The sequence below is a fragment of the Opisthocomus hoazin genome, chromosome 14 (genome assembly GCF_030867145.1).
Source record: "Opisthocomus hoazin isolate bOpiHoa1 chromosome 14, bOpiHoa1.hap1, whole genome shotgun sequence".
Classification (NCBI taxonomy): Eukaryota; Metazoa; Chordata; class Aves; order Opisthocomiformes; family Opisthocomidae; genus Opisthocomus; species Opisthocomus hoazin.
In genome coordinates this window covers 1,409,754-1,546,197 of record NC_134427.1, presented here as the reverse complement: position 1 = coordinate 1,546,197, position 136,444 = coordinate 1,409,754, and the positions used below count along the sequence as shown (strand labels likewise).

The window sequence follows — 136,444 nt, the reverse complement described above, 5'->3', positions numbered from 1 at the left end:
CTGCTTCAGAAAACCCGCCAGCCAGATCTTTTTCCAACGCAACGCGTAACCGCAGCCCCCGCTGAAGTCCAGGGGACTGGAAACCGGGCCGAACCTCGCTCGTCACCCGCACGCCGCACGCGTCGGCCTCGTTTCACAAAACGGTGACCAGCTGAGAGCGCGAGGCTGCGACTCATGGCTGTGAAAGCCCAAAGTCAGGCACCTAAATACGTACTGCAGCACCCTAAGCCAGCGGCACGATTTCCACGAGAGACTGAAACAGGCAGAGCTCTGAGGGTGCAGGTCGGCGCGCGCAGGCTCCGGCACCCGCACCGAGCGTTCCCCCGCGGGCGGCCCGGCTGGGCAGGCACCGGGTGGCCCGGCTGCCCGCGCCCTCCTGCTGCTCCCCAAACGCCGCCGGCGACGTCGCGAAGCTGCTGCGGGCAGACGCTGCGCGGACGCCACCGCCAACGTGACGCGGGGCAAGGCAGGAGCGACGCGCCTCGCCGCCGCCGCCTGCACCTCCGCGTCCGCCAAGCTCGTTTCCTGCTTCCTCATCAAGGATGTTAAGACCAGGGATGCTTAACGAAGACTCATCTCAGCACGGCTCTGCTTCTGGGCGCTTCGCAGTCCGTGGGAACATCTCCTCGCCCAAGACCCAAAGGCAACCATTATTTTCTCACCTTTCTTTGCTACCCTCTCCAGGTTTCTCCACCAGCGAGCACGAGGAAGCCGGACTCGGCGGAGACGGAGCGAGGGTGCCTGTACACGCTACGGCAGACGGCACGGGGAGACCCTGCTTCTGCCGGGCCCCCGGCAGCGGGAGCAGCGCCGAACCCCGTCACTCACCGCGGGAGCGAAGCGCTCGGTGCGGGCCGAACACGACGCACCTTGGAAACCGCAGGGGGAATTTGGGCAAGCAGATGGTAATTACCTGGCCTGGCAGCGGCCCAGGGCGCCGGCGCTAGCTCCCTCCCAAAACCGGCTCCTTGCAAAAGCGACGCAGAACCACGGGCCGGAGCGCGGCTGCCAGGATCTCGCCGTCGTGCCCTTGGGGAAAGGCACCAGCTCGGTGTCCCCAGCGCTGCGCCCGGCGCTGCTCCCAGGGACAGGCACTGCGCCGAGAGCCGCCTGTGCCACCACCGCAGCTCCAAGCGTCCCCCGAAACTCTCCCAGAAGAGCAGTGGCCGAGCCCTGTCCTGTCACCGGGGATGCTCTGCCACCGTCCTTCTGGGGACGATGCCATCACACACCCCACTGCCTCTCCCCCAAGACACGGCTCCCAGCAAGGGAAAGCAGGTTTAATTATCACGACCATCACGCTTCCCAGAGGGAGCACACGCAGGTGGGCCAGGCAGCTCGGCGGAGGCTGGAGGAGCCGGGGCTTGTGAGAACGCAGGGGAGCACCCAGCAGAACCGCGTCAGGCTCCGGATGGAGACGGGAGCAGCTCTCGTTTTGGAGAGGAGACGGCACCATGCTGAGGCTCAACCCCACTGATGCTGGGGGAGGCAAACCCTTCGCTTTGGAACACGGACTGCGCCCAGGGGCTGGGAATGGTCAGTGATGCTGCGGGGAATGCCAACAGGGAGGCACATCCTGGCACCCCCAGCCCATCTCCCCATGGGGAACACCAGCGGGGAGGCACATCCCAGCACCCCCAGCCCATCTCCCCACAGGGAACACCAACGGGGAGGCACATCCCAGCACCCCCAGCCCATCTGCCCATGGGGAACGCCAACGGGGAGGCACATCCCAGCACCCCCAGCCCATCTCCCCATGGGGAACACCAACGGGGAGGCACATCCCAGCACCCCCAGCCCATCTCCCCATGGGGAACACCAATGGGGAGGCACATCCCGGCACCCCCGGCCCATCTCCCCATGGGGAACACCAACGGGGAGGCACATCCCAGCACCCCCAGCCCATCTGCCCATGGGGAACACCAAGGAGGAGGCACATCCCAGCACCCCCAACCCATCTGCCCATGGGGAATGCCAATGGGGAGACACATCCCAGCACCCCCAGCCCATCTCCCCGCAGAGCAGGGGTGGAAGAGCCAGCAAACAGCCGCTGCACGTGGGGAAGGGGCTCCGGTGCCGTGGTTCATCTCAGGTCACCGCGTGCTCTACACACCTCAGCTGGCCGACGGCCGGGCAGAGCCCTGGGCCGCCCCAGCCCCACGCAGCAGCAGCAGCAGGCCGGAGGCAGCGGTGAGGGGTCCCCACGCCGGCCGGCGATGCTGGCAGGCAGCGGGGTGTCAGGGGGCCGCGGATGGGTGCGCAGGGACGTGCGAGCACAGGGACGTGCCCCCGCTCTGCCCTCTCCCACCGCCCTGTCCCAGCTGCTCCAGGCAGTGGACGCTGCCGGGCCGGGTTTGGGGGGCGGGTAGAGGGGGACCCCAGCCTGTGGGACCCCCGGGAGCGCGGCTCTGGCAGGCGCCAAGGCCTCAGCACCCTCCCGGCAGCCGGGACCCCCCCGTGAGCTGGTCGCGGGCGGCGCGAGGGCGTGCGGCTCGCCCCGTCCTACCTTGCAGTCCGCCAGGCAGGATCTGACCGAGTACTCCTCCGACTGCAAGTACTTCTCCAGCAAGAGGTCGAACTCCTCGTATTTTTCCTGAGCGTGTTGGTCCAGGCGCTGGTAGGCCTGGACGCAGCTGCTGCAGGCCTCCCCGCCCAGCGCCCCGGCCGCCGCCATCGCCAGGTCCGCCGTCAGGCTGTCCACGCTGCAGTCCAGGCCGTCGGGGCCGGCCATCTCCCGCAGCAGGTCCCAGATGGTGTAAGTATCACAAAAGGAGAGGTTGAAGTTCCGAAAGTGAGCCTGCAGGAAGGTCCTCTTGGCGGAGGGCGAGGCGGGGAAGGGGGAGCCGGCCGGGGGGCCCCGCGGGGCGTGCGGCCGGGCGCAGGCCGAGGTTGGGTCGCCGCGGACGGCGGGGCAGGGCCCGGGGGCCCGGCTGAGGTTGCCGAGCAAGGCCTCGCAGCTGCCTCCCGCCGGCTCGGCCGCCAGCAAGGCCCTGGGCCCCCGGCCCCGCGTCCTCCCCGCGCCGCTCCGCTCCCGCGCCCGCAGCTTGGCCCCGGCGCAGAGCCACAGATGGTCGGAGAGGAGGACGGTGAAGAAGAGGAGGGAGGCCAGCGAGAGGCGCCATTTCTGCGCCCGCTCCGGGTCGGCCACCGGCTTGTCGCTGCGGCGGGGAGCGCAGCAGACGGCCCCGCCGGCGGCCCCCCCGCGGGGGTAGGTCCAGGCGCCGCGGATCATGCTGCGGGGGCGGCGCGGGGGGGGGGGGGGGGCCCGCCGCGCTGCCGCCGCCGTCACCTGCGCCCGCCGCTCCGCTCCGCCGCCGCCGCCTCCTCCGCCGCCGCCGCCATGCCCCCGCCTACAGCCCGCCGCCGCCCCCCGCCCCGGCCCCGCCGCGCCGCCCGCCGCTCGGGGGGGGCATGCCCCGGCCCCCGCTCACTCGGCTTTCCTCTTCCCCGTCGGCTGCGACAGCTCCCGGGCCCCGCCGCCGCCGCCACCCCCCCCGCCGGGCCCCATGCCCTCAGTCCGTCGCCATCTTCGGCCGCGCCGCCGACACCTTGAGGAGCCGCGCCGCGCTGCGCCTGCGCGACCCCCCCCCCCCGGTACCGGCAGGTGCCGTGGTGCTGAAGGACAGCTCCTCCCGCCGGGGGGGGGGAGCGGGATGGGCGACCCCCCCCCGGTACCGGCAGGTGCCGTGGTGCTGAAGGACAGCTCCTCCCGCCGGGGGGGGGGGCACAGGGAGCAGGATGAGCGACCCCCCCCCCGGTACCGGCAGGTGCCGTGGTGCTGAAGGACAGCTCCGCCCGCCGCCGCCGGCTGCCACCCCCCCCCCCCCCGGGGAGTACCCTCCGCCCGCAGCGGGGTCGGGGGGGGGGTGTGTGTGTGTGTGTGTGTGGTGTCTCCGGCGGCAGCAGGCAGACCCCGGGTGGGGGCCCAGAAGAGTCTCCCCCCTCCCAGTAATTCCATTTCGGGGTGGGCGGGAGGGAAGTGGGAACGAGAGGGCGCTCTGCCCCCCGCCGGCACTCTGCTGGGGGGGTCCTCCGGCCCGTTGCAGCGGAGACCGCTCGCTTACCGGGTGTGGGAACCGCGCAGAGCCCCGCAGCACCGAGTCCCACTGCGAGCAGAGCCACGAGCAGAGCCAGCTCTGAGGCTGCTTCTCCGCACCCCCAGACACCAACCCGGCAGTGGGAACGGGTCCGAGCAGGGGTCAGTTGGGGGGTTTTCATCGAGCTCTGTCCCGAGGCGAACGGACCCCTCCGTGCCGACAGCCCCTCAGCAGCCTGCGAGCTGGAGCGGGTGTCAGGGCTCCCTCAGGCCGGCCCGGGTGGGATCCTAACAGAGCGGGGAAAGTCGCTGGAGGCTTCATCCTGCTCCCCCTTGCAAGCCCGACCCGTGAGCACAGTGAGCCCAGCGGGAAAGCGGAGCTCAGGGCGTCCGCACGTGCACAGGAGGGCTGCCATCCCGCGCGGTGCTGAGGGCACTGCTCCAAGGTGAGCGCGACGCGTGGAAATGTCCCTGCTCACGGCAGGGGGTTGGAACCAGATGGTCTTTAAGGTCCCTTCCAACCCAAACCATTCTATGACTCTAAATCCTCCCACCCACTGCACACCTGATCCCAAACACCCGGGTCCCAACCAGCAGATGAAGGCTTTGCTTTGCCATGGCCACTGCTCCGACCTCCGCTCCCGTTTGCAGCCACCCTGCTCCAAACACAGGCCCCACAAACAGGACATGGGCCACCAACCTCTCCCCGTGACAGCAGGGGGGTCTCGGGGTACGGCTGGAGCCCACCTCCCACCACGCCTGGAACAGGGAGCGTGTTAATCATGAAGGCCAACGGGTCTGAGCTGCAGAGACTCCAACAGCGAGCTCTGCTCCGGCTGAGGCACCGAGGTGAGGAAATACCTGGTGTAGAGCCAGGAGAGGTTTTACAGCCGGAACGAACAAATGTTGAGCATCACCGAGAGTGATATAAGGAAAGCTGCAGCCCAGGCTGGAGACGGGACTTCTCCAAGCTGCGGCGCAGACACCCATGGCTCCCGGAGCACGGGACAGAGCTCAGGGGACAGCTTCCCTGCCCTGTGTGCCCGTGGCCCGGCTGCGAGGAGATGCTGGGACAGCCGAGAGCTATTCCTGCAGGTCTGGGGTTTCTCTGGCGGGGTTTCTTCCCCGAGACTGGCAGTGCCATCCTGCCTGGCAGAGCTGGGCATCCTGCCTTCCGATGGGAAACCGAGGCACCAGGTGAGTGGGGAAGAATCCACAGCCTGAGCACACCCGCTGCAGGCTCCGGGCGTGCTGGCAGGGACCTCGGCTCCCCAAGCTGTGCCACCTGGCCCGGAGGGAGCAGCCGCAGGACTCCAGACCTGCACACCCTCGCCAGGCTGGGTTGCCCGAGGGCTCTCACCTCCCCCGTGGCCAGGTACTGCTGTTCCAGCCGGCAGCGGTTGAAGTTTTGTGCTGTGCAAATCCAGAACGTCTCAGGGCGAGCGCTGGAGGCAGCAGTCCGGCACTGTGCTGTGTTCTCTGGCCTAAAAAGAGGTAAGAGAGACAAGATCAGAGCCCCTCAGACCCTTACACACCCCATTATTTCTCCGACACCGAGCCCCACCGTTCTTTCGGCCGGAGGCAGCTCCTTCCCTCCGGTGCTCTGCGTGCCGGTGCTGGGAGGCTCGGCGCGGGGAGGGAGGCAGCGTCCCGCGTTCCCAGCAGTGGCTTTCGTGGCCCCTGCTAAAGGCTGGCTGGCTCCCAGGTAAGCCCAACGCTTTAGGTTCAATTTGTGTCAGCACAGGGCCTCTTCTCTTCCTTCTGACTTCCGTGGGGAGCTGCTCTTTAAGCCTCTTTCAAGCCTTTTCTCTCTCATTCCCTGCATGTCCCCCCCAAACTCCAGAGTTCCCCCCCAAGCCCCGCTGTTCCCACCCCAGTTCAGCTTTTCACCCAGCCAGAGGACTCCGCTTGCTCCCTGCGCCTGCACTCCCGGTCCCTCGTGGGCTGGATGCAGCCGGAGGGCACGGGGAGGGCGTCCCGGGGAGCCCACCCGCACGGGCACAGGCTTGGGGCTGGGCTCAGCTCCGTGCTCGCCTCTCCCAAGCCCGTCGGGAGCAGCTCTCCCCCGCGGAGCCCGTACCCCGCTCGGCATCACCCAGCTGAGGTGAGGCCACGCTGCCCTGCTCGGCAAACGGCTCCGTTTCCAGGGCACAGAGCTATTTCCACCCAGGGGTTCCCCTCGCTGGGAAAACATCAACCACTCCTCCCACTCCCTGTGCTCGCGTTGCGAAAACAGCGGCTCACGCACGGCCCTTCGTGAGAGAACGGGTTCGTTTGCTCAGCCTTCCTCGGGCTTCTCTCCGTTTGCTGCTGCCGGTATTCAAAGGGCGACGTGGTTTATCGATGTTTTGCTCACGCCAAGCACAGAGGGATGGGCTGGTTCCTCTGCCCGGCTGCTCAGGAGGCTTCCCCGGGGACCGCTGGCACCGTCAGGGATTTGGAGAGTATTCGTCATTACCTGACGCTAATCAGCTGGCTGACTAACGAGGCAGACCCTCGGAGGAGGAAGTCGCCACCGGCACAAGGCCAGTGTTTTCTTACCCCATGTCGCAGCGGACAAGGCTTGGCCCGGTCTGTGCAAAGGGCTCTCCGCGACGGACATTCCCGGGATCCTGATGCTCTGCTGGGAAAGGCAAATTATGAACAGCAAGAGGAGGGGGGTCCAGGCAGCGGCAGGGGTGAGGAGGAGGACCCCGAGCAGCTATCAGAGGCACCAGGGCACACGCACCCCCAGGCAAAGCACCTCGAAGAGACCCCGAGGACCCGCATGGCGGGGTGGCAAGAGGGATGGTTGCACCCAACATATGCACCCGTGTCACCCTGCCGCAGGCACACGCAGCCCTGTGATACAGCTGCCTCCACACCCAGCCAGCGTTCGGGAAGAGCTGCTCCAGACCAGCCCTGGGTACCCAGCTTTGCTTTCTGTGATTAAAGCCAGCTGAGGAAGGGACAGAGCCTGGCTGGCAGCTTTGGAGCCTGAGCCACAGAGAGGAGCGTAGGGCAGGGCACAGAATCGCAGAACCCCAGCATGGTCGGGGTTGCAAGGGACCTCTGTGGGTCACCCAGCCCAGCCCCCTGCCCAAGCAGGGTCACCCAGAGCAGGCTGCACAGCACCGCGTCCAGCCGGGGCTGGAATATCTCCAGAGAAGGAGACTCCACAGCCTCCCTGGGCAGCCTGGGCCAGGGCTCCGTCACCCTCAGAGGGAAGAAGTTCTTCCTCATCTTCAGCTGGAGCTTCCTCTGCTCCAGTTTGTGCCCATTGCCCCTTGTCCTGTCGCTGGGCACCACTGGAAAGAGTCTGGCCCCATCCTCCTGACCCCCACCCTGCAGATATTTGTAGGCATTTCTAAGGTCCCCTCGCAGCCTTCTCTTCTTCAGGCTGAACAAGCCCAGCTCCCTCAACCTCTCCTCGTAGCAGAGATGCTCCAGTCCCCTCCTCATCCTCGCAGCCCTCCGCTGGACTCTCTCCAGTAGCTCCTCATCTTTCTTGAACTGGGGAGCCCAGAACTGGACACAGCACTGCAGATGGGGCCTCCCCAGGGCAGAGCAGAGGGGAAGGAGAACCTCCCTCGCCCTGCTGCCCACACTCCTCTGAATGCACCCCAGGATCCCATTGCCCTTCTTGGCAGCCAGGGCACGCTGCTGGCTCATGGTCACCCTGTCGTCCCCCAGCACTCCCAGTCCCTCTCTACAGAGCTGCTCTCCAGCAGGTCCACCCCAGCCTGTACTGGTGCCTGGGGTTGTTCCTCCCCAGGTGCAGGACCCTGCACTTGCCCTGTTGAACTTGCACTTTGTGCCACGCGCGTGTGTGTGAAGTCTCCTGCCCGGAGCCCTTCCCTCCCTGCCCAGTGCTGCTCTGCAGCCCCCTCCCTTCACTCCTTGCCTGGCTCGGAGTCACTGAAATCCCCCCCCAAAGCACAGACCCTGTGCTCCCGCTGGAGGCTGGCAGCAGGAGATGCTTCACCCATGGTGGGAACATTACATGGGCTGAGCTGGAACGAGCCTTGCTTTGTGATCGCACCTCATATTTGCAACGCAGCGACAGACCTAGCAAGCCCTGCTGCTCCCCAGCTCCCAGGAAGGGGAGAGGTGAGGGACCCTGCAGCTGGGGTCTCAGGGGGGTGGTTTGCTGCAGCCAGAATGTGGCTGAGGTTGCTTCATACAGAGAGGCCAGCGAGCTCCCCAGCCGCAGCAGCCCTTGCTCTGGCAGCGAGTAAATCATCTGCAATCAGATCTAACAGCCAGAAGGTGGGGAAGAAGGGGATGTACATTCCAGACCTTCTTGAAACGAGACTGGGAAAGGCAGAGGAGCCATGCCTCGGTGCCCAGGGCTTGCCACTTCGGTGTCAGACCTCGGCAGTCCCCTGCCTGACACTGCCCATGGGACCCACTTGCACTCGCCTGGCGCCAGGCTCTGCGGGGACGTCTGCCTGCAGGGAGAGGGGCTCAGGGAGCCCTTCTCCAGGGGGGACCCCACAGTCTCGCCCTGCCGGCGCTGCCCGTACTGGTCTCATTCACAAATCCTCATCCCCAGGCTAGTTCCGTGCCCTCCCGACCTCGATGGCTCTTGTGCCGGCGCCGCTTGGCCGCCCTTCTAGACATACCCGGGATGATGTCAACAGCATCCAGCCCTGCTTCTATACGGCCCTCCTGGGAAAGCCTGCAGACCACATAGCCGAGCTGCTGGCCAGACCCGCCAGGCTCCCGGCTCCTTGGGCAAGGGCTCCTCTTGCTTCAGCTCCCAAACAATGGGTGCTGGCGGGGGCTCTCGGCTACCCTCCAGGGCACAGGCTGGTTTCCCCATCCGGTCCCACAGCTGGTGCCACCACGTCACCTCCCGGCGCAGCCCTGTGTGCTGGGACCCATGGTGCACAGCCCCAGAGGAAGCTGCCTCACGCCCCTTCGCATCCCACTCCTCCCAGGGAGGAAGGGAGCAAGAGAGTGAGGGCTGGTCATGAGAGCCCACAGGACTGGGCTCCCAGCACCACCAGTGCTCCCAGCATGGGGTCTGTAACAGCGGCACCTTAACAAGAGCCTGTGCCAGTGGTGAGAGGGGCTCACCAGCTGCCTGAGACCTCGTAGACTCATCTCATGCCAGAGCAGTCCTGCACCAGGCTGGGGAGGAAGGTACAGCTGAGCTCCCCATCTCCTTGTCACCTGCCTCATTTCCTGTCCTCTCTGGGTCCTTTTCTTGCATTACTGGCAAGGAAGGACATAGCTTTGGTCTCTGTCCTATATGTGCAGGAGGAGGGCCCTTCTGACCCTCCCCGGTGCCTGTCCCTCCTGCCCGCCCCATGGCTTTGCTGGGACCATTTTGGTCCTGGAGCCCTCAGACCCAGCTCTGCCAGCTGCACAGGACGGTCCTCTCTGCCCAGCTCACTCTGCAGCTGGGCACAGCGTGAAGCACCCAGCCGGGCCCCAGACCGTGTCTCCAAGAGGATGGAGTGGGGATGGACAGGGAGCACAGAACTCCTTGACCTCCTGGTGCTTCTGCCCTTGGAGTAGGTGCCTCCCATGGGCCCTCCCTCTGTGAACCCCAATCTGTGTCCATCCCACACGAGGTTCTGCTGCCCTGCACCCCAGTATGGGCCAGGGATCCCCACCTTGGAGGGGAGCAGGGCTGGGATGCCGCACTCTCTGCTCTCCCTGGGCCCTTCTCCGTCCTTCCCTGATATTTCTTACCACCTCCTGGAAGAGACCTGGATGCACACGCTTCACCCGGGTTCCTCCGCTTACCTGGTGCGAGAGGGCTCTGCTCCAGGCTCCATCAGCCCATGCCCCGCATGGTCCCCCGCAGAACCCGGATCCACGGGGACAGGAGAGCTGTGGCAGTGGTGGCATGCCATGCCACGCCACGCTGGCAGGGCTGCCGGGCAGAGCTCCCCCAGCCCGGGCTGGCTGCAGCCCCATGCTGCTCCCAGCTGCGAGCGCTCAGAGCGAGGGAGGGGAGCAGGGAGAGGGTTTGCAGCCCGCAGAAGCAGATGTTGCTAATTGAGCCTTTGAGCTCCATGCCAAGCCGTGGCATGGAGGCTCTGCCCGGGGTTCAGAATGGCTGCCAGGTCGCTGGCTTTGAAGGCGGTGGGGGTGGGAGAGGGGGCTGCCGAGGGGGAGGCCGTGCGTGGCTATCGGATTCGGCACGCTGCCCGCAGCCAGGCCGACGGACCCGTGCTCCTGCGCTGGTGGCCACTGGGGCCGGGAAGCTCATCCCACTGGAGCAAAGGACCCCCAGGAGCGAGGGTCCTCGTGTCCACCCCTCAGCCACAGCAGGGCCGGGACACGTCAGTGCCTCGGCGTAGGAGGGAGGGCAGTACCTGCAGGCACTGGTGGCTGCTCATTTCCCTTTTATTTTCTTTAATGGCTAAAGATGAAGAAGCCCTTGTTAGCAAGGGCAGGTCCCAGAGCTGCCAAGGAAGGAGGGCGGATCCGAATCCCTGACTGGATCAGAGCATCCCACCCATCAGCCTGGACGCTTCCTGGCAGCCACGGCCTCTGACCGGCTGATTTTCTGACCACAGAGCCATCCCTCGCTCCCCGCACCCTCCGATTTCCCGTTCCTCACCTTTCCGGCCACGCTCAGCTAGAGCCTGGGCAGCAGGCAGCCCGCTAGCACAGCCCAGCGCCGCCGACACCCGCTGCCGTCACCCAGGGGAGCAGGGCCGGGGGTCCCCAAGCCAGCCCATAGCACCTAGCCCAGCTGGCAGGCAGTGTGGTGAAGGGTCTGGGGGACCCAAACCAGCCCAGAGCACCCAGCTCAGAGCACCCAGCCCAACTGGGGGCCAGCATGGTGAAGGGCCTGGGGGACCCAAACCAGTCCAGAGCACCCAGCCCAGTTAGTGGGCAGCACGGTGAAGGTCCTGGGGTGTACAGGTCCAGGTGTCCCTCTGCACAGCCACGGCAGCGGTGACAGAGCCTCCCTCATGCCCACAGCAGGGACAGGGCTGGTGTCACCTCGACAGGGCTGCAGGAGCTGAGTCTGCTACCCCAAAGCCCCATGGGGAGCATGGGGGGGCTGCTCCCCGAGGACAGGCGAGCTGGAAGCCAGGGGTGACCCCACACCAGCAGCACCCTCACCCACAGGGTGTAGAACCTGGCCCTGGCAGCACAGCCCACCCCACCGGCAGCCCCACCACGAGGACCGAGCTCTGTCTGGGGTCCATCCGGGCAGGAGCAAAGGGACACAGGGCTGGAGGCACAGCTGCACCACGGCTCCAAAGCCCCCCAGAGCCCAGCCATGATGGACACCCACCACAGAGACACATTACTTGCACTGTAAGGCTGAGGTCCCCTCCAGAGACAGACAGACCTGCCCCAAGGCAAGGAGAGTGTTGAGGGGCCCCAGGCTGAGCTTAAATGGGGCGGTGGGCAGGGGCGGAGGCCCGGGGCTGTCAGTCCCTGAGCAGCCTCACCTGGGGGTCTCCACCCCACCACTCCCCCCCCTCCCCGGCATGCCTGTTCTCCTTCCCTCATCCCCCGAGGCTGTGCCAGCTCCCCAGGGGAGAAAAAAGCCCCCCCCAAAAAGTGGGAGACAGAGACAAGTTGGAGATCAAAAAAAATGAAGGTCAAAAAAAAGGAGGAGGCTTGGAAAAAAGTGGTGGCCAACAAAAAACGCAGAGGCCAAAATATTGCAGAGAAAGCTGTAAAATGAGATGGAATCAGAGGCTGAAAGAGGCAGAAAAAGGGTGGCAGGCAGGGAACAGTGGGAGGCTGCAAAGGAGCACGAAGCTGAGTGAAGAAGACAGAGGCCAGAAAAGATCACAGATGAAGAAAACAAGGAAGGCTTCCAAAAGAAACAGAGGCTGAAAAGCGAAAAAGGCTGGAAAGGAAGCGAAGTCAATAAGGAGATAGGAGACAGGAAAAAATAGAGGTGAAAAAGATCGAGGCAAAAAAAAGGGAGGGAGACTAAAAAAAAAAAGACTCGACGGAAAGCGAAGGAGTGTGGAGGACAGGTAGAGGCCAAAAAGAAAAGGAGGACGAAAAAGGGTGGGAGGCTGGAGGGCAGGTAGAGGCTGGGTGAAAAAGGAGGCCGAAAAGGGGTGGGAGGCCGAAAAAGGATGGGAGGCTGGAGGGCAGGTAGAGGCCAGAAAGAAAAGGAGGCCGAAAAGGGGTGGGAGGCCAGAAGGAAAGTAGAGGCCGGGTGAAAAAGGAGGCTGAAAAGGGGTGGGAGGCCGAAAAGGGGTGGGAGGCTGGAGGGCAGGTAGAGGCCGGGAGAAAAAGGAGGCCGAAAAGGAGTGGGAGGCCGGCAAGGGGTGGGAGGCTGGAGGGGAGGTAGAGGCCAGGAAAGAAAAGGAGGCTGAAAAGGGGTGGGAGGCCGGGAAGGGGTGGGAGGCCGGAGGGGAGGTAGAGGCCAGGAGAAAAAGGAGGCCGAAAAGGGTGGGAGGCTGGCAAGGGGTGGGAGGCCGGAGGGGAGGTAGAGGCCAGAAAGAAAAGGAGGCCGAAAAGGGGTGGGAGGCTGAAAAGTGGTGGAAGGCCAGAGGGGAGGTAGAGGCCAGAAAGAAAAGGAGGCCGAAAAGGGGTGGGAGGCTGAAAAGGGGTGGGAGGCCGGAGGGGAGGTAGAGGCCAGAAAGAAAAGGAGGCCGAAAAGGGGTGGAAGGCCGGGAAGGGGTGGGAGGCTGGAGGGCAGGTAGAGGCCAGAAAGAAAATAAGGTTGAAAAGGGGTGGGAGGCTGGCAAGGGGTGGGAGGCCGGAGGGGAGGTAGAGGCCAGAAAGAAAAGGAGGCCGAAAAGGGGTGGGAGGCTGGCAAGGGGTGGGAGGCCGGAGGGGAGGTAGAGGCCAGAAAGAAAAGGAGGCCGAAAAGGGGTGGGAGGCCGGGAAGGGGTGGGAGGCTGGAGGGCAGGTAGAGGCCAGAAAGAAAACGAGGTTGAAAAGGGGTGGGAGGCTGGCAAGGGGTGGGAGGCCGGAGGGGAGGTAGAGGCCAGGAAAAAAAGGAGGCCGAAAAGGGGTGGGAGGCCGGGAAGGGGTGGGAGGCCGGAGGGGAGGTAGAGGCCAGGAAAAAAAGGAGGTTGAAAAGGGGTGGGAGGCTGGCAAGGGGTGGGAGGCTGGAGGGCAGGTAGAGGCCAGAAAGAAAACGAGGTTGAAAAGGGGTGGGAGGCTGGCAAGGGGTGGGAGGCCGGAGGGGAGGTAGAGGCCAGAAAGAAAACGAGGCCGAAAAGGGGTGGGAGGCCGAAAAGGGGTGGGAGGCCTGGAAGGGGAGGTAGAGGCCAGAAAGAAAAGGAGGCCAAAAAGGGGTGGGAGGCTGAAAAGGGGTGGGAGGCCGGAGGGGAGGTAGAGGCCAGGAAAAAAAGGAGGCCAAAAAGGGGTGGGAGGCCGGGAAGGGGTGGGAGGCTGGAGGGCAGGTAGAGGCCAGAAAGAAAAGGAGGTCGAAAAGGGGTGGGAGGCTGGAAAGGGGTGGGAGGCTGGAGGGGAGGTAGAGGCCAGAAAGAAAAGGAGGCCGAAAAGGGGTGGGAGGCCGAAAAGGGGTGGGAGGCCGGAGGGGAGGTAGAGGCCAGAAAGAAAAGGAGGCCGAAAAGGGGTGGGAGGCTGAAAAGTGGTGGGAGGCCAGAGGGGAGGTAGAGGCCAGAAAGAAAAGGAGGCCGAAAAGGGGTGGGAGGCTGGCAAGGGGTGGGAGGCTGGAGGGCAGGTAGAGGCCAGAAAGAAAACGAGGTCGAAAAGGGGTGGGAGGCTGGCAAGGGGTGGGAGGCCGGAGGGAAGGTAGACGCCAGGAAAAAAAGGAGGCTGAAAAGGGGTGGGAGGCTGGCAAGGGGTGGGAGGCCGGAGGGGAGGTAGAGGCCAGGAAAAAAAGGAGGCCAAAAAGGGGTGGGAGGCCGGGAAGGGGTGGGAGGCCAGAGGGGAGGTAGAGGCCAGAAAGAAAAGGAGGCCGAAAAAGGGTGGGAGGCTGAAAAGGGGTGGGAGGCCGGAGGGGAGGTAGAGGCCAGAAAGAAAACGAGGTTGAAAAGGGGTGGGAGGCTGGCAAGGGGTGGGAGGCCGGAGGGGAGGTAGAGGCCAGAAAGAAAACGAGGCCGAAAAGGGGTGGGAGGCCGAAAAGGGGTGGGAGGCCTGGAAGGGGAGGTAGAGGCCAGAAAGAAAAGGAGGCCAAAAAGGGGTGGGAGGCTGAAAAGGGGTGGGAGGCCGGAGGGGAGGTAGAGGCCAGGAAAAAAAGGAGGCCAAAAAGGGGTGGGAGGCCGGGAAGGGGTGGGAGGCTGGAGGGCAGGTAGAGGCCCGAAAGAAAAGGAGGTCGAAAAGGGGTGGGAGGCTGGAAAGGGGTGGGAGGCTGGAGGGGAGGTAGAGGCCAGAAAGAAAAGGAGGCCGAAAAGGGGTGGGAGGCCGAAAAGGGGTGGGAGGCCGGAGGGGAGGTAGAGGCCAGAAAGAAAAGGAGGCCGAAAAGGGGTGGGAGGCTGAAAAGTGGTGGGAGGCCAGAGGGGAGGTAGAGGCCAGAAAGAAAAGGAGGCCGAAAAGGGGTGGGAGGCTGGCAAGGGGTGGGAGGCTGGAGGGCAGGTAGAGGCCAGAAAGAAAACGAGGTCGAAAAGGGGTGGGAGGCTGGCAAGGGGTGGGAGGCCGGAGGGAAGGTAGACGCCAGGAAAAAAAGGAGGCTGAAAAGGGGTGGGAGGCTGGCAAGGGGTGGGAGGCCGGAGGGGAGGTAGAGGCCAGGAAAAAAAGGAGGCCAAAAAGGGGTGGGAGGCCGGGAAGGGGTGGGAGGCCAGAGGGGAGGTAGAGGCCAGAAAGAAAAGGAGGCCGAAAAAGGGTGGGAGGCTGAAAAGGGGTGGGAGGCCGGAGGGGAGGTAGAGGCCAGAAAGAAAAGGAGGCCGAAAAGGGGTGGGAGGCCGGGAAGGGGTGGGAGGCTGGAGGGCAGGTAGAGGCCAGAAAGAAAAGGAGGTTGAAAAGGGGTGGGAGGCTGGCAAGGGGTGGGAGGCCGGAGGGGAGGTAGAGGCCAGAAAGAAAACGAGGCCGAAAAGGGGTGGGAGGCCGGGAAGGGGAGGTAGAGGCCAGAAAGAAAAGGAGGCCAAAAAGGGGTGGGAGGCTGAAAATGGGTGGGAGGCCGGAGGGGAGGTAGAGGCCAGGAAAAAAAGGAGGCCAAAAAGGGGTGGGAGGCCGGGAAGGGGTGGGAGGCTGGAGGGGAGGTAGAGGCCAGAAAGAAAAGGAGGTTGAAAAGGGGTGGGAGGCTGGAAAGGGGTGGGAGGCTGGAGGGGAGGTAGAGGCCAGAAAGAAAAGGAGGCCGAAAAGGGGTGGGAGGCCAAAAATGGGTGGGAGGCCGGAGGGGAGGTAGAGGCCAGAAAGAAAAGGAGGCCGAAAAGGGGTGGGAGGCTGAAAAGGGGTGGGAGGCCAGAGGGGAGGTAGAGGCCAGAAAGAAAAGGAGGCCGAAAAGGGGTGGGAGGCTGGCAAGGGGTGGGAGGCCGGAGGGGAGGTAGAGGCCAGAAAGAAAAGGAGGCCGAAAAGGGGTGGGAGGCCGGGAAGGGTTGGGAGGCTGGAGGGCAGGTAGAGGCCAGAAAGAAAAGGAGGTCGAAAAGGGGTGGGAGGCTGGCAAGGGGTGGGAGGCCGGAGGGGAGGTAGAGGCCAGAAAGAAAAGGAGGCCGAAAAGGGGTGGGAGGCTGGCAAGGGGTGGGAGGCTGGAGGGGAGGTAGAGGCCAGAAAGAAAAGGAGGCCGAAAAGGGGTGGGAGGCCGGGAAGGGGTGGGAGGCCGGAGGGGAGGTAGAGGCCAGGAAAAAAAGGAGGTTGACAAGGGGTGGGAGGCTGGCAAGGGGTGGGAGGCTGGAGGGCAGGTAGAGGCCAGAAAGAAAACGAGGTTGAAAAGGGGTGGGAGGCTGGCAAGGGGTGGGAGGCCGGAGGGGAGGTAGAGGCCAGAAAGAAAACGAGGCCGAAAAGGGGTGGGAGGCCGAAAAGGGGTGGGAGGCCTGGAAGGGGAGGTAGAGGCCAGAAAGAAAAGGAGGCCAAAAAGGGGTGGGAGGCTGAAAAGGGGTGGGAGGCCGGAGGGGAGGTAGAGGCCAGGAAAAAAAGGAGGCCAAAAAGGGGTGGGAGGCCGGGAAGGGGTGGGAGGCTGGAGGGCAGGTAGAGGCCAGAAAGAAAAGGAGGTCGAAAAGGGGTGGGAGGCTGGAAAGGGGTGGGAGGCTGGAGGGGAGGTAGAGGCCAGAAAGAAAAGGAGGCCGAAAAGGGGTGGGAGGCCGAAAAGGGGTGGGAGGCCGGAGGGGAGGTAGAGGCCAGAAAGAAAAGGAGGCCGAAAAGGGGTGGGAGGCTGAAAAGTGGTGGGAGGCCAGAGGGGAGGTAGAGGCCAGAAAGAAAAGGAGGCCGAAAAGGGGTGGGAGGCTGGCAAGGGGTGGGAGGCTGGAGGGCAGGTAGAGGCCAGAAAGAAAACGAGGTCGAAAAGGGGTGGGAGGCTGGAAAGGGGTGGAGGCCGAAAAGGGGATGTAGAGGCCAGAAAGAAAAGGAGGCCGAAAAGGGGTGGGAGGCCGGGAGATAAAGGAGGCCGAAAAGGGGTGGGAGGCCGGCAAGGGGTGGGAGGCCAGAGGGGAGGTAGAGCCCAGGAGAAAAAGGAGGCCAAAAAGGGGTGGGAGGCCGGGAAAGGGGTGGGAGGCCGGAGGGGAGGTAGAGGCCAGGAAAAAAAGGAGGCTGAAAAGGGTTGGGAGGCCGGGAAGGGGTGGGAGGCCGGAGGGGAGGTAGAGGCCAGGAAAAAAAGGAGGCCGAAAAGGGGTGGGAGTCCGAAAAGGGGTGGGAGGCTGGAGGGCAGGTAGAGGCCGGGAGAAAAAGGAGGCCGAAAAGGGGTGGGAGGCCGGCAAGGGGTGGGAGGCCAGAGGGGAGGTAGAGGCCAGGAGAAAAGGAGGCCAAAAAGGGGTGGGAGGCCGGGAAAGGGGTGGGAGGCCGGAGGGGAGGTAGAGGCCAGGAAAAATGGAGGTCAAAAAGGGGTGGGAGGCCGGGAAAGGGTGGGAGGCCGGAGGGGAGGTAGAGGCCAGAAAGAAAAGGAGGCCGAAAAGGGGTGGGAGGCCGGGAAGGGGTGGGAGGCCGGAGGGGAGGTAGAGGCCAGAAAGAAAAGGAGGCCGAAAAGGGGTGGGAGGCCGGGAAGGGGTGGGAGGCCGGAGGGCAGGTAGAGGCCAGAAAGAAAAGGAGGTCGAAAAGGGGTGGGAGTCTGAAAAGGGGTGGGAGGCCGGAGGGGAGGTAGAGGCCGGGAGAAAAAGGAGGCCAAAAAGGGGTGGGAGGCCGAAAATGGGTGGGAGGCCGGAGGGGAGGTAGAGGCCAGGAAAAAAAGGAGGCCAAAAAGGGGTGGGAGGCCGGGAAGGGGTGGGAGGCTGGAGGGCAGGTAGAGGCCACAGATATGAGCTCTGCCCTCCCTCCCTGCCCGTCTCGCGATGTCCCTGTCGCGGTGTCGTGACGCCCCGCGTGCACTAGGTGCCAGCCGAGCTCCACTCAATCCGCCGTGCCCCGATCCCGCCGTCCCCGCGCTGCCTGCACCCACCGCCCCCAGCGCCCCGCCCGGGAGCACCCTCACCCCCGAGCACCCCTGCCCGCCCCGAGCATCCCCCAGCCCGGAGCATCCCTGTCTGACCCGAGTGTCCTCCAGCCCCCAGCGTCCCCCAGCATCCCCACAGCCGCGGGAATCCCACAGCCCCCAGCATCCCCGCAGCGCTGAGCAGCCCCGGGAGTCCCGCAGCTCTGAGCAGCCCCCAGCCCCAAGCGTTCCCACAGCCCAGAGCACCCCACAGCCCAGAGCACCCCACAGCCCCGAGCATCCCTGTCAGCCCCAATCATGCCCACAGCCCCGAGCTTCCTCACAGCCCTGAGCACCCCACAGCCCAGAGCACCCCACAGCCCTGAGCATCCCACTGCCTGGAGCATCCCTGTCAGCCCCAAGTGTCCCCACAGCCCCGAGCATCCCTGTCAGCCCCAAGCATTCCCCAGAGCCCGGAGTACCCCACAGCCCCAAGCATCCTTGTCAGCCCCAATCGTCCCCACAGCCAGGAGCATCCCACAGCCTGGAGCATCCCACAGTCCCTGTCAGCCCCGAGCATCCCACAGCCCGGAGCATCCCCACAGCCTCGAGCATCCCTGTCAGCCTCAATCATCCCCACAGCCCAGAGCACCCCACAGCCTGGAGCATCCCTGCCGGTCCCAAGCATCCCTGTCAGCTCCGAGCATCCCCCAACCCTGAGCATCCCCCCAACCCTGAGCATCCCCACAGCCTGGAGCATCCCCACAGCCCCGAGTATCCCTGCCAGTCCCGAACCCCCTGCCAGCCCCGAGTGCTTTTCCAGCCCGGAGCAGCCCTGCAGCCCAGTGAGCCCTTGGCAGCCCCCGGCACCCCTGGCAGCATCCCTGCAGCCCCGAGCATCCCCCTGCCCCAGGCTTGGGGCCGCTTGCTCAAACCCTGCCTCGCACGTCATGGCCACGGCGAAACCAGGCGGGGATCTGGTCCATCCTGGGGTTTATCTAAATCCCAGGAGCGTGGCTTTGGGGGAAGCAGTTGTGGGGGTTCCCACTCACGGCTCTGCCCTGGGGCTGCGGCGGTTGCATAGTAAATACGGGCAATGCTGCCTTTCTCCTCAGCTCCAGGTCAGATGGGGTGGGGAGCTCCGTGGGCTGGGGAGCTGCAGACCCCGCTGCCAGGAGCCGCTGCTCGCTTGGAGCTTCAGGAAGAAGAAAAGGGCACGGAAGGCCCAGCCGTGGTGTGGCGGGGACACAGTCGGAGCCGGGGGTCCCCCAGCCAGCCCCCACCGAGCCGCAGCGTGTCCCCATGGAGCAGCGGCCCACGGCTCGCCCTGGGAGCTGGCCCTGCTGCCTGGGACCCCCGCGGGGTCTGCGCCGTGGGCATGCGGCTGCCCGGGCAGCGCAACCCTGCCCGCTCGGCGTGGGGACCACCGCAGGGTGGGCAGGGCAGGGGGCCGGGGTGCGCGGACGCTGCGCGGGGTGAGCGGAGCAGCTGTGTTTACTTTCCATCTGCTGGAGGGAACAACAGGGGATTATATATATTTTTTTTGTTATTTCATTTTATTTTTCCGAGGCTTTGTGTGTCCTTCACCAGCCAGGAACCGTCACGTAAACATCCTGCTGCCTCTCCAGGAGGGGAGAACGCGATGACGGTGATGGGGTCCTGCCTCCCGCTCCGCAGCGCTGCCCTGCTTGCCCACCCCCCTCCACAGGGCCAGGTAGCACAGGAGGGTGCTGGCATCCCCCCCCCAGCTCACTGTGGTCCCTGTGGCAGCGGGGCTGGGTGGTGGAGGGTGCGTGGTGACCCCACGGGTCCCCAGGCAATCACGAGACCCTGGGGCTGCAGCCCCGAGCGCAGCACCCGACATCCTCACACCCCGCCAAAAGACACCCGTGCTCTCCCTGCGGGCAGAGGGTGCTGGGGGGGGAGGCGGTGGTGTCGGGGGGGCTTTGGGCAGCACCCTTCTGTGGGGAGCGAGAGGGGGATGTCCTGGGAGCAGCGGGTCGGGAAGCCCCGGGGGAAGCCACCAACTCGTGCGGTGCCCCACGGGCAGCGGCAGCTCAGTGGGAGAGAGCGTGGGAGGCTTGGAGAGCAGCCCCTGGGCGTGGGGCTGCAGGGAGACTGGGGGCTTCTCCCCAAGCACCCCACGAGGCTTTCCTTTGCTGTGCTCCAAGCAGGGGCCCCAGCACCCTCGTGGTGGGCTCTGTGGCTGCATGAACTGTCGGGGTGCCCCAAGAAGCACCTAGAGTCACAGAATCCCAGCATGGGTGGGGTTGGCAGGGCCCTCTGTGGGTCCCCCAGCCCAACCCCCTGCCCAAGCAGGGTCACCCAGAGCAGGCTGCACAGCACCACGTCCAGGCGGGGCTGGAATATCTCCAGAGAAGGAGACTCCACAGCCTCCCTGGGCAGCCTGGGCCAGGGCTCCGTCACCCTCAGAGGGAAGAAGTTCTTCCTCAGGTTCAGCTGGAGCTTCCTCTGCTTCAGTTTGTGCCCGTTGCCCCTTGTCCTGTCGCTGGGCACCACTGGAAAGAGTCTGGCCCCGTCCTCCTGACCCCCACCCTGCAGATATTTAGAGGCATTTCTAAGGTCCCCTCTCAGCCTTCTCTTCTCCAGGCTGAACAAGCCCGGCTCCCTCAGCCTTTCCTCATAGGAGAGATGCTCCAGCCCCCTCCTCATTCTCGTAGCCCTCCGCTGGACTCTCTCCAGTAGCTCCTCATCTTTCTTGAACTGGGGAGCCCAGAACTGGACACAGCACTGCAGATGGGGCCTCCCCAGGGCAGAGCAGAGGGGGAGGAGAACCTCCCTCGCCCTGCTGCCCACACTCCTCTTCATGCACCCCAGGATCCCATTGGCCTTCTTGGCAGCCAGGGCACGCTGCTGGCTCCTGGTCACCCTGTCGTCCCCCAGCACTCCCAGTCCCTCTCCACAGAGCTGCTCTCCAGCAGGTCCACCCCAGCCTGTGCTGGTGCCTGGGGCTGTTCCTCCCCAGGTCCTGCAATCCAAATCCTCATGAGCAGGGACTCCCACCTGAGCCGTTTCCCCCAGTCTCAAGACAGCAGAGGGGTCTCTCGCCCTGCGGGGTCTGAGGGGGAGGTGGGAGGTCATCAGGAACAGAACCCCCCCGCCATGCCTCGTTGCCTCCTCCATCCGTCGCGACACCCGGCTAACCTCCCGTCCGCTGCAGAGCCCCGCGTCGCCTGCTGCGTGCCCCGTCCCCATCGATCCTGGGGTGGGGGACACGGGGGACATGGGGGACACGCGGGGGACATGGGAAGCCCTGCATCACCGCCTGCATGCCCGGTCCCCATCACTCCTGGGGTGGGGGACATGGGGGATATGGGAAGCCCCGCATCACCTCCTGTGTGCCTCGTCCCCATCGGACCCGGGGTGGGGGACATGGGGGACATGGGAAGCCCCGCATCGCCTCCTGCATGCCTTGTCCCCATTGATCCCGGGATGGGGGACATGGGGGACATGGGAAGCTCCTCATCGCCTCCTGTGTGCCCCGTCCCCATCGCTGCTGGGGTGGGGGACATGGGGAACGCGGGGGACACGGGAAGCCCTGCATCACCTCCTGCATGCCCGGTCCCCATCACTCCTGGGGTGGGGGACAAGGGGGACATGGGAAGACCTGCATCACCTCCTTTGTGCCTTGTCCCCATCGCTGCTGGGGTGGGGGACATGGGGAACGCGGGGGACACGGGAAGCCCTGCATCACCTCCTGCATGCCCAGTGCCCATCGCTCCTGGAGTACGCAGGGCATGGGGGACACAGGAAGCACCACAACGCCTCCTGCGTGCCCAGTCCCCATCAGCCCCAGGGTAGGGGACATGGGGGACATGGGGGACGCGGGGCGGGCGGCTGCAGCGCTGGTGGCAGGCAGCTCTGGAAGAATGCAGCCCATCGCTTCGTGAAGATCGCCGAACCCTCGTGCTGTGCCGGCGCAGGAGGCGAAGGGACGGCCCTGAGCACACAGCGCTGCCTCTGCCAAGGCTTAATCAGCAGGTTTGTTCCGAGTCGTGGCCAGCCTGATTAATCCAGGCTGTCTCTGCTGGGATGCTGATTTCAGAGCCTGCCGCTGAGAGCAAATTTCTGGCTATTATGCGCAGCAAATTGTTCGGGTTCTGGCTGAATGATCGGTGTCCAGGGAAACGGAACAATACCTAGGTGGGACCGATGCTGATGGCTTGTGGTGGTGCTGGTGCCCCTCTGTGGGTGTCAGAAGAGCTCTGGGGGCTTGGGACAAACCCTGAGGCTCGGAAGCACATTGGTCCTGCCCTGCAGTGGCCAGGAGAGATGGGACCCACTGCTGGCCCAGGGCATTGTCGTCTCCAGCGAGGAGCAGAGGAAGCATCTGACTTTGAAGGCAACGTTACCCTCCCGACCCCAGCGCTCAGGCCAACAGTTGACTCATTTAACATCATCCCCTTCTCAGCCAAGGAAACTTGCAGGAGTGTGGTCAGGCCATGCCGTAGCCCAGCTGCCTGCGCTCCTCGCAGCCCGGAGAGGGGCAGGGGCCACGCGTGCTGCCCTGGGGCTGGCCGAGGAAGGGGCTTTGCCGAATTTATTGTCTGCTGCCGAGCCCGTGCCGTGGGAGCCGAGATCTGCCGAGCACTAACGGCAATGGCAGCGCTGGGGGTGACACCGCAGCCGAGGCAGCAGGACATCCCCCGTTCTGGTGGAGCATCCCTGGCGAGCACCCGGGGCAGCCCCGCGGCTGGGTCTGGGCTGGGTCCGGCTGCCGGTGGGACCGGGACCGCAGCCCCAGCGTCCGGGCAGGGCTTGGCGGCGGCGGCTTCGCTTTGTTTACGCTGCAACTTCGGCTGCGGCTGGAGTTTGTTACGGGGTCAGGCTGATTGGGCTGTTTTCCTGTGCTTTACGATTTCCTATGTGGTACTTTAATAGACGTTAGGGCGCCTACAGCTGCAGAGAGGCACTTTATTTTATTTTAGAAATGGAAGTAAATAAAGAAATAAATGCACCCAGGCATCGCCTCCCCCTCCCTGGCCGCCTCACTCGCTCGCTATCTCTCCGCAGTCCCTCACCGGCTTCCTCTGGCTTGGGGGAACCTTGGTTAAACCAACCACAATATACTTTTAACGAGGACTGTTAATTAGCCCTGGCCCCAGCCTGCTGCGCATGGCTTCCTCGCAGCTGGGCTGGGCTCTCTGGAGCGGCGTGGAGGCTCAGCTGTGGCTCCTTCCTTGGTGCAAACACCAAAATCTCGATAAGCACCAAGCAAGCAGCTTTAAGCTTTTCCCTAGAGGAAGCTTCTCTGGGAAAGGTCCTGCTGGGATCGGGCGGAGGAGCCCGGGAGGGATGGGGAGAATCCCGGGAGGGATAGGGAGAACCCCGGGAGGGTTGGGGAGGACCGCGGCATGATGCTGGTGCAACCCCAGGGTGCGCGGTGCCCTCCCCTCCACCAGCACACGTTTAATCCGGGGTGTTTGTGACCCAGCAGGCACCAGCCCCGTGCCCATGCCCTGCCGCAGCCCTGGGTCCTGTCCTGCTGCTCTCCCCCGAGACGAAGCCATCGCCCGGCCCGCAGCTCCATCAGTGCCTCCGAGCCGGGTGGAGGTGACGCTGCGGGGATGGACGGGCTCGCCATGCCGAACGAAAGCCATCGCTTCTCCAGTCACTGGTACAAACCGTGGCGATGAGCGGGAGCGAGATGGATCCCGGGGAGCTGCACGCCCCACGTCACATCACCCGCTGCCACCGCTTGCCTCTGCTGCATCTTCCCCTGAAGAGGAGGCAGGGCTCGGGCATGGGGCTGCGCTGCGTGCGGCCGGAGAGCAGGTCCCCCATGGCTGGGGGGCATGGCCCAGGGCACTCGGTGGAGGGCAGGTCCCCATCTCTGGGGTGGCATGGCCCAGGGCACTCGGTGGGAGGGCAGGTCCCCCATCGCTGGGGTGGCATGGCCCAGGGCACTCGGTGGAGGGCAGGTCCCCCATTGCTGGGGTGACATGGCCCAGGGCACTCGGTGGAGGGCAGGTCCCTCATTGCTGGGGTGACATGGCCCAGGGCACTCGGTGGAGGGCAGGTCCCCATCTCTGGGGTGGCATGGCCCAGGGCACTCGGTGGGAGGGCAGGTCCCCATCGCTGGGGTGGCATGGCCCCAGGGCACTCGGTGGCACCGCTGCACCCACCAGCACTGGCATCCTGCTCGGGGCAGGGCAGCTGCCGCCCCGGGACCTGCTGCTGGCACTTGTTTGGGTGCAAACAGTGGGGCTGGTGTGTTGACAAGATGCCAGCGGTGCCTTTCTCTGGGCCTTTCCCTGCTCTCCCAGGCCCTGAGGGCAAACATTCCTGGCATATTTGTCATGTTCAGCTCAATACACCATCCTTCAGAAAAGAAAAAAATCAAATAAAAGAAAATCCGGTTCTTCCACTGCTCCCTTTAGCGTTCTGTTACGCTTAAGCTCTTTAATTCCAGCTCTGAAGAACGCTCCTTACGGGGAGCCCTGAGAAGCTGCAGCCCTCACGCAGCCGGTGCAGGGGCGGCTGGCGAGCGCGGCTGCGGGGGGTGCGGGGGGAGGCCCGGCTGTCGCCCCTGCTGCTGGCACCTGGGGACCCTGCTGCCATCCAGCCCCGCGGTGAGGGCAGGAGGGAGCTGGAGGTGGGACGGGGCTGCTGCCAGGCTGCGGTGGGCAGGTGCCCAGGGGCTCGCGGGTGGCAGGGAGGGAAGGGTGGCACTGGGTGGCCTTAAACGAGTCCTGGAGACTAGAGACTGATAAAGAAAAGGGTTTGCCATGTACATCTTTACTGGGGGCAAACCAAAAGGCTCCTGGATCCCACGGATGCCCCTTCAGCGCTGTGCCCGGTGTGGGGCCGTGGCACTGGACCTGTCACCCCTTGACTGACCGCTCAGTAGAGGAGTGTGGTGGTCTCCAGCACAGCTGCTTTTCGCTTTCCCATCCCATTCCTCTCCTGGCCTCACCCACCACCCTCCTTTTGTGCCCTTTCTCCCACCAAAGCTCTAGAAACGCCACCCTGCGCGTTTCTCAACGTTGCTTTTCGCGGCCGGGGCTTCGGCAGCAGGTGAGCTTCCACGGCGCAGGGGCGTTGGACGGTGGCACCTGGAAGTCCCAGAACAAGCAGCCCTGTCTGGCCGCCGGCTGGCTGGCAGCCGGTGCAGGCAGCCCGCTCGCCCTGCCCGTCGCCCCGGCGCTCCCCGCTGCTGCCCGTGCCGCAGCTTGCCGGGAGCCGGGGCTGCTGCTCGCTTTCAAAGGACACCTGGGTACGGGGGCGAGGAGCGCGCGGGTTCAGAGAGCTCTCCGAGCTTGGGAAAAAGCCTCCGAGGCTCTTCCCCAGCTGTTTGCCTCGCCGAGAGCCGCGGATCAGACCACGCCGCTGGCACGCTGCCTCCCTGTACCACCTCTGCAGCGGACACGCGCAAGCCCGGGCAGTGCTGGGAGCTGCTGGAGGGGCTGGCTGGGCTGGGGACCGCGGCACTGGGGTGGGGGTCCGGCTGCCCCCCATGCACGGGGGTCTGGGAGAGGGCAAGGGGGCTGGGCAGGCAAGGGGAGCAGCGGGCAGAGCCCCCCTCCCCACACGCAGCTGGCTGCAACACGCTGCCGGGGGCCCGGTGATGTTCACTTCTTTCCCACTCCCTCCTCCTTGCCCCCCCCGAGGAAAGTGATGTTTTTGGAAAAGAATGAAAGGAAAGCCAGGGAACGCTCGCTGTGCTAATTCTGTCAGGGAGCCAAGAAATATGAAGCACCCCTTTGTTTTTTTGAGCAATTATCCCCCACAATTTGGCTTTTTGTATCTCCGTGCGTGTAAAACTGGTCATTAGATCCTCCCTTATCGGCGGGGAGCGCTCTGCCTCCGCTCCGCGCTGCCCTTGCTGCCGTATCTCTCGTCTCACCCGCCTTCCCTGGCAGCACCGACGGGTTGCACTGGGCATCCGAGGCCAGCTCCCCCTGCCCTTGCTGCGTAGCGAGCCAGAAAGGTGCAGAGCATCCCTAAAATCGGTCCTGAGCACAGGGCGTTCGTTCTAAGCCGAGCGCTGGGGCTGTTTCCCCATAGCCATCGCCTGCAGCTTCCCTGGCAGCTCCCTGGCAGGGATGCCCCTCACCCCAAACTGACCCACGGGGTAACTTCGAGCTGCCCCTGGGCTGCTCTGTCCTGCGCCGGCTGCCCGCAGCTCCGTCACCCTGTCCCCAAAACGCCCGCTGCCCCGCTGATCTGGCCTGCAGGGTGACCACGGGCACCCCTACGGCTGCTCTGCAGACGGGGAGCGTGCAGGGAGCCCTGCCAGCAGCCCTCTGTGCAGGATGGAGCTGGGGAGCGGGGGGGAGCGGGGCTGCCCACCCCGTCCTTGGCCGGGGCTGCCCCAGCCGCCCTCTGCCCTTGCTGCCATAAAGGGAATTTACCCCACCCCAGGTTTATGACTGTTTGAGCACACGAAGCTGCCGCGTGCTCCACCCGCCCGAGCCCAACGCCGTGCAGAGGGAGGGCGGCTGCACCCCGGTCCTGCGCTCCCACACACCCCATGTACCCCGTTCCCGCAGCCTGGCCCCGCACGGGCTCCACGACATCGTGACCTGAAAATGGATATTCAGGGAGTCAAACGTTTCTGGAAGTCGAAGTGTCGGAGCCCTGGCCCAGGCTGCCCAGGGAGGCTGTGGAGTCTCCTTCTCTGGAGATATTCCAGCCCCGCCTGGCCACGGTGCTGTGCCCCCTGCTCTGGGTGACCCTGCTTGGGCAGGGGGTTGGGCTGGGGGACCCACAGAGGTCCCTTCCAACCCTGACCATGCTGGGATTCTGTGATTCTGTGAAATCTGCTGCTTACAAACGCGGAGGCCAGTGCGCTGCGGGTACAGCGGGTGCTGCGGGCACCAGCCCTGGCTGCTGGCACAGGTCCGGGGTCCTCTCCACCGCGCTGCCCGTACCTGCCCTTCGGCTGTGTCCTGCTGCTCTGGCACTGCCCCCCCGGCTCTGGGAACCCCTCCTGGTCCTTCCCTGCCAAATCACCGGCATCCCCTGAGTTGCAGCCGATGGGAGAAGACGCTGTGGTGGAGAGCACACGGTGAGCAGCCCGCTCGGCGGTCGGCTCTCCTCCTTGCTGGCCACGTGGTTTTTCCCACCTCCTGCTTGTGGCAGCTCTTCTGTGGCCAGCGAAAGCCCACTTCATCCCACGTTGCCTTGGGAGACGAGAGAGCACAAGTCCCTGGGCCTCCCTGGGAGACACCGGCTCATCCCGGGACAGAAGGCTCTAAAATTGCACATGGGATGCAGAGGCTTTCCGTGTGAGACAGGAGCCATGAAAGGTACCAGGGGGAGCTGAAAGGAGCCAGGCTCAGCACAGGTGAAGGGAGCTTGTTCCTCATGCAGTGGTGGGTAACTGGTGGGACCCCCTGCCCAAGGGCTTTGGGGACGCTAACAAATTACAGAGATACAAGAGGAGACTTGAAATGTTCGTGGCAGAGCAACTCACTGGGGGCTGCTCTTCATGGAGGGAGGGCAGGCTGGAAATGTGGAGAGGCTGGAGGAGCACCCGGGGAAGCACCGTCCGTGCTGCCGTCCTCTCACGCTTCAGTAGGTCTCTGCTCCTTTTTCAGATGGGAGAAGGCACCAGGCCAGGCGGCCCTGGGGTGCGGCTGCTGGTCTGCCCCGCAGCCTTACCCCAGATGACGCTGTCCTTGGGGCTAAAACGTGGCATTGGAAACAGCTGCCAGATAAAAACACACCTGGGTTTGCTGGCTGAAGGATCTGAGCAATGTTCCTGCTTCTAGCAGCCCTCACGTCCATCCTTCCCCTGCGGAAGAGGCTCGAGACCTCCACGTGCAGGGAGGTCGCGGCAGCAAGCAAGCTGCAGTGCTCCGTGCGTCCCCGTGCAGAGCTCGGCCGCGGGGTTTGGGCCAGGGAAAGCCACAGCCGGATAAACAAGGCTGCACTCCCCGGGCCGCCCGCGCGCCCGGCTGCAGAGAGCATCGCAGAACCCCTTCCCGCATCCCTCCCGCAGCTGCAGCTGCCGAGGGTCTGCCGAGGGTCCGGGCGGGCCGGTGAACACCGCTGGCGGTCCGCAAACAGACGGGACGTGAGCGATCGCATCCGTCCCTGCGCCAGCGCCGGCACTGCCACGGGCACCCGCTTCCCGGCGGGACCGGGGAGCCGGGCTGGGGGCTGGCGGCCATGGGGGGTGCGGGGCAGAGCACCCAGCCACGGCACCCTGCTCCTGCAGCCCGGCACCCGCTGTGCCCCCGCGCAGGGGACGGGCGGATGCGCTGCAGTCGCTGCACGCGCAGCCGGGATGGCTGCTGGTGATCCTGCGGGAGCACGAGTGGAAGCCGCTGCGATTCTGGGAGAGTTCAGAGGCAGTTAAACGGGACTTTTTCTCCCAAATACGACAGGCAGCCAGCTTAGTGCCGATGGACGAGCCCCGTAACCTGGAGGAAGCAGTGAATCCCACTTCTTATCGCGATGGCTGGGAAGAGCCAAAGCCACTGCCAAAGGCAACGCCGGGCTCGGGCAGTCTGGATAAAAATTAGCCTGGCTGCTTAATGAGACTCCTGCGTGATGAGGACACGAGCTGAGCTTGGGTTTCCAAGCCATGGAGGGGGAGACAGAGGTGCTGGTGGGTGCTGGGAGGGGTGGGTGCTGATGGGGCAGGGCTGCACCCCGCACACCCCGCATCCGCACAAGGCAACTTCGTTTCTTAATCAGAAACAAGATGGCAAAGCCCCAAGAGCCGGCGGGCTGCTTCAGCTCGCAGAAACGAGCCGACAGCTCCGTGAGACGGGGGTCTGCTGGCGGAGCGCGGCGGGGGGACAAGCCAGCCGCTCGGGTTTTGGCCGCTCCTCGGGAACATCTCTGCCTGAAGGCTTTAATGGCAAATGCAAATGTGTGTGACCAGGTGTAAGCCAAGGAGCCTGTGCCAGGTCTTGCTACCTGCTTAATACCTGGGGCCTGCTCAATTATGACGACTCCCTCCTGGGTAATGAATATTTTTAGCACTCTGCTATAGCGATTTTAGTGCCCGGAGAGGCCGGTTCCTGGCCGGCCTCAGAAGGCGGTGCTGGGGCTGCTGATGTTATTCCAAGGATGTCTTCCCCTATACAGAGCCCAAGGGACTTACGGAATATCCTGATCTCTTTCTCTTTTGTGTTTTTTTTTTTCAAACTTTCTCTCTGATGTAAGCGGAAATAAATCTGCTGCTTTGGAAGCGGGGGAATCTGCCAGTCCCCTCGCTGCGTCGGCAGCGGGCTCCGAGCTCGGACAAAGGGCAGATCTGTCCCTCCTCGCCCCCTCCGGAGCCTGGGGCCGGAGAAAAGGTCCGTGCTGCGAGCAGAAAGGGGGGGTTCACCCCTACCCTTTGGTCTGTGCGAGGGGCTCCATCTGGAAACACTAAGGACGGAGGGGAAACTGAGTTTCTAATATTGTGTTTGGCTGCAATCTTGTTGTAGCGACTGCTGTTAATGCAAATCCCGTGTTGATTTTCTCCAGCTCGCTTAGCTCGGTCGCAAGGCAAAAGGCAGGATTTCTCTCCAGCTGGAGCCAGGAGCCAGAGCTGCGGAGGAGGAGGAGAGGGGGGTCGGTCAGGGCATTGGGGCATCGAAGTCGTCCCCAGCTTCACCCACGCGTTACCCCGGGCAGTGCGGGGAGGAGCGCTCCGGGCTCTGCTCATGCCCCCCGGCCTTCGCTCTGGTGGGTTTGCTGGGCTCGGGAAAGCGTGCTCCCAAAACTGCTGGCAGTTGCTGCGTCCAGCGGATAAATACCTGCCCTGCACCCTGAGAATGAGATGGGGTGGCTTGAGCTGCCGCCTGCACCCAAGCGAGGGTCTCTGACGTGTATCCCATCCAGTGGGCTCCCGCTCCCTTCAGAGGGTTCCGCTTTATTCATCACTGTTAGAGGATGTTTTTTTCTTGGAGGCTTCAGTAGCGATACGGGACGGTCCATGACTTCTGAAGGGAAGCGTTGAGAACCAGCACGGGCAGCTCGCCTCGAGCACCCGCAGCCCTTCGAGGCAGAATCCTCCTTTCCAAACACAGTCGGCGGCTCGGTCGCCTGTGGGTAAATACCGCGGCTCTGAGGGGTCTCCTCGTGCCGGCGAGCCCCCCGGGTGAGATCTGCTCGGGTCGCTGGAGTCCCTCTCCTCTAACCCCTCGGTGGAGGTGAGCAGAGCCGGTGCCGCCGGCAGCTCGGTGCAGAGGGACGTTTCCCTCCGGGGATGCGTTGCTGATAACTTGGAGATGGTTTTGGGTGGGAGGTGGCCGGGTGCGACTGAGCATCCACCTGGACCACGCTGAGGAGAGCACACGTGGCAGCCCCGGGGTCACTTCTCGCCTGGGACTGAGCTCTGGAGAGCTTCAGCCAGGAATGAGAAAAATCCATCCGACGTGGGCAGCGAGCGCTGACACCTCTCTTCTGCCACGGTCCGGCGCAGCCGACTGCGGCTGAGGGGTTTCCTGCTCTCAGAGGGACCCGTGCTGGGGGTAGCTGCCCCGCAGCCTCCCCTCCCCACGCTCAGGGTAGGGCCAGGGTCAGCAGGTGACAATTTGAGCAAAAAATGATCCCATTCCAGGTTCTTGAAGTCATTTTGCTTTTGCAACGTGCTAATTCCTGGGCCCGGAGAATAATTGATTCCAGACCCTAGAACGCTTTTGCAGGAGGGCGACGGATCTTGGCAGCCCTTCGCAGCTCCAGCGCGAGCAGTGCGGGGAACCTGCAGCTGCGGTGGGACCACGGCACGGCTCCGGTGGTGGTGGGGAGGGCATCAGCCCCCCGTGCAGCCGCAGCGCTTGGTCCTGCAGAGCCGGAGTAGCCGTGGGCGGCCGTCACGCGTGCCACGCCGCTCGACCTGCCCGTGGGACGGCGGGTACCCCCCCGCCGATGCAGCCCACCCTCCCTGGCCGCCGCACGTGTCCTCCGCCGCGGGGGACATCTGCTCGTGCTTGTCTCTTCCCCCCAGCTCTCCAGGCCGGAGGTGCAGCTTCAATTTTTCCGAGGGTTCAGGAAGGTCAAAGACTTTTTCCGATGGTTCTCATCAGGTTGCGTCTTCCCCAGATCGCTTCAAGGAGAGAGACTCTGCGTTCTCCGCCGCGTCCAGCCCCGTGGTTAGCTCATTCCTTGGCCGGGATGCTTCCGTCCTGGTCGGATTTATTCACCCATCTGCTGCTCCCACAGCACACTGATCCCGGGGGGCTGCCTTCGGATCTGCCCTCACGGACACCTGTGGCCAGCTGCATGTGTGGGAAAGTTCTCCTCATCCCCTGCCGACACATCAGTGCTGGGGGTCCCAACAGCCCCCTAAACTCCGGCTCTACCCCCCCCAGGGCTGGGCTGCGGAGCCAGCGGAGGAGTGCAGGGCTGCTCATCCGGCAGCATCGACTGCGGCTCGTCCCCTGCTCGTCCCCAGGGATGTCTCGCTCCCCACGCAGGGGTGTTGGGACCGATGGCCACGGCTGGGAAAAGGGGGACAGGACCGACCGTGTGACAAAATCCACGCCTGCAGCCCCACGGCTCCTGTGTGGCTGCTGAACAGCACCGCATCGCTCCGGAACCTGCCCTCTGAGCGACGCGGCAGCGGGGACGTGCCTTTTGCCAGCTCCGAAGAGCCCGGGGCCAGCGCCTGGGTGCTTGCCCGGCTCCAGGAGCAGCGAGAGGAGGGTGCCCCACCGCAGCCCCTGCCTCACCGGGCTGCAGGCTGCAAACTGGCCCCCGGGCTGCGATCTGGGGGTGATGGGGGGAGTTATGGGGGGGGGAAGAGCCAAGCCGGCAGCGCTCAGCGCCCAAGGGGAGCCTGTGTGCAGCCAGGAGCTTTTCTGCTGAAGATTGCACTCGAGCAGAGACGGCTTAAGTTTATTTTTTCCTCTAATAAAAAACTAATAAAGGAGAAAATGAAAAAATAATTTTCTGGAATTTGGCTGTGTCTGCCCAGTTTCCTTTGTCCGATCCGCAGGGGCGCGGATGTGCTGGCGTGTGAGCCGCAGGTCATTGCCGCCTGGGTGCCGCAGCGCTGGGCATTGCGTCCCCTGCCTCTTTTCCCTTCCCCTTTTCCCTTCTCCTTCCTCTTTTCCCTTCCCCTTTTCCCTTCTCCTTCCCCTCCTCCTTCACCCTTTTCCCCCTGCCCAGGCCCTCCCGCTGAGGGCCAGGGTCCGCACACGGTGCCGTGCCAGAGCCCAGCGCCGCGGGTCCCCACTCCACCCGCAGACCCCGGCTGCCGGCCCCGGTGCCTCCTGCCCGCGCTGCCCGCGCTGCCCACCCTCACCGCAGCCACCGCAGCCCTTCGCGGGGGACAAACCTCCCTCGCACCGCCCTTGCTGTCGTTGTGGGCTTCGTCTCTCTCTAAGAAAACCGCCTGGCGTAAATCTCCGCGAAAGGCCCATCCTGCATTATTTATGCTCGCAGCGGGACCCTTCACGCCCTTTTATCCTGCCTCTTTAATACGAACCAGAGATTTTTTTGGCTTAAAAAAGTCTGCTGTGCTCCCGCTCCTTCCCCCGCCCAGCCCCGCTCCTTGGAAGTTCAGATAAGGGGAAGATTTATACCGGCGAGGAGGGAGGCGGCGAGCAGGGGGTTAAGAGCGAGTCGCTTTTGGGGTTCTTTGAAGATAAATTTAACTTGTTCTTATCTGGTCTTCGTGCACTCAAGAAAATGTGAAGGCTGGAGAGGGCGGCCACAGCTGGGGAAGGTGGGGGCTGGTTTTAATCTTCAGCTTGTTCCGTTTTGGGTTCATTATGGCGACATCCATCACCCCGACCAGGTGAATGACTCGGGGCCCGGCCATCGCCCAGCGCGGCAGCGGCAGCACCCGGGGATGCTGGCAGCTCAGCGTGGGTGCTCCCACCCGGGGTGGTTGGTGGGGTGCTGCCCGAGAAGCCGCAAGCACTCGTAGGGTGCACGTTAATTCCTCATCTCAGCTGTTAGGGGGTGGTGGGTGAGAACGGGGGCACTGACCAAACACCCCCCCTGATCTGCTGACAGCGCCTGGGAGCATGGCCCCGGCCCCGCGGCTGGGGCTAATGAGGACCGGGGCTCATTAGTGACCTGCGCGCTCGCGGCGCGGGACGGCCGGGCTGCCCGAGCTCGGCGCCAGGGTTATTAACGCGCTGCCAGCCGGGGTGACGCAGGGGACCGGGGGGTTACGGACCGGCTCGCTGGGACCTCTCCGCTCGCCTTCTCCGAAGCCGCGGGGCTGCCTTTGCCTGCGGGGTCTCTGCCCAGGGCTGGGGGCTTCTCCTGGAGCAGAACTGCCCCAACTCCTTCGGGGGAGCCCGTGCTCGGGGGTGACCTCAGCCCTGGCAATAGCCGTGGGCAGCCAGCTGCATGTCCGGGCAGAGGTTGCCATGCTTTTTTGGGGTTTTTTCCACACTTTTTCTCATGGTAGGAAATTTCTGGCTATGAGGTTGAAGGTTTTAGCGAAGGAGGGGCATGTGAGAGCCAGGATGGGACAAGGAGAAGAGCATGGGCAGCATGGCGGCGGTGCCTCGGGCGGCCGCGTGTCCCAGCGCAGCGGGACGTTCCGGGGCCTGACTTGTCACCTCGGTGTCAGCAGGCATTAACGGTCCCCTCACGCCTGGCCCGCCCAGGAATCCACTGCCTCTGGGGAGGCAACGAGCATCCCCGCGCTGCCGCACTGGGGACGGGCACCCGCAGCTCCCTCCGAGCCAAGGGCCGGCTCCTATCTCCGATCTCCATCACTAATTTATGTCCCCGTGCTTCGGCTGCCAGGGCTGCTTTAATTCACCGGAGGAGGGAGGGCAGGTCCCTTCAGCCTGGCCGTATATCTGCCCGGGGTTATCTCAGAATTCAGCCCCGTTATCGCAGCCCTGCACAGGGCTGAGCAGGATGGCGGCCGTGCCCTCTCCTGCCAGGGTCCCTCTCATCACCCCGATGCTCTCCAGGCTCGTCACCTCCCTCCCCGGGGTCGTGGGCTGTTAACCCGGCGCAGGGGTGCGGGGCACAGCTTTTGGGGCAGGAGCACGTGTTTCTGCTCTGGGGACATGGGAAGGGAAAAGGTCTCGACAGCACCGGGGCTGGGCCAGGGTTCTGGTGGTTTTGCTCCCCAGTTGGGGTTTTCTACGGCATTTTCATCGCCTCTTTGGTGTGAGAGCTATTTAGTGATGCTCCAACCAGCAACAAACGGTTAACAGCAGCCACAAGTGTTTAAAATCTAAATAGAAAGGACAAATGGGGAACAGAAGAGCTGAGGCAGAAGGGGATGAAACAAATGACTTTCCTACGACCATACCAGCAGGTCTCGAAGGCGAATCGGTATCTTCTCCGCAGAGCGATGATGTTTTCCATGTGCGTTGTGCTCTCTCGCTGCGGCGGGCTGGGTGGAAGCGCAGAGGGAAGCGTTTCCTCTCCTTTCACTCCCCCTCAAAGGTAACTGCTATGCAGCGCAGCAGCGATTCATCAGGCTGAGGACCTGTGTTTATGTTTCAATCAACTGGAAATGAGTAAGTACCTGGGTAACAGGAGTGGGTATTTTGCATCTGGCTGTTGAAAGGTCCAGGACCCCGGGGTCTCTTTGCTTCTCCTGATGTACTGAGGCTGCGTGCTCAGATGCTGCCCACGTCAGGGCTCTCCACCTGGGGAAGAGATGGGGGCACCTTCCCTCTCGCCGGAGCATCGCCCTGGGAGCGCGTGAAGGGAGACGGAAGGCACCCCCCGCTCTTGCTCCCAGCACCCCGTGCACAGAGGCAGCGAGTGTCCCGAGGAGCCGAACCCCTGGGGAGGCACGAGAAGGGCCATGTCCTGCATCTGACGCGCTCACCAGTGGCCTTGTTTTCCAAACCCTCTTGTCCTGCCGTGCCCCGCTGCCTGAGCCGGCTGTGGTGCTGGAGAGCCCCGAGGGGTCCCAAGGGTCCCGGCCTCACGGCGCTGAAGGACAGGATTCTCCACAGGAGCCCCTTCCCACCGGCCAGCATCCTTCCAGCGTGGCTGGGATGAGACACGACCACCCCAGTGCGCAGAGATGCCCCGAGTGGGACCTCAGCAGCGGGTTTTGGTGCCGGTGGCAGTGCTCAGGCAGGGTGCAGGCAGGATGCTGGAGCCACCGGCCTCTGGGAAAGGCAGAGTCCTTGAGTGCCGGTGGGGAGGACATGGGAAGCTCGAGCCCGGCCGGTGAGCGGTGAGCGCGGCACGGCTGCTGCTGCGGCTCCGCAGGCAGAGCAGGGACGCGAGCGGCAAAGGGAAATTTGCTTACAAATATCTGCTTACAAATATCTGAAGGGTGGGTGTCAGGAGGATGGGGCCAAGCTCTTTTCAGTGGTGCCCAGTGACAGGACAAGGGGCAATGGGCACAAACTGGGGCACAGGAAGTTCCGTCTGAACATGAGGAAGATCTTCTTCCCTCTGAGGGTGACGGAGCCCTGGCCCAGGCTGCCCAGGGAGGCTGTGGAGTCTCCTTCTCTGGAGATATTCCAGCCCCGCCTGGACAAGGTCCTGTGCAGCCTGCTCTGGGTGACCCTGCTTCGGCAGGAGGGTTGGACTAGATGACCCACAGAGGTCCCTTCCAACCCCTACTATTCTGTGATTCTGTGATTCTGTGAAAGGCAAGGCAGAGGGCAGGAGCCCGCGGGGACAGGAGCTGCAAAGGCTCCTTTCAACATCGAGGAACCCAGCTTGCCTGGAGGCAAGAGAAAGGAGCGGAAAAATATAGGTAGGTCAGTTGTAAGACGTGGCTTAGGGGGGATACGGTGAGACTGAGGCAAGGGTAGGGAACAAAGTCCTCCGGCACATCAGAGGGAGCGGGGCTGCAAGGGAATTCCTGCATCCGCCAGAAACCCACAGGCAATAAAAGAAACACGGAGGAGGGAAGGACACTGCAGAGGAGAGCGAGGATGTCTCTGCACCGGACTCCTTCCGAGCCAACGTACGCGGGACGGCGACGGCAGCCAGCCCGTCCGCGGGCAGGGCCGCGGGAGCTGCCGCTGCCGAAGAGGGGTCCCGAAGCCCCCGGCACGTCCGAGCGCGCCGAGCATGGCCAGCCTCCGACCTGACTGCGGCAGGATGAGGCGGCTCAGCTGCCAGACGAAACAACTCGGGCTGGGAACAGGCCAAGGGAAAAATATCTCCTATTAAAAATGCCGATTCATCAACTTTGTCATGAAGAGATCAGCACTGTTTTCTTTTTTCACTGCAAAAAAAGACAAAAACTCTCCAAATTACTGAATGTTTAGTTCTTCTCTGTTTTGAAAATCCCAAAATTAAAGTTAATGATAGGAAAACATATTTAAAAATAAACGGCCACCACGACTGAAACAAAAGCTTATGAAAATATGGGGAGAGCACGTTTTGATTGTCCTGAGCTCTTCTTTGCAATGATTCTCCCTTCCTCCATCTGTTTTTTTTTTCGCTTTTGAGATGTGACGTCCTGGCTGCCCAGCTCCGCAGCTGTGGCTGGGTTTGGATGGAGAGGGACGAGAGGAGCCCTGGCCCCGGGGAAGCGGCCGAGCCCTCGAGGATGGGGTTGGGGACTGGGGAGCCCGAGGGGGGCCGGGGAGGGTGAAGGACGGATCCCGGGATGTTGTGTCGGGCGGATGGAGCCGTGAGCTGATAATTTTAGCTGCGCCTCTTGACTACTTTCAAGCCAACTTTGAGGCCGTTTGGTACTCTGTTCCCATGACTTCTCAGAGAGGGATTACAAAGTCTTTGAGGCGTTACTGGGTGCTAGAGTTATAATGAATAACATTTTAATTAAGCTTGTGGTCCCTAAAAAAATACCTCAGTGAAGGACTGGAGAAAATGCTGCAGAGGAAATATCTCCCGTACAAAGAGCGAGGCTGTGTGAAACCAGTAATGGGTCTAGCAGAAGTTCTCTCTGTTGGATACAAAGTGAGAAAAGATGTCTTAATTGCTAATCCAGAGAAATTTGGAGCGATAGCCAAAATGTCCCCTCCCCAGCGCGAAGCGGATCTGCAGAGGATTCTCGGAGAGATTAATCACGGGACACATTCGTTATAAACACACAGGTGAACCCGAAGGCTTGAGGTGCTTCGTGAGGCTTCTCTGGAAAAGGGATTTTGAGTGAGGAAGAGGAAGCCGAAAGCGGCGTTCGAGCAGCTCCGAGCAGTGATTGCTGCTGGGTGCCCACGCCGGTGGCTGCGCGGGGCTGGCCTGAAGGAAGGGCAGCCGTGGCACTTCCCGGCTGCCGTGGCATCGCTGTCGGGGCTCGGGGACCGAGGGGAAAAGCCCGGCTGTAGCTCTCTGTGCCGAGCACCCGGGGCAGCAAAAGCGAAGCCGGCAGGTTCAGGACTTGGGGAGTGGGTAGATGCACAGCGCAACAAGGCGAAAGTCCCTCGCCTCTGCTGTCCCACGCCAGGGAGGGCACGTCCCTGCGGCACCCAGGCTGTCGGGACGCAGCCTGCCATGCTACACTGCTGGGCTACACTGGGAATGCCGGGGAAGGGGGCTGTGCCGGGAGAGGGGCAGGGAAGCTCTGGAGGGGAACCTGCCGGGGCGCAGGGACACAAGCCCGGTGGTCCCACGCAGCGTTGAGGGGCATTTCTGCAGCTGCGGTGGTGGTCAGCCAGAAGCTGCAGTCCCCGTGGACGGTGGTGGGTCCTCGGGGCTCCCTCCTCCCCAAAGAGGGGTGCTCCCTCCTGCAGCCCAGCATTTCCAGGCTGGTTTCCCACTGCATGCTCTGCCGCAGCCCCCAGCAGAAGGGCAACCCGGGAGCACCGTGCCCTGCACCATGGTGGCTCTGCCGGTGGCAAGAGCTGGCAGGATGGCTGCCGAGCTCGGCGCAGAGCACCCTGTGGCATTTTGGCACCCGTTCCCGGACTCTGCCCTGAGTCCCGGAGGGGCCCCAGACAGTGGGAAAGGGGGAGCAGAGCAGAGCGAGCAGCTTCACCCCATCCACGGGGCTTGGGGGTCTGTGCCCCAGCTGTGAGTCCACCCATCTCCAGTGGCACCCTACCCTTTCCACTGGGATTTCAGCCCCTCTGGGGAGCAGATGGTGCAGCTGTGGGTGCCTGGCAGTACTGGCAACGGGGGGTTGTGGACTGGGGACCCCCAGGCGCCGTGAGCCTGTGGCAGGGCAGCAGGCAGGGCTGGCAGGGTGCTGATGCTGCGGGCAGGATCCTGCCCCACCGACCCGCTCGCTCGGCCGCGATGCCCGGACACCAAAGCAGAGCCAGGCTGGGGTCTTGTTTTCCCATCTCCACAGCGCTGCCGGCGGGGGGTCCGGGAAGCCCCCGGTGCCTTGAACCGTGTCTGGAAGCCCTTGCGCAGCCCCGGCTGGGAGGGGGTGGCCGGGCGCCCGAGAGGAGATGCGGGGCTGGGGAGGGAAGGGGCGATGAGCGGAGCAGCGTGTGTGGTGGGGACGCACGATTTAACACCGCCGTCCTTCCCGTGCCGCCGCTGCTGACAGGGCCCCGACCCGCGCGGGAGACCCGATGGCGGGGAGATCCGAGCGGCTGCAAACCCGATTAAACCTCCCCACACGAACGCGTGCGCTCAGTGAGCGGGGAAGGGGACGGGGCGGCCATGCCCTGGCCCTGGGAACCACACAGGGCTCCCACGGGGCTGGGTTGGTTTCGGTGCAGGGCTGGGAGACGTTCGCACGACCGGACTTTGCCCCTGAGCTGGGCGGGTGCAGCTGGGCAGGACGTGGCCCCTCCTGTCCTGCGGCTCCTGGGACCCTGGTGCCCTGGAAAAGTGTCCCTTGCTTGGGCACTTGGGCTGAGCTCGTCCCGGCAGCGCTGGGGTGCTGCCACCGCCCTCACATTGCCCGACGCTGGAGGCGTGAAGCCAGGATCTGGCCCCTCCAGGCTGGCTGATGGGCTTTGCGGGTCTGACCCGACCCCGGTGCTGAGCAAGCCGGGAGCTGCGGCCCCGGCAGCACCTCGCCGTGGGGCAGCAACGTGGAGAGCACCGAGACCCTCACCCATGAGCTGTGTAAATGTGGGGGCATCCTGCAGCCCCCAGCCGCAGGGCAGCAGCCCCTTGCTCTGTCCCCCCCGGGGTCCCAACTGTTTCCTTTGCTGTCGGTTTTTTGGGAAAGCAGCTTGTTTCGTGGGGCTGATGTCTGCAGCCAAGCGCTCCGAGCTGCAGCCGCTGCTCCGGGCAGGATGAGGCGTGCAGACCACTCCGTCTCAGGACACAACAGGACAGGGTCCCCGCGGGGCGTCCCAGCAGAGGACCTGATGGAAGGGGGGTGGGAAGCAGGCTCTGGGTGCAGACAGTCCCCATAGCGTTGCGCCGAGCACTGCCCTCGTGCACCGACCCGGGGACAAGGGGCAGCGGGCACAAACTGAGGCACAGGAAGTTCCAGCTGAACATGAGGAAGAACTTCTTCCCTCTGAGGGTGACGGAGCCCTGGCCCAGGCTGCCCAGGGAGGCTGTGGAGTCTCCTTCTCTGGAGATATTCCAGCCCCGCCTGGACGCGGTGCTGTGCAGCCTGCTCTGGGTGACCCTGCTTTGGCAGGGGGTTGGGCTGGGTGACCCACAGAGGGCCCTTCCAACCCCTACTATTCTGTGATTCTGTGGGGAGGCTGGGAGGAGCGGGCAAAGGTCTCCATCAAAGATAGGTCAGCCTTGTAAACACATCCGAAGGCATCCCGCCGCTCCCCTTCCCGCGGAGCACTGGAGGGGTAATGGCTCTCAGGTGTCCCCGACGTGCGTGGCGGGAGGGGAGGCTCAAAGGGAGAGCGAGGGGACGACGGGAGGCTGCAGCGGCTGAGGGGGGAAACAGGGAGATGCTGAGTCCATGCTCCGCAGTCCTCCCCACCTTGTACCACACAGAGGCCAGCGTTGCAACCTCCCTCTCGTCAGTCCTGGTGTGGAAGAGTTCAGGTGGAGAAAGAGAACATTAAAAAATGAAAATTTTGAGGACAAGTTTATATTTTTCCCTATTTCGCTCCAAGAAACAAATTCCCGTTCTCCCTGCCCATCGCTTTCTGTGCCAGACTCTGGAAACACGCTGTTCTCCACCGTTCTTACGTGTGGGCGAAGTGTTGGCTGTTTTATCACCAGTGCCACGTCCCCCCCCCCGTTTTACCTCACCCCTTTTCATTTGGCTGAGTCACGGGTGCCCGTGGAAGCCCTGCCAGCGCCGAGGCGGAAACGGAGGGACAGCGTTATCCTCGTCACGTCAGCAGGGCCGCGGCAAGGCTGCGAGCTGGCAGAGCCCAACGCAAGCCCGAGACGAGAGATCTCATCGCCCGGGATGGAAGCGACCACGCTCTGCCCCACGTTCGCCCCAGCCGCAAGCGCTCAGAGGCTGCGGCCGGGCTGTCCTGGTGCAAACGCAAGGAAAGAGCCCACGGCGAGGGGCAGCCGGCACTGCCAAGGGCACGGGGTGGGCAACCAGGATGGGGCTCAGCCCGCGGAGACTTTGGCTGCTCCGGCATCCCGGGGCGATGGGGCTGATCCCAGAGCAAACACCCACAGGGAAAAGAGAGGTGACGTGTGGGTCGGAGGGAGAGGGGCTCGGCGGGTCACCCGGCCTCCTTATCTCCAGCAACTGTTTGCTCCAAGATTAAGTCAGAGCCTGCAAGATGCAAAAGTCCAAGGAAAGCCAGCCCGGAGGAGGCCGGGTCGGGATGGTGGGGGGAATTCTCCCCCTTCCCGCTGCGGGATTGCTGGGCCGGCGTTTAAAGTCCAGGCAGATCGCTGGCGTGATTTACGACTCATTATTCTTCGGTGGTTAATGAGCAATGAGGGGTTGGGCAGGCTGCGGGGGCCGTGTGAGGAGGGCGCAGGCTGGGGGCACCCAAGGGACCCCCTGGGGAAGGGGCTTCTCCCAGAAGCAAATCCCGGCAGCTGCCTGGGCAGGGGAGCAGGCAGGGGGTAAGGTCATCCCCAGCTGCCCCCCTCAACCCGGGGACAGGGCACGGGCACAGCAGTGGGGGGGTCAGGCTGCCAGGAGACCCTCCCCTTCTCAATCCCAGCCAAAACCAGCTGGGATAGGGCAAAACCTGGGTGCGAGGGAACCAGCTCTGCTAGGCTGCTGGTTTCCAACCAGTCGGCAACTTCTGCCCGGCCAGGGGGTCCCACACCAAGGCTGGGTGCCAGGGGAGGGAGGAAGGGGTGAGGGGGTCTCACTGCAAGGCTGGGTGCCAGGGGAGCAAGGATGGGGCGAGGGGGTCTCTCACCCTAAAGCTGGGTGCCAGGGGAGGGAGGATGGGGCCAGGGGGTCCCACAACAAAGCTGGGTGCCAGCAGAGGGAGGATGGGGTGAGGGGGTCTCTCACCCCAAAGCTGGGTGCCAGGGGAGCAAGGTCGGGGCAAGGGGGCTCCCTGCACCCCCCCGCGATGGGGGTCACCTGCCAGGAGCTGCCTCTGACCTGCCCTTCCCAACCTGGGCACAGTGGCATAAACATTAACAGATTAAAAAAATATATAACTAAACCCCTGCTGAAACCAAAGCACTCCCCAGGAGGAGGAGGGGAGAGCAGAGGCGAGCGAGGTGAGCCTCCCGGCAGTGCCTCGGGGTGCACGGGGTACGGCCGTGCCTCCGCGCCGCTCCTCCCGCCATGAGGGCACCCCAAAACCCTGCCAATCCCCGGGGCAGGAGAGGGGCCAGGCAGCCCCGACCCCCAGCCCTCTTGCAGGGTCAGGGGGCCCTGGGGCTGCCCCCTACCCTCGTGGGTTTCTCTAAGGGTGTTTCCGAAGCTTTGATTCCTGCTTCCCAACCTGCCTGGAGGCAGCCCCTCACCCCAGCCCCGTCCCAGCAGGGTGGCGAGGTGGGGCTGGGGTCTGCCTTCCTCGAGGCCATAAATCACTGCCCAGGAAGGGGTCTGCAGCCCGCAGCTCTCTGCAAAGCCTGGGCCATCGCGATGTGCTGCCCACAGGTCAGCGGCTGCAGGCAAAGGGCACTGCCCGGGGTCTTCATGGTTGCTTTGGGAAGTGGCTCTGCAATAACAGCTTCTGCTCGACTCACGCCACGTGTGCCTTCGCACTCCCCCAGCATCCCCCCCCTCATCCGCACGCACAGCGTCGGAGCGATGACAGCCCCGGATCTCTGCGTGGTGGTCGTGCAGGCTGGGCGTGCACCCGGCAGCTCAGCCGGTGCTTCCAGCACCCTCGGGTGCCGCCCTCTGCGGGCAGCTCCGCTCTCCCCATCGCAGGATCCATGCGCCTGCCAGGGGAGAGCATCCCTGCTCCGAGAGCTGCCCGCCCGGGATGCTGAGCCACCCGCCCGGGATGCTGAGCCGCCCACTTGGGATGCTCGGCCGCCCGCCCGGGATGCTGAGCCGCCCGCCCGGGATGCTGAGCCGCCCACTTGGGATGCTCGGCCGCCCGCCCGGGATGCTGAGCCGCCCGCCCGGGATGCTGAGCCGCCTGCAAGGCAGGGCCCACAGGGAAAAAATTATTTGTAGAGAGGCTGAGCGAGCGCTCCCTTCTTTCCCCTGAAATCACAATTTCATTAAAGTGGTATTCAGCTAAAAGGTCAGCATGGAACCCCCCCGCTGAGCTCCCCATCTCCCACCCCAGAGACGTGTGACCTTGCCCTGTACACCTGAGGGCCACCCCAGAAGCAGAGCCAGAGACGGGGATGCCAGCCCCAAGGTGAGGAGGGGGCTGAGTGCCCCAGGCTGAGCTGAAATGGGGCGGTGGGCAGGGGTGGGAGCCCAGGTGAGGCTGCTCAGGGCCTGACAGCCTCCGACACAGCTGAACTTCACTCTGCGTCCGGGCTGCAGCATCCCCAGCCCCACCGCAAGGACCGCAAAGCCCATCGGAGCCACGCAGGTGACGAAGGTGACACCAGCGCCGCGTCCTCCCGCTCGCACACCCCTCCGCAGGCAGCGAGGGAGTGGTCCCGGGAGAGGGACCCCCCGGCAATCCCGTATCCCGCGGTCCGAGCGAGCTGGAGAAGGCAGCCCGCTCCGTCTCTCCAAATCCCTGTTGTCTTCTCCGTGACGCAGGTTCAGGGAAACGGGACGGGCGCGGTGCAGCGGGGATGGAGGGTCCAAAGCCAGCGCGCCAGGCCAGGGGCTTGTTCGGTCCGGGAAGCGCCGGCTGCAGACGGGCCCTCGGGGCAGGCACTCGGCGCGGGACGTCGGGAAGAGCTGCTGATCCCCAGCCCTGAGTACAACACGCTGTAATTAATACCTGCGAGGAATTAGGGAGGATTTGGAGAGAAAATGGCCTCAGCTTAAGTTAAACGTGATCTCAGCTTCGTTGGACTAAATGGACGGATGCTTCCTCGCAGCGGTGGGGCTCGGTGGCCACCAGCAACTGTCCCCTCTGCCCTGCTCGCTTCGGCGGCTTTGGGGCCGCTCACCACCCTGGGAGCCCACCCTAATCCCGCACCCACAGCCCGAGGCATCATCAGGGCTGTGGGAAAGGCTCAGAGCTCGTCGTGCAGATGCTGCAGCCCGGCTTAGTCGCTGGCTTAAAGTCCTCTCTGGCCCGGAGGATATCCCTCCCCAGGGATCGGATATCGGGGGAATTAAGCAAGAAACAGGATCCAAATCCTCCAGTTCCTCTCTAAGCCGCCTCTTGCACCAGCGGGTGCCTCCAGGTTGGTCCCGTGGGTGCAGCACCCCTCTGCCTGACGCCCAGCCGCGGGTGTCACTCCCTGCCCACGTCCCTGCGTGAGCCAGCAGCTCCTGCGAGATGCCCGGGCGTGGGATGGTGGCTCTTCTCCGGGGTCAGAGACCCGGGGATGCTTTCGGGGTCCTCTGGGCTATTTTGCATCCGAGGGGGGTGATGTCAGCAGAAAGCCCAGACTGCGGGTCCAGTGGCAGGAGAGGAGGAAGAGGAGGAGGAGGAGGAGGGTGGGTGCTGGGGCTGCTGTGCCTGGAGGAAGCACCGTGTTTGCCCCCCACCCACCCCCATCCCCACTGCCATTTGGGGATCGCTGTGAACCACTCGGCTGCAGAATTCGACCCGGGGCGGGGGGAGAGGTGCTTTCTGCTGCCCCAGCCCTCACTCCTGCCCGCGCTCCCTGGGGCATCACGACCCCAATTCCTGCAAAACGGAGCTGCGGGACCAATTTCTCCATCTCAGCCCTTGCTGGTGCCTGTTTGCTCTCCCCGCAGCTCCGTAGCCCCTCTCCCAGGAGACCCGCAGCCAGCTCTCCCTCCCCTCTACGCCGCAGCTCTGCCTGCTCCTGCCTCGCCTCCTCTTCCTCACCGCGTGCCACCGCGCAGCGTGGCAGCACTTTGCCTCCCGCCCTGCGCAGGCTGGCTCGGGCTCTCCATCCCCCTGCCAAAGTCAACACAGCACCAGTGACCCGCTCAGCCCAGCGCCGCGGCCGACGGTCCCCCGGCCTCCAGCCCACAGGTAGGAAATAAATAATGTCGGAAAGATAAACAGAGTAAATACGGCCTCGGCTATTTCATTTCAGAAAATGTTTGCAGAAGAGGCGCACCCATCCCGCCCGGAGTGAGTCAGCGGCTGGGCAGGGTGCGGCTGGCGGGGGGACGGTGGCAGGACCCTGCCCACACCCACGGGGGGTCCCCGAAACTGGGGGTGCAGCTCTGGCTTTCCCCGGCGTTTCTCCTCTGTGCCCGTGAAGGGGCACCCGGTGCCCGCTGCCCCGTGGAGCATCCGTTTGCACCAAAGTCCTTGGGCGGGAGCGGGTGGTGGGCACGCAGGGGTCTGTGCAGGGCCACTCCTCCTCTCTGTGGGTCACCCTGCACCAGGGTGGGTGCCGGGACCCTCGGGTGGCCCCCCCAGCTCCCCGAGGAGTCCCTGGGAGATGCTTGCTCCGCAGCCCCCAGTGCAAAGCTGCAAAGCGAGGGGATGCTTGGTTCTGTTGTCACTCGGTTTGTCAAACCAGGAGCTCAGAGCCCGGCTCCCAGGCTCTCAGGGGGGCCCATGAAGAACCCTGAGCACCCCGAGGGACCTCAGTGGGGGCTGACTACGGTGGTCCCACAGCCAGCATCGCGAGGAGCTGGTCTGGCCGGGAGATGTCCTGCAGCAATCCGGGTGCTTAGCACCGTGATTTGCGTGGCCTTGCTCACAACTCTGCTCTTTCCCTCTCTCCTCACATCTGGCCACATGTGTTCTGTGACAGCGCTGGCTGCCGCTGCACCCCGCTGCCTGCAGACCATGTGCGCCCCGCTAATTGGCGGTGATGAATGAGGGAAGGGGCGGAAGCGTGGCTCGCATCCCAGAATACTGCTTTCAGCGTGACAGTGACCGATCGGCCTCCACGGACCCAGCGGGGAGCCCAGGCTGGGCTGCTCACTCCGGCACAGCCTCTGGGGACTTGCAGAGGAGGTCCCAGGAGAGCACCCACCCGCCCCACGGCCCCGGACAAGGGATGGATCCCATCTGCGAGGGCAGGTCGTGGGGGCTGCAGAGATGCTTCCCCTGCTCCCTCCCAGCTCCGCTGGGCTCGCAGGCTTAACCCACCGCGTGCTTAACCAACTTAACCAACTTAACCAACCAAGCTTAACCAACACGTGCATCGTGTGGAGCTGGTGGAGCTGGTGGGGCTGCACCGACGTCCACAGAGCGAGTCTGCTCCACCGCAGCCGGGTCCTGGGATATTGCAGCTTTATTCTCCATCCAGACGTTGGGATGGCTCGAGGAGGGTGGGACAGCAGAAGAAGACTTCTCTTCCTCCGTGCTGACTTGGGCTGGCCGGGGAGGTTGGTAGCCCAGTGGGCATGCCCCAGAAATCGGGGGGCTTGGGAAAACTCCCGCAAAGCAGGGGTACATTCCTAAAAAGCATTCGGGAATTTCCTTTGAACAGTGGGGGTACTCCTGAAGTGCAGAAGAAAACATCCTGGAAAGCACAAAGAAAATTATTAGAAATCACCAGGGAAATTGCTAGAAAGGTCCTTGTCTGAGGGATTTCTAGAAGGCAGTGGAAAAGTCTGAGAAGGGTCCCAGGCTGAGTTTTTCCTAGACGGGTAAGTTTCTGGAAAGCATTTGGAGAATTTCATAAGATTCTAGACAAAGGAATTTCTCGAGAGCCCTTGTGGGATTCTTGAAATGCGTTGGGATGCCTCTCGACAGGTCGTAGACAGGAAAATACCAGAGAACTCCTGAAAGACAGAAAACTTCAGGAAAACTGGAAAATTCCTGGAAAGTTTCTAGACAGAGGAAGGTCAATGAAGCTCTAGGGCATTCCTTGAAATGTTCCAGATCAGGGAAGTCCTATGAAGCCCTTGAATACTCCTGGAAATGTTCCAGCCACAGGTCACAGAAAGGCTGGTGAAAAATGTAGGAAGGCGTTCTACTGAGGACTTTCTAGGATAATCTGGAAAATTCCTCGAGAACAGTGGGGCATTGCAAGAGAGGATCTAGATGAAGGATTTAAGAGGAACAGCCCCTCTCCAAATTCATAGCGCTATAAAAATAAATCTCAAGAAACTGTTGGCAAGTGGATCCCTAGAAAGCTCCAGAAATGTCCCAGGAGGTTCCAGGTGAAGGGCTCAAACACGGTGCCCGGCTTGATCCTCTTCACTTCACTTTTCCTCATCCGTGAGCTCTCCATCTTCCACGGAAAGCCATGCGGAACTTGTGGGACATGATTTTCATGTCTCACGGACCTCGACGCGTTGTTTGATTGCGATGGTCAAACTGACCTGGCAAGTCAAAGGGCTCTGCCGGGGCAGGGAGCAGCTGCCGCTCGTGAGGGCTGGGCCAACCATTGGGCCAGGCTGGCTGCTCGGCCCGAGCCCCAGCAGGATTGATCCAGAGCTGGTCCTCCTTGTGCTTGCTGCCCGTTCTCGGGCTGCTGAGCTGACCCCAGTGAAGCTGTTGTCTGAGGATTGCCTGGTCAAGTTTCCCATTCACTCTGTTGCTTATGGCGTGGGGCAGCTGGAGCCGAGCTGCAGCAGCTCCGCAGCTCCAGAGGGAGGAAAAAGGATTTTTTTCTCTTTTGTTCTCTCTTCTGGCTCTGAGAGTCCTTAATATCCCACTTGGCTTTTTTGACTCTCACTAATTGTTGAAAGGATGTCTTCAAAGAGCTCCCTGTGATGTCTCCAAGATCTCTTTAAGCAACAGTAATTGCTGATACAGAGCCCGTCGCCGTGCGTGTGCGGTGCTGGAAATGCTTTTCACGTTCATTACTTTGCAATTATGAACAGTGAAGTTCATCTGCCATTTTATTCCCTGCTCTGCACGATCATTACGTTTCTCTGCAATTCTTCAGTGTCAGCACTGGATTTGGCTGCCTGAGCGATTTGGTGCCGTATACGAGCACCCAGCGTCGCTGCGCTCTGCCCTCTCCCAGACCACTTCTGGGAGGGGACCAGTGGAGGTCCCTGGCTGGGCTCCTGTGGGACCTTGCTAGAAGTCCTCTCCCCTGCAGAAACACCCTGTTCACGCCGGATCCGCGCCGGCTGTCTTCAACCAGGAATTAATCTGCAAGAGCTGCTCACGTAACCCAGGGCAGCTCTCTTTCCTCACCAGCCTCTGCTGAACGACCTTGTGGAACGCTTTTTAGAAAACCCAGGTATTGCATGGCAACCTCTCTGCTCCAAACACCTTCCGAGAGCTGAGCTCAGTTACTTTAATCGCGCTCGCATCGCAGCACGGCTGCGCGCGGACAGACCTGCCCCGGCCCCGGTGAGCTGCCGTGGGGCAACCCGGCTCACCCAGGGGCCACCACGCATGGAGCAGAGCCGCTCGGGGACAACTCCGTCCCTGCCAGGACTCTGCCTTCACCCTGCGTTCCTCCCGGAGCATCTAAAGCTGGAGACTTTGCAGATCTCTGTCCCAAATGTGAGCGAAGCCGCCTGGAAATTCAAGGGGGGGGTGTGTGCTTTGCTCCACAGGGCTCTGTTCTACAGCTTCAGCCTGGCCAAAGAGGAGCTGGGCTGGCCGGGAGGGATGCTCCTGCTTTAACAGCTTCCAGGAGCAGCAGCACAAGAGTAGAAGAAGACAGAGGAAGGCAAAGGGGCCTTTTGGAACAGCTCCTCGGGCTCATCAAAAGCTCTTGAGATGCTTCCCCTGCTGTCAATGGTACCCACTCCTTCGACCAACACCCCACCGAGGTCGGACAGCTGGGAGGAAAGGGGTGGCCGAAGGGTCTCTTTTTTCAAATTTTTCTCTCTTCTTGAGCGAGGAGCTTGACAGGAATCGGGTTGAGGCAAACAGAGGAGTCCCTGGGGCGGGACGGCCAGCGGTTCTGCAGAGCTGGCGGAATTTGCTGCGGCTGGTGCTGCCACGGACGGGGACGATTGAGCGTGGGATAGTTGGCTGGGCTTTCCCAGCATCCATGGGAAGGCAGTTTTAGGACTTCATCAATAAGGATCTTCTCCTGCAGCTCCCAAAGATGTTTATGAAAGAGATACAGGAAGAGAGGAAGATCAAACCTGCTTTAGCAAGGCCTTTCTGGCTTTATCTGTGGTTTATGAGGTGACCAGACCTTGGCGGCTCTGTTTTAACTTGTTTTGATCTGGCTGTGCTTTATGACTATTCTTCTGAAATGTTTTGACAGGAGCGAGCCTCACCAGTCTGGGCTCCTCGGCGGGACCTGCATCTCCCCGCCGCAGGGAGCCCCAGGGCCGCGCTCCGACGGCCGGGCTTTGCCCTAAAAAAGGGCAAAACGCAGAGGGAGCCGGGGGGCAGACGGTGCCAGGCCTGGTGATGCTGAAGCCCGGGTCTGGTTCCACCTGGGAGGACCTGACTTGCTGGTGGAGCTTCGCTTCCCCTCCTGGCTGGTGCAGAAGAGCCGAAGGTGCGTCAGGCTGCTACCAAAGAGCTGCTTTTAGGTCACTTTGGCTTTTCTTCTCATTTGCACTGGCAGCGGGGTGACCGGTCAACTGAATTGCCATGTGGTGACGGCAGCGAAGGGACTTGGGTCTCTTGGGTGCAACAGCTCTGTCCTAGGGGTGAGCCCACCTTGGGTGCTGGGGACCCAGGGGAAGGGGTATGGGCCCAGCCCCCTGCCCAGGGGCCACTCTGCCAGGAGCGAATGTGCCTGCTCTGACCCAAGTGTTTGGACACCTTTGTCTTCGCGGTGCTCGTGGTTAGAGAGCCCTTCTGAACCTCCCAGCCATAGTTTTCCAACAGATATTTGGGTTTTCGGGTTGGGTTTCTTTTTTCCCCTGAAATTGCCTTTTGTTTGCACACATTTCATACTTTTTTTTTTTTTTCCGGTTAAAAAACCCTCCAGCTGCAGACCACATTTCTGGGAGCAAAGATCCTTCGTGTTTTCAGTGAGAGCTGGGACATTTCAATCAATCATTCTCGCTTTTATTTAATTCTTTTGCTGACAGTACCCAAGGATGGCACCAGGGCAGAGACCTCCCCCACCTCCTGTTCCCGTCCTTCGAACCACAGCCAGCACGGCACGAGCGACCGCACGCCACGCTCGGCAAGTCACCGGCACGCACCACCGCTGCGTGCTGCACACCCACGCGGTGCAACGAATCCTCACGAGCACTGAGCACAGAATCGCAGAATCCCAGCGTGGTCGGGGTTGGAAGGGCCCTCTGTGGGTCACCCAGCCCAACCCCCTGCCCAAGCAGGGTCACCCAGAGCAGCCTGCACAGCACCGCAGCCAGGCGGGGCTGGAATATCTCCAGAGAAGGAGACTCCACAGCCTCCCTGGGCAGCCTGGGCCAGGGCTCCGGCACCCTCAGAGGGAAGAAGTTCTTCCTTGGGTTCAGACGGAACTTCCCAGGCTTCAGTTTGTGCCCGTTGCCCCTTGTCCTGTCGCTGGGCACCACTGGAAAGAGTCTGGCCCCGTCCTCCTGACCCCCACCCTGCAGATATTTAGAGGCATTTCTAAGGTCCCCTCACAGCCTTCTCTTCTCCAGGCTGAACAAGCCCAGCTCCCTCAGCCTCTCCTCCTAGGAGAGATGCTCCAGTCCCCTCCTCATCCTTGCAGCCCTCCGCTGGGCTCTCTCCAGTAGCTCCTCATCTTTCTTGAACTGGGGAGCCCAGCACTGGACACAGGACTGCAGATGGGGCCTCACCAGGGCAGAGCAGAGGGGAAGGAGAACCTCCCTCGTCCTGCTGCCCACACTCCTCTGAATGCACCCCAGGATCCCATTGGCCTTCTTGGCACCCAGGGCACACTGCTGGCTCATGGTCACCCTGTCGTCCCCCAGCACTCCCAGTCCCTCTCCGCAGAGCTGCTCTCCAGCAGGTCCACCCCAGCCTGTGCTGGTGCCTGGGGTTGTTCCTCCCCAGGTGCAGGACCCTGCCCTTGCCCTTGTTGAACCTCATCAGGTTCCTCTCTGCCCAACTCTCCAGCCTGTCCACGTCTCGCTGGATGGCAGCACAGCCTGCCGGGGTGTCCACCACTCCTCCCAGCTTTGTGTCATCAGCAGGTCTCCAGCTGAGGAGGGGTCCCCAGGGGCTGGAGCCATGGGGGAAATGAAGCTCATTGCGCTCGCTCGGCCGGCAAAGGGTGCTGATGGCCGAAGCCAGCACCTCGGCACCGCAACGGTGCACGCGTGTGGATGGAGGCAGCCGGGAGCAGCGCCGGGGCGGCGGGGACCAGGCTGTGGAAGGAAAGCAGCCGGGACTTCATCATCGTGTGAAGGAGCCGGGCCAAGGGAGGGCTGCGGGAACCGGGAGGAGGGCAGGCTCCGGCGCCGGGTGCCTGGCAGCGTGCTGCGGGCTGGTCCTGCCCGGGTTTGGCTTGCCCAGATTGAGCACCAGCTCCCTGGTAATTAAGGATGTGTTGACATTAAAAGCCTGATATCTCGATTTTGTTATGGACTAAAACCACCCTGCTTTGTTATTAGCTTTGCGGAGTGGCACGTGCAGCGGGTGATTAGCGGATGAGTGTAAAATTGCCTCCTGCTAATTTATGCAGATTTCCTCCCCTTTTTCTGGGCGCTGCAGCCCGCTCCCCTCCCGGCCGTGCCCGCGTCTGGCCGCGGCAGTGCCCCGTTTCGGCGATGCCTCGCTCTCCACTGTCGGGAGGCGCGGGACGTGGGATTTGCAGCATCCTTTCTGCATCGCCTGTCGCAGCCGGCAGCCCCGCCGTTAGCCGCATCCCGGCGTGCGGCGAGGTGCGAGGAAGATGGTTGCATCGCGGTGGGTGTTTTCTTCATTAAAATGCCGTGGGAAGAGGTTACCTCTCCTGCCTCGGAGTTCATTACCACGGAGATGGAAGCAGAAGCCCTTTCTTACAAATATCTGCAGGGTGGGGGTCAGGAGGACGGGGCCAGACTCTTTCCAGTGGTGCCCAGCGACAGGACAAGGGGCAACGGGCACAAACTGAAGCAGAGGAAGCTCCAGCTGAACCCGAGGAAGAACTTCTTCCCTCTGAGGGTGACGGAGCCCTGGCCCAGGCTGCCCAGGGAGGCTGTGGAGTCTCCTTCTCTGGAGATATTCCAGCCCCGCCTGGACAAGGTCCTGTGCAGCCTGCTCTGGGTGACCCTGCTTGGGCAGGGGGTTGGGCTGGGTGACCCACAGAGGTCCCTGCCAACCCCAACCATTCTGTGATTCTGTGATTCTGTGATTCTGAGAGAGAATGTGAAGGAGTTTTGGCTGAAAGGGCATTCCGTGCGCTGGTGAGGGCACTTGGGCCTCCGGCCGTGTCCGTACCAGCTGCCGATGGCAGAGCGAAAGCTTCGCCCCTCGGCAGCAGGAGGACGGGGCAGGGGACCCCTCCAGCCCCCGACCCTGCCCGCTGTCCCGGTCCCTAGGGGCTGCTCTGCTTCCTCCTCGATGCAGGGTTGGCTCTGGGACAGGGTGGCTTTCCAGTGGGCTCCCCGTAGGCGAAGCTGGATGCCTCTCTTTCTGACAGAACCCCTGTCCAGATCTGACACTCGTGTTTCTGAGCCAGGCTCTCCGAGCACCCCTCCGGCCCCCCGGGTCTTCCTCAGCTTTGCATCCCCGGCAGTGGCTGCGGGCAGGTTGTTGCCAGTAGTTATCATCTGCCTCGCAGATACGGTTGCTTTTGATCTGCTTCTCCCCTGGAAAATTAAAAAAAAGTCTTTCTCTCCCTTTATTTTATTTTAAACATTGTTAGTCGGAGGAGAAGCACCTCCTGGCGCAGGGCTGTGTGGGCAGGGTGTCGGGGCCATGCCCCCCGCCAGCCATCCACCCTCTGAGCAAAAGCCTTGGGGGCAGCTGGCGGGGCAGCAGGGCTGGGGCTGGGGCAACAGGAACCCCCTGTGCCCCCATGGCGTGGGGCTTCGCACAGCCCGGCACCCCCCGGGCCCCCCCTGCCCTCCCACCACCTCCCCGGCAGGGCTTGTCGGGGCTGGGCACTGCTGAAATGGATGCTGCTCACTGAACTCCTTAATTGCTTTTAGTTGTAGACTTATTAAGGAACAAGATTCAAATAATATCGGGGGGGAGGAAAAAAAAGCAATATAAATGAGCTGAAGGAGCTCGTGGAGAAGCTTCCCGTGGTGCCGAGCTGAGTCTCAGCGGCGGCAGAGTTACGGCGAGGAGTCGTCGGCAGAGGCAAAGGCTTCTCGTGCTGCTCCCCCAGCGCTGCCTTTCGGGGGGTTGCAGCTCTCCTGGTTTTCCCCCAAATCTGCTCGGCGTTTGGGCAGCCACGCTGAAGGTTGCCCAGGAAGAGTCAGGCAAGGCTGCGAGCGTCCTGCGCAGCAGCTGCCTGCGCTTCCCACAGCTACCCCGAAAAATGAGTTTCCTGGCAGAAAGGAGATGAGAAAAAGTATGAGGTTTTCCTTGAATATTCCGTGTTATTCTCCTCAGGCTTGTAGACACTAGTCAGTGCTTGCGCTGAAGATCTGATAGGGAGAGCAGCGCTTGCCCAATTATGGAGTGGAAACGATACCGGGGGGTTCGCAGCCACCCGGAGCCAGCTCCCGCGGTTGGAGCGGCAGAGCCCCGGCGGGACCCACCCCGCTGTCCTGCTCGGGCGCGCGTGGGTGCCTCAACCCAGGGAGGAAAAAAGAAAAAATCATGTTTGTCTGGGGGAAATCCAAGAGCGAAGAGAAGCCAAAACGCTTCGGAAAAACTTCCCTTGATGAGAACTCGGCGTGCTCAGAGGGTCGGAGAACAGGGGATGGACGACGGGTGCGCCTTGACTGATGGAGACTGATCGTAGGATTCCCGCGAAGCAAACACGCTGGAAAGGGCGTTAGGAGGAGGACTCATTATCTGCTTCCCCAGAGTGCTAATTGGGGTCATGGCGTGAGTTTTGGAAGGATGGTGCTGCAAGATCTGGCGTGAGCCGATTGCTCTGTGCACAGCAAAGGGTTGGGTCTGGGTGACGGGGGCTTTCCGGCGAGACGACAGATTCACCCCGGGCCTGAAACTCCTGCCGAAACCCAGCTCTCCCAGCTGAAACGCGCTCGGTGGGAAAGACGTTTCCCACTCCGAGGTGCCCAGAGGTTGCTCTGGAGCTGGACGTCAGCATCGCAGATGTCAAACGAGCGCAGAGCTGTCGGCTGCGCGTTTCTGCCCGCTGCGTCCGCTGGTCCTGCCAACCGTCCCGTTGCCGTGGCACGAGGGGTTAGAGCAGCGAACTCAGTTCTCTTGGTGGGAATGCAGGAAGAAACTGGCTCGCAGAGTAGGGAAAAGGGAAAGAATGGGAGAAGAATGGGATGCTGGCAGGGCAGGAGCTCCCTCCCGCACTGTCAGCATCTCTCCCATTTAGGAGCCGAATGCTCTGGGCTCGGGGCACAACCAACGACGTGCACTGGGCTCTTGGAGCCAGGCGCAACCAACGACAGCAACAAAGAGATGCGATCCCTTGGGAAAACACAAAAATATAAAAGACTTCAACACCTCTGCTGCTTCCTAAGATCACCTTTGTGTTTCCAGCAGCACCCCAGCAAATCCTGCTGCATCCCCGGGGCCGGCGCAGCGGCTGGCGGGGCAGCAGCACCCCAGGGCAGAATCACAGAATCACAGAATGGTTGGGGTTGGAAGGGACCTCTGTGGGTCATCCAGTCCAACCCTCCTGCTGAAGCAGGGTCACCTACAGCAGGCTGTAGAGGACTTTGTCCAGGTGGGTCTTGAATATCTCCAGAGAAGGAGACTCCACAGCCTCCCTGGGCAGCCTGGGCCAGGGCTCCGTCACCCTCAGAGGGAAGAAGTTCTTCCTCATGTTCAGCCCGCGTTGCCAGGCTGGGTCGGGGAGGGAGGGGAGCCGAGAACCCGGGGTGCAGGGACACCCCTCGGCTCACCGAGAGGCAGCGCCGGTGCCGGCTGTGGGAACCGCTGCCGGAGGCTGGCGGGAAGGGGCTCCTCCGAAGCCGGGACCTGCTGTAGCTGCAGCTCGTTAACCACTGGCTGGAGGCGAGACAGAAAGATCGCTTGATAAAGATGTGAAGCGAAGCAGAGGGTAAATATCCAGAACTTCCCACCGGGGTGTTAGCACTGAGGCTGTAAATACGCCGAAATCAAAGACTCATAAACCATGCAAATTGCTCTCTGTGTGTTTGTCTGTCTCCTTCCCATCGCTTCGCCCCCCACCCCCTTCCTCTGAATTTCTATCTTTCTATCTCTCCTCTTTCCGTGATCTCTGCTCCGCTCCTGATGAGCCTGTTGGGGCGAGGGAGGGAGGGAGGGAGGGAAGGAGTCTTTAAAAGACATTTTTGTGGTTCTGGGCAGCAAGTCAAAAAAATCTGCTTTTTTTTCCTGCCTCTCTTCCCCCTTCCCCGTTCCAGACTCAGGGACACGTCACCCCAAACCTACACAGCCATCAAAATAAACATTAATTAAGATATTTTCAGTGATGTTCACTGTCACAAATTACCAGCCCCACAAAAGAAACGCTGCTGTGCAACTCCTCATGATGTCAGTTTATCCCGTTGGCGATTGCTGAGATAAAGCATCATTTCTCCGCTTTCCCCTTCTGCCTTTCACCCCGTCCTGCTCCGTGCTGGGAGCCAGCGTCTCAGCGCGGCTGGAAAAGCCACCCCGCTGCCGCGGGCACGCCGGGCTGCAACGGCAAAACCCACAGCGGGCACGGAGGGACGGCCCGGGCAGGCAGCGTGACACCACGATCTGCCCAAACGGGAGGATTTTATTGCCTGGGTGCCCTGGGGGACACCGGGGGGATCCCAAAGCCCGGGCTGGGTGGGGATGGGCTGTGGGGTGCTGGCATGTGGGGATGCAGGGGGGTGGGGATGCAAGGATGCAAGGATGCAGCAGTGCAGAGGTGCAGGAGTGCAGGAGGGCAGAGATGCAGGGGTGCAGGGTGTGCCAACGGAGGGGATGCAAGGGTGCAGGCGTGCGGGATACAGGGGTTGCAGGGGTGCCAGGAGGGGGGGTGCAAGGATGTGGGGATGCAGGGATGTGGGGATGCAAGGCTGCAAGGATGCAGGGGTGCAGGAGTGCAGGCATGCAGGAGCGCAGGGATGCAGAGGATGCAGGGGTGTCAGGAGGCGGTGAAGTGGGGATGCGGGGATGCAAGAATGCAGGGGTGCAGGGATGTAGGTGTTGCAGGAGTGCCAGGAGGGGGGGAGGCAAGGATGTGGGGATGCAAGGCTGCAAGGATGCAGAGGTGCAGGACTGCAGGGATGCAGGGGTGCGGGGATGCAGGAGCGCAGGGAGGCAGGGATGCAAGGATGCAAGGGATGCAAGGATGCAGGGGTGTACGACTGCAGGGATGCAGGAGTGCAGGGATGCAGGGGATGCAGAGGATGCAGGGGTGTCAGGAGGCGGGGAAGTGGGGATGCGGGGATGCAAGGATGCAGGGGTGCAGGGATGCAGGGGTGCAGGGATGCAGGGGATGCAGAGGATGCAGGGGTATCAGGAGGTGGGGAAGTGTGGATGCAGGATGCAAAGATGCAGGACTGTAAGGATGCAGGGGCTGCAGGAGTGCCAGGAGGAGGAGATGCAAGGATGCGGGGATGCAAGGATGCAGGGGTGCAGGGATGCAAAGATGCAGGGGTGCAGGGATGCAGGGGTGCAGGGGTGCAGGGATGCAGGGGTGCAGGGTTCCAGGGTACAGGGTGCTGGGGCTGCTGGCCCGGGGCAGCGAGCCGGTGCTGTGGGCACACGCAGCCGCACGGGCAGGCAGCGTGGGCCGCTGGGCGCAGGCCGGCTGCCAGCGAGCCCGAGCTGGCAGGGCAGGGTGGGGAAGCAGGGAAGCAGGGAAGGGAGCCCCGCTCCTCCTCCCCTCGGGGAGAGCCGTGGCTCTCGGCGGGAGGGTTGTGAGTACACACAGACTCTCTGGAGCCTCCCATGTAAATCCTGGCAGGACCCAGCCAGCTCTGAGCTCATTCACGTGAGATCACCGTCTTGTTCGGGGCATTGCGCGGGTGGGTACGTGCCGGGGTTTCTGCGGGGACCCTGCCCTGGGGGGCTGCCGGCGAGTTGGGAGTTGGGAGAAGAGTTCAGCCCAGCCAGCACCCCTCTCCTTCCAGGTCCCTCCTGCAGCAGCATCGTGACTACGTGGCCATGTACAGCAGCCCCCCAGCCTCTCTCAGCCAGCCAACAGCAGCCCATTCACACCAAGACACAGGCTCTGACCCTGGGGATGGAAGGTCTGATGCTGGGGATGGGGGGGTCTGACCCGGGGGACAGCAGATCCCACCCTGGGGACAGCAGATATGACCCTGAGGACAGCAGATCCCACCCTGGGGACAGCAGATCCCACCCTGGGGACAGCCGATATGACCCTGAGGACAGCAGATCCCATCCTGGGGACATCAGGTCGCACCCCAGGGACAGCAGATCCCACCCTGGGGACAGCAGATCCCACCCTGGGGACAGCCGATATGACCCTGAGGACAGCAGATCTCATCCTGGGGACAACAGGTCCCACCCCGGGGACAGCAGATCCCACCCTGGGGACAGCAGATCCAACCCTGGGGACAGCAGATCCGACCCTGGGGACAGCAGATCCCACCCCGGGGACAGCAGATATGACCCTGAGGACAGCAGATCCCACCCTGGGGACAGCAGATCCCACCCCGGGGACAGCAGATATGACCCTGAGGACAGCAGATCCCACCCTGGGGACATCAGGTCGCACTCCAGGGACAGCAGATCCCACCCCGGGGACAGCAGATCCCACCCTGGGGACATCAGGTCCCACCCCAGGGACAGCAGATCCCACCCTGGGGACAGCAGATCCCACCCTGGGGACAGCAATGCTTTCGCTTGCTGCCCCGGCCAAGGAGCAAGCTTGCTTCCAAGCCCCGGGAGCAGTCGGGGTGCGATGCCCCAGGCCCCTCCGCCGGCAGCCGCGTGCCCCGGCACGACGCCGGCGTGGTGCGACGTGCAGCCTCCCCGCTCCCGGCAGTTTCCCCTGGGGTAGGATACGGCCCGAGGTCGCCTTCTGTTCTCCTGCCACCCTCAATCGTTTTTCCTTTGGTGTTCAAACCTTGCGGGATATTTGCATGCGGTTGTGACTTCCCCTCGCCGCTGCTGGTCCAAGGAAAACAGATCCATGTGTTTTAAAATCTCGGCTTACATACCATTCCTCCAGCTTCTGCTCCTTCTTGGGGCTTTTCCTCCTTCTGGTGGATCAGTGACCTGAAAATGCACTTTGTGTTTTCCCTGGGAGAGGTAGATGAGAAGAGCTCCGGCATAGCTGCATATTAAACCCGACCTGCCGCCGCTGCCGTCCCCGGCAGCCTTTGCTGAGCTGTCAGCTGCTGCTCTCCCCCCCTAAAATGTTTTTAATTGCTTGCTCCAGATAGATCCGATCAGATTCTTTTTTCCCCCTGACAAAATCATGAAGTTTCCTGCGCGCGTTTCCAGCTGTTTGGGCCCCTTCCACGCTTCTCTGCCCGTACGAGCACGCGCGGCCCCGCACGTCGGGGTGTCCGCGGGAATTCCGTGGACACGCTGCTCACCTTCCCTGCCAGGTCATGAGCACGCTGCTTACGCGGTCTGCCAGGTCATTAAGGAAGATGCTAACGAATGACCTCCGCTGTACCCCGTTAGATGCTCCTGGCTCCACCTCCTGCCTCCTCCAGCAAGCTCCGCTCTGCACGAGTGGGTAGGTTGCTACCTTTCATGTATATATATATATTTTATTTTATTTTATATATATATTTTTTTTTCTCTATATATTCTATATATTCCCACCATATTGCTGTTGGGCTATATTACCGTGCAGCTTAGGGCTGCTCGCACTCCAGCCAGGTCGAGTAATTTCCATTATGTTTTCTACAATATCATTCAAAGCGCTAAAAATAGTTCCCTGCCGCTCCTCAGCCATTGCCATCACTCGTTAGAAAAGCAAGGCCAAGTCCTTCTGGCCGGGCCTTTCGGCGTGCCCGGCTTGACCTGGGGTAACTGCTCGATGCTCGGGACCCTGCTGCTCCCGGCGTCCCTCCCTCCGCGCCCCGCGGCGACGCCAGCCGCCCACCAGGGATGCGGTTTTTGGCACCGCTGCCCTCTCCCCCTTGGCAGCCCGTCAGCTCCCCTCCTCTGCTTGCCCTGGTCCAGGGCACGGCCGAAGAAGCGGATTTGCTGCGGTGGGACGGGGAACCGATGGGTCCGGCCCCAGGCTCCCGCGCGGGATGTGCGGGATGGGCCTGCTGCCGCGTCTCTGCCTGCGCCCCTGCCTGGCAGAACGCGGGGCGAAGCGGCGGGTTCAGCCTCTCTCGCCCATTGCTGAGGCCTCGTTCGTTGAAGCCAATATTGTTTCCTCCCCAGGGGTCCCGATGAAGGAGAGCAACTCCACTGCAGATGCTTACTACACTGCCCTGGTGAGGCCTCATCTGGAGTCCTCTGTCCAGTGCTGGGCTCCCCAGTTCAAGAAAGATGAGGAGCTACTGGAGAGAGTCCAGCGGAGGGCTGCGAGGATGAGGAGGGGACTGGAGCATCTCTCCTACGAGGAGAGGTTGAGGGAACTGGGCTTGTTCAGCCTGGAGAAGAGAAGGCTGCGAGGGGACCTTAGAAATGCCCATAAATATCTGTAGGGTGGGGGTCAGGAGGATGGGGCCAGACTCTTTCCAGTGGTGCCCAGCGACAGGACAAGGGGCACCGGGCACAAACTGGAGCAGAGGAAGCTCCAGCTGAACCCGAGGAAGAACTTCTTCCCTCTGAGGGTGCCGGAGCCCTGGCCCAGGCTGCCCAGGGAGGCTGTGGAGTCTCCTTCTCTGGAGATTTTCCAGCCCCGCCTGGACAAGGTCCTGTGCAGCCTGCTCTGGGTGACCCTGCTTGGGCAGGGGGCTGGGCTGGGTGACCCACAGAGGTCCCTTCCAACCCCAACCATTCTGTGATTCTGTGACTCTGTGAAGCCCGTGCTGGAGTCCCACCAAAGCAGTGGATGGCCAGACTCCAGTGCTTACCTGACTCCCGCTCCCCAGCTTCCCAGCAGCCACGGCCGCGCACCGAGCTCCCGCTTGCCACCGCTCTCCTTCCCCGCAGCCCCTGCCTGGACCCTGCTTCCATCCCCTTTCACATGTTCTTTTTCTTGCAGGGATTCTTTTTTTTTTCCCCCCCTCCTTTTTATCTTTTTTGAAACCTCACATCCACGAGTGGCCGCTTCTGAAGTGATAAAAATCTTATTCCTTGCCTTTGGTTTTTTTCCGGGCAATCGTAGCTTACAACACCTTAATTATCGCGTCTCTGAAAACTGGTTAAAAGATTTTAATGCTTCCTTCCCCGGCCCATTACGCAGCAGACTGCTCAGCCCCGTAAAACGCTCCTTCTGGATCCCGATCGCCTGCTGCCGCCGCCTTTCCCCGCTCCGTCCTCGCCCCGATGGTTCCAGCGCCTCCGGCTCCCCCCTTGCCTCTCCCCGCGCCCCTCCCCGGCACCCCGGGCGGGTGGGAAGCGCCGGGGGCTGCAGGCAGCCGCCGCAGGTTCTCGGTTCGAAGCTGGGCTTTTTAATTTAAATCGTATTACGCAGCTAGCGAACGCGTTGCATCATTTTTAATCAGCCAGCACATCTGCAGAAGGTGCAGGTTTCCAGGAGCCGGAGCGGTGGGATAAATCACGGCGAGGGCAGATCCTTGACATCACCTCCATCTCGGAGTTGGATCCCCTGGTGCGGCAGCGCGACGCGGGCTCTCTGGCACCCGTTTTTCCTGGCTCTTCGCTGTTTAATAGGCACCAGGCTCGTCAGGCAGCCCCATGCATCCGGCGTTTCAAGAATCCCCGTGGTTTGGGGTTGGTTTTTTCAAGGAGGGTTGGATTCCTCACGGATTTTGGCCCCAGCCTGCGCGGGGCTGCCTGCCTGGGGAGGCTCTGCCCGGGGCGCGGGGCTGCGTCCCTCCGCAGAGCCCCGCGGGGTGCCCGTGCTGGGGGGGGTGAGATCTCCCCCGTTTCATCCCAGAAAAGAGTTACGGGGAAAACCGGGCAGGTCCCGCGGTGCCCGTGTCTTTGGGACCAGCGGGGTTTGTTCCCCACCGGTCTTTATTTAGGTGAGTTTTAAAGAACTGGGACGCTTCCCTGGGGGACCCATCCCACGGCCGGGCAGATTTCAGCACAAAGCGGTTTTTTTTTCCTGGTGTTCAGCCCAAATTCTCTTTCGCCCCGTTTGATCCCATCGCTCCTTCGCTCTAAAATTTCTCAGGTAATTTAAATCTGGAGCGGCTGTGGGACGCATTCTGGGATGCGGATCACCATCTGCTGAGGGTGTGATGGCGCGCGATGAGAAGCCGCGAGGCAGGGCTGCTCGGGAGCAGGGGGGAGCTGCCGGGGAGCCCCCGAGACGGGGGTGATGCTGGGCCTGACCCCGGGGCTGCGGGAGCTTCCTTCTCGCCTCGTCCCCTGGGAGCGAAGCACTTCAGGAATGACGAAGGAACAGGGGGGAAATCGGGGGGGTTTACCCCCAGAAATCGCGTCGTCAGCCTGAACTAATTTCGAGGGAGGTGGAACTGGGGGGAGCTGGAAGCCACGAGACCGGAGCAGACGCGTACGGGGGGTGTGGGACGGCGGGATGCGGGCGGGGGAAGCGCTGACGTCAGCGCGCACGTGGCACCGGGCGACTCCCGGGCCCCAAAAATACGAAGAAATTGGGAATTCAGTGATGCCCTCCGTTCTCCCACAGCCCCCTCCTCCCCAGCTGCAGGCAAGGACCCGGGGGTCCCAGGTCCGCGGGCTGTGGAGAGGGACCTGGGTGTCCTGGTGGACGACAGGGTGACCATGAGCCAGCAGCGTGCCCTGGCTGCCAAGAAAGCCAATGGGATCCTGGGGTGCATCAAGAAGAGTGTGGGCAGCAGGACGAGGGAGGTTCTCCTTCCCCTCTGCACTGCCCTGGGGAGGCCTCACCTGGAGTCCTGTGTCCAGTTCTGGACTCCCCAGTTCAAGAAAGATGAGGAGCTGCTGGAGAGAGTCCAGCGGAGGGCTACGAGGATGATGAGGGGACTGGAACATCTCCCCTACGAGGAGAGGTTGAGGGAACTGGGCTTGTTCAGCCTGGAGAAGAGAAGGCTGCGAGGGGACCTTATAAATGCCTACAAATATCTGCAGGGTGGGTGTCAGGAGGATGGGGCCAAGCTCTTTTCAGTGGTGCCCAGCGACAGGACAAGGGGCAATGGGCACAAACTGAAGCAGAGGAAGCTCCAGCTGAACCCGAGGAAGAACTTCTTCCCTCTGAGGGTGACGGAGCCCTGGCCCAGGCTGCCCAGGGAGGCTGTGGAGTCTCCTTCTCTGGAGATATTCCAGCCCCACCTGGACAAGGTCCTGTGCAGCCTGCTCTGGGTGACCCTGCTTGGGCAGGGGGGTTGGACTAGATGACCCACAGAGGTCCCTTCCAACCCCTACTATTCTGTGATTCTGTGATTCTGTGAACCCTGCGTCTCCCCCGGGGAGCGAGCCCGGCGCAGCGCTGCTGGGAGCTGAGCCCCCCGAAACTCGTGACGCCCGCGGTCGCTCGACACGCCGGGCAGCGTCCCCGCTCGGGACGGCGACGGCAGCCAGGGCCGCGGAGCGGGGGGCCGAGCCCCGCATCGCCTCTTCCGCGCCCGGGGGGCTGTGGGGGGCCGTGCCGCGGGAGAGCGCATGGCCATGTTTGCCCCCCATGCCATGTGCTGCGTCCCCTGACCCCCCCGGCAGCGCGGAGGGACCCCCTCGTCCCCCCCAGTGTCTGACCTTCACCCACCGCTGCGCGCTCGCTCCCGGCATGCTCCGCACACGCGTGTGCTCTCTGTGCGTGTTCTCTCCGTGCACGCCCACCATGTGCACGCTCCCTGCTCACTCTCTGTGCACGCTCGCTCTCTCTGCACACTCCTTGCACACCCTCTGTGCACACTCACTCTCCGTGCACGCTCCACGTGGGCTCTCTGTGTGTGCCTGCTCTCTCTGCACACTCGATGTGCACTCCCCATGCACCCCACTTCTCTGTGCACACTCGATGTGCACACTCTCCATGCACGCTCGCTCTCTGTGCACACTCCACACGCATTCTCCCTGCACACCCACTCTCTCTGCACACTCCCTACACACTCTGCACACACTGACTCTCTGTGCACACTTGATGTATGCACTCTCCCTGCACACCCACTCTCTGTGCACGCTCCCTGCACACTCTCCCTGCACACCCACTCTCTGTGCACGCTCCCTGCACACTCTCCCTGCACACCCACTCTCTGTGCATGCTCCACGCTCGCTCTCTGTGCACACTCCCTGCACACTCTCCATGTGTGCTCACTCTCTGCACACTCGATGTGCACACTCCATGCACACCCACTCTCTGTGCACACTCAATGTGCTCACTCTCCCTGCACACTCACTCTGCATACTCAGTGCGCACTCTCCATGCACACCCACTCTCTGTGCACACTCCCTGCTTGCTCTCTGTGCACACTCCACGCACACTCTCTCTGCACACTCATTCTCTGCACACTCCCTGCACACTCTCCCTGCACACCCGCTCCCCATGCACACTCACTCTCTCTTCACACTCGATGTGCACTCTCCATGCACACCCACTCTCTGTGCACACTCCCTGCACACTCTCCCTGCACACCCACTCTCTGTGCACACTCACTCTCTCTTCACGCTCGATGTTCACTCCCCATGCACACTCACTGTCTGTGCACACTCCCTGCACACTCTCCCTGCACACCCACTCTCCATGCACACACTCTGTGCACACTCACTCTCTCTTCACACTCAATGTGTACTCTCCATGCACACCCACTCTCCACGTACACTCCCTGCTCGCTCTCTGTGCACACTCCACGCACACTCTCTGCACACTCCCTCTCTGCACACTCCCTGCACACTCTCCCTGCACACCCACCCTCTGTGCACACTCACTCTCTCTTCACACTCAATGTGTACTCTCCCTGCACACTCACTCTCTGCACACACTCCCTGCTCGCTCTCTGTGCACACTCCACGTGTGCTCCCCGCTCACACTCGCGCCCGTGCCCTCTCCCCGCTCGCTCCCCCGCCTCCCTGGGGAAGGGGCTGGCGATGGCCGTGCCCGTGGCCGGGCGCAGCGTGCGGGGACATCGGTGCCGACACCGGGATCTCGCTGGGGAAGGGGACGTGGAACCCCACGGTTCCCGGCGCTGGCAGTGGCCTGGCCGCTTCTCTCCCGCACCCAGCTCCTGGTGAAGGTACCAGGGTCGCTCCCCAAGCCCGGGATTTAGGGGGAAATCCCGCGCCGTGATTCCTCAGAGACCCTCGGCAGCCCCCCCGGGGCAGCGATCCCCTCCTGCTGCTGCCCGCGCTGCTCCCGCCCGGAGCTCAGCCCAGTTCCCCGGTGTCACTGGTGCGGCCGAGGCTGGGAACCGCTCTCCAGTGAGTTTACTGGTTTCTTCACCCAGAACCACCTGAGGAATCGCCCCGGTTCGGCACCGCCGATTCCCTTACCGGGGCTGGGTGGGAAAACCATGATTTTATCCCAGCGTGACTTTACTGGACGGGTGCTCCCCGCCGTCAGAGTGATGCTGGGACGCACTGGGAAGGGGTTTTCCCGCTCCCCCGCGCCGGTTCTCGCCTCTCCGAGGCACACGCTGCCACCAGCCAGACCTTTCCCGCTCTTTGCCGGTCCCCAGCACCCTCCAGCGCCAAACTGGTCTGCACTGGTTGGAGGCGAGAGGGTCTGACCCTGCAGCGATCCTGCCCCTATCGGAAGGGTTCCTGGGCGCTGGATCCCCACCTGAGCCGGCATCGCCGCGGCAACCGATCGGGATGTCATGGGCGCGATGGTGGGGCAGGGATGGCGCGAAGCGGGCAGGGCGGGCAGGGCGGGCAGCGCGTCCCCGTTTCCCAGCCGCGGGACCCGGCCGCCCCAGGGCAGGTGGCCAAAAAATCAAAATAATTTTATTTTTCCGCGCCTTGCCGGAGTGTTGCCACCGCTTTTGACCGCAGGTGTTGTCTGAGCGACAGCAGCACCCACTGCCGGGCGCTCCTTCAGCGATGCAGGATGCGGCCGAACCCACTCCGGAGGGGCTGGATTCGATTTTTGTGCAGAAATTGAACCCGCTTAAATTTTTTTTTTTTTAATTTGCTTAATAAAAAGTGAACTGACTCCAGAGTGGGTTTTGTTTTTGTTGTTTTTTTTAAATAGATAGCGACCTGATTCTGGAGGGTTTTCACATTTGCTCGCTAGAACTCGAACTGAGCCCAGCAGGGGGGTAGCGGGGGGGGGGAGGTTATTATTATTTTTGCAGAAGCGAACTGACTCTGGAGGGTTTATTTAAAAATTTGTAGTAGAAAGCAAACCGACTTGAGCTTTAATTTAAATTTTCCTAACAGAAAGCGAACTGACTCTGGACTTTTTTTTATTTATTTTCATAAGAGAAAGTGAAGTGAATCCGGAGTTTGGGTGTTTGTGTTTTCTTAGGAGAAACTGAACCACTCCAGAGGGGTTTGTTTATTTTCTGTAACAGAAACAGAACTGACTCAAAGTTTGCTTTTTTCCCCCCCCCCTAATAAAAAGCGAACTGACTCCAGAGCTGGGTTTTTTTTTTTAAACTTTATTAATAGAAATTGAGCTAACTCCGGAGGGGTTTTTAAATTATTTTTGTAACAGAAAGCAAACTGACACCGGAGGGTTCTTTAAATTTTCTTAATAGAAAGAAAAATGATTCCGGAGTTTGTTCCCCCCCCCCAACTCCAAAAGAATGTCAAAAAAAATCAAAAAAGCCTCAAAAGAACTCTCAAAAAAACCTCCCCAAAACCCCACAAAAAACGCCCCAAGAAACGCCGAGAACCTCCAAAAACCTTCAAAAAAACTCAAAAAACCCTTTCAAAAGCTCGGGAAAAAACCCGAAATAGCAAAAAAAACCCCCAAAAAACTTCCAAAAAAACCCCGAAAAACTTCCAAAATACCCCAAAAATCTTCCAAAAAATTAAAAAAAAAATAAATCTCAAAGCCGCGGCAAATAAAAACCCCGAAAAACTCCCGAAACCTTCCCGAAACTTCCCCAAAGCGCCGGGAAGCGGCGAATTTCTTTCGCCTTTCGGGGGAAATCACCCCAAACCGGAGCCGCCGCGGTTTTCGGGCGGGGGCGGGGCCAGCGGCGTCCGCTGGGGGGCGCTGTTGGATCGCGGGTGAATGGCGCGCTCCTCGGCGGGGGGGGGACGGGGATGGGGACGGGCCGTCGGGGCGCCGGGACACCGGCGCCCCGACGGCCCGTCCCCATCCCCGTCCCCCCCCATCGTTAAGCGGTGACCGGGCAAGGCGAGGCGGGGAGGGTAGATAAACGGGGGGAGGGGAGGAATAAAAATCAAAAAGCACGCTCCCCCTTTAAGAAGAGAAAGTGGGCGTGCCCGCTGGCCTCAGGCCCCCCCCCCGCGCCGCTCAGCCATTGGCCGCCCGGCGCCGGGCTGCCCTCGCCGTTGCCTGCGCGGAGGAGTAGAGCGCTGGCGGCGGCGGGCGGCGCCGCTGTGAGGGAGGGGACGGCGGCGGCGGAGGAGGAAGGAGGCGACGGCGGCGGCAGCGGCGGCGGCGGCGGCGGGGGGAGAAGGAGAAGCGGCGATGGGCGCCTGACGCCCGTCCCGTCCCGCCGCCGAGGGACGATGGCGCGGCCCCGGGGCGGGCGGTGGTTGCTGGGCGTCCTCCTCGCCCTGTGCCGTTTGGCCGCGCCGCTCGCCAAGAGCCTGGAACCGGTCTCGTGGAGCTCCGCGAACCCCAAGTACGTGCGGCGGGGGGACGGGGTGAGGGGGGGGGGGGGGAAGCGGCCTCGCACCCCACGGGAGAAGGAACCCACCCGGCAGGAAAAACCCAGCCGGAGTGGGGGGAAAAAGCCTCGAATTGACCGAAACCGCCGGGTTTCTGAGGGAAAACCGCGCGGCGGGAGCCGGCGGGCGGCGGGGAGCGACCCTCGGCTGGAGCCCGGCGGCTTCCCCGGGGCGCTCGGCTGCTGCGGGCTCCCACCCTTCCGCCGATTTTTTAAAAAAATTTTCTTTCAGTTTTATTTTTTTTTTTTAATTTTTAAACATCGTTTGGGCTTTTGAAGCTTTTCCTTTCCTTAATTTTTGAGCGGTTTTTTAAAAACGCGTTTTATTTTTTCGTTTTTTAATTTTTTTTTTTTTAAGTTTTTTTTTTCCTGCCCTTCCCTTCCACCACCGCCGCCCCTCGCCCAGGGGCCGGGGGGTGCGTGTAGGGGGTGTGGGGGTGTGGGGGGGCCGCCCCCCGCCCGCATCCCCGCTGCCACGCCGGCGCTGCGCTGGGCTTTGCCACCGCGCTGGGATTCCTTTTATTTTATTTCGTTTTTTTTTCTTTTTCCCCCTGGGTTTTCTCTTGTGCTCTTCTCCTCCCTGCTCCGGCGATATGCGCAGCGAAGCTGTGCGTGTGTGTGTATATATATATATATATATATATCTATGTGTATGTGTGTATATATGTGCCCCGGCCGAGGTGCAGAACAATGAGCAGGGGCTTTTCCAGCGCGCCAGGATGAAGGGCGAGGAGGAGGAGGAGGAGGAGGAGTGGAAGGTGCTCGGCCGCGGTCGGTGCTGGCGGTGTCGGGGTGGTTTTGGTAGCCCTCTCGCTGGCCTTTATCTTGTAGATCACGGAGTGTTTGTTGATCTTAGACCCTTCCTGGGTTTTTGTTGTTTTTAAATCTGGCTTTTGGCCTGATTCCTCCCCCCCATTTCTCAAAAAAACCCCCCAAAAAAGTAGTTTTTGAGGGTTGGAGAGAACAGAGACAATTTAAACAACCGTCCCGCTTGGACGCTTGTATTCCAGCCGAACATTTGTTTCTTTTTTTGTTGGGGGGAAGGAGGAACTTGGCAGGTGCAGCTCTCGGGCGCTGGCAGCGAGGGCTCCCCGCGTCGGTGCTCCTGCTCCGTGGGGTTTTCGGTCCCTGCTTCCCTTCGGAGACGTGGCCGGGGGCAGAAGGAGCCCTGGCCCGCGGGAACGGCTCCGCGGCGTCGGCGAGCGGAGGGCGGATCGCTTCCAGAAAATACCTTTTTTAGTTGGGGAAGGGCGGCTGGAGGTAGGGACGGCGTTGGCTTGGCGTTGCTGGGGGCCGCCATGTCACCCCGTTGGCTTGCGCTCGGTGGCCGAGGCCTGGGGGTTGGGTGCCGGGGGTCCCACCACCGTCCCCGCCTGCCAGGGCGCTGCCACACTGGCACCGAGCCCCGGGCGCGCCGGCATCCGTCCCCCGCCACGATGGGAGGAGGCGGGAAGTGCCCGAAATGTCGGCGTTCTCACCCAGAAAGGGCTCTGCCGGGGAGGGGGACCGGGACGGGGCAGGGGCCGTGGTGGGGTTTGGCCGTGGTGGGGCCGTGGGTGCCCGGCCGCGCTCCCGCCCGCGCCCGTCGATCTGTGCCCGTGTGGCCCGACCCCGGGGTCTCATCTCTGGGCTCCCTCGCCTTTTCATCCCAGCCTCCGATTTCCACAGATTCAGCCTCCTCGCGGCCGAGCCGGCCGGTCTGGGGAGCCGCCGGCTGTCCAGAGTCCGCTCCCCGCTCGAGGAGAAGCCGTGCCCCGCGTCAGCGCGGGCTGAGACGCCTTGAAACCCCCCGCGCGCGCCCACCACCGAGCTTGGGGCTTTCAGCCCCCTTGCTCCGCGGGCGACGCCGCGTCCGTGCCAGCCCTGCGCCCCGCCGAGCTTCGGCGCTTGTTTTTAGAGTAAAGAGAGCTAAAGCTTTTAAAAATAACATCGTTGGGTGGAATTTTCCGACAGACAGAAGGAGAGCGCGTTGGGCCGCGCGGCCTTGCCGGTGTCACTGCAAATAACAAAAAAAATGTTTTTCTGCCCTTTCCTTGGTCGCCGTCTGCCTGTTGCGCCTAATTCCACGTCTTTGAAGGAGAAATTCAGGCCTGGAAATGCTTCTGCTGGGTGGAAGGTGATAACTGTCAGAAACGCGCGCTCGGGGCGAGCTGGGGAGAAATGGGGTCCCCTTGGAGCGAGCTTTCCCCTGGGGCGTGCGCGGAGCCCCTGGGCAGGGGTCTCGGGGGGCCGAAGTGGGTTTGATGGTGTCCCGTGGTGACCCAGGGGGGTGTTTGCGGGGTTTCGCTGCGGGGCGGGGGCTGTGGGAGCGTGCTCGTGTCGGGCAGCCGGGACTTGCGGGGGAAATCCTGGCTCAATCCTCGCTGAACTCCCTCGGCTGTGGTTCTGGAGAAATATTGACCCTGGTGGGCTCCTGTGCCGACCGTTAAAAGGAAGCGTTCCTAATAAAATCTGGTTTGGAAAATTCATTTCAGGCTGGAATTCGCCTCTCCAGAAAGTATTTTAATAAGGAGGTGGGGGAAATGGGACACATCATCCGCGCGGCGCTGGGGAGCGGGCCGTTGCGGCTCGGCTTTGCTCCCTTTCCCTTCTATAAAGTTTTACTCGGCTCCGGTCCCTCGCAGGCTCTGCGGAACAGCCCAGCAGCTTTCCAAATACAAGACAAACGCGTTTTTGAAAAAAAGGAAAAAAAAAGATAGCATGGAGGAGGGGAGGGTAGGAAAAAAGCCAGCAACCAGACAAAAGTCTAATCCTTCGTGGTATTTTTATTCTGTCTTTAACGACATGGTGGTGTCCCGTTGAATTCTGCAAGCGCCGGGGTTGAAGCCTGGCGTGGCTTTGCCTTTTTTCGATGCCTTTTTACGAGGGACAGAGCGCTCGCGGGGAGGCCGTTCCCGAGGGGAGCGGCCGCCCTGGCGCTCTGCATCGGTGGGCTCGCGCTTGTCGGAGCAGATGTAATTTAATTACCGTGCCAGTGGGTGCACGAGGCGCTTTGTGGTCTGAGGAGTTGGGAAATGGTGAAAACACGCTGCTTATTTTTAATTAAAAGCCGCGTTGGGCCCGCGGGGCCGGGAGGTGGGGGTTCTCCCGGGGGGTGCGGGGTGCGGAGGGTCCCGTCGGCGGTCCCGTGGCCCCTCTGCCTCCCCGGGGCTTCGCTTCATCACCGAGCCCGGTTTGGATGAAGCGAGCCTGGATGGTCTGCGTCCCGGTTGGAGTTCCCTTCGGAACGGAGGAGCCTTTCGAAGCGTGCCGGGGGGAGCCTTGGGCCGGTGCGGGGCCGTTGGGTGCCCCCCGGTCTTGCTCTCGCTCCCACCAAGGCAGCGAGCCCCCTGCCCGGCCCACGCCGCGGCGGCGAGGTTGCCCTGCGTGCTGTACCTGGGGGAAAGGAGCACCCAGGGCTCCTTGCGTGTCGGTTGGGAATGACTTCATTAACTTAAATTAAAAAAAAAAAAAGTGAAGGCAGGGCTGCGGCTATTGCAGTAGCTGGGTAAATACCGCTGGATTCTATAAAATGGGTTTAACTGCTTCCTTTAAAAGAAAAAAAGAGCCGTGATGGGGTGGCTGATTGATTGTAAAAGGAGCCGTAGCTTGCTCCAGAGCAAAACAGCTGCTGCCGCTCCTCGGGGCCACGGGGACGGGACGGGGCGTTTGGGCCGTTTCTGACCAGTTCTGTTTGAGGAGGGCTGGGAGGGGGCTGGCGGGGGCTGCGTCCCTCCTCCGCTGCACCCGAGCCCCTTCGTCGCTGCTGGTTCGAAGCCGCTCCTTGGATCCCTGTCCCGAAGCGGCTGCGTGCCGCTGGCTGGGATGCACCCGCGCTCTCGCACGGCGCAGCCCCTGCGAGCGGGTGGGCTGGGGTCCCCCGTGAGCGAGCGGGTGGGCCGGGTGGGCTGGGGTCCCCCGTGAGCGAGCGGCTTGGCCGGGTGGGCTGGGGTCCCTCGCGAACGGGTGGGCCGGGTGGGCTGCGTGGGCCGGGGTCCACTGTGAGCAGCTTAGCTGGGTGGGCCGGGGTCCCCTATGAGTGGCTTGGCCGGGCGGGCTCAGGTCCCCCGTGAGCGAGCGGCTTGGCCGGGCGGGCTGGGGTCCCCTGCAAGCGGGTGGGCCGGGCAGGTTGGGGTCCCCCGCAAGCGGGTGGGCTGCGTGGGCCGGGGTCCACCGTGAGCAGCTTGGTTGGGTGGGCTGGGGTCCCCTATGAGTGGCTTGGCTGGGTGGGCTGGGGTCCCCTGGAAGCGGGTGGGCTGCGTGGGCCGGGGTCCACCATGAGCAGCTTGGTTGGGTGGGCTGGGGTCCCCTATGAGTGGCTTGGCTGGGTGGGCTGGGGTCCCCTGGAAGCGGGTGGGCTGCGTGGGCCGGGGTCCACCATGAGCAGCTTAGCCGGGCGGGCCGGGGTCCCCCGCGCGTGGCTTGGTTGGGTGTGCTGGGGTCCCCTGCGAGCAGCTGGGCTGGGTGGGTTGGGCTCCTCTGCGAGCGGGTGGGCTGGGGTCCCCGCTTTGCCCCGTGCGTGTTTGTGCTGGTCCCGGGGGTCGCAGAGAGCCGTCGTGCCCGTGCAGCCCCTCGCTCGACGGGCGTCGGGAGGCTTTGGGGGTGTCCCTGGGCGCGGGGGGCTCAGCGCTAGGGCTGGCCCCTTGGTTCCATGTAGGATTCCTGGGTCGCAGCCCCCCAGTCCCTGCCCCGCTGGCGGGGCACCCCGAGCCCAGCAGCACCGAGGCGGGAAGCCGGTGGGAACACATCTTGTACCGATCAGTAGCACGTGCTGCGTGGAGCCTGGCAGCCGGAACGGGGCGGGGAGAAACGAACCTGAAATCCCTTCTGCGTCGGATTAACGATTGCTGGTACCGGGGCAGCGCGAGGAGGGCTCCGGGCTGGGCGGGAGCGCGGCGGCGGTGCTGCCGGGCTGTTGTTGCGCTCGCCCGGGGAGAGCCGGGTCCCTTGGGAGCCTTGGGGCGCTGGGCTCTGGCCCGACCCTGGCGCTGCGGCCGGGAAGGCTCCCCCGGCGAGCGGGAGCGGGGCCGGTGGTGTCTCGCTGGATCATGGGGAGTTTGGGTGCCGCTCAGCGCACACCCAGCACCCTTCGGGGAGCTTCTCCTGGCCCCTTGGGTGCCTTGGAGCACCGGTGCCCTGCTCACGGCCGTGCTGGGGCCTCGGCGTCGCGGCGCTCCCGGCTCCGACAGCCCAACCGGGCTCGGTGCCGGACGAGCCGGGGCGAAGCGTCCAGCTTGGTGAGGTTTTGCGCTCAGGGTGGGGTGAGCACGGCCCCGGTGCTTTTAGGGAGCGGGGCCCTTCCCGTGGGGCTGGAGCCCGCCGCGGCGGAGGCTGCGGACGGGGGCTGGGGGGTCTCCGGGGACAGGTTTGGGGGTCACTGGCGGTGTTTCCCCCTCGGCGAGCTCTCCCCGCCGGCGCCCCCGGGCAGGCGCTGACCCGGCTCAGGTGCCGGCGTGGCAGAGCCGTCCCGGCCGAGCCCAGCAGCTGCGCTGCGAAAACGCCGGCTATTTATAACCCCGGCTGCGCTGCCGGGGAAGAGCCTTCTCCTGCCCGCAGGTGGGCTGCTCGCCCGTGCCCAGCCCGTGGGGCCCGGCTTTGCCAGCGGGGCTGCCCGGAGAGCCGAGCAGGGGGTCTGTTGGCGTCCGACCGTGAGCTTCCCTCGGTGTTCCCCGAGGGCTCCATCCTGCCGCGATGCTGCGCCTGCGTCCGCGTGTGCTGTGTTGGCTGGGCTGGGCCGTGGCGAGAGGCTTTGTGCTGGCCTGGTTTGCCGTGGGTTGGCTCTTGCTGGTGCCAGCACGGAGGGTGACCCTGCTTGGGCAGGGGGGTTGGACTGGATGACCCACAGAGGTCCCTTCCAGCCCCGACCATTCTGTGATGCCCAGGGGACACTGCGGGGTGCCCAGGGGACGCGGCGCGAGCTCTCTGTCCCTGCTCCTTCAGGTCGGATTTTCGGAAGCGTCTTCCTCACAGTGGCCGGGTCCCCCTCCATGGGAGGAGCCCGGGGTGGGTGCCCTCCCTGGGAGGGAGCTGGCTTCCTCATGTCCCTCTCCGCTCCCACGCGGTGATGGGTCGTGAGTGTCCCGGCAGTCCCTTTCCATGAGCCCAGCCTTGGGCAGCGACGGCCCCGCCTGGCTTTCGGCACGAGGCGGCTTTTGGGGAGGTTCTGCAGAAAAAGCGAAACGTCTTTTCACAGCTTACCAGCTATGAATGCCCTGACACCGTTACTGCTGCTCGCGACGGTCCGCGTGTTCTCCTTCTCGTGACGGCTGCGGAGCGGCGGCGGCCGCACACGCGTTGGTGGCGAGGCTGGGGCTCGACGCCGTCTCCTCCTTGCTGCCGATTTTAACGCTTCGATGGGTTCCCGAAACGCTGGGGCGTGGGTTCGCGTGCCGGGACGGCAGCTGTGGGTCTGGCCGCGGCGTGGGGCGATGCTTGGGGACGCGGCGATGCTCGGGGACACGGCGATGCTCGGGGACACGGCGGTGCTGGGCTCCGGCGTTCTTTGTCTGGGCTCGCCGTAGTTTGGTGGCCCAACGGGAGGGGGAGGTCCGCGACCCCCCGGCTCCCACCGGGGTTTTGGGGGGGCGAACAGTCGATGGGTGTTGGGATGGGCGGGAAGGCGCTCCCCCCCCTTAAAGCTGGGGGGTGGCCATGCTTTTGCCGGGCGGGCTGCCGGCGTGGCCTGCCAGATGGAAGGGATCTGGGTGTAATATCCCGGGCTGCAGCGCGGCTTTGCTGAAGAGGCCACTTCAGCAGGGGACGCGGCGTGGTTAGTCCTCCCGGCTGACACATCCCAGGCCTTCCTCAGACTTGAAAGAGCTCGAGTTCGCCTTTGAATCTGAGGATTTATAGCCCTTTTAGGCCTCTCCAATAAAAGCACGGCTCCCTCCTCAGACAGAGCCCACCGTCTCCCTCCTCCGGGCTCATTATCCCGGGGATTTGTGTTGCTCGCTCTCGCTCTGTTGTTCGCTACCGCCTGCTTTCCTCAGATGTGCGGCCGAGAACTTCAGAGCATAAAAGCGGGGCCGGAGGAGCTGCGGGTCCTGGCCGTGCTGCCAGGATGCGGCCCCCGCCACGATCTCCGGCAAAACGCGGCTCCGGACCCGGCAGCGTGCGGGGAGAAGACCCCTCGCCTGATGCTGGGGGTTCGCCGGCATCTGCCCCTGCGCTTGGGGAGCACCGGCTCGCCTTGCGCTCCCGGTGATCCCCCTGCCATCCCTGGGGGGCTGCCAGCAAACCGGGGTGAGCTCCCGTCCCTTGGGTGAGCGTGCGGAGGGCATCGCCCCTGCCTGCCTTGTCTCGGCGCGAGTGGGGGCTTGGGGGTCCCCAGCCCTGCGGATCACGTCTGCTTTTTGCAGGCACGTCGAGCCTCTGACTGTTTAAAGGGAGGCTTAGGAAAGGGTCCAGAGAAACGACATAATAATTATTGTATTACAAATTGTTTCCTTTAATGGGCCCTGTCGGATCGCTCAGTCTGCTAAACACATTGTGCTCTCCCCCAGCCCCGCGCTGCCGCGGCCCCTTTCCACGGCTCCAGCCTCCCCGCGCAAACCCAGCCCCGCTGGAAAATTCCTCCTGCCGAGGAGCCCGGCCGGCGGGCGAGGGACGGGGGCTGCGTGGGGACGCCTCGCCGAGGAGGAGGGGGTCTGCTCCCTGCCCTTGCTCCGGAGCATGGCCGTGCCCTGGACCTCCCGCATCCCGAGGGCTTTCGGGCCGGGGGCAGCCCCAGCTGATGCTCGGGCCTTGAAGGCACCTACTCACCGCTCAGAAACTCCTCGCCGCGCCTGCACCGGAGCCGCCGGCCGGGCAGAGCGAGGTCCCTGCCCTTCCGCGGCGTTTCGGTGGTGGACGGCTCCCAGGCAGCTTCTTGGCAGCTCCCACCCCGAGGGCCGCGGGGTGGAAGGAGAGAGAGGAGGCAGTGCGAATTTTTTCGTTGCCCCCAAAGAATAAACGTGTTGGAATTAAGCAGCAGGTTACGTTTCTTCAAGGCCGAGCAGCAAATATGTTTTAAATTTGGCAGCCGGCGGCGGAGAGCGGGTGGGAGAAATTTTCCAGGTATTGCGTTACACTTTCCCCTAGAAGGGCTCTGCGTTGGGGCTGGGGATTATGGGGGGGGTGGGGGGGCAGCTCCGGCAGCACCCGAAGCAGGGGTGCGCGGCGGGGTCGGCCGGGATGAATTTTTTGGGTTTCTTCCCTCTGGGCGCGGTGGGAAATTTCCCCCCGGGTGTGGGCACGGCCCCGCTGCCCCGGCCTGCCGGGCTCTGCCTTGCCCTCCGCTCCTCTCTGATGTCTTTAATAAGCGCTTCACGCAAGAGCGAACCTGGGATCCACTCCCAGCACGGAACTGGGCCTCGGCCAATCAGTCAATTATTTTAGAAGAAGAAATTGCAAAAAGTATTTATTTTTTTTTTTAGGGGAAGGTCTGGCCGACGCAGCAGCCAGCAGCCCCTCTGCTGCGGGGGTGAGCTCTGCCTGCGGCCGCCGAGCTCCGGCTTGTCCCCGCGCCCCGCGTCGCCATGACGGGGAGCTGCCCCTCGCACCGAGCAAGAGCAGGGTTCTTGGCAGCTGCCTGTCCCCCCTCTACCCAGCCGTGTCCCCCCCAGCACGTCCCTTGTCCCTGGGCAGCAAGGCGGGAGGCCCACCAGCATCCCCGCTGGAGCTGGCACCGGCGCATCCCGTTGTTCCCAGCTTCCTCCGCAGCCGGAGGAGGAGATGCTTCCCGGGAGGTGGGGAACGGCCATCCCCGTGCCGTTGCGGGGTGCGGAGCCCCGGTCCCTCTCGCTGGGCCGAGCTGCCCCGTGGTCCTCCCAGCCCGGGGCGCTGGGCTGGGGCGTCCGGAAGGCGCTCGGAGGAGCGAAGGCCGGGAGGCGGCTGGAATTTCCCCTTCAGCTGTGTTTGGTTTTGGATTTGTGTAATTTGTCTTTTCGTGTGAATTCTGCGAGGACGCGGTCTGGTTGCGCGTCTGCGCCGGTGCGTGCTGCCCGGTGCCGTGCCCCCCTCCCCTGCGCCCCGTTAGCGGTCCCTCGGCCGCAGCTCATTGCCGAAGCCGTCGGGGCAGCGGCAGCCGTGCTGGGCTGGGGTCGGCGGAGGAAGAGGAGAGGAGGAGGAGAAGACAGGAGAGAGGAGGAGGACAAGAAGAGAGAGGAGAAGGAGAAGGAGAGGAGAAGGAGAGGAGAAGGAGAGGAGAGGAGAGGAGGCTCCATCGAGCGGCTGGGCCTCCCAGACCCCCAGCCCTGTCCCACCCCTCCATCCTGCGCCCCCAGCCCTCTCCCACCCCTCCATCCTGCGCCCGCATGGCTTCGTGCCCCTGTTGATGCGCTAGGAAGAATTTTTCCCATTTTCTTTCTTCTTTCGCTTGCCTCGGCTGCATGGGAGCTGGTGGTTGGGGGTAGGGCGTGGAGGGAAGCCATGTGGGGTGTGGAGGGCGATGGAGCTGGCTGGGCTTGGCGTGTCTTCGTGGGGAGCGTTGGGTGTGGGGGTGTGGGGAGGGGCTCTGCAGGGCCACCCCGGCGCAGGCAGGAGGGGTGCTCAGCTCGGGAGACCCCTGCCCTCCAGCCACCCGCCTGCCTCTCGCTTTCCCCCTCCTTTCCCTTTGCAGAATTAAACTTGGCTCTCAGCAGGGCTGGGGAGGGGGCGGCAGGGATGTTGTGGAGTCTCCTTCTCTGGAGATATTCCAGCCCCGCCTGGACAAGGTCCTGTGCCCCCTGCTCTGGGTGACCCTGCTTGGGCAGGGGGTTGGGCTGGGTGACCCACAGAGGTCCCTTCCAACCCCTACTATTCTGTGATTCTGTGGCACCCCGCCCCGGGGTGACGGTGGGGAGCAGCCAGCACCCTCCCGGGGACCAGCTCTGGTGACCATCCCGTGGGGCCGGGGGTCCCATGCAAGCCCCTTCCCAGGAGCGGTTCCCGATCCCGGGGAGGTTCACCGCTTTTGATCTCTGCCCCGACTTGGTTGGCGATGGGTGCTGCTTCCCTAATTACCCCCTTCATGTGGGGCTGCGCTGGTTGTTTGTGCTTTCCCAGTCTCTCTCCCAAGAAAAAAAAATAAAATAAATAAAATAAATACCCTGCAAGGGTGTGTGCGGGGTGGGGAGCGCAGCGTGCTTTCCCATACCAGGCCGGAATCCTGCGGCGCGCTGCGTGTAGCCCTGGGTGCTCCCACCCACGGCAGGCGGTTTCGTGCTCCTTGCCTGGTTTCATAACATCCCGGAGAGGCACGAAAGGCTTCCAGAACCACCTCCCCTGGCTGCGGGGGGTTGGGTGCCCCCCTTCGGGGTGCTGACCCGGGGCGGGGGGTTTGCCGGTCGTGCTGCCCGGCCAGGAGGGCACTGGTGCCCACCTAGACCCCCTGCTCAGCTGGGTTTTTTGCTTGTTTTGGGGTGCAAGGCTGCACATCGTGCCTGGGCACGTTGCGGGACGGGGTCGGTGGCAGCGAGAGCGTGGGGGTCCTGCTGCTGTCCCCAACCTGGGCTGGGCCAGGGCTGCAGGGTCCTCCTGGCTCCCCCAGGCAGGGCCCTTTCCTCCTCCTTTCAGCTCTTTGGGGATGGGGGTGCGTGGCTGGGGATGGGGGTGCGTGGCTGGGGATGGGGGTGCGTGGCTGGGGACAGGGGCACATGGACCATTCTGCAGAGCTCCCAGGGGTTCCTCTATGCCTGCAAAGCAGTTGGAGGCTTGTGGGACATCAGGCTTGCAGGTGAAGCGTTGGTGTGCTGCGACTGTGTCCCAATGCGCGGGCAGAGCAGAGGTACTCTTGTGTCTCTTATCACAGAATCACAGAACGTTTGGGGTTGGAAGGGACCCCTGGGGGTCCCCCAGCCCAACCCCCTGCCCAAGCAGGGTCACCCAGAGCAGGGGGCACAGCACCGCGGCCAGGCGGGTCTGGAATATCTCCAGAGAAGGAGACTCCACAGCCTCCCTGGGCAGCCTGGGCCAGGGCTCCGTCACCCTCAGAGGGAAGAAGTTATCTGAGAGCGCTTTCTCCTGAAGGTACCTCCAGAAGCTGGTGGCTGGTGCACCCAGTTCACCCCGTGTGCCTGTGACCTGGGACCTCGCCTGCCTGGTGCCGTCCGTTGGGAAAGCCCCCACTGCCTGCTTCTAGCTGAGGAGAGGGGCGAGAATCCCGTTAGCGATTTGTTGATAGTGCGAAGGGTTTCCTTGCACGGGGACGGGGAGCGGGTGACAGACACGAGAGCGGTGGGATGATGGCTTCCAGTTGCTTCCTGCCCTCGTCACCGGGGCCGTGCGCGTGTGTGTGTTCCAGCGCCCTGCCAGCTCCGGTGAGCCGAACCCGGGAGCCAGCCCAGAAACCAGACCCCAGCTCAGACTGCGACGGCGCGGGATGTCACCGCGTTAGGGTGGTCTTCTGCGGCCAGGGCTCTCCCGCTCCCGCCAGCCCCGAGCTGGGGCTTTGAGAAGTGCCCGCTGCCGTGGGGCTTGGCATCGGGGCTGGCTCGCAGAGAGCGTCGTCGCTGGCGATGCTATTAATGATTATTTGTCGGTTCTCGGTGCCAAACGCCGTAAACACCTGGCTCGCATGGCGCACGTGTTGCGTGGCGAGACGTCTCCGGGCGTTTGGCGCTGGGGTTTCCGCGCTCGGTGAGTTAGACAGTGGCAAACGGTGGGTTGTGCTGATGAACTCAGAATCACAGAATCACAGAATAGTAGGGGTTGGAAGGGACCTCTGGGGATCCCCCAGCCCAACCCCCTGCCCAAGCAGGGTCACCCAGAGCAGGCTGCACAGCACCGCGTCCAGGCGGGGCTGGAATATCTCCAGAGAAGGAGACTCCACAGCCTCCCTGGGCAGCCTGGGCCAGGGCTCCATCACCCTCAGAGGGAAGAAGTTCTTCCTCGGGTTCAGCTGGAGCTTCCTCTGCTCCAGTTTGTGCCCGTTGCCCCTTGTCCTGTCACTGGGCACCACTGAAAAGAGCTTGGCCCCATCCTCCTGACACCCACCCTGCAGATATTTGTAGGCATTTCCAAGGTCCCCTTGCAGCCTTCTCTTCTCCAGGCTGAACAAGCCCAGCTCCCTCAGCCTCTCCTCATAGGAGAGATGCTCCAGTCCCCTCCTCATCCTCGTAGCCCTCCGCTGGACTCTCTCCAGTAGCTCCTCATCTTTCTTGAACTGGGGAGCCCAGAACTGGACACAGTACTCCAGATGAGGCCTCCCCAGGGCAGAGCAGAGGGGAAGGAGAACCTCCCCCGAAGGCAGAGATTCTTGAAGGGCTTCGCTGCTGACCTGGCTGTTAATTACTGCCGCGCAGCGCCGGGAGGACAGGCTGAAAGGGACTAATGAAGCGTTGTCACCGGCGCGCTGGGCCCGGCCGGGGCCCCGCGGGGACAGCGCCGTCTCCCTGGTGCACCGGGGAGCTGTGGCCCTCTCTGCGTGCTCGTCGAGCTGGTTCCCCGTGCCTGGCAGGTGGGAGCCTCGGCTCGTAAGAGCTGTTTGAAGGTTACGGTTCTGACCTTGGTTTACACCGGCAGCGGGTGCCGGCGCAGGAGTTTTCTCACGCTGGCAGCAGGAGAGGTGAACGTAGCTGCTGGTGAAGGCGCTGGGGACGAGCAGGGAGCGAAAGAGCCTGCCGCCATGTCGCTTGCTGGTGGACACGGGTTTTTCTTCCCCTTTGAGCCCCGGACAAAGCTTGGTGCAAAAGAGGAAAGGCAAATGTGAGCGGAGGAAAATCCACTGCTCCTGCGATTTCTGTAGTGCTTCTGAAGGTGAGAGTTGAGTCACTTTGCCTGGTACCAGCTCAGCAGTTCCACCTCGTCCCCGGAGATGTTCTGAAGTCACGCCGGGAGAAATAATGCCTGGGGTTAAAAATAGACGCTGACGGTAGGAAGGGAGGACTGGAAAAGCTCCGTGTCAGGGGAGGTGGACGGGGCCCGGCGAGAGGCATCAGGGCTGGGCTGTCATGGGCCAGACCAGAATGAAACCTCGTTTACGCTTGTCGTAACCTGGAGTGGATCTCACTCCTGGGCTTGGATGTCAGGCAGTCAGCCTGGGGAAGACGCCTCTGCTTTAACGGTCTCGCAGAAGTTTGTTAGCGAGGACGCGGTGCTGTCGGGGCCCGGGCTGGGGGAAGAAACCAGCTCGTTAAAGCCTAATTGTTGGCGGGGGGCAGGCGGGACGCGGCCTCGGCGGAGGAGAGCCTGGTGCTGGGTGGGCACGTTCGGCTCCCCTGGCAGTTCTGGGTGGACACGTTCAGCTCCCCTGGCATTTCTTGGGATGGATCCGGAGAAGGAAGGGCTTGAACTCCATCCGTGTCATCGCCAGCTGGGATGCGCGGTCGTGCCATGCCCAGAGCGCTTTGTCGGGCTGTCCCAGTGCCACCAGTAGCCTCCTTGCTGGGAGCAGGCTGTGCGGGGTGGGGAGGGTGCCGGGCCGTGCAGGACTGCATTCTGCAAGCCTTGCCCGAGGCTTTTTGTTAAAGCTCATTAAAACCATCTGTGGTTACCGGAGCCTGACCAGAAAGCCCGGGCGGCAGCGGAGGCTGGGGCAGCCCGAGTCCCCGTCCCCATGGTGGGGACACGGCCAGCGCCGTCCCCCTGGGCAGCTGCCAAGGAGAGGGGTCACAGCTCCGGCTGGAGCGGGACCAGGAGCGATTCCGGCTTCTCCCTTCGTTTAGAGCTTTGCCCATTCGCCCTGGCAGCCCGCTCGGTCCTCTCCACCGCGCGAGACGCTGCGAGCACAACAGGGCTGTGAGGTGGGGCGGGAGGGGGGCAGGAGATGAAAGGGGGAAAGTAAAATTGAAGCATGTCTGGAAGCGCATTTTGATGTAAATGGGACTTTTTGATAGACTTTGAGAGACGCCGGCAGAAAGGGCACCGGCCCCCTTCGGCGTGCTGAGCTCGGGCTCGGCTCTTTCATTTACTGGGGAAAAGGGCGTTTTTTCATCTCCTGTTGGGTGCAACCCGCGGTTCCTACCGGTCTTCCCCGTCCCCACCGGGTGCTGGTGCGGAGCAGCCCCGTGTGCACGTCTTCACGAAACCAAGCAGCTGGAGAGTCCCGTTGGAAAGGCGAAGGCGGTGGCTGAATCTCAGGAGAGGGAGACGGCTCCTTGCAACCCAAGCGGGCAAAGGGTGGGCGGCCGGGGGTGCACGGCTCCATCCATCCCGCCGTCCCCATCCCCGCAGCTCCCGCAGGCCTTTCCCCTCCCCGGGACGGGGAGGGCGAGCGTTTGATCTGCTCTCGTCCTCCTGATCCCAGCCCCGCGTCCTTGGCCCCGTGTCGGCAGCACTCCCGTGGTCGTGGAGATGCGGCCTCACCGTGAGTCATCCCCCTTCCGTTCTGCTGCTTTTTTATTTTTCCCTTTTCCTCCTCCTGAGAGAGTGCTTATTAAAAGGAAGCCGCGTGTTCATCCAGGAAACGAGAGCGCAAGAAACGCGCGACATTGCTGGTTTGGAAGGCGTCTCTGCCATGGTGGCTGCTGCTGCTGTGAGAAGCTGGGGGCGAGAGGCGGCTGCCGGGGGACCGGGGATGCTCGCCATGCGCCTTGGCCCCGGGGTCCCTGGCTCTGCGCAGCGGCGGGGAGCCCTCGGCGGGGTCACCGGTCCCGTGTCCCCTCCCCGTGCTGCTCCTTGGCAGCCGCTGACCCTGCCGAGGCGGGAGGAGGAGAAGCGAGGACGTCTGGCAGGCCGGGGGGGCTGGGAGCGGAGAACCGGGAAGGTCGCTCGGAGCCGGCGTCCCCGTCCGCGTGCCATCGCAGAGGAGCCCTGTCACTTCTCATCCGCGCGGCGTCGGCTGAGCCCCTGCCTGGGCTCGCGTCCTCCCCGTCGCCTGCCGTGGGTGGCGGTTGCTGCACGCCGAGCTGTCGGCAGGCCGAAAATTTACTGCCAGCATAAAACCATCAAAACGCCCAACTCTTAGTCGGTAAAAGCGGCGAGGCAGTTGCAGGGAAACGGGTTTCTTCCTCTGACAGACTTCTGAGTCAGTCGTTTAATCTCTAATCTAGGTTTATGGTCATCTTTATTGAAACGCTGGGCTCTGCGCAGAGCTGACGTGTGGCCGCCATAAAGCGGGAGTTACGGGAGCCCGGCATCGCCCTGACGGTCCCAGGGTCTGCAGGAAGCAGTTTTAAAGTCCGCGATCGGGATTTATTGGCCACTGTGGCTGAAACTGTCAGGAGGAAATAAAATAATCAGCTCAGGAATTTTTTTTTTTCCTTCTTGATGTTAGACTCCTTCCACGTATTCTTAAATCATTTTGCGTTTTGCCTGCACGCTCAGTGCCCTTCTGAGTGGGGGGCTGCGGGTAGGAGGAGGGGGTTCCAGCCCCGGTCGCTGCTGGGTGCCCCATCCCTGGCTGGGAGCAGGCTCCCCGCTCCTGCCCCGTCCGCGCACGATCCCTGTCCTGGGTGGGCTGGGCATCTCCTGGTCGGTGTGCCATGGTGTTGGGCAGGCTGGGCATCTCCTGGTCGGTGTGCCATGGTGTTGGACAGGCTGGGCATCTCCTGCTTGGTGTGCCATGGTGTTGGACAGGCTGGGCATCTCCTGGCTGGTGTGCCATGGTGTTGGGCAGGCTGGGCATCTCCTGGTCGGTGTGCCATGGTGTTGGGCAGGCTGGACATCTCCTGGTCGGTGTGCCATGGTGTTGGACAGGCTGGGCATCTCCTGCTTGGTGTGCCATGGTGTTGGACAGGCTGGGCATCTCCTGGCTGGTGTGCCATGGTGTTGGGCAGGCTGGGCATCTCCTGGTCGGTGTGCCATGGTGTTGGGCAGGCTGGACATCTCCTGGTCGGTGTGCCATGGTGTTGGACAGGCTGGGCATCTCCTGGTCGGTGTGCCATGGTGTTGGGCAGGCTGGACATCTCCTGGTCGGTGTGCCATGGTGTTGGGCAGGCTGGACATCTCCTGCTTGGTGTGCCATGGTGTTGGACAGGCTGGGCATCTCCTGGTCAGTGTGCCATGGTGTTGGGCAGGCTGGACATCTCCTGCTCAGTGTGCCATGGTGTTGGACAGGCTGGGCATCTCCTGGTCGCTGTGCCATGGTGTTGGGCAGGCTGGGCATCTCCTGGTCAGTGTGCCATGGTGTTGGGCAGGCTGGGCATCTCCTGGTCGGTGTGCCATGGTGTTGGGCAGGCTGGGCATCTCCTGGTCGGTGTGCCATGGTGTTGGACAGGCTGGGCATCTCCTGGCTGGTGTGCCATGGTGTTGGGCAGGCTGGACATCTCCTGGTCAGTGTGCCATGGTGTTGGGCAGGCTGGACATCTCCTGGTCGGTGTGCCATGGTGTTGGACAGGCTGGGCATCTCCTGGCTGGTGTGCCATGGTGTTGGGCAGGCTGGACATCTCCTGGTCAGTGTGCCATGGTGTTGGGCAGGCTGGACATCTCCTGGTCGGTGTGCCATGGTGTTGGGCAGGCTGGACATCTCCCGGTCAGTGTGCCATGGTGTTGGGCAGGCTGGACATCTCCTGGCTGGTGTGCCATGGTGTTGGGCAGGCTGGGCATCTCCTGGTTGGTGTGCCATGGTGTTGGGCAGGCTGGGCATCTCCTGGTCGGTGTGCCATGGTGTTGGACAGGCTGGGCATCTCCTGGTCGGTGTGCCATGGTGTTGGGCAGGCTGGACATCTCCCGGTCAGTGTGCCATGGTGTTGGACAGGCTGGGCATCTCCTGGTCGGTGTGCCATGGTGTTGGGCAGGCTGGACATCTCCTGGTCAGTGTGCCATGGTGTTGGGCAGGCTGGACATCTCCTGGTCGGTGTGCCATGGTGTTGGACAGGCTGGGCATCTCCTGGTCGGTGTGCCATGGTGTTGGGCAGGCTGGACATCTCCTGCTCAGTGTGCCATGGTGTTGGGCAGGCTGGACATCTCCTGGTCGGTGTGCCATGGTGTTGGACAGGCTGGACATCTCCTGGTCGGTGTGCCATGGTGTTGGGCAGGCTGGACATCTCCTGGTCGGTGTGCCATGGTGTTGGGCAGGCTGGGCATCTCCTGGTCAGTGTGCCATGGTGTTGGGCAGGCTGGGCATCTCCTGGTCGGTGTGCCACGGCGCGTGGTGTTCGTGGGTACGGCCGTGGCAGCACTGCTGATGTGGAGGATGTAGACCTGGGGGCGTGGAGCACCACGCATGCCCGGAGGAGGCATCTCGGCTGGTTTCTCGCCTGGGTGCCTGGGCCCTGGGAGCCACACGTGGGTTTGGGGCTGATGTTGCTGTTGAGGCTGTGGGCAGCAGGAGCGCGTGCGGTGGAGAGCGTCCTCCTCGGGTGGGTGGGGAGGGGGAGCGGGGAGGCTCCTTGCGTCCGCCCCGGGGAACGGAGGCTGCCGGGACCCGGATCACCCAAACTGGCCATTCCCGAGGAGCTGCCGCAGTGCTGAGGTGGGTGCAGGAGCCCCGCAGCGCGTTGCTCCGCGGGGCACCCAGCCGGTGCCGGAGCCGCGGTGGAGCCTGTGCTCTCCATGGGCGACGTGGGCGATGCCGAGCCGCTCTCGCAGCGTGCCCGCAGCCCGGCTCAGTGGCCCAGCGAGCCTCGGGGCCCCGCGGCTGCTCCTTGCTGCTGAATCTCTGGATTTTTTTCTTTTTTGGATAAGTTAAACCGACCCAACTTTCTTTCTCCCCGCTTTTTCGCTAGTCTCGGACTGACTTTGTGCCTGCTCGGGTTGGTAGCTCTCTCTGTTTCCATTTTGTTTAACAAATATCTTCTTTAATGGCAAGGCTTTTTGTTAAGCTTTCTCATATTATCATCACGCTTAATCGTGCAGGGTGACTTCTAAAAGTACTTTTTTTCAAGATGCCAGTTTTTATCCAGGTTTTAAAATTGAGATTCATTTTTTATCCAGAGGCAGGATATAAATGACTCTACTAAAATTAGATTAATCCTAATAAGAATGTCAGTTATCATTTCTGAATACATTAAAATTTTTTTTTGAAATTTTACATGCCTCTTTAGCTATAATTGCTAGTGTAATTTCTTACATAGACATGGTGTGTCCCCACGGTTGACAGAAATACTTAATGCAACGTCGACGCCGCGGCGAGTTCCAAATTAGCGCGTCGTAGCCACTGCAAGAGGTTTGAACTTTCTCCTTAATACATTAAACAACAAAAAAAGGCACCTTAAGTACAGAGCAGGACTAAAATGCATTTAGTGCGTCGGAGTAGAGCGGGGCAGGTGGAGGCTGGAGCCCTTCGAAGGGCTCCTTTCCTGCGCTGGGAGAGGGAGGCGGAAAGGGAAGGGGGAGCCGGGGGTCCCAGGGGGCTGGGGAGGTGATCTGGGGTCTGGTGAGCAGGGCACGTGGTGGGGTTCAGGGGGGGTGCGTCCTGCCGGCAGCACCCCTGCTCGCCGGGGGATTTATTAAGGCACGGTGGATGAATCCCCTTTCCCGGTGGGTGCCCCGACGCCGTCGCTGCCCACGCGTGTGCGAGGTGGGTGCTGGATCTCCCTGCGCTTCCGCAGCTCCGGGTGCTGGTGCTGGGCGCCGGGGAGCGGGTCCGCAGCCGGGCCCCCCGGCTCGGCGTGGCTGGGGCTCGGGGTGCAGCCACCGACAGATTTCCAATAAACTCCTGCAGTGAGCTCCCCATCGCAGCGAAAGGGCTGGCAGCACGGTCCCTCTCCGGCTCCCGGCATGGCGGGGACGTGTCCCCAGCCCGGTGGCACCGCGCGCGGTGGGGCGAGGACCGCGGCCGGGATTTGGGGGGTCCGGCTCCGGGGAATGGCGTCGGGCGGCAGAGCGGGGCCAGGCTTTGGTCTCTGCCGCGGCGGCTCGCTGCCCCGCGCGTGGGGGGCCAGGCGGAGGGTTTCGGCTGGGGGGGGGGATGGCGAGAGCTCCCCGTCCGCAGGCAGCTGGAAACTGCCACACGCTGGGCTGGTGAGTGGGGCGGCTGCTCTGCCTTCCTCCTCCTCCTCTTCCTCCCGGGCCCCAGGGCTGGTTTATTTTTAGGTCCAAAACCCACGCTTTCCTTAGCGCCTTGGTAAACCTCGCGCTGGAGCGGGAGCCGCGTGTCGCGGCGGGGTCTGGGGACTTCGCTGGGGCTGGGGCTGGAGGGGAGCACCCGTCCCGAGACCCCCGGGCCCGACCACGACCCCCAGGACAGCGGTGGGCCTGCGGGTCCTCTCCTTCCGCGCTCCCAGCGGGACGGTGCACGCTTCCTTGGAGTTCAGCCGTACGTGGAGCTGGCCTAAAAATCGAAGCGAGCTCGAGCCAGATGTCTGTCGGCAGGAGGAGAGGTTTGAACCCGACGCTCCCGTGCTGCGCTGGCCTCCCTCCTGGCCCCTCTCCCAGCTGCTGCTGTGCCAGCTAGCCCCGAACTGGGTAAACTGGGAGCAGCGGAGGGGTGGGCAGAGGGAAGCAGGGGGGGTCCCAGCCCTTCCCGGTGGTGAAGCCTTTGGGAGGGTCTTTCTCTTTGCTGCAGACACATAGGAAATTGGGGCTTTTGTGCCTGAACGGGACCCCTCGGTGAGGAGGGGATGTGGGCAGCGCCAGGAAGAGGATTTTGGGGAGAAAGGGGCAGTTTTCTTCCCCGCTGAGTGGCATCCTGGGGCAGGGGCTGGATTCACGCTGCCTTGAGGAGCTTGCTCGCCGGGCTTTGGTGACTGCTCGCAGATTGTGTGCAGGAGGAATAGAGGGGGGGAAGCAAAATCAGCTTTTTGAGGTCCTGTCACTCATCTTTAGCTTCCTCTCCCAGACCTAGCCCGGAGCCGTTCAGCCCCGTGGCGTGGGGCTGGAGGTCCGGTGGGGCCGGGCGCAGCGTGGCCGCGGAAGGGCTGACTGGGAGGTGAGGAGCCCTGCGTCACCCGGTTACCGGGCGGGCGTTGCACGGCCGCGCTGCGCAGCTGGTGGGGTGCTCGTACGCGTGCCCTGCGTTGTGGTGGGCGGTTGGGAGGGTCTCGGCGAGTCCAAGGCGGGCTGCAGCCGAGCGAGTTAGGGCTGCGAGGATGAGGAGGGGACTGGAGCATCTCTCCTACGAGGAGAGGCTGAGGGAGCTGGGCTTGTTCAGCCTGGAGAAGAGAAGGCTGAGAGGGGACCTTAGAAATGCCTCTAAATATCTGCAGGGTGGGTGTCAGGAGGACGGGGCCAGACTCTTTCCAGTGGTGCCCAGTGACAGGACAAGGGGCAACGGGCACAAACTGGAGCAGAGGAAGCTCCAGCTGAACATGAGGAAGAACTTCTTCCCTCTGAGGGTGCCGGAGCCCTGGCCCAGGCTGCCCAGGGAGGCTGTGGAGTCTCCTTCTCTGGAGATATTCCAGCCCCGCCTGGCCGCAGTGCTGTGCCCCCTGCTCTGGGTGACCCTGCTTGGGCAGGGGGTTGGGCTGGGTGACCCCAGAGGTCCCTGCCAACCCCGACCATTCTGTGATTCTCTGAGGTCCTGGTAACGACAGGAGGGCTGGGGCTTTGCGCTGCTGGGGACGATGGCGCTTCCAGACCGAGCCAGAAGGACGGAACCCGCTCGGCCGCATCTGGGAGCCGGGCGATCAAAGGGCCCGGCCGTGAGTCACCGCGGCGTGGCCAGGCTCGGGGTGACGTGGCTGCTCCCCGGCACCGCGGCTGGCGGAACCCGGGGGACCTGCTGGGGCAGGGCCCGGCATCCCGCAGCCATCCGCAGGGCTTTCTCCTCTCCCTGCCCGGTTCCTCGTGTTGGGGTTAATCCTTCGGGCCGCAGCGTGGCTTCCCTGGGGACCTGAGCCTGTCCCTCCCGGGGACCCGCTCGCAAGCGGGACCATCACCCGGCCCTCGGTGGGGTCTCGGGGATGGAGACGCAAGCGCTGGCACGCGGTGCGGGGCTGCTGGGTGCCTGGGGAGGGGGCTTCCCGGGGACCTGGAGGTCCCTGCCGCTCCCCGGGGCAGACGTGGGCTTTATTTCTGTGGAAGCCCTCAGGAAAACGTGCGAGGCCGGCTGCCTCCCTCCCTCCCTTCAGGGGTGGTCTCCGCGGTGTGAAGCGGGGAGCTGGGGGGTTTGGGGACCCCCCCCCGTACCCCGGGGGTGCAGCAGCTGTGGCAGCGCTTGGTGCTGGGCAGGTTGGGGTGAGGGAGCACCCAGCCTCGTCCCGTGGGAAGCTGGCAGGTTTCGGGGCTCCCGGCTGCGGGGTGCGGGGTTAGCTGGGGGGTCAGGGTGCGGGGAGGAGGGGGCTTCCTCCCACCCCAGGAACAGCCACAGGCTGTAACTTCACCCCTTGGCTGTTTGCTTGCAGTTCTTCATGTTTCCAGCCGAGCTGGAAAAGCGAGAGGTGGCAAGGGGGGGTCTTTGGGGCTGGTGTCAGGCCTGGAGGGCTGAGCCCCCCCAGCCCCGCGTTGTGGGGGGCTGCGGGTCCCCTCCTTCTGCCGGGTGGGGGGTGACGCTGCGTGGCGGTCGGCGGGGTGGCCTTGCTGCTGGGCTCCTGGGCACCGTCCTCCCGCTCCCCCGTCCAAGTGGGCGCCCAGCCGCCGCCGCGTCCCCGGCCAAAGTAATTCTTTGCTTTGGAACCGGGCGACGCAACCTCCTCCATCTCCTTTCGGAGGGGTCAGGAAAGGAGTGGGAACCCCGCTGGTCCAACCGTGTTCGCTTTTAACCTGCCTCTCCCCCCTCCGGGCCCCCCGTCCTCCGGATGAGCGGGACCGGAGCAAAGCCCGAAAACGCGAGCGGGGACCCCGAGCTCCGTCCGCTGGGTCGCTGACCACCGGCACATCCCGCGCGCGGGCTTCGTGCCTGCCGCGTTCCTCCTCCCTCGGGCTTTGGGGGGTATTTTTTTGGGGGGTGGGGGACGCGGTGGTGGCGGCTGCCGCGTCCAGCTGCCAACCTCTGGGCGGGCGGGCAGGGGGTGAGCGCCCGCTGCCCGCGCCGCCGCTGCCCGCGCCTCATTGTCTCACTTCTCTCGCCGTTCCTGCGCCAATTAAAGAGCCGCGTTGCCATTCATGGCCCTTATGGTTTTGTTCAGTTGTCTGTCAGCTCTTGTCAAGCCCTGTCCCCTTCCCCTCCCCCGGTTTCCAAAACAAAACCCCTGACAAACCCCGCTTTGAGTCCCCTCTTACCTCGCTCCCAGCGTGGGGCCCCATTGCCGGGGGATGCCGGCGGCGGCGGCGGGGAGACCGCTCCCCACGCCGCCTTTGTGGGCCGCCGGCAGCCCCCCGGCCCCCGGCCTCCCCGCGTCTCGGCAGCATTAATTAGATACCTCGGCTCGTCTTTATTTCGCCGAGGGGAGGTGCGGGGCGATATCACTTGAGGGGAAAAAATATGGCGCTTTTTCCCCTTTTGTTTTATTTTTTTTATGGTTTTTTTGGCCAAGCCCTTGGTTCCGTCACTGGCGGAGCTGCCGGTTGCGCTGGCAAGAAGGAGTTTGTAGGGGTGCGTGTGGGGCGGGGGTTGAGCCCGGGGGACCCCCCAGCACCCCTTGCTCTGTCCACGTGGCCCCTGCACCCCGGCTGGCGCGGGTGGGAGCCGGGGGTCCCCGGAGCCCCGTGCCACCGGCTGCCGAGAGCGCTGCAGGTGGCAGCAGCCGCCTGCGCCGCTGCTCCGGCCCCAATTAAATCTCCGCCAAACTCCCTTAATTACCAGCTTTTTTGGGTTTTTTTTTGTGGGGTTTTTTTTTCCCACCCCCCCTCGCGGGGTTTGGATTAACACCATTAGTTTGCAGGGTTTGGGTGCGACGCGGGGTGCTGCGTGAGGTGGGGAGATGGAGCAGCGGACGGCAGCTCACGTCAGCGCCTGGCTTCGGCGAGGGGTCTGGGCCTTCCTCCTCTTCCTCCTCCTCCTCGGGGCGCTGGGGTGCTCGGCAGCCTTTCCCTTAGCACGGGCAGGCGCCCTGGCCGAGCCCCCGAGGGGACAAAGGACAAGGTTTGCCGTTTTGTGGGTGCTGCCACCGGCCTTTGGCAGCCCCCAGCCCGCGTGTGGTGGTGATGCGGGGGTCCCCATCGTCCCCCCACTGCCCGCTCACATCAGCGAGCACCCAGGCAGGGTGCTGGGGGGGTGATGAAAGCCCCGAGTCCCCATCCCGAGTCGGGGGCACGGAGCGGCTGGAGGGCTGGCGCAGGAACCCCGCTCCAGTGACAGCCGCCGGCTGCGGGTGCCGTCCCGAGGCCTGGCCGCTGACCCCTCCGCTGCAGCGTCCGTGGTGGCTGGAGCCGCCTTCTGCTCGGTTCTCCTTGGTTGGCCATAACCTGGGTCTAAGCGCTGCTGGGACCACCTGGTCCAGCACCTTTGGGAGCAGAGCAGGCTTTCCTTCCTCGCTGTGCCTCGTCCGGACGTCCCTGCGCAGCACCCGGTGCGGGGACGGGGAGAGCAGGATCTGTGCGGCGGGGCTGCTGGGTGGGTGGGTGGTTTGGCTGAATCGCGGAATCCCAGCATGGTCGGGGTTGGCAGGGACCTCTGGGGGTCACCCAGCCCAACCCCCTGCCCAAGCAGGGTCACCCAGAGCAGGCTGCACAGCACCGCGGCCAGGCGGGGCTGGAATATCTCCAGAGAAGGAGACTCCACAGCCTCCCTGGGCAGCCTGGGCCAGGGCTCCATCACCCTCAGAGGGAAGAAGTTCTTCCTCGGGTTCAGCTGGAGCTTCCTCTGCTCCAGTTTGTGCCCGTTGCCCCTTGTCCTGTCACTGGGCACCACTGGAAAGAGTCTGGCCCCGTCCTCCTGACTTTTGGGGCAGGGTGGGGTATTTCGGTTTCATTTTCCCCCTGCGGCTGGTGTTTGCTTGCCTTCTGCTGAATTTGAACCCTGGCTTGACCGTGACCTGGACTCGGTTGCCGGTGTGGAGCTCACCGGGAGGGGAGCCTGGCTCCAGCATCTTCCAGTTTATCTCAAGAAACGGCACCCGTGGCAGCTGGGGGGGTCGCTTTGGGTGGGTGGGTGCTGGGAGCAGCGGGTGCCCAGCCTTGCAGCTGGCCGTGAAGCAGCAGCGGGGCTGGGGCAGCAAAGCTGAGTTGGCAAATGGCATCCCCATGCTGGGGGGGGGGGTCGGGGTGCGAGTTGCCATGGCAACCCGTTTATGCCTCACTGATGGCGTCGTGTAAATCCGTTTGGCAACGAGAAGGGCCTTTTGTCTTTGGGAGGGCTGAATGGGGCCTCATTAAACCCCAGACGCGGAAAAAGCGCCTTGGAGGGGGCCGGGCTGCCCCGCGGGGCGGCCGTGGGGGCTCGGCCGAGGCGGGTGCCCCTGCCCGGGGACGGCGGGGAGCTGGGGGGCTGCGAGGTGCCGCTGTGCGTGGCTGGAAACCCCCCCTTGGAGCAGTGGTGGCCGGTGGTGAGGAGATGGGAGGCTGCTTTTGGTCACCTGCGATCGCTGGGCTCGGTGCTGGCCCCCTCGGCTCCAAAGGGTGCGGCAGAAAGAGGAGAGGTCTGCAGAAGGGCAGCGGAGATAATTATACCCAGATTAGCAGGGGGGGGGAAAAAAAGACCGAAGGCTCTTTTTAAAGGAGGCTAATAATAGAAGAGCACATAAAAGCAGCAGGATCTGAGTGTGGGGATTCGTGTGCTCCTATTTACCCTCTCCCGCGGTGGCGAGTAACCTGATGGAAGAAGCGAGAAGATGACAGATACGGACGGGAGGCAGAGGAGAGCGGGGAACCTTGTTCTTCAAGCTGTAATTAACTTCCTTTCGTGGATACCTTTGTTCCCAAGGATTTAATGGGGGTCGGAAAGGAGGACGGGTCCGGTGCCTCCGGGTGCGGGCGCTGCTGGGGTACTGGGACGGTGCACTGGGGCGAGGCGGGGGCTGTGGGGTCGAGCGTCCAGTTCCTGAGTTTTGGTGGTCCTCGGCTGTCGGGGTGGGGTGGGTTGGGTGGTGGGCCGCGGCGTGCCGCGGGGCTGGTGTGCCGGTGTCTGCCGGGGGAGCCTGTCCCTGTCCCCCGGAGAGCGGGTGTGCGGTGCGCTCGGTTCGAGCTCGCAGGGCTCCCTGTGCTCGTCCGCGTCCGACGATGCCGTTGGGCATCAGCCCAGCTCGTGCTGTGGAGCTGCTGCTGTGGTGGCCCCAGGGTTTGCTACCAACCCCGCGATGTCTCTTGCTTGGTGAAAATACGGGATTTGGCAGCCCAGCTGGCTGGGCATCGCCGCGCCGGCCGGAGCTCTGGAGGGACCCTCCGAAGGCTGGAGCGTGGCTCTGCGGTGTCCGGCGGACTCCTCGGGGACAGGACTGGTTTCTTCTAACTGGTGGCCACGTGTCCTGGGCAGAGAGAGTCCCGGTGCCGGGGCAGCTGCCGCGAAGCGCTGGTGTTTCCTGGAGGAAGCGAGGAGGAGCGCGGCAGAGAGGCGGGCGTCGAATCCTGCGTGCGGTTGGGCAACGGGTGAAGCTCTCGCAGGTTTCGGAGTGCCTGCCAGGAGAACACACCCAGTTTGCACACAGAGTTTGGGCTTTTGTGCTGGATCCCTTCAGCCTGCAGAGCCATTTCCCGTGGCTGTTCGGAGGTGGTTCCAAGATGGCGTGAGCTGCGGCAGCTCGTGGGAGCCGGGGTCCTGCTGGGAGGACCCCCGGGCTGTGTCGGGGTGGGGAGCTGTGGCAGCGTGGCCTTCAGCAACAGGACAAGGGGCAACGGGCACAAACTGAAGCCTGGGAAGTTCTGTCTGAACATGAGGACAAACTTCTTTACTTTGAGGGTGTCAGAGCACTGGCCCAGGCTGCCCAGGGAGGCTGAGGAGTCTCCTTCTCTGGAGAGATTCAAAACCCACCTGGATGAGGTCCTGTGAAGCCATTCTAGGTGACCCTGCTTTAGCAGGGGCGTTGGACTGGGTGATCTTCAGAGGTCCCTTCCAACCCCGGCTATCTGTGTGATTCAGCCGCCTGGGCACCGGGAAAACGCGCGGCGGCTCCATGCTAGAATCTTAGAATGGTTTGGCTTGGAAGGGACCTTAAAGCTCATCTGGTTCCAACCCCCTGCCATGAGCAGGGACATCTTCCACCAGCCCAGGGTGCTCAGAGCTCCATCCAACCTGGCCTTGAGCACTGCCAGGGAGGGGGCAGCCACAGCTTCTCTGGGCAGCCTGGGCCAGGGCCTCACCACCCTCATGGGGAAGAATTTCTTCCTAATATCTCATCTAAATCTGCCCCCTTTTAGTTTAGAGCCATTTCCACCGTGTGCCCCTCCGCCGTCTCTGCCCGCCTCGCTCCGCCGGGCATCTGCAGCCTTCACTGCCAGAAGTAGACGTCCTCCTTGTAGGCTCCAGTTATTTTTGGATCTCTGTGCAGAAAACATGGTTTAGCATATGTCATCTTGTATGTGTGTCAGCAGTAATGCTTCGGAGCGTCTCCGAGGAGGAGGAGGAGGCCGTTGCTGAACGTTGTTCTGTTTTCTGCAAAGCCTGGAAGAGGATGAGGTGCCTTGTGTTGCTTGGACGTGGGGAAAGGTGGGGCTGCCCCGAAGAGTTTGTGCTTCACGTGGTGCAGGGAGCACCTGGGCTGGGGGGGGAGGTTGTTGAAGGGCTGTCCACCCACGCTTCTGAAAACTTTGTGTTTTCAAGTGGTCTGCTGGTCGGGTTCTCCCTGAGGAGGGGCTGGAGGGCTGCTGGCAGGTTTGTAAAGGTGCCGGGTACTGGGGTGGCTGCGTCTCCCACCTAGGCACAGCGCGGGGACACGAGGGCTGCCGTCCGCCCCGTCCATCCCTGGCTGCCCGGCTGCGTGTTTTGGGGGCCGATCACTGCTTCCCACCCCGTTCCTCTCCCAGCAGCTCGCCTCGGCCATGCCAGCGCGGCCGCCTCCACCACCGGGCGCTGCCCACGCCGGTGGCCCTGCCAGCAGGTCCCACTGGTGGCCCTGGGATCGCTCCGTCAGGTCCCGCCAGAGCTTCTTGGAGCCCTGAGCCCTCCGTGCTGGTGAGAGGGGGGCTGCCCGCTCCGCGGGGGCTGGGGGTCCCCGCCAGCGACCCCCCAGCTCGGGGCAGGGAAGAGGCTGCTCTGTAATCCCGTCTCTCCGCTCCGGCATCCCGCTGCCAACAGAGCTCCCCTTGTTTACCCAACTCGGAGGAATCGGTTTACAAGGCTCACAAATACCCTTTTCACCTTTCCCATCAGAAAACACCTCCCGAAACAATGAGGAAATCGGACGCGGCCACCTGATCGCTCCCGAGGAACCGGCGGGGCCGGGAGCGGGGGGCCGCGGGCCGGGGTCGCCTGGCCGGGGTGCTCCTCGGCGCGGGTGCCACCCAAAAATCGCCGGGAGGATGGCGAAGCTGCCGATCGCCGGCGTGGAGGCCGGTGCTCCCTTCCCGGCACGCCCTGCTCGGCCGGGAGCAAGAATAGTTATTTATTCATTTTTTTTTAATTTTAATGGCTGTGGTTTGACACCAGGAGGAGGGACGCTGCCGGACAGAGTCGCGTCGGTCTCGGTTGCAGCATCACGGTTGAGCTGAATTTTAATTTTTCCTTTTTTACCCTCGCCACCTTGAGGGGGGGAGATGAGGCAGTGATGTGTGGAGGGTGCAGCAGATCCCTCCCGAAATCACAGCACGTGACTTTCCCTGTTAATTTAAAAGGAGATCTGTTCATTCTTCCCAGTTCAGATAAATCTGAAGATGTGTCCTTCGAAAGACAAGCCACGAGTGTAATTCCCTTTTGCCTTCACCGGTCCCTCTGAAGTAAAATTTCTCACAGCCCGAACTTGCCGTAACACCGCGTACGGGCAGCCTGCGACAGGTTTTGGGCGCTTTTTTCTCTGCCGTTCTTGTGATAAATGTTGCTTTTCGCCTGCTGCATTTCAAAGCAGAATCTCCTGGAGGACCGGCCTCTCGCGTGCTGGGAGCCGTCGTCAGTCGTCCCCGAGACGGCCGTCACACGCCATCGCTTGCCGCAAAGCAAGAGTTTTGGGGGGGAAAAAAGTCTTGCTGTGTGGTTGAGAGCTCAGAGAGGGGTTGAGCTGCGCCGCTAGCGCTGCCCGGCCTCGTGGCTGCGTTCAGAGGAGAGAGGGAGGACGCGAAGGGGGAAATGGAGGAAAAAAATGTGAAGGAAACCGGAGGACAAAGGGCAAACGCGGCTGGTGGGGAGCAGCGGTCGGAGGGAGCAGCCCGGAAGCCCCGCGTGGCGATGCTGCTGCGTGCGGTGTGGGGCTGCCGGCCGGGGGCTCGGCCGCCTGCGCGTCTTTCACAGAGTCACAGGGTGGTGGGGGTTGGCAGGGACCTCTGGGGGTCCCCCAGCCCAGCCCCCTGCCCAAGCAGGGTCACCCAGAGCAGGCTGCACAGCACCGCGGCCAGGCGGGGCTGGAATATCTCCAGAGAAGGAGACTCCACAGCCTCCCTGGGCAGCCTGGGCCAGGGCTCCGTCACCCTCAGAGGGAAGAAGTTCTTCCTCATCTTCAGCTGGAGCTTCCTCTGCTTCAGTTTGTGCCCGTTGCGCCTTGTCCTGTCGCTGGGCACCACTGGAAAGAGTCTGGCCCCATCCTCCTGACCCCCACCCTGCAGATATTTAGAGGCATTTCTAAGGTCCCCTCTCAGCCTTCTCTTCTCCAGGCTGAACAAGCCCAGCTCCCTCAGCCTCTCCTCGTAGGAGAGATGCTCCAGTCCCCTCCTCATCCTCATCCCCTCCTCATCCTCGTAGCCCTGCACTGGACTCTCTCCAGTAGCTCCTCATGTTCTCATGCAGGAGGTCTGGAGAACGTTCCTGGGCCATCTCCCAGGCAGAAGCCGTGTGCTTCTGAATCTGGGACTGAGCGTGCATGGAAGAAACTCAGCTCATATTTTTATCCTTAAAAAAAAAAAGCCAACGAAACAAACACAGGCCGCCTTTCGGAGTTTTCTGGGGTGAAGAAGTGCCAGCAGGATGTGGTGCTGGGATGTTCTCGGCTCCCTCGATTGCTTCATGGCCTCTCCCCTGCTCAGAGCTCCGCCTGCCCTGATGCCAGACGGCCATGCCGGTTTGCAGGCGTTGGCCGAGGAGCTGCGATGGGTTCTCCTGGAATGGAGATGGGGCTGGATAGGGGCCTGCTCCTCCTGCACTGGCGTTGCGAGACATCTGCTTGGCTTGTTTGTGGCTTCCTGATCGGCATCTTCTGGGCAGGAGGGAGCTGGCAGGGGCTGCAGGAGGGAGCCTGAGTCACCGGGGAGTCCTGTGCCAGAAAGCCTCTGCGTCAGCCCGGCTGTGGAGGATCCAGCCGCCCGCCAGCCCGTGTGCAAGCGCTCGCTCACGCCGCACGTCTGCAACTCCGGGAGGGACGGAGCGGCGGGGAAGCCGTGGTCGCTCCCGAGGCCGTGGAAGCGGCGTGCTGACCCGCTCGGTAGCGTCCCGGCGAAGCGCGGCTCAGCTGCCGGCAGTGCCGGGGATGGAGCCGGGCTGTGCCGTGGCAGCGGTGCGGTGCGGGTCTTCTCCTGGCACCCGTCAGTCGCTGCTCCCTGCGTGGCCATTTATAGCCTCACAGAGTCGTTAGGGTTGGGAAAGACCTCTAAGATCATCAAGTCCAACCCTCGCTGGGTTGCGTGTCCTGCTCGGGCTCCCGGGGCCTGGAACCTGGGCCGCTCCGGCGCTGGGTTCAGCTCCGCGGCTTCGTGCTGAGACTCGTACCGGAGCCGCGGAGCAGGTTGGTCTGGTGCGTCTGCTCTTCCTCCCGCGGTGCCGGGGCCAGGCGGTGTCCTCGTGGCCCCGTCCCCGTCCGGCGTGGGATGGGGCGGGGATGGGCCGTGTCCGGGAGCGGGACGGGAAAGCCGCGGACGTGCAGCCTGCCGCAGCGCGCGTTCCGTTTCTGCCGTGCCGAAACGACGCGAGGGAGTTGCAGCAGAGGTGACTTTGCAGGAACATCCATTCCCACCTTATCTGCCATCAGGAGCGCGTTACGTTGCCGACATCAAAGCAGATGATCTGTTGCGTTCCCTCCCTGTTGGCCTAATCCTCTCCTTCACACTGGAAAAAATGAAATCGGAATATGGCTCCACGTTAATGAAATCTGAATGCTAATCAGCAGCAGATTGCCTGCCTGCCTGCCCCTCGTAATGCCCTGCCTTCCAGCCCCAAATAGCTTTCCTCCCTGCTCCTGCTCCCCGTCCGGCCCTCCCACGCTCCCGGGCACGCCGTCGAAGTCGTCCTGCAGGATGCTTCCCTCCCTTCCATTTAAGGACAGGAATTCCTCGGGGAGCCGGGGCGGGGAAGGGATCCCTCCCCACGCCCTGTGTTCAGGGCTTCTCCCCACGCCTAATTACCGCCCGTCCCTGCGGGCAGCTCCTCGCCCGGCCGTCGGGCAGAGCCGTGGCATCTCCGGCTCCGTGGGAAGCCTCCGGTCCCTTCCCTGCGGGGTGCTGGGCTCGGCTCCGCGAAGGGGCTGGAGGGCTGGGGAGCGGGGCTGAGCCGAGCGAGCCCCTCTTTCCGTCCGTGGGAGCCTGCCCCAGCTCCTTGCACACACAGCGGTGGTGAAGGGAGAGGAGAGCTTTATTCTGGTGTCAAAAAACACGTTGTGGGGGGAAGGCAGCAGGGTTTAAGCACGAAATAAACGGTGCGAAAGCGGGGCCGTGCGCGGGGTGGGACGCTGGAGCGTGTGGCTAACCTGTCGCCCTCCTCTCTTCCAGGTTCATGACGGGGAAGGGGCTGGTCATCTACCCGGAGATCGGGGATAAACTGGACATCATCTGCCCCAAGGCGGAGCCGTCCAAGCCTTACGAGTACTACAAGCTGTACCTGGTGAAGAAGGACCAGGCAGATGCCTGCAGCACCGTCATGGACCCCAACGTGCTGGTGACGTGCAACCGGCCCGAGCAGGAGATCCGCTTCACCATCAAGTTTCAGGAGTTCAGCCCCAACTACATGGGCCTGGAGTTCAAGCGGCAGCAGGATTACTTCATCACATGTGAGTCGCCCTCCTCTTCCTTGCCGCTGTCCCCGGCTCGGGGGGGCCGCCAGGGCCTGGAGAGTGTCGCCAGGCGCTTGTTCACGACTCGGCCGGTGCAAAGAGCTGACACGCACGGAAAATATTTCCCGCTGGATGGGAGAAGAGGGAGGAATGTGCCGCTGGTCCAGCGGGTCACCGGCTGGCTGCTGCGCTGCGCCTGGTGCCCCTGCCCTGCCCGCGGCCGGGAGCCGGGGGCTGCCCTGGCACCGAGCAGCACCACGAGTCTGGAGCTGATTTTTTGCCGTCATCTTCCCTGGAGGCGTTGCAGGGCATTTCTCGCAGGGCTTCGCCCTGGGGAGCGCCCGGTGGGGCAGTTGGGATCTGGGGGGACGGGGACCGAGGAGATGCTCGTGCTCCGGCCTGGGCGCTGCCTCCGAGAGCAGCGGGAAGGTGCCGGTGCTGCCGTGTCTGAATGGCTGTAAAATTCTGCGTGCCGGCTTGCTCACGTTGCTTCCCGGAGTCGCGTGGCTGTATGGAGGGCAGGGCGAGGGAGGGCTGAATTTTCTCGGCGGCCGTGGTCCGTGTGCGCAGGGGACCGCTGCGCAGGGATGTGTCTGCCTGCGGCGTGGGTGGAGGGAGGGCTCCGGGCAGCCGGGCTCGGCCATCCCTGCCAGCTCGCTCTTCCCCTCCTCGTCTTCTCCTCATCCTCGCCGTTCCTGCCTGGCTCGGCGCATCGCATGCTAACCTGCGGCGGAGCAGCCGGCGCAGGGCGCGGTGGCCACACGGCTCGTCTGTCCCCTCGCCGTCACGCGCCGTGGGCTCGCCGGCGCGGGGGTCCGCGGCGTGGGAGGCGAGCGCCGAGCCGCGGGAGCCGGTGCTTCCCGGGCGGTAAGCGGTGTGTTCTCAGCCTGAGATCTCTGCCCCGCGAGGGGACGGGGCAGGCAGCGGGGGCTGGGGGGGCTCTGCCGCAGCGCGGTGCCGTGGTGATGCTGCCAGCCTGGATTTCCCCGGCGAGCTCTGCCTGCGGCTGGAGCTGCAGAGTAACTGGAGTGAAATTGCAGAAAGCAGCTGGGACGGGCACCGGCCGGTCAACCCCGCGCCCACCCCTGCGTCCTTGGCTGCCAAGAAGGGCGATGGGATCCTGGGGTGCATTCAGAGCAGTGTGGGCAGCAGGGCGAGGGAGGTTCTCCTTCCCCTCTGCTCTGCCCTGGTGAGGCCCCATCTGCAGTGCTGGGTCCAGTGCTGGGCTCCCCAGTTCAAGAAAGATGAGGAGCTACTGGAGAGAGTCCAGCGGAGGGCTACGAGGATGAGGAGGGGACTGGAGCATCTCTCCTATGAGGAAAGGCTGAGGGAGCTGGGCTTGTTCAGCCTGGAGAAGAGAAGGCTGAGAGGGGACCTTAGAAATGCCTCTAAATATCTGCAGGGTGGGGGTCAGGAGGATGGGGCCAGACTCTGTCCAGTGGTGCCCAGTGACAGGACAAGGGGCAACGGGCACAAACTGAAGCACAGGAAGTTCCAGCTGAAGATGAGGAAGAACTTCTTCCCTCTGAGGGTGACGGAGCCCTGGCCCAGGCTGCCCAGAGGGGCTGTGGAGTCTCCTTCTCTGGAGATATTCCAGCCCCACCTGGATGCGGTGCTGTGCCCCCTGCTCTGGGTGACCCTGCTTGGGCAGGGGGTTGGGCTGGGTGACCCACAGAGGGCCCTGCCAACCCCTGCCATTCTGTGATTCTGTGGACTTCGCTTAGTGCTTCCTGACGCGTGACGGAGCGCAGGGAGGTGGCGAGGGGGCTCGCGGGGGTTTCTGGTGACTGCGCCCGGCACGACGTGGCTGTGGGAGCCGTGACGATGAGGAGGGCCTGGCGCAACGACCCGCTCGGCCTGCCCATGCTGGCAGAGACCGCGGGCTGCGCGGGGCTGAGTCACTGTTCGGCGGGGCCGGGTGCTCCCGAGAGCTGCTGTCGCTCGGTCACCCTCGCCGTCCGGGTCTGGGGCCGTCTGCGGGGACGCAGGTGGGGACACAGAATCACAGAACGTTAGGGGTTGGAAGGGACCTTTGTGGGTCATCTTGTCCAACCTCCTGCCCAAGCAGGGTCAGGGGTGTGGGCAGCGCTGGCCGCAAGCCCGGGCGCCCCAGGGATGGGCTGGGGCTGCCAAAAGCCCTGGTGCGGCTGCCAGCTCCCTTACGACGAGTAAATCGGGGCTGGCACCGGCCTGGTGGCTCCGGGACCCCAAAAGGTCGGGCAAAGAGGGGGAAGAGGGGCTAAATGCCCTTTGTACGTCAGGCAGACATCTTGGAGCACCCGGTCAGCGGCTCCTCCGCGCTCGGGGGGGTCAAGTTCAAGCAGTGGCGCGGTCGTCAAGCTAACGTGGTTTAGCTGAGGCTGTTAAAACTCATTGCATCCCCTATTTCCCCCATCCCCACTGCAGCATCTCGGAGCCTGTATAGGGCTGCGGCGAGCGGGGTGCTCGGAGCATCCCTCTGGGGTCCCCCCGCTCTCCTCGGGGGGCCGGCGGTGGCCTCTGCCCCCTCCTCGGACCGTTGCTGACTTTAATTTCTCTTGACTCCTCTGGCGCTTTGAAGCGAGCCCCCTCGGCGCTGGGGAGCGGGGCGGCCGCTGCCGCCTGAACTTTGGCCCCTGGGTGGGCCGAGGACGCTGCTGTGATGTGGCCGTGCCCTCGGCCGAGCAGCCCCGGGAGCTCTTTCTGCCCAGAAAGAAAATCGCCGAAAAAACAAAGTCAAAAGTCTCCCGAGCAGACCACCCACGTGTTGTCTTTTTTTTTTTTTTTTCTCCTTTTTCTTCCCCCTCCCCTCTCCCCAAGCTTTGCCTTAACACACAAAAGGGTTTTTTTTTTGTTTTTTTCTTCCTTTTCATTTGCCAGCGGCCCTAAGCCGGGGGGAAGCGATGCCGAAGCGGAGGGGAGCGGGGCGGCAGCGGGACGTGTGCCGCTTGCCCCCCACCTTCCCCAGGCAGCTGGGATCCCTCCCCGCTGGGGCCGGGGGCTTCCCGGGGTCCCTCCCCATTCAGGGCTGGCCTCGGACACGCCAAGCCTTGTTTAGGGCCACTTTTATCACGGAGGGACGCGGCCCCAGCCCTCGGCTTAGCGGTGGAAAAGGCTTTTGAGAGCGGCGGTAACCTCGGGCCATCCTGTCGGACGCCGTGCGCCGAGCCCCTCCGAGCTGCCCTTCGAGGGGTCTCTTCTGCCAGGGCTGGGCAGGGGAAGGCGGTGCTGCTGCCGAAGCGGGTTCGTGTGGAACGAGACGCGGTCCGTGGTGCCGGAGGTGGGCTCCGGCAGGACCTGGGGCACCGTCCCCGGGAGGGTGGAGGAGATGGGAAGTTGGGAATCGGGTGTTCTGCTCCATGGCAGACTCTGGACTCACAGAATCACAGCATGGTCGGGGTTGTCAGGGACCTCTGGGGGTCCCCCAGCCCAACCCCCTGCCCAAGCAGGGTCACCCAGAGCAGGCTGCACAGCACCACGTCCAGGCGGGGCTGGAATATCTCCAGAGAAGGAGACTCCACAGCCTCCCTGGGCAGCCTGGGCCAGGGCTCCGTCACCCTCAGAGGGAAGAAGTTCTTCCTCATCTTCAGCTGGAGCTTCCTCTGCTTCAGGTTGTGCCCGTTGCCCCTTGTCCTGTCACTGGGCACCACTGGAAAGAGTCTGGCCCCGTCCTCCTGACCCCCGCCCTGCAGATATTTATGGGCATTTCTAAGGTCCTCTCTCAGCCTTCTCTTCTCCAGGCTGAACAAGCCCAGCTCCCTCAGCCTTCCCTCGTAGGAGAGATGCTCCAGTCCCCTCATCATCCTCGCAGCCCTCAGGGTAGCCCGTGGTTTCTTCAGCCCTTGGTCGCCTGCGCTGCCTCCATCCCCGCCTTCGGTGTCTGGGTGAAGGGGAGGTCCAACAGGAACGAATTCTTGCTTTTTTGCCCCAAAAGAAAGTCCTTTTGGGGGTTCCTCGGCCAAGCCCAAAGCCGTGGGCAGGCTGCCGGGAAGGTCGGTGAGGGCTCCAGGGCAGCTTGTACCTGCAGTGCCGCGCGTGGATGCCAGTGCTGCCGCCATTCCCTGGGCCGGCGGCGAGGTTGGCTCGGCCGCGCCGGCCCCGTCGAGGCGGGAGCAGCTCCTGGCCCGTCGGCAGGCGTGCGGTCACTCCTCCCTGCCCGGCTGGTGGAGAAGCTGGGTGCTTGTGAGGGGCTGGAACGGGAGAGGAGAACCTGTCCAGGTGCTTACAAACATCCATCAGATGGCTTTGTGGGTAGCAGGAGGCTATGGGGGGATGAGAACCGGAGAGCGTTCCGTCAGGGTCCTGTCCCAGGGGTGGGGTGGGGGAGTCTTCTTCTCTGGAGATATTCAAGACCCTCCTGGACAAGGTGCTCTACAGCCTGCTGTAGGTGACCCTGCTTCAGCAGGAGGGTTGGACTGGGTGACCCACAGAGGTCCCTTCCAACCCCAACCATTCTGTGGTTCTGTGGGTCCTGCTTCGTGCCCGCGGGCCATCTGCCCCAGGTCTGAGAGCCTGACCACACCAACATTTCTCCTCAGCCTTGTCTTTTACCAATTTCTGGTGATTTTCCCCACTTCCTTGGCTGTCCGCGTCCCGCTCCGGTAGCCTTCCCCCGTCCCCGGTGCCAGCGCTCCTGGGATGCTCGTGGGCAGCTCCGCACCCTGCGGCAGCTCCGGATGCGACCCGGCACTGCCCTGCGCGAGCTGCCCCGGGCGCCGCGTTCCCCGGCGTGGCTGCGTCCCCGGGCGCGGGCGGTGGTCCCTGCAGCCCCCTCGGTGTCCGGGAGGGCGAAGACCCCAGGGCGAAGGCTCGCTCGGCCTGGCGGTGCTCTCCAGGCAGCTGTTTGCAGATGTGCCCGGCGTTTCTCCGGGTGGGAATCTCTCGCCCATCCCTCTGCCGAGCCCCGGGCGCAGCGTCCCACCTCCGCCGTCAGCCCGCTGAAGGCTCTCGCCTTTCCAAAGCGAAAGCAAGGCCCCGGTGGGTGTTTGCCCCATAAATCTCGTGCGTTGGCTGTTTATTGTTAGTCTTTAAGTGTCTTTAAGCCCTGCAATCCATTTTTGATGTAATAACGTCCGTAATCCAATCTAACGCTTTTTGGCAGCGGGATTCGGCGAGGCCAGATGTATTACCCCGAGTGTTTCTTTAAACCCCTTGTCTTGCATTTCTGTTTTTAGATGCAATTAGACTTAACCTGGCAGGAGCTGCTCGTTGTAAACCGTCGCTGGCTCGGCGACGCGGGCTTTGTCCCCGGGCCCGTCGACATCAGCGTTTTCCTGTAGCTTGCACTTCAGCCCGGAGAAGGGGTCACCTAGCTATTGCCACCTGCCAGAACCACCCTGCCTGCTGGTTTCTGGGCCGTGATGCCGTGCTCGCTGTTCTGGCTGTGCTCCTCCAGCCGCCGCGGGTCCGAGCAGCCTCTGGCCCGCGCCGGCGTGCGCGAGAGTCCGCGGAGCCGCGTTCTGCAGCCCTCGGAGTTTGATGATTTGCTCCCCGGTTCCTTCTGCCCCGGCGAAGGTCTGCGCCGGGTGCCGGGCCGGGCGGTTTGTCCGCCCGCCAGCTCTCGGCTGGCTTCCTTGGCTGATTGCATTTGAATGTGGCTGCTTTCATCTGCTCCTCGTCTTCCGTCCCACAGCTCGTTTGGTGGAGAGGAGTTGAAAGCAAAAGTGCCTTTTGATGCCGGGATGAGCGCTATGAGCTGCTGCTGATAAAAACCCAATTAACCGGCTTCCTCGTTCCTCGCCCACGCCGGCCGGCGCTGTCCTCGTCCCACCAGCTTGCGACATACCTGCAGCGGCACGGAGAGCCCGGGAGCGGCAAAGCCGTCCCGGTGGCATCACCGTTGGGGTCGGGCTCTCCTCTCCCACCCCGTCCCGCTGGGAGCTGGTGGACGGGACCTTCTCCCCGTGGGAGATGCTGCGTGGGAGCCGGCGGGCTCGCGCCGGGGACCGGCGGGTCTCTAACGGTGTCCTGCTCCCAACTTCAAAGCCCGGGCGCTGGACATGTCAAACCCAAATAATGGCCCTTAGACAAGGCGCGGTTCCTTGTCTTGGAGGCTTGTCTGAAGACCGTGACCACAGTAAATGCGATTTTGTTGAGCCCCGTCCCTTAAGCCTCTGCCTCTTTTCTCTTCTCCTCCTCCCTCCTGACCTTTTTGGCTCAGCGCTGTCCCCGGACAGCCCCTGGCAGCTGATCTCATGGCTCAGCCTTTCACGGCCCTAATAGGGATGAAAAGCCCGATCAGAAAGGGCCAGTGTCCCGCACCCGGCCAGGAGGTAAATACCCAGCGCTTTGATCTGCTCCTGGGCCGGGAGAGGGGGGCCCTGCCTGCCACAGAGACCCCGGCCGGGGCTGCCGCTGCCCGCTTCGCTCGCCGGCTGCTGGGAGGGGGCCGGGCGGGGGGCTGCGTCGGGCTGCCTGCCCCCGAGGGTGCCCTTCCCCAGGAGGGAGCGCTTCCCAGAGCGTCCCTTCAGCGCTGGCGTGGCCCCTCAGTCGCAAACAAAACGCGTTTAACGCCTGGGTGCTCCTGAGGACCGAGGTGCCGTGCGGAGGGGACGTGCAGCCGGGGCGGCGGCAGCGAGGAGGTGGCACCCGGCTGGCACCTGAGCGTGGCCGGGTCCTGCTCTGCACCCCGCGACGCTGCCCGTCCCCTCCCAAAGGCCCTGGTGGGGCCGACGCTGCGGCAGCCCCTTTGGGTTTGTGGGGCACGCCGGGGCTGTGCCTCTGCCCCCCTCCTCCTCCACCATCCCTCCTCGCAGCCCCTGCTCCCCCCTCACGTTGCCTTGGGGTCCTCAGGGAATCTCCTGAAGCTGCAGGTGTGTGAACCCGGATGGACCCTGCCCTTCGGTGGCAGAATCACAGCATGGTCGGGGTTGGCAGGGACCTCTGTGGGTCCCCCAGCCCAACCCCCTGCCCAAGCAGGGTCACCCAGAGCAGGCTGCACAGCACCGCGTCCAGGCGGGGCTGGAATATCTCCAGAGAAGGAGACTCCACAGCCTCCCTGGGCAGCCTGGGCCAGGGCTCCGGCACCCTCAGAGGGAAGAAGTTCTTCCTCGGGTTCAGCTGGAGCTTCCTCTGCCTCAGTTTGTGCCTGTTGCCCCTTGTCCTGTCGCTGGGCACCACTGGAAAGAGTCTGGCCCCGTCCTCCTGACCCCCGCCCTGCAGATATTTATGGGAATTTCTAAGGTCCCCTCTCAGCCTTCTCTTCTCCAGGCTGAACAAGCCCAGCTCCCTCAGCCTCTCCTCGTAGCAGAGATGCTCCAGTCCCCTCCTCATCCTCGCAGCCCTCCGCTGGACTCTCTCCAGTAGCTCCTCATCTTTCTTGAACTGGGGAGCCCAGCACTGGACCCAGCACTGCAGATGGGGCCTCCCCAGGGCAGAGCAGAGGGGGAGGAGAACCTCCCTCACCCTGCTGCCCACACTCCTCCTCACGCACCCCAGAACTCTGATAACTCTGATTTTCCTCGGAGCTGCCTCCAGCCCGGCACCGGGGCAGCGATGGGGTGGCTGGAGCTAGGCCTGCCCCGCGGCCGCAGTCTCAGCTCCGATCCCTCCGAGCAGCGTCTCGGGTGCGAGGAGCAGTGGCGTCGGCAGCGTCTGGGGTGGCAGGGGGTGGCACTGTCCCCCCACCCGTCCCTCGCCAGCCCCTTCACCGCAGGTTTCCCGGTCGGAGCCGCAGATGTTTTGCTACCTCGCTGAAGAGATTTACACCCTGTTAAAATGCAATAAGTGCTTTCCTCCTCTCCCGCTCCCAGCGGGGCCCGCGAACGACTCTGGCAGAGCATCAGGTGGAGAATTCCACGGCACTGTTTTCCCCGACCTGTAACCAGCTGCTCGGGGCTACCACGGAGACCGTGCAAATAACCTTCCTCTTCCTCCGACGCTCTCCGTTTCTCGGGAGGGGGTGAGCGGACCTGAAGGCAAAGGCTGTGTCCAGGGCCCCCGTCCCGCCGCGGGAGAGGCGAGGCCGCGCGTGCTCCGCGGCGCGGGACGGGGACGCGGGGAGCTGGCGGAGCTTCCCTCGGTGGCTGTCCCAGCAGCACTGCTGCGAAGGGGCTCGCAGAATCACAGAATCACAGAATCACAGAGTAGTAGGGGTTGGAAGGGACCTCTGTGGGTCATCTAGTCCAACCCTCCTGCTGAAGCAGGGTCACCTACAGCAGGCTGCACAGGATCTTGTCCAGGCGGGGCTGGAATATCTCCAGAGAAGGAGACTCCACAACCTCCCTGGGCAGCCTGGGCCAGGGCTCCGTCACCCTCAGAGGGAAGAAGTTCTTCCTCCTGTTCAGACGGAACTTGCTGTGCCTCAGTTTGTGCCCATTGCCCCTTGTCCTGTCACTGGGCACCACTGAAAAGAGCTTGGCCCCATCCTCCTGACACCCACCCTTCAGATATTTGTAAGCATTTCTAAGGTCCCCTCGCAGCCTTCTCTTCTCCAGGCTGAACAAGCCCAGTTCCCTCAACCTCTCCTCGTAGGAGAGATGCTCCAGTCCCCTCACCATCCTTGTAGCCCTCCGCTGGACTCTCTCCAGTAGCTCTTCATCCTTCTTGAACTGGGGAGCCCAGAACTGGACACAGTACTCTAGATGAGGCCTCACCAGGGCAGTGTAGAGGGGAAGGAGAACCACGCCAGTGGCCCTGCAACCCAACAAGTGCTTCCTGGCCTTGACGAGGTTACCTCCGACTCTTAATTATGATGCTAATTGGGGTCGGCTAGAATTTTTCCGTCAGAAAGCTGTTTTAATGGGAAATTAGGTTTTCACTTAGGCGTTGCTCGTGTTAGAGGGTCCTTTCGTTTGCCTGTTGTTGTCCCTTCGCTGCAGGGAAGCCCCCCAGACAGCTGCAGCCAGTGCGGGGGGCCGGGAGCGGTGCTGCGGTGCGCGAGGAGGAGTGCGGTGCGCGGCGAGCGGCGCTTGGTGAAGGCAGCGGCCACTTCTTGTAAGGGATGGGGCGAATTCCACGTTTTTATTCGTCTTTTCTGGGGGCTGACCCAGGCCGGGACTCGGTGAGCTCCGTTCCAGCCAGACCCCGCGCAGTGGGTCCCAGCCCGATGAACCCTTGAACCCGGTGGTTTTCACCCTGCGCGGCGTTTGCTGGAGCGAGAGGCGTGGGCCGGGGCGTCGGGGCTCCGCGGGGCGTGCGGCGAGCGGGCTGTCCTCTGCCGTCACCCCGGCTGTCCCCTGCTCGCCGTGTGCCTGGGCAGGACGGGGCTGCAGCCCCGGGCTCCTCTGCTGTGCCACGGCCCCGGCTGGCCCGAGCGGAGCGGAGCATCGCACCGGGCTCTCCCCTCGTCGCCAAACGGTTGGAGGGTTTTGCAACAGCACAAAATGATTTTTATGGCCAATTCAGCCCAAATCGGCACCCGTGGGTCGCTTCCTCCTGCCTTGCCTGGGGAGCCACCAGCGCTTGGCTGTACCTGCTGGTTCCCCCGTGGTGGAACAGCTCGGTGGAGGTGGGGGGGGGGGCTAGCTGTCCCCAGCACAGGGAGAATCACGTGTATTTATATATAATAAAATCACGTGTATTTATATATAAAATCTCTTTATTTAACCAGGCAATTCCAGGCCTGGGCAGGCGGTGCTGGTGGGTGTCAGCATCCCCCTCCCTCCAGCCACGCTCGGGTGCCGCGGGGCTTCCCGGGAGGGTGTAGCGCTGGGGAGAGCCGGACCCCCCGGCAAACACCCCGGCCGCGAGCGGGCCCTTCGTGAGGGCTGGCGGCGGGGTTTGGCGTCCGCGGCTCCGCGCCCCGCTCGGCGTGGGCGAACCCCGGCAGATGGGACGCTGGGTGGGAGCGCGCTGCTCGGCCGAGCCGGCTCGGCCCGAAATGCCGCCTCTGCTCGCAGCTCCCGGCTGCTCTGGCGGGCGAGGCCGTCGGCAGAACCGGAGCCACGGGCTGCGGGGAGCTGCGGGGGCAAACCAAACCGGCTCTGCCTGGCAGGCTCCGGGCCGTGCCCGCCTCGGCACGCCATCGCCCGGCGCGCTGGTGGGGGTCCGGGAGCCGGTGGTGGCCAGCCCTTGGTTCGGTGAACCCGAGGAAGAACTTCTTCCCTCTGAGGGTGCCGGAGCCCTGGCCCAGGCTGCCCCAGGGAGGCTGTGGAGTCTCCTTCTCTGGAGATATTCCAGCCCCGCCTGGCCGCGGTGCTGTGCAGCCTGCTCTGGGTGACCCTGCTTGGGCAGGGGGTTGGGCTGGGGGACCCCCAGAGGTCCCTTCCAACCCTGACCATTCTGTGATTCTGTGACCCCTGCCCGTCCCCTGCCCAGGGGAGGGGGTGACGCGAGCTCCGCGTCCCTTCGGTGGTGTTTCCCCAAACCTTGCTGGGTTCCTCGAAAACACCCGTGTTTTTCTGAGCTGTCTGTGTTCGGGGCACCCTGAGAGCGTAAACCCTGAGGAGCAAAGCGGAGGCTGCAGCTAACAGCCGGGCAGGGTGCTGCTGGTGCCGCTCGGGTTTGGGACGCTGGAGGCTGGCAGGGCAGAGCGGGGAGGTCGTGGTGAGTGTCCCCCACCCAGGGATCGCTGCGTGCTTCCCATCACCGCTGCGCCCGGAGCAGAGCTCGCTCCTGCTAGGAGGGGATTTTTGGGTGACGGGGAGTAGGTGGCGGTGGCAGCGGGCAGGCTGGGGGTCCCTGCCCGGGGTGGCCGTCTCTTGGTGCCCACTGCGTGGGCTGTCTGCAGGGTGACCCGCCGTCAGCCATGCACGCCCAGTATGGGTGTGGGAGACAGAGAAATCCCAGTTGGCACCATGGCGGCGGTCCTGGCCGGGGCGGTGGGCTGGGGAGGGGGTTAGCGGTGCGGGGGGGGGCTGGCTGCTGGGCTCTCCCCTTTCCCCGGGAGGCCGGAGCGGCCGTGCTGCCAGCAGGGCTGTGAAACCCAAGCCTCGCGCCTCCGGCAGCGTGCGGGGACGGGACGGGACGGGGCTGGCGTGCGCAGGCCATGGCGGGGCTGCGGGGGCCCCTTCGCGGCGCAGCTGCCTCCGGGCTGGCAGCGTGACAGCCCCCCGCGCTCCGCAGTGCCGGGCTGGTGGAGGGGCTTGGGGGGGGGGGGTGGGATGCGTTAGGAGGAGGGTGGGCAGCAGGGCGAGGGAGGGTCTCCTCCCCCTCTGCTGTGCCCTGGGGAGGCCCCATCTGCAGTGCTGGGTCCAGTGCTGGGCTCCCCAGTTCAAGAAAGATGAGGAGCTACTGGAGAGAGTCCAGTGGAGGGCTGCGAGGATGAGGAGGGGATGGGAGCATCTCTCCTAGGAGGAGAGGCTGAGGGAGCTGGGCTTGTTCAGCCTGGAGAAGAGAAGGCTGAGAGGGGACCTTCGAAATGCCTCTAAATATCTGCAGGGTGGGGGTCAGGAGGACGGGGCCAGACTCTTTCCAGTGGTGCCCAGCGACAGGACAAGGGGCAACGGGCACAAACTGAAGCAGAGGAAGCTCCAGCTGAACCCGAGGAAGAACTTCTTCCCTCTGAGGGTGACGGAGCCCTGGCCCAGGCTGCCCAGGGAGGCTGTGGAGTCTCCTTCTCTGGAGATATTCCAGCCCCCCCTGGCCGCGGTGCTGTGCAGCCTGCCCTGGGTGACCCTGCTTGGGCAGGGGGTTGGGCTGGGTGACCCCCAGAGGTCCCTGCCAACCCCGACCATGCTGGGATTCTGTGTGCGGGGAGGAGGTGTCAGGCTCGCCTCCCTTCAGCACGGCCTGGCAAGGAAATAATGATAATAATAATAATGTTAATAACAGTGGTGATACGGTGAGCACAGGCTGCGTGCAGCGGGGCTGTGTGCCCCTGCCACCTCCCATCGCAGCCGGGGAAGAGGAGGAGGAGGAGGAGGAGGAGGAGGGAAGGGAAGGGGCTGGAGCCAAGCCGTGCTCCCCGGGAGCCCCGGGCAGGCCCTGCTCAGTGACCTGGAGCGGCTCTGCGGGTCCCCGCGATGGGGCGAGGAAGGAGCCCAGCACCCATGACCGGCTGCTGCTGTGACACCCGCACCTCGGCGCTGAGGGTGCTGAGCCAGCTGGAAAGCCTTGGAGGAGAGGGGGGGGTGGATTCTGAGCAAGCTCTGCCTGCGGATTCGCGCGAGGGTCTGCTGGCACGGTGTCCGGGCCCACCGGGGATGCGTGAGGCGCATCTCCAGGGCCACCCGTGGGGTCTTCACCCGAGCCGAGAGGGCTGGCAGCCTTGGGGGGGTCCTGGCCGAGCGGTGGCTGCCCGACGGGTCTCGGCAGGGGCGGTGGGTGCTCCCCCCGAGCCCTGGCAGCGAGCGGCGGTGGGTGCTCGGTGGGGACACGTGGAGCTTGGAGAGGTCTGGGGGCGAGGCGGGGGTGCCGGGGCGGGCGGCCGGGCTGCGGCCGCGCTGCGCCTGGCCGGGCCTGGAGCAGGGCTGTGCTGCCCAGATGGAAGAGTAATTAAGAATAATAAAAGGAAAGAGACTTGGATTCGCTACAGCCTCAGCACGTTAATTGTGCTTTGGGGCCCGAATCGTAACGGAGTCCTGCTAGAGGGAAGCCAGAAGAGAAACCAAGCGTCTCGCTCGGTCCAGAGCTGACCGTTTAAGAGACCCTTGCCTTCATCTGCTGCCAGGCGTTGCTTCCAGAGTCTCCCGTCTGCCAAAACCCGAGTTCTCGTTCGAAATATTTTTAGGGGAAGCAGACAAGGTGACCCTCGGAGTGCGGGCGGTGGGGAGGCAGGGTGTCACGCAGCGGGGACGGCACGCTCGCTGCCGGAGGGGGAAGCGTGGGGTTCCCGGGGGTCTCCCCCCCTCCCCGCAGAGGGGTCCGGGCCGGGTCTCGGCGTTCCCCTGGGCTCGTGCCCCGGGACCGGGGCGAGTCGTGCCAGCAAGCGGAGGTCCTGCCCGCGCTTCCTGAGCATCTCCTCTCAATCGAGAAGCAATTACATGGTTAATGGTATCTGTGTTAAATCCGCATCGCTCAGCAGCCTGAGGCTTAATGCTTCATTAAGGGAAAGGCATCTAATAGCTCTCCGGGCTGGGGGCTGCCTTGCCTTCAGGACCGAGCAGAAGTCATCGAAGTCATCGAGCAGAAGTCATCGAAGTCATCAGTCCGGAGGCTGCTTTGGCTCTCCCGGTCCCACAGCCAAACCGGGGGTCCCTCCGCAATGGTGTGGGGCAGGGGGATGCTCCCCTCCGCTCCGTGTTGCTGGGGCTGGCCGGACCAAGCCGTGCTGCGGCGACGGAGCTGCGCGTCGTGAGCGTGACGGGGGGACGGCACGGCGGGGGGACAGCACGGCCGTCGGTTGAGGCCGGCCGTTCCCTGTCCCCGTGGGCATCCCCCCAGCTCCCTGCCTGCCCTCGCTGTGCCGCAGCCCTGCAGCCCGCTGTCCTGCCGGTGGATTTAACCTTTTTCCCCCCCATTTCTCGACGGTGAATTTCGTCCGCCGCCGGTGAGGATCGGTGGTGCCTCCGCTCTTCTGCGCGCGCGGCGGGGAGCGTCGCAGCTGCTTCGGGCGCCCGTCTCGCCGCTCGCCGGGTGCCTCTGCTGGAGCCGTGCCGGCCCCAGGCCTGAGCCTGCGGCCTTCTGCTGGGAGATCTGAACTGCCAAAGCCAGGAGCCGCGGGAGGAGCAGCTCTCCATCGCCCAGCTTGGCAGCAGGCCCCTGCCCGTGGGTCGCGGGGGAGCCCCGGCCGCAGCCCCCTGCCCGCCTCCGGACCTGCTGCTCAGCACCACGTCGGCCTGTCCCATGGGTTTATATAAAACTCGCCGGAACTTGGGCTCTTTCAACCACATGGATGGGATTTTGACTCCTGGAAGCCCGGCCGGCTGTGTGGAGCGTCTTGCTTTGCTTCGCTTTGGCCCGTTGTGGATCTATAGAGAGCGTGGCAGCGTGCGTTCGTGTCTCAAGAGGCTGCACCGGAGATGATCACCATGGGTTTTGCAAGTGTTTCACCCTTTCAGCTGCCCTTTGTGTGTTCCTTCAAGTAGCTGCTTTGGCTTTTCTTCGTGCCGCTCCCTCTCAAAGCCGCCTTCTCCCCTCGCCGTGATTCTGGCCGGAACAAGAGGCTGCTTGAACAGAGCCCTGCGCGCGGCGCGGGAGGAAGGGTGCTCAGCCGCCTGCCCTCGCCCGTCCTGGTGACTCCGGCCAGCGTTCCTCCGTCCTGTTGGGATGTTTAAGGTTTTTGTCGTGTCCGAATGCGGCGTCTGCGTAGTTATTCTGGAGGAACCGGTGTCTCCCGTGACTGCTGCGTGCTCTGCCTTTGCAGGATCTTCACTAGTTGCCCACGCTGGAGCCGTGCTTACTCCGCGGATTGTTTTGATCCAATTACGTGATTACCTTATAACGAATTGCTGACGAGGTCTCATGGAGGCTGGCTTTTACCGACTGCTCTGTTTTCCCCTGCCCCGCTGAGCTACAGCGTGAGTGGGCGAAGTCTGCCCGAGACGGAGCAGCCCGTGGCGTGGTGCTGGGGAGCTGCTGCTGGAACCGCTTTGGGACCGTGACCTGGGACGTCATCAGCGTGTTTCACCCCAAAGCCAGTGCCTCCGGCCTGGGAGAGCCGGGCTGCCGCGCCTGCTGCCGGAGCTGGCTCCCCGAGATGTTTATATGGGGGGGTTTGCCCGGGCCTCTGGCTCTGCTTCACGCTGGGAAGAGCTTGTGCGGGTTTGAAGGGGGGCTTCTCCGGTTTCCCAGGCGTTTGCGTCGGGATTTGTGCTGACAGTGCTCCTGCCAGAGCGCCCGGGTGCGTGGACGTACGGCTCCGTCCGGGGAGCTGCTGGCCGGCGGACCCCGCCGTGGGAGAGGCGATCGCTGAGCGGTGGAACATCTGCAGGTGTTTCAGACAAGAGCCTTGATCGCACAGGGATGCTTGGGCAGAGCTGGTGGGCTTTGGGCCCGAATCCCGGTGTGATCACAGAATCCCAGAATCCCAGCATGGCAGGGGTTGGCAGGGCCCTCTGGGGGTCACCCAGCCCAGCCCCCTGCCCAAGCAGGGTCACCCAGAGCAGGTGGCACAGCACCGCGTCCAGGCGGGGCTGGAATATCTCCAGAGAAGGAGACTCCACAGCCTCCCTGGGCAGCCTGGGCCAGGGCTCCGTCACCCTCAGAGGGAAGAAGTTCTTCCTCGGGTTCAGCTGGAGCTTCCCAGGCTTCAGTTTGTGCCCATTGCCCCTTGTCCTGTCGCTGGGCACCACTGGAAAGAGTCTGGCCCCGTCCTCCTGACCCCCACCCTGCAGATATTTAGAGGCATTTCGAAGGTCCCCTCTCAGCCTTCTCTTCTCCAGGCTGAACAAGCCCAGCTCCCTCAGCCTCTCCTCGCAGGAGAGATGCTCCAGTCCCCTCATCAGTGATCCACACTCGCTTCCCAGCATGGCCCAGCATCGAGTCCTCCCCGAGGCTCCTGCGGCTGGAAGGGGAGCGCAGAAGGACAGAGACAGAGACAGACCTTGCTCCGTAACCCGGCCTCATCCCATCACTCCCTGGGATGCTCCGATGGGTCCGTCCCCACCAGCCGTCAGTCACCCGCCCTCCCCGAAGCCGGGCTTTTGGGGGGTGGAGGCAGGAGCGGGGCTGAAACCCCAGGGCTGAGCTTTGGCCTCGGGGTAGGTGTTGGCCGTGCTGTGCTGGCCAAACCCTGCTTGGCTTCACTGCTGTAAAATTCCCCCCGCAGCCTCGTGATTTTAATTTTTTTCTCTCTGAAACTCTCCCCTTTTTTACCACGTGGGAACTGGAGCTAAGAAATTGAATTCATGACAAATACAGAGACTGACTTATATTGAGGGTCAAGCTATTTGTTTCTGAATGGAGGGGAGAAGATGGATTCTTGGGGAGAACTTTCTGTTGTGCTGGTTTGTAATGAAGCAAAACTGCCTGTTTACATGAGGAAAAGGAACTCGAGAAGTTTTAACACTGGTATTTTGTTTGAAAACTATTTTTTCATCTTAATTAAACCTCTGCAGAGCAAGCCTTATATATGACATTGGTGTTACAGATGGCATGGGCTGGCTCCTAAGAGAACTTCTTCCCTCTGAGGGTGACGGAGCCCTGGCCCAGGCTGCCCAGGGAGGCTGTGGAGTCTCCTTCTCTGGAGATATTCCAGACCCGCCTGGACAAGGTCCTGTGCAGCCTGCTGTGGGTGACCCTGCTTGGGCAGGGGGTTGGACTGGGTGACCCACAGAGGTCCCTTCCAACCCCTACTATTCTGTGATTCTGTGATTCTCCGCTGCGTCGCCCTTCCTGAGCCCGCCTCGCGCCGTAAGCCGTTGCCGTGCTCCTCCCAGGTTTTGCTGCTTCCCCGGGTGAATAAAACCCCGTGCCTGGGTTTGCTGGAGCGCCGGGGTGGTTTGTCTTTGCCGTGACGGGTGGAGGTGCCAGTTTGAGAACCGTCCCTGGTCGCCAGGCAGAGCCGGCCGCGTGCCAGAGCCGCCCGGCGCATCGCCCATCTCGGCACAGCACCCGCCGGGCGCTCGCTGCTGCCGCCGACCAGGGCCCTTTTGGGGTCAGAAACCAGTTTTTGGAGTCTGTTTAGCAGAATCTGCCATTAGGGTGCTTAATCCTGTAATCCTCTGGATCGGGTTTGTTGTCTCTCATCTCCCCCCGGCCCCGAGCCGTCCCTGGCACGGGCAGAGGGCTGGTGGGTGCCTGGCTGGGGGCCCTGCCCTGCGCCGTGGCAGTGGGAGACGTGCGGCTCCCGCGGGATCGAAAGGCTGAAAAATCTGTGCCGGCTAAAGCAGAAAGTTAATGTGGATTTGACTGGCTTCTGCCCTGCAATTAGAGCCACTCAACCCCATTGGGGCTCTGAGTTTACATTCTTTGCTGAGGCACAGTGTGTAATTATATATGTATAATTTAAACTGTGCATATGCATGCGTTCCTATTATACACCGAGGAGCAAAGGAAATTATCCAGGAATTAAAGGGGGAGGAGGGTGCCGGTGCGGAGAATGGCTCGCTTGTGTGGATGTGGCGGCGAGGGGAAGCTGGAGGGGTCACATCCTCGCCGCTGCAAACATCTCTGGGAGGTGCAGAAATCGAGAAGTCGGTGTGTTAAACACCGGCAGTGGGCTCCGGACTGGGGGGGGAAGGAATGGCTGCAGCGGGGGGTCAGGAGCGAGCCCCCGCCTCGGGAGGTGCTGAGCTCCTGCGGGTCCCTCGGGGTGCCTGGGGACAGCAGGGACCTGCCCGGCAGCACCCTTCCAGCTCCCCAAAACCCTCCCCAACGCTCCCTCTCTTTCCTTGCAGCCACCTCCAACGGGACGCTGGATGGCCTGGAGAACCGGGAAGGAGGGGTCTGCCAGACGCGCTCCATGAAGATCGTCATGAAAGTGGGGCAGGGTGAGTCCTTCCGTGCCCTGGGGTCTCCCGTCGCCGAGACGCCTTTGCCCAGCGCGACGCTGGCCCCCGGAGCAGGGCCCCGGTCCTGCCGCGGTGGTGGGGCTCTGGGAGACCGGGGCCGCTGGTCCCTGGAGCCTCGGAGGCCGCCCGGGTTAGTTCAGCAGAGTTTCATTTTTTAGGATCATTTTTTTTGTCTCTTCTTTTTCTTTTGCCGACCTTTGCGCACGTTTGGTGCGTTGGGATTGAAGGGAGCGGTTGTTCTGCGTTGGCTCGTGGTCGGTGTCCCGGGGGGAGGCTGGCTCCGCGCGGGACCCCCGAGCCGTGCCGGTGCATCGGCGGGCGGTTGGCGCGGACGGTGCCCCCTCTGACTTGCCGGGCACCCCAGGAGGGGTTTGAGCCGCGCTGGCGTTGGTGCTTGGGCTCAGCGTGGTCCCGGCAGCTCTCGGTGACGGTGGCAGCAGGACAGGGGGTATCGCCGACGGCGGAGCTGCGGCGCGGCGTGCTCCGCTCCGGGAGGGAGCTCCCCGAGCTGCCGGGTGCCTCCCAGCCCCCAGCCGTGCCCCGGGCTCGTTTCGGCCCCCGACTCGGACGCGCAGCTCCCGGTGGCTGCTTTTCATTGCTGTGTTTTCGCTTTGGGGTCAGTATTTGTAATAAATAGAAGAAGCAGCGCTGCAGCCTTGGCAGGCTCCCTCCCTTCCCGTTCCTCCCACTGCCCGTGCAAGAAACTTGCCCCAGCCCACGCTCAGGAGCTCAGAAAACATAAAAGCGAGGGGGATTAGGGTGGGGAAGCTGCTTCTCGCGAGCCCTGAAGCAGCTCAGCCTTGCTCGGCTGCTCCCAGCAGCTCCCATCGCTCCCGCCTTTCCCTTGCACCCCGCTGGGGGTGGCCGGCTGGGATTTTGGGGACAGTTTTTCCTTAGATGGGGGAACGAGCTGTTCCCATCCAGGTGGAATCAAGGTCTGTGATCTCTCCCTTCCCTCCCCAGATCCGAACGCGGTGATCCCGGAGCAGCTGACGACGAGTCGGCCGAGCAAGGAGTCCGACAACACCGTGAAAATCGTCACGCAGAGCCCGCGCAGCAAGATCCCCGCGGTGGAGGAGCCCGGCAAACCGGGTGGGTTTCGCTGGGGACACCCCAGGAGAGGGCTGGGGGCTCTGCCGGGGGTCGGCGGGCAGAGCAGCTCCGAGCCGGGCTGGATCCATGGATCCCGGGGATACCGGGCGCTCCGGAGCGAGGATCCAGATGGGTTTGCCCTGAAGCGCTGTGCCTGTCCCTGCCGTCCCCTGGCTCGCAGCATCTCCTCGCCCCAGCCCCGAGCCTGCTGGCCGGGGACCGCTCGGGGCCCGGCGCGGGGAGCCAGGCTGCGGTGCGGAGCAGCTCGGGTTTGTTTTCCCAGCTCCAGCATGTCCTGGCAGGAGCTGTGCAGGGAAGTGCTGTTTCAGCACTCTCCTCCTCCTCCTCCTCCTCCTCCTCCTCCTCCGGGCTGCCCATCTGTTCCTCGCAGCACATCCGAGGGGGCTTGGAGGAGGCGAGGTCCTTGGGTTTTTGAGCTGAACCAGTGTGAAGGCCCTTTGAAGGTGGTTTCCTGAGTTCCTGACCCTGCTGAGAGAAAAGTGAAATCAGATGAGGCGGGGAAGAGTTGCTCTTTTCTTCTCGCCCGGTACGGCCAGCCAAGCGCTCTCCCCCCGGGGGGCTGGGGCTGCCCCGGCCCGGGGGTCAGGAGGAGGCGGGGGGTCAGTCATCGGATATCGCGGGGCTCCAGGTATCAGAGCCCGCTTTCACCGGAGCATCCTGGTCTGATGTGGAGAGCGAAGGCTCCCGGGGTCCGGAGCGGTCGTCGCCCGGACACGAGCAGTGCTCTGCTCCAGCAGCTGGGAGACGGAAAGGTCTGACGCCCCTCGCCCCTTGCCTTGCAGGCCCCGTCAACCAGGACGGCCAGGAGACCCATGGTCCCAGCGACGGCTTCTTGAGCTCCAAGGTGGCCGTCTTTGCGGCGATCGGCGCCGGCTGCGTCATCTTCATCCTCATCATCATCTTCCTCGTCGTCCTCCTGATCAAGATCCGCAAGCGGCACCGGAAGCACACGCAGCAGCGAGCCGCAGCCTTGTCCCTCAGCACCTTGGCCAGCCCGAAATGCAGCGGGAACGCGGGCTCGGAGCCCAGCGACATCATCATCCCCTTACGGACTACAGAGAACAACTACTGCCCGCACTACGAGAAGGTGAGCGGGGACTACGGGCACCCCGTCTACATCGTCCAGGAGATGCCCCCCCAGAGCCCAGCCAACATTTACTACAAGGTGTGAGGAGCAGCCTGGGCAAGCCGCCGATGCAGGAGCGCGGGAGCGCCGAGCGCGGGGGGCAGCCGCCCCCCGGGTCTCCCCACGGGCGGTCTGCCGCCGGGAGGGAGGGAGCGAAACGAACCCCACGGCACGGCGCGGGGAGCGCCGGGGTCCGGCGCCGGAGAGCGGACGGCTCGCCCGCGCGCCCGTCCTCCCCTTTGTATTTAGTTTTGTAGTTCTCAGCTTTTGTAATCCCGAGACTCGAGGGTGAGCCTTCAGCGTCCTCCTCCTCTTCTCCGGACGGCGGCCGGCCCGGGGCGGGGGGGCAGGCACCGTGCCTTGCAGCGCTCGCTCGGACACCGCCGGCAAACCTGGAGACTCCACCTGCCCGCTCGCTGGGGGATTTCCCCCGCGCCAGCCCTGCCCGCGTCCTCGCGTGAAGCGCCCGGCGCCGCGTGCGTGCCGCAGCCCGGACCGACGGCGCGGCCGCGGCGAGGAGCCTCGGCCCCGCGAGGAGCGGGCGGCCGCGGGGGGAGGAGGAGGATGCTTCGCCTAGGTGCCAAGGTGCAGACAACTGTGCAGGGAGGGAGCCGGCAAACCCGATTTACTACTACTACTATTATTATTATTATAATTATTTTAATTTTTTTTTTTTGGTAACATTTTTATTTTTGTGAATTCCGGGCGGGACTCTGGCCCGCCGCCTTCGGGCACACGCCGCCGCCTCCTGCCAGCACACCGTCCCGCCGGCCGCGGGGCAGAGCCCGCTGCTCCCGCCGCTGCCCCGCTCAACTCTTGTGTTCGTAGCTGTTGATTCTTGTTTTAGCCTCTTTATAAAGAAGAAAGAAAGAAAGAAAAAAAAAAATAATACCTATATGATGTCTCAAGCATTCAGTGCGTGAGAGTCCGGGTGCTCCTCCTGCCCCGCGCCCGGCAGCTCTCCCCGACCCTCCGAGGGCATCGCTTCGCTGAGGGTCTCCGCCGAGCCGGCGGGCAGCGAAGCGGGGGGCGGCAGGAGGCCCCCGGGGGAAGCTGCAGCCCCCGCTCCTGCCCCCCCGGCCGGCGGTGCTGCGGGTGGCTGTCGCTGGAAAGGAAAACTGGAAAGCACACGTTCCCGGCCGGCAGCCTGTGCCGGGGGGAGCTGGGGGTGCCAGGAGGAGCCCAGCGCTCGGGGCTGGAGCCCCCCCGGAGCCGGAAGCCCCCCGGAGCCATCCCTTGGGCTGGCTGTAGCACCGGGCTCAGCTTGGCTGGGTGCTGAGCCTGAGGCTTCTCCACCCACCCGGTTTCGCCCCTCTGTGGGACCTGCCTTCGGGGACCGGCCCCCTGCAGCCCCCCGTCCCGCAGGAGCGTCGCCCGGGCTCGCTCTGCCCTCGCCCTGCCCATCTCCTGCCCGGGTCTGGAAGGGCTTGAGCCTTGAGCTCTTCTGGTGGGATCATTCCCAGCTTCCTCCTCCCAGGAGGACCCGCTGGCACCGCAGCCGATGCCGGCGAGCGCGGCGGAGCGGGTGATGCCCACCCGCCCGCCTGTCCTCTGGAAGCCGCCCCCTCCTCCTCGCTTACTTTTCCTTCCAGAAGTAGCTGCTTTTGCTCAGGGAGCAAGCGCGGGGCGGGCGGTGGGCTGGCCCGGTGTGTCCTCACCCGTCCCCAACGCCCCGCAGCCCGCGCTGGGCAGTGCCCAAAGAGCGAGAGAGCTGCTCTGCAAAAGTGCCTTGACGAGGAGCGGGCAGGGGACGGTGGGGCAGGGGACGGGAGCGTCCCTCGGTGCCGCGCTGTTGGGTTCGGTGGTTTTGTGAGGGCAGGAGAAGGCACCGCGCCGGGCGTCCCGCGGGGAGGACGGCTGCCAGGGCGCTGAGCCGGCTGCCACGCTCGGGGCAGAGCCGCAGCGGGTGGTCCCCCTGCCCGGCGCTTCTCCCCGGGACCCCCGTGTAGTCCCGCTCCCCCGGGACCTCCGAGCCAGCGCTGCCCGCCCTGGGCTGCTGCTGGAGGGCCGGGGCCCCCCATTCCCCGCCGCGGGACGGGGTCTGCTCTCAGAAATCACAGAAATTGGTGTCTTAAGGAGAAATCCCCCGTTCCCTCCCCGCTGCCCTCCCCCACCCGTCTGTGAGATCGTGGGGTGGGGGTCCCCGGGTGGCCGAGCCCCGGCTGGGCGGCGGCGGTGACAGCGGAGGGTGCTTGGTGGGCCGGGAGTTTCTCCCCACAGCCCGGGAGGAGGCAGCTGGGGGTGACGTGGGTTCGGTTCGGTGCTGGAGGGGAGGGGAAGGAGCCCGGCCACGGGTCGCCCCGGAAGCGAGCGGGGGGGCCACGGCTCGGCAGCCCCCGTCAGCTCCACGCCGGGCGCCGCGGGCAGCTGAGAAACCGTGTAAATACCGGAAGAAAGGGTGAAATCTGGACTCGTGGTTTTTGCTGAGCACCTCGGTCTGCTGGGTCCCGAAACAGAGTGTGTCCCTTGTCACTGAAAGCATTGAAGTTTGGCTGGCTTTTTCTTTTTCTTTTTTGTTTTTTTGTTTTTTTCCCCCCATTTTGTTTGTGTAAATACTAGTCTTTTTTGGAAGAAATAATGTAAAGATGTTTTGTATAAACTCTGAATTATTTTCTGGTTGCTTTTTCTTAGAAAAACAAATGAGAACTAAAAAAAAAAAAAAGCAAAAAAAAAAAAAAGCAATTTTAACCACAAGAACGGGTGTACAACATTGTCATACCGCGCTGCCCCGCGGGCCCTGCTGCTGTGCGGGGCGGGGGGCTCGCTCCCGGGGGGCTCCGGGCCGGGGGCCGTGCCCACGGGGCGATGCTGGGTCGGCCCCCAGCTCCCTCCCAGCCAGTTTCTGGCCGGCCGGGCTCCGGGCAGAGCTTTCGGCCCCGGCCTGAGCGCGGGCAGGAGGCTCGGTAACGCAAGGTGAACTGAAGGAGCATCAAACCGAGCTCCTTTTTTGATCTTTAACCAAAAAACCCGAACCTCGGGACGTGTAACTCAGCGCAGCATCCTCAGATCCCGATCCGCCGTTCCAGACCTGCGGAGCTGCTCGCGCTGCAGATCCCCCGTCCCGGCTACGGAACCGTGGGTCAGCCCAGGCTGGAGGGGACCTCCGAAGGTCGGCCGTCCCCGTTTTCCAGTTCCCACCCGCAAGCACGCCGCAGCCCGATCTCTGCTTGGTGCCCGGGCTGGGGGCGGCTCGCCAGCCCCCGGGTTCGGTGCGGCGCAGTGCCGAGGGTCCCTGCCCGCGGGGAGGTGGCCGTGCCCACCGGAGCCGTCTGCATTACATCAGCGGAGGGTGAGGGGGGCTGCGGCAGCCCCCTGCCTGCAGCGGGTTTGGGGGTGCTGGAGCAGGGCTGGCCCTCCCGGCCGCGCCGCACGCCAGCACGCCCGCGCCGCGCGCTCCCGCATCTCAGAGCTGTGACCACCTCTCCATCCCACGGCCTCGCGTCCGCACCCTCACCGCCGTCCCGCGTCCCCGGGGGGGAAGGTCCCCGTGTTCCCCGGGGCGGTCAACCAGCTGCGGGGCTGCTGCCCCAACCCCGTGCCCGGCTGCCAAGGCCATGGCACCGCCGCGGCTGCCGGGTTTTCCCTGCCCACGCTCCGCTGCCGCAAGCCGAGAGGCGAATTCGGACTTGGAGCCCCGGCGCGGCCGGAATTGCCGCTGGTTTGGGCACCGTGCAGCTCGGCGGTGCCCGGGGACGCGGGGGCTCCGGCCGTGGCACGGAGGGAGCGAGGACCCTCCATGCCAGCCCCTCTCGGGGGACAGCGGGTCCCTGGGCTGCCGCGGGGGGCACGTCCCGGAGCGGGGCTCGGCAGCCCCGCGCTGGTCGATCGTCCCCGGCGCACGGTGGGGTCCCGTCGGCCGCGTTCCCTGGCGCCGCAGGCTTTTGTTTCTTCGTGTCATGTTCCTCTTTTTGATTCCTTTCGCCTTCTCCCCAGCTCTCCCGCCCAGTAGCATATCATCGGCATCGGTAACCAGCTCTGTGGCACCTGAACGCCATGGAGCCGTGATGGAACCTGATATATTGTTAAATAAAAGGGTTTTTTTTCCTATGGAAACCCGGCTGTCTCCCGTGTGCTTTTTTGCTGCCCCAAGGTTGTCTTTTGAAATCGCAGCCTAGCTCGGAAGAGATCTGGGACAAATTTGCTCGTGCAGCTCGTCACCGGCTTTCCCTGCTGGTGGGTTGGACTGGATGCCCACAAAGGTCCCTTCCAACCTCGACCATTCTGTGATTCCGTGTTGGAGGGGGCTGGTTTGGTCAGCATTGAAAATCTGGGGACTTTTGACTGATCCACACAGCATCTCCCACGGCCCCGGTGACTCGATGGCCTTGGGGCTGGGTGCGGCTGGAGCCTCGATGGATGGATCCTGTGGGACTCCAGGAGCTCAAAGGTCTTTCCCAACCTAAAGGATTCCATGGCTCTGCGGCTCCGTCCCTGCAGCCGGAGGCTCCTCGGGGGCTGCCAGCTCCCGTCGGGCGAGCGCCGGGCGGTGCAGGGCAGCGATGCTCGTCCCGTCTGGGGACTGATGGTTGCTCAGTCACTCCTCCCTGTCCCTTCACCTGACAAGTGATTAGGAAGTCGCTTTAGGAAACGGGATGGTAATCGGCCCCTGACAGCCGGCTCCACAGCGGGCTCCAAGCTCTTGCTCTTGATGAGCAGCTCTGCATTGCCGCCGAGGACCACGAGCTCAGAGCATCATCGTGAGCGAGCAGCGGGGCGGGGGACGCTCGCTCAGTTTGTTCGGCCGCGTTGCTCAGCCCCGGAGCCCGTGTTGTGGAGTTTGCTGGGGTTTGGACACCTCTCCCAGGTGGGTTCCCCTGCCCTCTCCTATGGCTGATGCCTCCGCTGAGGATTGCCTCTCCCGGGAGCGGCGGCGGCGGGCAGCATGGAGGCAGCTCGGGGACTCGGGGACGGCTGAAGAAGACAGGTCCCAGGGAAGGGCAGTGCTGGAGCGGTTTCACACCGTCCTCGCTGCTGGTGTGGATCTGGGGTGTGGAACGGGGGATGCAGGATGCGGGGCTGGGGATGGAGCGGGAACACGGGGAAGGGGCTGCTTCCCAGCCAGGCTGGGCTCAAGGCGATGCAGGAGGGTGAGTGCCGGCACCGAGGTCCCGGGCAGAGGCTGCAGGCTCCGGGTGCTCTGTCCCTGGAGACCCCAGGGGACCGGCACAGCACTGCAGAGGCTGCGGGACCGCGGCCTCGCCTGGCTCCATCCCGGAGTCGGAGGGTGGCTCTTGGTGACCGGCTGGTGGGAACGGGCCTCCTCCCCGAACAGGCAAAGGGAAAGCCGGGGTGCCCCGGGGTGCCCGAGCAGGGGAGCAAGGCCAGCATCCCTCCCAGAGGACGAGGAGCCGAAGCTCTGCCTGCCCGGCGTAAACCACGTCTGCATCAGCGCCGGCTGCCCCATCGCAGGCTGCGGGTGCGGGGCCGCGTGGCTGCTGCAGGGATGCAGGAGGGGATGGGTCGGGTTCGGGGGGTCCCGGAGGAAAAGGAAGGCTGAGGCACCGAGGGAGGGTGGAGGATGAGCTGCTCAGCCAACGTGTGAGGGGTGGGAAACAAGGTGGGCCAGGAGCTCGGGCGCGGGAGGCTGGTTCCGAGGTGCTCGGGGCGCAGCTGGAGCCGCGGGGACCGTGCCAAGGCGTCTGCAGGGGCGAGCAGGGGCTGCTGGGGCTGGGGGTCAGGGCGGGGGGAGCGGGCCTTTGGGTGTGACAGGCACGCTTACATGTGGTTTGCTGGTTTGGAAAAATCCTTCTGCTCTGCGTGCTTTGATCCCGGTGTGAATTAAATAATGCTTGTAATTTTAAGCAGCTTCTCTGGTCCCCGATGCCCGAAGGGTAGAACTGTGAGCGCCAAACGTGCTGGGACCTGCCAGAGGAGGAGGAAAGCGCTTTAACAGGTTCCTGTAACCCAGCACCCGGCCGGGGAGCGGGAGCTCTGCGGGTGCCTCCCGGCTCCGGGGCTGCTCCGAGCTGGGGACCTGGCCCGGGACTGGCGGGATCTCCCCCGGCGCCCCGACCCCTGCGTGTCCCGGGGCTGCTGCGGCGGGGTTCCCGCGGGTGCGACGGAGCCGCGTCAGCCCCGGGCTCCCCGCCTGCCTGCGCCCCGACACAAGGTCCTGCCGAAGCACCCGCGCTGCGCAGGGCTCTGCTCGGGAGCATGCTGGCCCCTGGCTGTGCTGGGGACGGGGCGTCGAGCTGTGGGTGCTCGGGGACGCGGGGGCCGAGGGCACGGAGCGAGCTCAGCTCTGCTCCCGAGGGCCGGCTGCTGGCGGGGGGATCGGCAGCACCTCGCTCCGGAGCCTCCGGATCTGGAAAGTTCATTAAAGCTGCAAAGCTGCTGATGTTTTTGGACGTCCATCAGGACTGGAGAAGTTATTTTAATTATTTAACGTAAAGGAACTTTCTGTCGAGTTTATTAACTCGCTCTTGGCCGAATCCCGCGCGGCTCTGGAGCAGCTGCCGGGTGGGCAGAGCCGGGGCGTTGGTGGCGGCTGGGTGCTGGGCGGCTCCACGGCCCCGCTGCGGGGGTTTGCTCTGCGCCGTGCGGGTGGGAGCACCCAGATGGCCGGGTCAAACGATGGGAGACCACCTCTCTGGCGGGTGGTCGGGGGATAACGGGTCTGCAGCACTTCCAGCTCCGGCCGGAGGGCCGGCTCGGCTGGAGACGGGGCGCTGGGCTGCCCGGGGCAGGCTGCTGCGGCTGCCAGAGGTGCTGCCAGATGTGGCGGGGCCGCAGCGTGGCCTCGCACCCCGCAGCATCCCCGTGCTGCGGGGAGGGGCGGGTGCCTCGGCCGGGGGGCTCGGAGCGGAGGCTTCCCGGGCCACCCCTGGCCTCGTGGCCGCGGACTCGCATACCAGCGGGTCCATGTAACCTGGCAGCAACCTCCCCGAATGGAAAGCAGACCGCAGGGAGAGACTTGATGCTTTTCAGATGTTTTTGGTGTATTCTGATCTCTCCGTTTCGGCAGGCGCCTCCCGAGCATCGCCCGGTGCGTCCCGGCGCGCTGGGGGGTGCGAGCAGGGGAGGCAGCGGTGCTGGAGGGGGGCGAGCTCCGCGCACCGGTGCTGTGCCGTGGCACCGGCGCTTCGCAGGGTGCTCTCGGACCTGCACCCACCCTCCCCGCCACTCCGAGCCCTTCTGCTCCCAGCACTGCAGAGGCGTCGCGTCCCTGGGAGCGTCCCCCTCCCCGCAAGCCCCCCGCATCCCTGGGATCCGCCGGCCATGGGAGGCATCGGGGACGGAGGCAGAGCCCCGCTGCCTCCAGCCTCCCGCTCATCCCGGCCACGGTCGCCTTGTCCTGGGTCTCAGCCGCGCCGAGGGTGAGCAGGGCGGCGGAGCCCCAGTTCTCATGGCTGCTCTGAGTCCCCTCTCCGCTGTCACACCCCGATGACCCCCTGGCTGCAGCCCTTTCCCGGCCTCCTCCTCCAGCGTTTCCACATCCCCTCCGAGGGGAGCGTCTGAAACAAACCCAGCCTGGAAGAGGCCGTATAACAGCGATCCCTTTCAATAAACCTCGGCTGGGCCAGCTGCTGCAGCCAGGACTGGGAAGTTTATCCTCGTTTTCCCTGCAGTATATCCAAAATAACTAACAGGTTCCCCTGGTCGAGGCGATGGGCTTTTCCCAGAGCCAGGGTTTCTCCGGCATCCACCGCCCGGGCTGCAGCTGGTTTCCACGCTCGCAGGGAGAGGGGCCTGGAAGATCCATCAGCCCGTCGCGGCACGCAACGAGCCCCGCGGGCTCCCTAACGAGAGCAACCGCGGCAGCGCGCCGAGGGCCGCTGGTCCCAGTGCCATCGCGCGGCAGCGGGGACGGCGCTGGGGCGTGCGGGATGGCGGTCCCTGCCCCGGGGCTGGCCTGCTATGCATCGGCTGCTGCAGGGAGAGGAGGAGGAGGAGGAGGAAGAGGAGGAGGACAGAATCACAGAATCACAGAATCACAGAATAGTAGGGGTTGGAAGGGCCCTCTGTGGGTCACCCAGTCCAACCCCCCTGCCCAAGCAGGGTCACCCAGAGCAGGCTGCACAGGACCTTGTCCAGGCAGGTCTTGAGTATCTCCAGAGAAGGAGACTCCACAGCCCCTCTGGGCAGCCTGGGCCAGGGCTCCATCACCCTCAGAGGGAAGAAGTTCTTCCTCGGGTTCAGCTGGAACTTCCCAGGCTTCAGTTTGTGCCCGTTGCCCCTTGTCCTGTCACTGGGCACCATTGAAAAGAGCTTGGCCCCATAAGGGCCGTGGCTCGGGGCGCCGAGGCAGCGGGTCGGCATCCAGCGCTTGCTCGCTGTCGGTGTGTGGAGACCAGCAAGCGACGGCGAAGCCATCTGCGCCCCAAGGCAGAGCGAATCTGGGACGGGCGAAATCCCAGCGCAGGCTCGAAGCAAAGGGCCGGCAGCGTTCTGCAGCTGAGAGCAGCTGAGCCCGAGTGCTCTAGGAAAGGCGTCGCGCTGCCAAGGTTGTTGTTCCGCAGGCAGGCCCGAGGCCGGGGTGATGGCTCAGCCCTGTTCCCCTGGCAGGGCTTCCAGCATCCCGCAGCGGCTCTGCCCTGGGGAGCGTGGAGGTGGGGAGGGGAGAGCCAGCCACGACGCGCACAGGGGGTCTTGTGCACGACCCCCCCTGTGTGCCAGCAGCCCCCTGGGGCAACCCCGAGGCAGGGGCTGGGCTGCAGGGGCAGCGGGGCCGGGAGAGGCAAAGGACCCTCAGGAGGGTGCTGGAAAGCTGGGGAGGGAGGAGGGAGGGAGTTTTCTTCCAGCAGGGTGAGGTCCGGCAAAGCAGGGAGCTTCAGCTACAAATCCAGTAGATTTTCGTTCATTAAAAAGGAATGAATACAAGTATTGCTCTACAGCAAATGTAAATTAATTATGTGCAAGGTTTTAATGTTACTGAAACACAACCCTTGGACAGGGTCCCCCGGCTGCTGGAGCAGGGTCTGGAGGAAACGCAGAGCTTTTCCTTCTTCTTGCCTTGACGGAGGCCGAGAGGTAAATGTGAAATGTTGGCGCTGCAGCCACCCTGTGAGCCGGGGGTGGGGGGATCCTGCCCCTCAGCCACCCCGGGACCCCTCCGGGGGGTTCCACCCCGTTGGTTTGGTTGCTCTGCCTGTAGAGCAGCGACCGGTCCCCGTGGGCGCAGGGGGTGGGAGCAATGTGACCGCTGGGTGGACGTGTCCCGGGGCTTGGCGTGAGCTGCGCACCCACCACTTCATCCCCCTCCGTGGCAAGGCGCCGGCGAGCCTTGCCCACCACCTCCTGCACCCCCAAGACCAGAGCTGTGATGTGGGGCAGAGCCACGGCAAGGAGCTGTGCTTTGGGGGGATGCCCGGTGGGTCTCCTGCGGCCCCCGTGGACCAGCGCTCCCTGCGCCGGCTGGGAAGAGCCGAGCGAGGCTTCGGTTTCAGCTAAAAGGTGAGGGAGGCTTCGGTTTCCCCCCTAATTCCTGCAGCCTGGTGTAATCCTCCCCAGTCAGCCCAGCGCCAGGTTCCTGCTGGAAATTGGCTCTTGCCGTGGCTCTGGGGTCTTTGTCAGGTAGCTGAGCCAGGAGGAAAGGAAAGCCGGCGGTTCCAAAGCGCAGGGGCTGCCGAGGCTTTGCTCGCTTCCACCCGGGTCGGGGCGATGGGGGAACCTCTGCCGGTGCCTGGCGTGGGGGTGGCAAAAGCCCTGAATCCTGCTGGGGGGTGGGCTGGGGCCAGCCCCGAGGTGTGGGGCAGGGGATGGGGTGCCCGCCCTGCCCAGCAGTGAGAGGCAAGGGGCTTCTCTCCATGCCTGGGAGGTGCCCGGCTGCGGGTGGGCTTCTCCTCCTCTCCCATGGTGTCCTTGTCCTTCCCCTCTTGCTGCCAAGGCAAAGCCACGCATGGAGCTGGGGGAGCGACACTGGGAGAACCTGGGGAGATGAACCGGCAGCCGCCTGCCGGGCTGATTTTCCTTTGCGTTACTGAGAGGAAGGCTCCAGGAGGCTCCCTGCCACCCGGGGCTGCTGGCAGGCGGCTTGTGCCCAGCGCTGCCCTGCCTGGGGGCTTCACCCCATGGAGCCGGGGTCTGGCCGCTATCCCTTTGCTCCCACGAGCAAAGCCGAGGTGGAAGGTGAGCCCGGCACTGCCCATCTCAGATGGGAAAACCTGGGCAGAGGCTTCCTCCGGAGAAAGCAGCCGGCGGTTCCCTGGCTGCCCATGGGCTGATGCTCGTGCAAGAGCAGCCGTAGTCCCGGTGCTCAGCCGTGGGCCTGGGGCTGGCTGCCGGTGGCCGTGCCCTCCTGCCACCAGACTGGCAGCTCCGGGCAGTGGTACCCGGCTCTGCGCCTGCGGCATCCCCAACCGCGGGTCCTCTGAGCTGCCTGTGCGTGTCGCAGGCCAGCGCTGCATCGCCCACCGACACCAGAGCTGCCCCTGGGGCAGTCCTCCGCGCTGCCTTGGGGCCATCGAGGAGTCGGGGGGGACGGATGCTGGACGGTGCTGTGCTCTGCCACGAAGAGATGCCTCGGTGCGTGCCAGCAGCACCTGACTGGGGGTTTTCAGCCATTACCCGCGGGCAGCCCCGTTTCTCCTTTCGCGCGACCTTGGCCGATGCCCAGATCGCTCCACGTGCCCGTACCGTGCCAGGGTGGTGGGACCTCACCAGGACGGCAGCTCCTGTCCCCTGCGTCACTTTGGACTGGCTCTGAATGGAAAACCGTCTCGTAAGAAAGAACTTTGGCATCCTGCTGCTTCACGCGCTCAGGTGTCGGACGTTAATTCAGTGCTGGACAGGCCACCCTGGGGAGGAACCTCGTGGAGCGAGCGGCCGGCGGAGGGAGAGGGCCGAGCCCTGACGCCGGAGCCATGCGATGAGGGAAGAGGTTTCCCAGGGGATGGACGGGAAGGGCTGAGCTTCATCCCAGCAGGAGAACGCAGCTCTGGGCAGGCAGAGGAGCGCGTGCGGGTCCTGCCGCTGCCCCCCGGCTATGCTTGTCCCCCTCCCCACGCTGCCCACCCCCACCTCCCACCGGCCAGCTCCCTCCCACCACCCCACGGCCGCAGCCTTGCCGAAGCCGGACGCCTCTCCTCGCCCTCCCCGGACTTCCAGCAATAATCCCGGTGCCGGCTGGGCTTTGCTGCTCTTGGATGCCGGGAGCGGGGCTGGAGCGGTCGGCACGTAAGGCGATACTCCATGGCCGGCCGCAGCCAACAAAGCCCCACTGTCTGCGGGCCGGCCACGCTCCCCGTGGGCACGCAGCGCCCGGCGCGGGGTCGGCAGGAAATTAATCCCAGGCTGGGGTGAAAGGGTTAACGAACGCTGATTCTACAAACATCGCCACTATCCTGCCCCAAACTAATAGAGGGATAATTAGCCCTTAATAAAAGGGGAAGATGAGCCCGGCCATCCTTGGCCGGGATGCTGAGCGGTGCGAAGGGATGGGTGCCCCTGGGGTGGGATGGGTGCCCCTGGGGTGGGATGGGTGCCCCTGGAGTGGGATGGGTGTCCCTGGGGTGGGATGGGTGTCCCTGGGGTGGCATGGGTGCCCCTGGGGTGGGATGGGTGTCCCTGGGATGGGATGGGTGCCCCTGGAGTGGGATGGGTGCCCCTGGAGTGTGATGGGTGTCCCTGGGGTGGGATGGGTGTCCCTGGGGTGGGATGGGTGCCCCTGGAGTGGGATGGGTGTCCCTGCGGTGGGATGGGTGCCCCTGGGGTGTGATGGGTGTCCCTGCGGTGGGATGGGTGTCCCTGGGATGGGATGGGTGCCCCTGGGGTGGGATGGGTGTCCCTGGGATGGGATGGGTGTCCCTGGAGTGGGATGGGTGTCCCTGGGGTGGGATGGGTGCCCCTGGGGTGGGATGGGTGTCCCTGGGATGGGATGGGTGTCCCTGCGGTGGGATGGGTGTCCCTGGGATGGGATGGGTGCCCCTGGGGTGGGATGGGTGTCCCTGGGATGGGATGGGTGTCCCTTGGAGTGGGATGGGTGTCCCTGGGGTGGGATGGGTGCCCCTGGAGTGGGATGGGTGTCCCTAGGGTGTGCGGTGCCTGGGAGCCATGGGGCTCATCCTGCGCCCTGGTGAAACGCCCAGGCTGTAAGCATCTCGCTTGCGGCTCGAGCAAAGGCAACAAAGGCTGGGGGGCTGGAAGATGGTTTTGTTCCACGTCCTGCGGGGTTTTTGTGCTGCCAGGGTCAGTTTGGCACCCTCCTGGGCGGTGCCAGCCCCTGGAGGTGGGTTTGCAGGAGCAGGACCCCTGTGCAGGCTGAGAGGGGCCACGGGGCTTTTCCCCCACGCACGAGCGCGGTTGGGGCATTGGCAACCCCACCATGGGGCTGGGGATGGGGCAGGGGCTCGGCAGCGGCCGAAAAAGGCTTCCCAGGAGCAGCGGTGGGTTTCTCGGCGTGCCCTGCCTTGGCGAGACGCTCCGGCATCGCCTGCGCGCGCTGCTCCTCCTGCTCCTGGCCGTGTGTCCGAGCCCGGCTGCGTGCGCGGTGACGAGGGCCGGCAGTGACCGGTGGGAACGGGAGGGAAAGGGCTTTTCCGGGAGTGCAGCCATGCACACCCTGCAGCCGGGGCCCGCGGGGAGACCCCCGTGACCCAAAAGCTGCGGGCAGGGAGGTGGGAGCTGGCCCCGACCCCGCTGCGCTGCTGCTGGGTGCACAGGGGGGGTTTGGTGAGCCCCGGGGCGAGGAAAATCCGCAGGGCGAGGGGAGACGGACGCCCGTGGCTTGCGCCCGGTTCGGCTCAGCCGCGTGCTTCGCGGCGTCGCTGCTGTGGGGTAGCTGGAGGCTTCGCAGCATCCCCGGCCACGGCCAGGGCTGTTCTCGCTGTGGAGGGGGGGTCCCGCTCCGTCCTCCCCCGGCACCGTGGGGGTCCCCGCTGTCTCCCATCCCCGGCCGCCTTCCAGCACAGGCAGCGGCACGAAGCCAGCGCCGACAGCCCGTTGCGAAGGCCTGGAGCCCTGGGCAGCCGGGCGCTGCTCCCAGCATCACGCCGGCGGCTGGGAGGTGATGGGGTGGCAGCAGCGGGGGGGTCCCCGCGGGGCGCCGGGTCTCAATGGCCGTCCCCATCGGCACCGTGACGCAGCCCGCCGTCAGCGAAGCCGTCCCTCCGCCTCCCTCCCCTGCCAGCAGGTTCTTAAAGAAATGCTTTTGCCGCATAAATCACGGATATTAAAATTCCCCTCCAGCCCCCTTGGCTGTGTCGCTGCCCGCCTCACAGCTCCGGGAAGCGCGAGGGGCTGCAAAGAGCCGATCCGAGCCCCGGCGTGGGGGGTCCTGCCCAGCTTCCCCCCCCTTTGCAGCGTGGATGGTGGAAGCGGCTTCGCCGCGGCCGCTTCTGTCTCCTACGGAGCGGGGTGAGACATTTCCGACGAATGCTTCGCTCGACAAAAATGTGCAGTTTTGGACCGGCCTAAACTATTCATACGTTCTGGGTTCGTGGCCAAAATAATGGGTTTTTAAAAATATAAAAATGTCTCACTTTGACATTTTTTAAATAAAATTTTTTGGCTTTGCCTTTGGAGTCAGCACTGGGAGCTCAGGTTCAGCTAGATGGAATATTATTTAAAGATAGCTCTCCCTTCCCTAAATAAACTTTGCTTTTTCTCTGGCTGTGTTTAATGTGTGTTTGTTTGTTTACCCTGGTGGAGACAAGGCATGGGCTTTCGCAGTGTTGCTTCTTCGCTCGGGGTTGCTCCGAATGGTTTGGTTTTTATTATTCTTTGGTTGCTGAAGAAAACCCCAAATCGGTTATTTTCACCGTTCTTGTTGCTGCGGGTTTTCCTCCGGTGCTGCCCGCCTGGTTTCACCCACCAGCAGGAAAAGGGCCCTGGGGCATCGCTGCCCCCGGACGGCTCCTTTCGGGTCGGCTGGGTGGATTTTAGAAGGTGGGGGGCTCTGGGCGAGCGGCGTTTTGCCCCCACCATGTGTGAAACCTCCTGGCTGGGAAGACGCTGTCGCAGCGAAGCTGGCGAGGGAGGCAATGGAGGCCATGGGGATGGGGGTCCCTGGGCTCCACCACTGACTCCCCCTCTCCCCTTGGGGGGGTCCCCAGTACCCCTGGGGCCAGGAGAGCAGCGGGGCGAGCAGTGGGTGATGCTCCATGGGGACCAAACAAGGGGGTCCCGTGTGAGCCGAGCCCGACCCCCTTCTCCCCGCTGTGCCCTTCCTGCACCCTCCCGCCTCGCCGGGCGCAGGCAGCGGTGCCTAATGCGTGCTGGCAGCTCCCGCCGCCGGCTCCCGGGCTGACGAGATGCGGGCTGACGGCCCGGCCATGTTATACAATGAGCTGCGGCGGGGAGGCGGGGGGCTGGGCGCTGCGGGGACCGGGACCCCCCTCCACGGAGACCCCCGCACGGGTCGCACCGGAGCCCACGCTGCATGCGCGCACCCGGGTTTCCCGTAGCCGGGGTGCGAAGCGGCGTGCGTCATCCCGGCCGGCTGCTCCGCTCTCTGCTCCTCTCCTGGGGGGTTTGCAGGAGGATGCTGTGATGGCTGAGGATGCTCTGCGGGTCGCCGGCCTCATGGGCTGGCAGCACACGCCATGGCTGATGGAGAGGTTGGTGGAGGAGGAAGCTCTGCCTGCGCCTGGGTCACACGAACGCTTTGTGCCCGCTCCTGACGGCCGCCCAGGCCTTGGCCCCGCCAGACCAGCACCTTTCCGGGACGGCTGCATCCCTGGGGACCGGCTCCGCTGGTGTGACGGGCGCGAACACCGCAGTGGTGACATGGCTGCGTGCCCTCGTTCTTCACAGTAGCCTCTGTGTGCAACTTTTAATTGCTTTTGTGCTGCGGGTGGTGAGCCCGGCTGCCCAAGATTCGCGGCGCCGGCGGGAGCCAGCCCTTCCCTGCTATTGTGGGCACCGACGGAGCGCGGGGTCCCAGCGAGCCCAGGCACTGTCCCCCTCCGCCAGCCGGGGTGGTCCGAAGGGGCCCCGGAGCCCAGCAGGGAGCAGCCCCCCAGGCTGGGGTGCCTGGGCACAGCAGGCAGAGATGCCTCCGAGTCATTCCAGGCGCAGGAGAGGATTTGCAGCCCTTTCCAGCCTCCCCGTGCCCACATCTGCTCTTCCCCAGCCCCTGGTTGGTGGCAGGAGCAGAGCTGGTGACGCGGGGAGCTGGAGCGGTGGGGGAGATGCTCACGGCCAGCTGAAGATCTCCCTCTCGAACGCCTGGTCGGACTTGGCGGAGCTGCAGACATGAAATATTACTTGGAGTCAGCAGCGCAGCTCTGTCCTGCTGGCCACGGGACAAGCCATCAGCTGGCAGGGGACGGAAACGGCGGCGGGAAGGGGCTGTGGGGACATGGGGATGGCAGCGGGTGCTGTGGGCATGGCCAGCCCCCGTGGCTCTCCTCCTCCCCGGCCTCCAAATGCTCCCTCCCGGTGTGAAACTGTGCTCTCCTTCCGGGAGGAGCAGAAGGGTCCTGCAGCTCGCAGCATCCTCCTTGGCTGGCGGCTCGGCCACCTGGAAGACGACGGCCGTGAGCCGGGTTTGGAGCAGGACCCCCACGGTCCTGCTTCTTGCACGTGCACTAGCGTAGAGGGGAGGCCAGGTCCTGCGTGCCACTGCCTGGGTGGGGGATCTGGGGACAATCGAGCCCCAGGACAGGGTCACCCCACGTCTGCTGGGAGATCCAGCCTCTCCTCCCTGCTCAGATCCCTTTCTCAAGAGGGGGTGAGAAGGGGGGGCACTGTGGGAAGGACACAGCCCTGCCTGCAGCCTTGGCAGAGGATTCCAGCGGCTGGCGGAGGTCGGTGACAGTGGGACGCTGCTGTCCCACGTCCCCAGCAGCTTGAGACCTCAACGAGCCTGTGGGCACGGAGACAGCCCTCGCCCACATCCCTTGTGCGAGGCAATGAGCAGGATGCTCCAGCAAGGACGGCTCGCTAACACGGTCCCCGTCCGTGCCGTGGGGCTGTCAGTCCGTCTGCCGGTGGGTCCGGCTCCCAGGCTGTGCCTCGAGGACCCACAGCCCCCATGGGGCCCCGAGACCCCGGGGAGACCCAGCAGCCCCAGCCAAGCGCTTTGACAGCAGATCTCCAAGCTCACCGGGAACCCCGGGGCGAGAGCACGCGGTGGCATGTGGCGAGGAAGCGGAGAGACCAGGAGGAGCCCCTGGAAGACTGTGCCAGCTCCTGAGCCCCACGCAGCTTCGTGCTTGGTGTAATTGGTGTTACTGGGGGTTTCAGCCTCTCCCCTGCTCCCCGCTGCTCTGCGGAGCGTGTCTGGGCTCCGCGAGCCACAGCTGATGGCTTCCAACTCACACTTCCTTTTAAGGCCGAGGCAAACAGGTCTTTTATTATTATTTATAGCAGAGAGCTGGGGCCAACCCCCCTCTCTCCTCTCCCTTCGGGGCTCTGTGCGATGGCTGCTCGTCTCAGAAGCAGCGGAGATGCTGCAGGCTCTGCGTGCGGCCGCCGAGCCCCCGGCCCCGCGCTCCGGTCTCGGACAGCCGCCGGCGGGGAAGGTCCCTTCACACGGGCGAATCGCAGGAGAACCAGCACAGAGCTGGGAGAGGGGGATGGGGAGGGCTGCGGGGGGGCAAGCCCTGCTCCCCCAGTGCTTCTGGGGGCCGGAGAGGGGGTTTCAGCTCACACGTTGCCTTGGGACAGCTGAGCTCCGAGTTCAGGTGCTGCTGGTCCTGGGTGATGACCCACCCGCCCGGCAGCACCAAAGCCGAATAGCAGGAGCTAATTTGACCTGGAAACCATTAAAAGGCACTGCCAGGCAGCCTGCTGAGGAGAGCTGTGTGTTCTGTGCTGTGCTTATCTCATCCTGCAGCTCTGCCCAGCAGCTTTTGTCTGAGCTTCTCAAGGTGCCATAGGCTCCTGGAGGCACGAATCGCTGTGAGCACGAGAACCCTGCCTGTCCCCAGCCCTGTTGCAGATGATGGTGCACTGGGAGGGAGAAAGCAGGGGAAGATCTGCCAGGACCTGAAGAGAGAGCAGAGGTGGGTGGCACAGGGAGCTCTTCCTCTCTGGGAGTGGGGATGTGGGGGAGCAGGCTCTCATGGAGCAGAGGTGAGGGAGGGCAGGGAGGGTTGTCCCCCATTTTCCCCCTGCCCTGGCAGGGAGGTTTCTCCCCTGGTTGCACACAGGGGGTGGGAGGCAGGAGGACCCCCTGCCCAGGGGATGCTGGTGATGAGGACCATGCCCAGCGGAGCGGCTGTCAGCAGACGCTCGGACCGAGCTCGACATCTGCCTTGGTGCCCATCCTTGCTGCGGCTCCCGTCTGTTCCGGCCTGGCCCGCGGCTGCCGTGTAAAGGAATGGTAATAAGTGCCGAAATGAGAGAATAAAACTATAATTGTTCCCCTCTCTAGCGCACGTCGGCTGCTGAGTTGATGTAAGGGCTTCTTTGTGCTGAGTTGGGAGCAACACGAGCTCTGCTGTCCTCCGCGCTCGGAGCCGCTTTGCCTGCTGATCGCAGGTGGATCGCGCTCGCCGCCTCTCTGGGGACGGTAACTGGAACCACTCGCGGGGACTGCGGCAGGGAGGGTGCCCCGGGAGCATCGCCGCGTTTGCCTCCGCTCGCCACCCGTGCCGCTTGCTGCTGGGAAGCTCCGATTCACGACCCGTGGACAGAAGCGGAAACCTGGGCTGCTTGCAGACCCCGCTGCTTCCCCACGCTTATTTACACCTGAGCCTGGAAGGTTTTTATTCGTGCCACCTTTGATTTGCACAAATTGGGGAAAATGAGGGGAAAAAAAAGCAGCAAAGCCCAGGGGTGGGTTTGCGGGGGGTCTCACGCTGCCCGGACACACCACGCTGTGCTGCGTGGCAGCCCTGTCCCCCCGTCCCACCACGCCACGGCTCCCAGGTGGGAGTGGTGCTGGAGCAGGAGGTGTGAAGCCAGCGGTGGCCCCGGCTCTCTCCGCAGCCCTGCCACCAGTTCAGTCCTGGAGAACGGGTCCCAGGGGCCCTGTCCTGCTCCCCTTGCTCACTGCCAGCTGCGCCCCGTGTCTGCTCATCCTCCTGCCGTGCCCTCCGCGGCGGTGCCGGCAGCTCTCCTGGCGGGACGGGGGCTCTGGCCGTGCCACGCTGCTCCTGCCTGCTCCTGGGGCTCGCTGCTGCCTCTCGTACCCAGCTGCAAATTCGGCTCCGTTCCCGGCAGCGCGAGCCTCCGCCGAGGCTGGGGGCTGTGATTTACCATGGCTTAATTGCCACGAGCAGTGCTACCCTCACCCCCTTCCCCGCAGCCGCTTTAATGACCTACTTTTAATCTGGGGACTGGGATAAATTAGAGGCAGAAAAGGCCTGGGAGAGGTTTTGTTTGGTCTTTCTGTGTTGGTTTTTTTTTTTTCCCAGCTTGGGCAGTGCATCTGGGAGCCCCCTTTGCTCTCGGGGACTCTTTAAACCCTGCTCCTTGAAAGACTCCCCCAGAACAGCTTCTCTCCTGCTCTCTTTATTGCTGTGATTAAGCTCCTCTCCCCACCCCTGTATCAAATCCAGCTGCAGAGCTGAAGAGATTCTTGGCAGGAGGCTGAAGACAGAAACAATACCTCAAGTGGAGGAGGGGGGCCGAGGGCCAGAGCTCTTCCTAAAGCCCTGGAGAGCTGTGGGGCTTCATTAAGGGGATTTTTGCAGCCTGTGGTCAGAAAATCCTTCAACTTTGTAGCTATAAAAAGTAAATTTCTATAATCTGTTTTGCCCAAGCAAATTAACGTGAGCGTCTCGTGGCTGGCGCCTTGGCTGTATCGATCCGTGGATCACCTGGATGAGGTGTCCCGGCACGAGAAAACACTTTGAGCAGGGTCTCAGCAGAGTTAGGTGGAGGATGGGGAGGGGGGGCATGCCAAGCACCCACCAAGGACACAGTCTCCCCTGTGCCAGTCCCTCCCGTATTCCCCAGGGATTAGCTCCATGCACATCCCTGCTGCTGAAGGCACGCAAGGACCCAGGAGATGCGATGGTTTAGGGGAGCAAGGATCACCCCGGCTGCCGAGGTGAGGTCCTTACCCAGGTGCTGGGCTCTGCTGAGAGCTCCGATGCGGGGAGCAGTGGTTTGGGTGGCTGGAGGGTGCTGAGGGGTGGGTGATGCACCCTGTGCATCGTGGCAAGGAGAAGGTGTGGGCTGCTTGGGGAGTTGGTGCCTGCAGGAGCCTTCCAGGCCTTGGGGCTGCAAATGGGAGATCATTAGTAGCTGGGTAGGGGCAGGAAGGGGTAATTAGAAGCCATCAATAGGCTTGGGGAGGAGGGAGAGGGGCAGAGCCCTGCCAGTTGCCCATGGATGGGAGGAGTGGAGTGGGGTTGCTGTGCAGCTCCTGGGTGGGACATGCGGCTGCCGGAGAGCCCAGGACCAAAAGGCAGCTGGACAACATGAGATAAAAGCCAGGAAGGTTTGTAACCAGAGCGACAGCAATATTGGCCAGCCTAGCAGGGTGGCATGTCCCTCTTGAGGTGCCCGTGTACCTGTGCTGAGCCCCTTTCTGTGGGTTCTGGAGGGAAGGCGAGCCGGGGAGCAGAGGGCTGGGGCATCTGCAGCCTGTTTCAGAGGTGAGGCCGCCGCGGGCGAGAGGCAAGAGCAGACCCAGTGCAGCAATGAATGTGAGAAAAGCAGACTTTGCTCTGGGTGGGGAATCACCGAGGGATTAAAGGTTTAATAAGATCAGAGGGACAGAGCAATAATTAGCCTAAATTATGCTGTAATTTAGGAAATTAAAAACAAAGCCTCTAATGTCAGAGTAATAACCATGCCAGCAAACGGGGAAGAGATGAAGAGCAAAGGGGGACGTGACAACTTGGGGCGAGGAAATCAGAGGAGCGGCTGCTGCTCAGAGCCGGGAGCGGTGACGGAGGAGCAGCGGGAGGGAGGAAAGCGCGGCTCGGCCGGGGGGCTCAGCCCTGGGCCCCCTCGGCAGCGTGTGGGGCGTGCAGGCTGGGGCAGGAGCTTGGGTGCAGCCCTTGCCTTCGCCTCCCTGTCTGTGAGCAGTGGGTGGTGGGGCTGCAACTCGGCCCCGGGTCGCAGCGGGGGGGCTGCTGGAGCAGGAGGGGGCCCGTGCCGCTTTCGGGGCTGCCAGCACCCTGGGGCTTGGACCCCAGAGCGGCACTTCTGCTCCCCGCTTCCATCAGCTGGGCACGGCGTGTCCCCCCTGCAGCCTTGTCTTGGGGGTCTGCTGGCCACCACAAGCCCCCTCTGTGCCCAACCCTCGCCCCCCACCAGCACCCCCGGGGTCCCAGCGATGCTCAGCACTGGTGTTTGCTGTGGTCCCGCACCAAGGGGCTGCCTGGGGATGCCGTGGGACCCCTGCTCCCCCCCATACACTGAGGCTGGGGAAGCCGACCCTGGCTGGGAGCAGCGTTTTCGCTGGTGCTCAGGAGCTTGCCTGGAGAGACGATCAGCTCAGACCCCAAGCCTTAGCTCATTACAATAACATCAAGATTAAATGGGATCTAGAAACAGCTGTCCTAAAGCTCCTTAAAGGAGCTGAACAGATGTAACAAATAGATTTACACTTAATTTATTAAGTTTTTCCTCCCTTAACGTTTAGATCATTCAATTTTTTTAATAGTGTTTCATCTCTGCCTGGGCCTCCCCAGCTACCGCCGTCTCCCTCGTTAACCGGAGCCCCTCATCCTGCAGCCCGGTCACGAGGAAGAGACCCGTTTCAGGGGACCAGGGACGCTGCACTGGCCGTGGTACGGCTGCGTTTGGATCAGATGCCCAGCTGCAAATCAGACAAACGTGAAGAGAAGAACTAGGGCAGCGTGATGCTCAGAGCAGCTTCGGGCTTGACCTTGCTCAGGCCAGGCTGCTGAAGGCAGCTGCCCGTGGCTGAAACAGCTGAGTTCAGGCTCTGTCTCTGCCGTATCTGCTGTCAGACCAGAGATGGAGAGAGAGTGGTTGGTTCAGCCCTGCCAAACGGAGGGTGAGGGAGGATGTGATGACTCCCCGTAAACATATTTGGGGGAGCAAATGCCAAGGAGGGAGACAAACTGTTTACCTTAGGTGATAGTATCAGCACAAGATCAAATGGTTGTAAATTAGTCATTAATTAATTTAGACTGGAAATCGGGAAAAGGTTTCTGACCAGCTGAGGGGTGAAAGTCCGGAGCAGTCTCTGGGGAAGGGGACGTGCTGGCCGGGGACCGGGACCCTGGTTGGGTCCAGGAGGGAGCTCAGCAGCTCTGTGGAGGGGTTTGTGCTGCTGAATGTTAAGCCCA

At 63.5% G+C, this 136,444-nt stretch overlaps 2 protein-coding genes across 3 annotated transcripts in view; one reads left to right on the top strand and one right to left on the bottom strand.

Moving 5' to 3' along the window:
* NALF2 (NALCN channel auxiliary factor 2) overlaps positions 1 to 3,240 on the bottom strand; it is a 24,398-nt gene extending 21,158 nt beyond the window's left edge. The window contains exon 1 of the mRNA XM_075435772.1: positions 2,507 to 3,240. Coding sequence (XP_075291887.1) covers positions 2,507 to 3,232 — 726 coding nt within the window. The 5' untranslated portion in view covers positions 3,233 to 3,240. The remainder of the gene's footprint in view (positions 1 to 2,506) is intronic.
* Positions 3,241 to 64,926: 61,686 nt separating this feature from the next.
* On the top strand, positions 64,927 to 115,481 carry EFNB1 (ephrin B1). Of its 2 annotated transcripts, none has more exons than XM_075435675.1 (5): positions 64,927 to 65,175; positions 95,575 to 95,852; positions 112,994 to 113,086; positions 114,071 to 114,199; positions 115,003 to 115,481. In XM_075435675.1, exons 1-5 carry the CDS (start codon positions 65,060 to 65,062, stop codon positions 115,389 to 115,391), a joined length of 1,005 nt encoding a protein of 334 aa, XP_075291790.1. In that variant the 5' UTR covers positions 64,927 to 65,059; the 3' UTR covers positions 115,392 to 115,481. The 2 variants fall into 2 exon arrangements, with proteins under 2 accessions (XP_075291790.1, XP_075291791.1); XM_075435676.1 differs by lacking the exon at positions 64,927 to 65,175 and adding an exon at positions 89,606 to 89,681.
* The last annotated feature ends 20,963 nt before the right edge of the window (positions 115,482 to 136,444 follow it).

Excerpts from the sequence above, each read along its gene's own strand:
- EFNB1 (XM_075435675.1), top strand. The coding sequence starts at position 65,060 with ATGGCGCGGCCCCGGGGCGGGCGGTGGTTGCTGGGCGTCCTCCTCGCC. Across the intron at positions 95,853-112,993 it reads GCAGGATTACTTCATCACAT|CCACCTCCAACGGGACGCTG; the intron begins GTGAGTCGCCCT and ends CTTTCCTTGCAG. Across the intron at positions 114,200-115,002 it reads GGAGGAGCCCGGCAAACCGG|GCCCCGTCAACCAGGACGGC; the intron begins GTGGGTTTCGCT and ends CTTGCCTTGCAG.